This window comes from Channa argus, unplaced genomic scaffold, assembly GCF_033026475.1.
Source record: "Channa argus isolate prfri unplaced genomic scaffold, Channa argus male v1.0 Contig013, whole genome shotgun sequence".
Taxonomy (NCBI): Eukaryota; Metazoa; Chordata; class Actinopteri; order Anabantiformes; family Channidae; genus Channa; species Channa argus.
In genome coordinates this window covers 131,583-243,345 of record NW_027125232.1, presented here as the reverse complement: position 1 = coordinate 243,345, position 111,763 = coordinate 131,583, and the positions used below count along the sequence as shown (strand labels likewise).

Genomic DNA, 111,763 nt, shown 5'->3' with positions numbered 1-111,763 from the left:
ACCCCCCAAAGTCATATTAATTATCATGTTCCTAGATGCACAGGCCGAGGTGGAGGAGTAGCAGCAATATTTCACTCTAGCTTATCAATAATTCCTAGACCTAAACATAGTTATACCTCATTTGAGAGTCTTACTCTTAGCCTTTCACACCCAAACTGGAAAACTCAAAAACCACTATTATTTGTTATCGTGTACCGTCCTCCAGTCCCTTATTCAGAGTTTTTGATTGAATTTTCTGATTTTCTATCTGATTTAGTGCTTAGTACAGATAAAGTCATTATAGTGGGTGACTTTAACATTCATGTAGATGCTGACAGTAACTGTCTGAGCACTGCGTTTAATTCATTATTAGATTCAATTGGTTTTTCCCAAAATGTAAATAAACCCACTCATTGTTTTAGTCACACGTTAGACCTTGTCCTTACATATGGCATTGAAACTGATAATTTAATAGTATTTCCTCATAATTCTCTTCTGTCTGACCATTTTCTAATAACATTTGAATTTACAATATCGGACTATACAGCAGTTAGGAAAAAATTCCACTACAGCAGTTGTTTATCTGAAAATGCTGTGAATACATTTAAAGAAATTATTTCTTCATCTTTTTCACCACCATGTGTCAATACTATGGTGAGTAGCCATCTTACTCCTGTGCAAATTGATTATTTAGTTGACGATTCTGCCGCCTCACTGCGTAGGATACTAGATACAGTTGCCCCTTTGAAATAGAAGGCAGTGAATCAGAGGAGCCGACCTCCATGGTACAATTCACAAATGCACAGCTTAAAGCAGGCAACACGAAAGTTAGAGAGGAAGTGGCGTTCCACTAATTTAGAAGAATCCCGGTTAGCCTGGAAAAACAGTTTAAAAACATACAAAAAAGCTCTCCGTGATGCCAGAACAGCATATTATTCCGCATTAATAGAGGAAAACAAGAACAACCCCCGGTTTCTGTTCAGCACTGTAGCCAGGCTGACTAAGAGCCATAGTTCTGTTGAGCCTTGTATTCCCTTAACTTTGAGCAGCAATGACTTTATGACTTTCTTTACTAGTAAAATTGTAGCCATTAGGGAAAAGATTCACCAGATCCTCCCTACAAATATTACGGCTAGATCTTCATGTACAACAGCTATAGAATCCTCAATAAGGCCCCAATCCATCTTAGACTGCTTTTCACCCATAGATCTCACTGAGCTAAGTTCAACTACCGCCTCCTCAAAACTAACAACATGTCTTTTAGACCCTGTTCCAACCAAATTGCTTAAAGATGTTCTACCTTTAATAGACACTTTCATATTAGATTTGATTAACCTATCTTTAGAAACTGGCTATGTACCAAAGGCCTATAAAGTTGCTGTAATCAAACCATTACTTAAAAAACCTTGTCTTGATCCAGGGGATTTAGCCAACTATAGACCAATATCAAATCTCCCGTTTATTTCTAAAATCCTTGAAAAAGTAGTTGCAAAACAATTATGTGATCACCTTTACAGGAATAATTTGTATGAAGACTTTCAGTCAGGATTTAGAGCTCATCACAGTACAGAAACAGCACTGGTAAAAGTCTCCAATGATCTTCTCCTGGCTTCAGATAATGGACTTGTGTCTGTACTCGTCTTACTAGACCTTAGTGCCGCATTTGACACCATTGACCACAACATTTTATTACAGAGACTAGAACATGGATTTGGGATTAAAGGAACCACATTACATTGGTTTAAATCTTATCTGTCAGACAGATTCCAACTTGTTCATGTTAATGATGACTCTTCTTTATGCACCAAAGTCAGCTATGGAGTTCCACAGGGCTCTGTGTTAGGACCAATACTTTTTAATCTCTACATGTCACCTTTAGGCAAAATCATTAGGAAACATTCCATAAACTTCCACTGATATGCAGATGATACCCAGCTCTATTTATCTGTGAAACCAGAAGATACTAACCAATTAGTCAAATTTGAAGCATGTCTAAAAGACATAAAGAACTGGATGTCCTACAATTTCCTACTTCTAAATTCAGACAAAACTGAAATCATCCTCTTTGGGCCTAAAAACATGAGAAATATGCTGTCTAACAATATAGTTACTCTAGATGACATAACTTTGGCCTCTAGTACTACGGTGAGGAACCTTGGAGTTATCTTTGACCAAGATTTGGCGTTTACGTCACATAAAAGACAAATGTCTAGAACAGCCTTCTTCCACCTACGGAACATTGCTAAAATTAGAAGCATCCTGTTTCAAAGTGATGCCGAAAAACTGGTCCATGCATTTGTTACTTCTAGGTTGGACTACTGTAATTCCCTACTTCTGGGGTGTCCTAATAACTCTCTAAAAAGCCTTCAATTAATCCAAAATGCTGCAGCAAGAGTGCTGACTGGATTAGGAAAGAGAGATCATATTTCACCTTCACTAGCTTCTCTTCATTGGCTTCCCATAAAATCTAGAATAGAGTTCAAAACCCTCCTCCTTACATACAAAGCTCTTAATGGTCAAGCTCCATCATATTTAAAAGATCTCATAGTCCTGTATCGCCCAATTAGACCACTTCGATCCCAAAATACTGCCCTACTTATGGTTCCCAGAGTTTGCAAAAGTAGAATGGGAGGCAGAGCCTTTAGCTATCAAGCTCCTCTCCTGTGGAACCAGCTTCCAATCCAAATTCGTGGAGCAGACACCCTCTCTACTTTTAAGACTAGGCTTAAAACTTTCCTTTTTGATAAAGCTTATAGTTAAAAATCCTCACTCAACGCCAGTGCCTTATCCATTAGGCCACTGGGGCATCTCAAACACCTTTACTCATCAGTTCTTCCACCAAACAGTTGCTTCCTAGACAGAGCATAATGTGAGACATGCCATGTTGGCTTTGGGTAACACAATAATGGCCCCAAATGCAGTAGATATAGTGAGTAGAAGGGAAATTTTTAAAAGTGCAAAGAAAAAGATGTGAAACACGTAGAAACTAGATTGCCATGCTGATATGAAACTGGCATTGTACCCCAGATTGGACTCGAACCCTTTGGGTAGCACAATAATGACAATAAAAGCAGTTAGTATAGTAAGATGGAGGAAAGCATTTGAAAGAGCAGAGAAAAGAATGTGAAATATACAATAATTGCATTCCCAAGCTGATATGCATCTGGAATTGTACAGTAGGTGAATATGTACTTTCTGTATCTGGTTCACTTTACTAAAAGGTTGTAAAGGCCCTAAGTCAGCTTACAAAACACAGTTAGCAGAGGATGGTTTCGATCCATCGACCTCTGGGTTATGGGCCCAGCACGCTTCTGCTGCGCCACTCTGCTGTCAACCACCCCAGATGGGACTCTAACCCTTTGGGTAACACAATAATGACAATAAAAGCAGTTAGTATAGTAAGATGGAGGAAAGCATTTGAAAGAGCAGAGAAAAGAATGTGAAATATAAAAAAATTGCATTCCCAAGCTGATATGCATCTGGAATTGTACAGTAGGCGAATATGTATTTTCTGTATCTGGTTCACTTTACTAAAAGGTTGTAAAGGCCCTAAGTCAGCTTACAAAACACAGTTAGCAGAGGATGGTTTCGATCCATCGACCTCTGGGTTATGGGCCCAGCACGCTTCCGCTGCGCCACTCTGCTTTCAACCACGCCAGATTGGACTCGAACCCTTTGGGTAACACAATAATGACAATAAAAGCAGTTAGTATAGTAAGATGGAGGAAAGCATTTGAAAGAGCAGAGAAAAGAATGTGAAATATACAAAAATTGCATTCCCAAGCTGATATGCATCTGGAATATTACAGTAGGTGAATATGTACTTTCTGTATCTGGATCACTTTACTTAAAGGTTGTAAAGTCAGCTTACAAAACACAGTTAGCAAAGGATGGTTTCAATCTATTGACCCAGCACGCTTCTGCTGCGCCACTCTGCTGTCAACCACCCCAGATGGGACTCGAACCCACAATCCCTGGCTTAGGAGGCCAGTGCATTATCCATTAGGCCACTGGGGCATCACAAACACCTTTACTCCTCAGTTCTTCCAACTAACAGTTGCTTCCTATACAGAGCATAATGTGAGACATGCCATGTTGGCTTTGGGTAACACAGTAATGGCCCCAAATGCAGTAGATATAGTGAGTAGAAGGGAAAAGATGTGAAATACGTAGAAACTAGATTGCCATGCTGAGATGAAACTGGCATTGTACACCAGATTGGACTCGAACCCTTTGGGTAACACAATAATGGCCCCAAATGCAGTAGATATAGTGAGTAGAAGGGAAATTTTTAAAAGTGCAAAGAAAAAGATGTGAAACACATAGAAACTAGTTTCCAATGCTGATATGAAACTGGCATTGTACCCCAGATTGGACTCGAACCCTTTGGGTAACACAATAATGACAATAAAAGCAGTTAGTATAGTAAGATGGAGGAAACCATTTAAAAGAGCAGAGAAAGGAATTTGAAATATACAAAAATTGCATTCCCAAGCTGATATGCATCTGGAATTGTACAGGAGGTGAATATTTACTTTCTGTATCTGGTTCAGTTTACTAAAAGGTTGTAAAGGCCCTAAGTCAGCTTACAAAACACAGTTAGCAGAGGATGGTTTCGATCCATCGACCTCTGGGTTATGGGTCCAGCACGCTTCCGCTGTACCACTCTGCTGTCAACCACCCCAGATAGGACTTGAACCCACAATCCCTGGCTTAGGAGGCCAGTGCCTTATCCAATAGGCCACTGGGGCATCTCAAACACCTTTACTCATCAGTTCTTCCACCAAACAGTTGCTTCCTAGACAGAGCATAATGTGAGCCATGCCATGTTGGCTTTGGGTAACACAATAATGGCCCCAAATGCAGTAGATATAGTGAGTAGAAGGGAAATTTTTAAAAGTGCAAAGAAAAAGATGTGAAACACGTAGAAACTAGAATGCCATGCTGATATGAAACTGGCATTGTACCCCAGATTGGACTCGAACCCTTTGGGTAACACAATAATGACAATAAAAGCAGTTAGTATAGTAAGATGGAGGAAAGCATTTGAAAGAGCAGAGAAAAGAATGTGAAATATACAATAATTGCATTCCCAAGCTGATATGCATCTGGAATTGTACAGTAGGTGAATATGTACTTTCTGTATCTGGTTCACTTTACTAAAAGGTTGTAAAGGCCCTAAGTCAGCTTACAAAACACAGTTAGCAGAGGATGGTTTCGATCCATCGACCTCTGGGTTATGGGCCCAGCACGCTTCCGCTGCGCCACTCTGCTTTGAACCACACCAGATTGGACTCGAACCCTTTGGGTAATACAACTGCTCATACTGAACCAAAACCCAAAACTTTTAAATGTGGATTTTTAAACATCAGATCTCTCTCTTCTAAATCTTTGTTAGTAAATGACTTGATAAATGATCATCAAATTGGTTTATTTTGTCTCACTGAAACGTGGTTGCAGCAGGAAGAATATGTCAGTTTAAATGAGTCAACCCCCCAAAGTCATATTAATTATCATGTTCCTAGATGCACAGGCCGAGGTGGAGGAGTAGCAGCAATATTTCACTCTAGCTTATCAATAATTCCTAGACCTAAACATAGTTATACCTCATTTGAGAGTCTTACTCTTAGCCTTTCACACCCAAACTGGAAAACTCAAAAACCACTATTATTTGTTATCGTGTACCGTCCTCCAGTCCCTTATTCAGAGTTTTTGATTGAATTTTCTGATTTTCTATCTGATTTAGTGCTTAGTACAGATAAAGTCATTATAGTGGGTGACTTTAACATTCATGTAGATGCTGACAGTAACTGTCTGAGCACTGCGTTTAATTCATTATTAGATTCAATTGGTTTTTCCCAAAATGTAAATAAACCCACTCATTGTTTTAGTCACACGTTAGACCTTGTCCTTACATATGGCATTGAAACTGATAATTTAATAGTATTTCCTCATAATTCTCTTCTGTCTGACCATTTTCTAATAACATTTGAATTTACAATAACGGACTATACAGCAGTTAGGAAAAAATTCCACTACAGCAGATGTTTATCTGAAAATGCTGTGAATACATTTAAAGAAATTATTTCTTCATCTTTTTCACCACCATGTGTCAATACTATGGTGAGTAGCCATCTTACTCCTGTGCAAATTGATTATTTAGTTGACGATTCTGCCGCCTCACTGCGTAGGATACTAGATACAGTTGCCCCTTTGAAATAGAAGGCAGTGAATCAGAGGAGCCGACCTCCATGGTACAATTCACAAATGCACAGCTTAAAGCAGGCAACACGAAAGCTAGAGAGGAAGTGGCGTTCCACTAATTTAGAAGAATCCCGGTTAGCCTGGAAAAACAGTTTAAAAACATACAAAAAAGCTCTCCGTGATGCCAGAACAGCATATTATTCCGCATTAATAGAGGAAAACAAGAACAACCCCCGGTTTCTGTTCAGCACTGTAGCCAGGCTGACTAAGAGCCATAGTTCTGTTGAGCCTAGTATTCCCTTAACTTTGAGCAGCAATGACTTTATGACTTTCTTTACTAGTAAAATTGTAGCCATTAGGGAAAAGATTCACCAGATCCTCCCTACAAATATTACGGCTAGATCTTCATGTACAACAGCTATAGAATCCTCAATAAGGCCCCAATCCATCTTAGACTGCTTTTCACCCATAGATCTCACTGAGCTAAGTTCAACTACCGCCTCCTCAAAACTAACAACATGTCTTTTAGACCCTGTTCCAACCAAATTGCTTAAAGATGTTCTACCTTTAATAGACACTTTCATATTAGATTTGATTAACCTATCTTTAGAAACTGGCTATGTACCAAAGGCCTATAAAGTTGCTGTAATCAAACCATTACTTAAAAAACCTTGTCTTGATCCAGGGGATTTAGCCAACTATAGACCAATATCAAATCTCCCGTTTATTTCTAAAATCCTTGAAAAAGTAGTTGCAAAACAATTATGTATGAAACACGTAGAAACTAGATTGCCATGCTGATATGAAACTGGCATTGTACCCCAGATTGGACTCGAACCCTTTGGGTAGCACAATAATGACAATAAAAGCAGTTAGTATAGTAAGATGGAGGAAAGCATTTGAAAGAGCAGAGAAAAGAATGTGAAATATACAATAATTGCATTCCCAAGCTGATATGCATCTGGAATTGTACAGTAGGTGAATATGTACTTTCTGTATCTGGTTCACTTTACTAAAAGGTTGTAAAGGCCCTAAGTCAGCTTACAAAACACAGTTAGCAGAGGATGGTTTCGATCCATCGACCTCTGGGTTATGGGCCCAGCACGCTTCTGCTGCGCCACTCTGCTGTCAACCACCCCAGATGGGACTCTAACCCTTTGGGTAACACAATAATGACAATAAAAGCAGTTAGTATAGTAAGATGGAGGAAAGCATTTGAAAGAGCAGAGAAAAGAATGTGAAATATAAAAAAATTGCATTCCCAAGCTGATATGCATCTGGAATTGTACAGTAGGCGAATATGTATTTTCTGTATCTGGTTCACTTTACTAAAAGGTTGTAAAGGCCCTAAGTCAGCTTACAAAACACAGTTAGCAGAGGATGGTTTCGATCCATCGACCTCTGGGTTATGGGCCCAGCACGCTTCCGCTGCGCCACTCTGCTTTCAACCACGCCAGATTGGACTCGAACCCTTTGGGTAACACAATAATGACAATAAAAGCAGTTAGTATAGTAAGATGGAGGAAAGCATTTGAAAGAGCAGAGAAAAGAATGTGAAATATACAAAAATTGCATTCCCAAGCTGATATGCATCTGGAATATTACAGTAGGTGAATATGTACTTTCTGTATCTGGATCACTTTACTTAAAGGTTGTAAAGTCAGCTTACAAAACACAGTTAGCAAAGGATGGTTTCAATCTATTGACCCAGCACGCTTCTGCTGCGCCACTCTGCTGTCAACCACCCCAGATGGGACTCGAACCCACAATCCCTGGCTTAGGAGGCCAGTGCATTATCCATTAGGCCACTGGGGCATCACAAACACCTTTACTCCTCAGTTCTTCCAACTAACAGTTGCTTCCTATACAGAGCATAATGTGAGACATGCCATGTTGGCTTTGGGTAACACAGTAATGGCCCCAAATGCAGTAGATATAGTGAGTAGAAGGGAAAAGATGTGAAATACGTAGAAACTAGATTGCCATGCTGAGATGAAACTGGCATTGTACACCAGATTGGACTCGAACCCTTTGGGTAACACAATAATGGCCCCAAATGCAGTAGATATAGTGAGTAGAAGGGAAATTTTTAAAAGTGCAAAGAAAAAGATGTGAAACACATAGAAACTAGTTTCCAATGCTGATATGAAACTGGCATTGTACCCCAGATTGGACTCGAACCCTTTGGGTAACACAATAATGACAATAAAAGCAGTTAGTATAGTAAGATGGAGGAAACCATTTAAAAGAGCAGAGAAAGGAATTTGAAATATACAAAAATTGCATTCCCAAGCTGATATGCATCTGGAATTGTACAGGAGGTGAATATTTACTTTCTGTATCTGGTTCAGTTTACTAAAAGGTTGTAAAGGCCCTAAGTCAGCTTACAAAACACAGTTAGCAGAGGATGGTTTCGATCCATCGACCTCTGGGTTATGGGTCCAGCACGCTTCCGCTGTACCACTCTGCTGTCAACCACCCCAGATAGGACTTGAACCCACAATCCCTGGCTTAGGAGGCCAGTGCCTTATCCAATAGGCCACTGGGGCATCTCAAACACCTTTACTCATCAGTTCTTCCACCAAACAGTTGCTTCCTATACAGAGCATAATGTGAGCCATGCCATGTTGGCTTTGGGTAACACAATAATGGCCCCAAATGCAGTAGATATAGTGAGTAGAAGGGAAATTTTTAAAAGTGCAAAGAAAAAGATGTGAAACACGTAGAAACTAGAATGCCATGCTGATATGAAACTGGCATTGTACCCCAGATTGGACTCGAACCCTTTGGGTAACACAATAATGACAATAAAAGCAGTTAGTATAGTAAGATGGAGGAAAGCATTTGAAAGAGCAGAGAAAAGAATGTGAAATATACAATAATTGCATTCCCAAGCTGATATGCATCTGGAATTGTACAGTAGGTGAATATGTACTTTCTGTATCTGGTTCACTTTACTAAAAGGTTGTAAAGGCCCTAAGTCAGCTTACAAAACACAGTTAGCAGAGGATGGTTTCGATCCATCGACCTCTGGGTTATGGGCCCAGCACGCTTCCGCTGCGCCACTCTGCTTTGAACCACACCAGATTGGACTCGAACCCTTTGGGTAATACAACTGCTCATACTGAACCAAAACCCAAAACTTTTAAATGTGGATTTTTAAACATCAGATCTCTCTCTTCTAAATCTTTGTTAGTAAATGACTTGATAAATGATCATCAAATTGGTTTATTTTGTCTCACTGAAACGTGGTTGCAGCAGGAAGAATATGTCAGTTTAAATGAGTCAACCCCCCAAAGTCATATTAATTATCATGTTCCTAGATGCACAGGCCGAGGTGGAGGAGTAGCAGCAATATTTCACTCTAGCTTATCAATAATTCCTAGACCTAAACATAGTTATACCTCATTTGAGAGTCTTACTCTTAGCCTTTCACACCCAAACTGGAAAACTCAAAAACCACTATTATTTGTTATCGTGTACCGTCCTCCAGTCCCTTATTCAGAGTTTTTGATTGAATTTTCTGATTTTCTATCTGATTTAGTGCTTAGTACAGATAAAGTCATTATAGTGGGTGACTTTAACATTCATGTAGATGCTGACAGTAACTGTCTGAGCACTGCGTTTAATTCATTATTAGATTCAATTGGTTTTTCCCAAAATGTAAATAAACCCACTCATTGTTTTAGTCACACGTTAGACCTTGTCCTTACATATGGCATTGAAACTGATAATTTAATAGTATTTCCTCATAATTCTCTTCTGTCTGACCATTTTCTAATAACATTTGAATTTACAATAACGGACTATACAGCAGTTAGGAAAAAATTCCACTACAGCAGATGTTTATCTGAAAATGCTGTGAATACATTTAAAGAAATTATTTCTTCATCTTTTTCACCACCATGTGTCAATACTATGGTGAGTAGCCATCTTACTCCTGTGCAAATTGATTATTTAGTTGACGATTCTGCCGCCTCACTGCGTAGGATACTAGATACAGTTGCCCCTTTGAAATAGAAGGCAGTGAATCAGAGGAGCCGACCTCCATGGTACAATTCACAAATGCACAGCTTAAAGCAGGCAACACGAAAGCTAGAGAGGAAGTGGCGTTCCACTAATTTAGAAGAATCCCGGTTAGCCTGGAAAAACAGTTTAAAAACATACAAAAAAGCTCTCCGTGATGCCAGAACAGCATATTATTCCGCATTAATAGAGGAAAACAAGAACAACCCCCGGTTTCTGTTCAGCACTGTAGCCAGGCTGACTAAGAGCCATAGTTCTGTTGAGCCTAGTATTCCCTTAACTTTGAGCAGCAATGACTTTATGACTTTCTTTACTAGTAAAATTGTAGCCATTAGGGAAAAGATTCACCAGATCCTCCCTACAAATATTACGGCTAGATCTTCATGTACAACAGCTATAGAATCCTCAATAAGGCCCCAATCCATCTTAGACTGCTTTTCACCCATAGATCTCACTGAGCTAAGTTCAACTACCGCCTCCTCAAAACTAACAACATGTCTTTTAGACCCTGTTCCAACCAAATTGCTTAAAGATGTTCTACCTTTAATAGACACTTTCATATTAGATTTGATTAACCTATCTTTAGAAACTGGCTATGTACCAAAGGCCTATAAAGTTGCTGTAATCAAACCATTACTTAAAAAACCTTGTCTTGATCCAGGGGATTTAGCCAACTATAGACCAATATCAAATCTCCCGTTTATTTCTAAAATCCTTGAAAAAGTAGTTGCAAAACAATTATGTATGAAACACGTAGAAACTAGATTGCCATGCTGATATGAAACTGGCATTGTACCCCAGATTGGACTCGAACCCTTTGGGTAGCACAATAATGACAATAAAAGCAGTTAGTATAGTAAGATGGAGGAAAGCATTTGAAAGAGCAGAGAAAAGAATGTGAAATATACAATAATTGCATTCCCAAGCTGATATGCATCTGGAATTGTACAGTAGGTGAATATGTACTTTCTGTATCTGGTTCACTTTACTAAAAGGTTGTAAAGGCCCTAAGTCAGCTTACAAAACACAGTTAGCAGAGGATGGTTTCGATCCATCGACCTCTGGGTTATGGGCCCAGCACGCTTCTGCTGCGCCACTCTGCTGTCAACCACCCCAGATGGGACTCTAACCCTTTGGGTAACACAATAATGACAATAAAAGCAGTTAGTATAGTAAGATGGAGGAAAGCATTTGAAAGAGCAGAGAAAAGAATGTGAAATATAAAAAAATTGCATTCCCAAGCTGATATGCATCTGGAATTGTACAGTAGGCGAATATGTATTTTCTGTATCTGGTTCACTTTACTAAAAGGTTGTAAAGGCCCTAAGTCAGCTTACAAAACACAGTTAGCAGAGGATGGTTTCGATCCATCGACCTCTGGGTTATGGGCCCAGCACGCTTCCGCTGCGCCACTCTGCTTTCAACCACGCCAGATTGGACTCGAACCCTTTGGGTAACACAATAATGACAATAAAAGCAGTTAGTATAGTAAGATGGAGGAAAGCATTTGAAAGAGCAGAGAAAAGAATGTGAAATATACAAAAATTGCATTCCCAAGCTGATATGCATCTGGAATATTACAGTAGGTGAATATGTACTTTCTGTATCTGGATCACTTTACTTAAAGGTTGTAAAGTCAGCTTACAAAACACAGTTAGCAAAGGATGGTTTCAATCTATTGACCCAGCACGCTTCTGCTGCGCCACTCTGCTGTCAACCACCCCAGATGGGACTCGAACCCACAATCCCTGGCTTAGGAGGCCAGTGCATTATCCATTAGGCCACTGGGGCATCACAAACACCTTTACTCCTCAGTTCTTCCAACTAACAGTTGCTTCCTATACAGAGCATAATGTGAGACATGCCATGTTGGCTTTGGGTAACACAGTAATGGCCCCAAATGCAGTAGATATAGTGAGTAGAAGGGAAAAGATGTGAAATACGTAGAAACTAGATTGCCATGCTGAGATGAAACTGGCATTGTACACCAGATTGGACTCGAACCCTTTGGGTAACACAATAATGGCCCCAAATGCAGTAGATATAGTGAGTAGAAGGGAAATTTTTAAAAGTGCAAAGAAAAAGATGTGAAACACATAGAAACTAGTTTCCAATGCTGATATGAAACTGGCATTGTACCCCAGATTGGACTCGAACCCTTTGGGTAACACAATAATGACAATAAAAGCAGTTAGTATAGTAAGATGGAGGAAACCATTTAAAAGAGCAGAGAAAGGAATTTGAAATATACAAAAATTGCATTCCCAAGCTGATATGCATCTGGAATTGTACAGGAGGTGAATATTTACTTTCTGTATCTGGTTCAGTTTACTAAAAGGTTGTAAAGGCCCTAAGTCAGCTTACAAAACACAGTTAGCAGAGGATGGTTTCGATCCATCGACCTCTGGGTTATGGGTCCAGCACGCTTCCGCTGTACCACTCTGCTGTCAACCACCCCAGATAGGACTTGAACCCACAATCCCTGGCTTAGGAGGCCAGTGCCTTATCCAATAGGCCACTGGGGCATCTCAAACACCTTTACTCATCAGTTCTTCCACCAAACAGTTGCTTCCTATACAGAGCATAATGTGAGCCATGCCATGTTGGCTTTGGGTAACACAATAATGGCCCCAAATGCAGTAGATATAGTGAGTAGAAGGGAAATTTTTAAAAGTGCAAAGAAAAAGATGTGAAACACGTAGAAACTAGAATGCCATGCTGATATGAAACTGGCATTGTACCCCAGATTGGACTCGAACCCTTTGGGTAACACAATAATGACAATAAAAGCAGTTAGTATAGTAAGATGGAGGAAAGCATTTGAAAGAGCAGAGAAAAGAATGTGAAATATACAATAATTGCATTCCCAAGCTGATATGCATCTGGAATTGTACAGTAGGTGAATATGTACTTTCTGTATCTGGTTCACTTTACTAAAAGGTTGTAAAGGCCCTAAGTCAGCTTACAAAACACAGTTAGCAGAGGATGGTTTCGATCCATCGACCTCTGGGTTATGGGCCCAGCACGCTTCCGCTGCGCCACTCTGCTTTGAACCACACCAGATTGGACTCGAACCCTTTGGGTAATACAACTGCTCATACTGAACCAAAACCCAAAACTTTTAAATGTGGATTTTTAAACATCAGATCTCTCTCTTCTAAATCTTTGTTAGTAAATGACTTGATAAATGATCATCAAATTGGTTTATTTTGTCTCACTGAAACGTGGTTGCAGCAGGAAGAATATGTCAGTTTAAATGAGTCAACCCCCCAAAGTCATATTAATTATCATGTTCCTAGATGCACAGGCCGAGGTGGAGGAGTAGCAGCAATATTTCACTCTAGCTTATCAATAATTCCTAGACCTAAACATAGTTATACCTCATTTGAGAGTCTTACTCTTAGCCTTTCACACCCAAACTGGAAAACTCAAAAACCACTATTATTTGTTATCGTGTACCGTCCTCCAGTCCCTTATTCAGAGTTTTTGATTGAATTTTCTGATTTTCTATCTGATTTAGTGCTTAGTACAGATAAAGTCATTATAGTGGGTGACTTTAACATTCATGTAGATGCTGACAGTAACTGTCTGAGCACTGCGTTTAATTCATTATTAGATTCAATTGGTTTTTCCCAAAATGTAAATAAACCCACTCATTGTTTTAGTCACACGTTAGACCTTGTCCTTACATATGGCATTGAAACTGATAATTTAATAGTATTTCCTCATAATTCTCTTCTGTCTGACCATTTTCTAATAACATTTGAATTTACAATAACGGACTATACAGCAGTTAGGAAAAAATTCCACTACAGCAGATGTTTATCTGAAAATGCTGTGAATACATTTAAAGAAATTATTTCTTCATCTTTTTCACCACCATGTGTCAATACTATGGTGAGTAGCCATCTTACTCCTGTGCAAATTGATTATTTAGTTGACGATTCTGCCGCCTCACTGCGTAGGATACTAGATACAGTTGCCCCTTTGAAATAGAAGGCAGTGAATCAGAGGAGCCGACCTCCATGGTACAATTCACAAATGCACAGCTTAAAGCAGGCAACACGAAAGCTAGAGAGGAAGTGGCGTTCCACTAATTTAGAAGAATCCCGGTTAGCCTGGAAAAACAGTTTAAAAACATACAAAAAAGCTCTCCGTGATGCCAGAACAGCATATTATTCCGCATTAATAGAGGAAAACAAGAACAACCCCCGGTTTCTGTTCAGCACTGTAGCCAGGCTGACTAAGAGCCATAGTTCTGTTGAGCCTAGTATTCCCTTAACTTTGAGCAGCAATGACTTTATGACTTTCTTTACTAGTAAAATTGTAGCCATTAGGGAAAAGATTCACCAGATCCTCCCTACAAATATTACGGCTAGATCTTCATGTACAACAGCTATAGAATCCTCAATAAGGCCCCAATCCATCTTAGACTGCTTTTCACCCATAGATCTCACTGAGCTAAGTTCAACTACCGCCTCCTCAAAACTAACAACATGTCTTTTAGACCCTGTTCCAACCAAATTGCTTAAAGATGTTCTACCTTTAATAGACACTTTCATATTAGATTTGATTAACCTATCTTTAGAAACTGGCTATGTACCAAAGGCCTATAAAGTTGCTGTAATCAAACCATTACTTAAAAAACCTTGTCTTGATCCAGGGGATTTAGCCAACTATAGACCAATATCAAATCTCCCGTTTATTTCTAAAATCCTTGAAAAAGTAGTTGCAAAACAATTATGTGATCACCTTTACAGGAATAATTTGTATGAAGACTTTCAGTCAGGATTTAGAGCTCATCACAGTACAGAAACAGCACTGGTAAAAGTCTCCAATGATCTTCTCCTGGCTTCAGATAATGGACTTGTGTCTGTACTCGTCTTACTAGACCTTAGTGCCGCATTTGACACCATTGACCACAACATTTTATTACAGAGACTAGAACATGGATTTGGGATTAAAGGAACCACATTACATTGGTTTAAATCTTATCTGTCAGACAGATTCCAACTTGTTCATGTTAATGATGACTCTTCTTTATGCACCAAAGTCAGCTATGGAGTTCCACAGGGCTCTGTGTTAGGACCAATACTTTTTAATCTCTACATGTCACCTTTAGGCAAAATCATTAGGAAACATTCCATAAACTTCCACTGATATGCAGATGATACCCAGCTCTATTTATCTGTGAAACCAGAAGATACTAACCAATTAGTCAAATTTGAAGCATGTCTAAAAGACATAAAGAACTGGATGTCCTACAATTTCCTACTTCTAAATTCAGACAAAACTGAAATCATCCTCTTTGGGCCTAAAAACATGAGAAATATGCTGTCTAACAATATAGTTACTCTAGATGACATAACTTTGGCCTCTAGTACTACGGTGAGGAACCTTGGAGTTATCTTTGACCAAGATTTGGCGTTTACGTCACATAAAAGACAAATGTCTAGAACAGCCTTCTTCCACCTACGGAACATTGCTAAAATTAGAAGCATCCTGTTTCAAAGTGATGCCGAAAAACTGGTCCATGCATTTGTTACTTCTAGGTTGGACTACTGTAATTCCCTACTTCTGGGGTGTCCTAATAACTCTCTAAAAAGCCTTCAATTAATCCAAAATGCTGCAGCAAGAGTGCTGACTGGATTAGGAAAGAGAGATCATATTTCACCTTCACTAGCTTCTCTTCATTGGCTTCCCATAAAATCTAGAATAGAGTTCAAAACCCTCCTCCTTACATACAAAGCTCTTAATGGTCAAGCTCCATCATATTTAAAAGATCTCATAGTCCTGTATCGCCCAATTAGACCACTTCGATCCCAAAATACTGGCCTACTTATGGTTCCCAGAGTTTGCAAAAGTAGAATGGGAGGCAGAGCCTTTAGCTATCAAGCTCCTCTCCTGTGGAACCAGCTTCCAATCCAAATTCGTGGAGCAGACACCCTCTCTACTTTTAAGACTAGGCTTAAAACTTTCCTTTTTGATAAAGCTTATAGTTAAAAATCCTCACTCAACGCCAGTGCCTTATCCATTAGGCCACTGGGGCATCTCAAACACCTTTACTCATCAGTTCTTCCACCAAACAGTTGCTTCCTAGACAGAGCATAATGTGAGACATGCCATGTTGGCTTTGGGTAACACAATAATGGCCCCAAATCCAGTAGATATAGTGAGTAGAAGGGAAATTTTTAAAAGTGCAAAGAAAAAGATGTGAAACACGTAGAAACTAGATTGCCATGCTGATAAGAAACTGGCATTGTACCCCAGATTGGACTCGAACCCTTTGGGTAGCACAATAATGACAATAAAAGCAGTTAGTATAGTAAGATGGAGGAAAGCATTTGAAAGAGCAGAGAAAAGAATGTGAAATATACAATAATTGCATTCCCAAGCTGATATGCATCTGGAATTGTACAGTAGGTGAATATGTACTTTCTGTATCTGGTTCACTTTACTAAAAGGTTGTAAAGGCCCTAAGTCAGCTTACAAAACACAGTTAGCAGAGGATGGTTTCGATCCATCGACCTCTGGGTTATGGGCCCAGCACGCTTCTGCTGCGCCACTCTGCTGTCAACCACCCCAGATGGGACTCTAACCCTTTGGGTAACACAATAATGACAATAAAAGCAGTTAGTATAGTAAGATGGAGGAAAGCATTTGAAAGAGCAGAGAAAAGAATGTGAAATATACAAAAATTGCATTCCCAAGCTGATATGCATCTGGAATTGTACAGTAGGCGAATATGTATTTTCTGTATCTGGTTCACTTTACTAAAAGGTTGTAAAGGCCCTAAGTCAGCTTACAAAACACAGTTAGCAGAGGATGGTTTCGATCCATCGACCTCTGGGTTATGGGCCCAGCACGCTTCCGCTGCGCCACTCTGCTTTCAACCACGCCAGATTGGACTCGAACCCTTTGGGTAACACAATAATGACAATAAAAGCAGTTAGTATAGTAAGATGGAGGAAAGCATTTGAAAGAGCAGAGAAAAGAATGTGAAATATACAAAAATTGCATTCCCAAGCTGATATGCATCTGGAATATTACAGTGGGTGAATATGTACTTTCTGTATCTGGATCACTTTACTTAAAGGTTGTAAAGTCAGCTTACAAAACACAGTTAGCAAAGGATGGTTTCAATCTATTGACCCAGCACGCTTCTGCTGCGCCACTCTGCTGTCAACCACCCCAGATGGGACTTGAACCCACAATCCCTGGCTTAGGAGGCCAGTGCATTATCCATTAGGCCACTGGGGCATCACAAACACCTTTACTCCTCAGTTCTTCCAACTAACAGTTGCTTCCTATACAGAGCATAATGTGAGACATGCCATGTTGGCTTTGGGTAACACAGTAATGGCCCCAAATGCAGTAGATATAGTGAGTAGAAGGGAAAAGATGTGAAATACGTAGAAACTAGATTGCCATGCTGAGATGAAACTGGCATTGTACACCAGATTGGACTCGAACCCTTTGGGTAACACAATAATGGCCCCAAATGCAGTAGATATAGTGAGTAGAAGGGAAATTTTTAAAAGTGCAAAGAAAAAGATGTGAAACACATAGAAACTAGTTTCCAATGCTGATATGAAACTGGCATTGTACCCCAGATTGGACTCGAACCCTTTGGGTAACACAATAATGACAATAAAAGCAGTTAGTATAGTAAGATGGAGGAAACCATTTAAAAGAGCAGAGAAAGGAATTTGAAATATACAAAAATTGCATTCCCAAGCTGATATGCATCTGGAATTGTACAGGAGGTGAATATTTACTTTCTGTATATCTGGTTCAGTTTACTAAAAGGTTGTAAAGGCCCTAAGTCAGCTTACAAAACACAGTTAGCAGAGGATGGTTTCGATCCATCGACCTCTGGGTTATGGGTCCAGCACGCTTCCGCTGTACCACTCTGCTGTCAACCACCCCAGATAGGACTTGAACCCACAATCCCTGGCTTAGGAGGCCAGTGCCTTATCCAATAGGCCACTGGGGCATCTCAAACACCTTTACTCATCAGTTCTTCCACCAAACAGTTGCTTCCTATACAGAGCATAATGTGAGCCATGCCATGTTGGCTTTGGGTAACACAATAATGGCCCCAAATGCAGTAGATATAGTGAGTAGAAGGGAAATTTTTAAAAGTGCAAAGAAAAAGATGTGAAACACATAGAAACTAGAATGCCATGCTGATATGAAACTGGCATTGTACCCCAGATTGGACTCGAACCCTTTGGGTAACACAATAATGACAATAAAAGCAGTTAGTATAGTAAGATGGAGGAAAGCATTTGAAAGAGCAGAGAAAAGAATGTGAAATATACAATAATTGCATTCCCAAGCTGATATGCATCTGTAATTGTATAGTAGGTGAATATGTACTTTCTGTATCTGGTTCACTTTACTAAAAGGTTGTAAAGGCCCTAAGTCAGCTTACAAAACACAGTTAGCAGAGGATAGTTTCGAACCATCGACCTTTGGGTTATGGGCCCAGCACGCTTCCGCTGAGCCACTCTGCTGTCAACCACCCCAGATGGGACTCGAACCCTTTGGGTAACACAATAATGACAATAAAAGCAGTTAGTATAGTAAGATGGAGGAAAGCATTTGAAAGAGCAGAGAAAAGAATGTGAAATATACAAAAATTGCATTCCCAAGCTCATATGCATCTGGAATTGTACAGTAGGTGAATATGTACTTTCTGTATCTGGTTCACTTTACTAAAAGGTTGTAAAGGCCCTAAGTCAGCTTACAAAACACAGTTAGCAGAGGATGGTTTCGATCCATCGACCTCTGGGTTATGGGCCCAGCACGCTTCCGCTGCGCCACTCTGCTTTGAACCACACCAGATTGGACTCGAACCCTTTGGGTAATACAACTGCTCATACTGAACCAAAACCCAAAACTTTTAAATGTGGATTTTTAAACATCAGATCTCTCTCTTCTAAATCTTTGTTAGTAAATGACTTGATAAATGATCATCAAATTGGTTTATTTTGTCTCACTGAAACGTGGTTGCAGCAGGAAGAATATGTCAGTTTAAATGAGTCAACCCCCCAAAGTCATATTAATTATCATGTTCCTAGATGCACAGGCCGAGGTGGAGGAGTAGCAGCAATATTTCACTCTAGCTTATCAATAATTCCTAGACCTAAACATAGTTATACCTCATTTGAGAGTCTTACTCTTAGCCTTTCACACCCAAACTGGAAAACTCAAAAACCACTATTATTTGTTATCGTGTACCGTCCTCCAGTCCCTTATTCAGAGTTTTTGATTGAATTTTCTGATTTTCTATCTGATTTAGTGCTTAGTACAGATAAAGTCATTATAGTGGGTGACTTTAACATTCATGTAGATGCTGACAGTAACTGTCTGAGCACTGCGTTTAATTCATTATTAGATTCAATTGGTTTTTCCCAAAATGTAAATAAACCCACTCATTGTTTTAGTCACACGTTAGACCTTGTCCTTACATATGGCATTGAAACTGATAATTTAATAGTATTTCCTCATAATTCTCTTCTGTCTGACCATTTTCTAATAACATTTGAATTTACAATAACGGACTATACAGCAGTTAGGAAAAAATTCCACTACAGCAGATGTTTATCTGAAAATGCTGTGAATACATTTAAAGAAATTATTTCTTCATCTTTTTCACCACCATGTGTCAATACTATGGTGAGTAGCCATCTTACTCCTGTGCAAATTGATTATTTAGTTGACGATTCTGCCGCCTCACTGCGTAGGATACTAGATACAGTTGCCCCTTTGAAATAGAAGGCAGTGAATCAGAGGAGCCGACCTCCATGGTACAATTCACAAATGCACAGCTTAAAGCAGGCAACACGAAAGTTAGAGAGGAAGTGGCGTTCCACTAATTTAGAAGAATCCCGGTTCGCCTGGAAAAACAGTTTAAAAACATACAAAAAAGCTCTCCGTGATGCCAGAACAGCATATTATTCCGCATTAATAGAGGAAAACAAGAACAACCCCCGGTTTCTGTTCAGCACTGTAGCCAGGCTGACTAAGAGCCATAGTTCTGTTGAGCCTAGTATTCCCTTAACTTTGAGCAGCAATGACTTTATGACTTTCTTTACTAGTAAAATTGTAGCCATTAGGGAAAAGATTCACCAGATCCTCCCTACAAATATTACGGCTAGATCTTCATGTACAACAGCTATAGAATCCTCAATAAGGCCCCAATCCATCTTAGACTGCTTTTCACCCATAGATCTCACTGAGCTAAGTTCAACTACCGCCTCCTCAAAACTAACAACATGTCTTTTAGACCCTGTTCCAACCAAATTGCTTAAAGATGTTCTACCTTTAATAGACACTTTCATATTAGATTTGATTAACCTATCTTTAGAAACTGGCTATGTACCAAAGGCCTATAAAGTTGCTGTAATCAAACCATTACTTAAAAAACCTTGTCTTGATCCAGGGGATTTAGCCAACTATAGACCAATATCAAATCTCCCGTTTATTTCTAAAATCCTTGAAAAAGTAGTTGCAAAACAATTATGTGATCACCTTTACAGGAATAATTTGTATGAAGACTTTCAGTCAGGATTTAGAGCTCATCACAGTACAGAAACAGCACTGGTAAAAGTCTCCAATGATCTTCTCCTGGCTTCAGATAATGGACTTGTGTCTGTACTCGTCTTACTAGACCTTAGTGCCGCATTTGACACCATTGACCACAACATTTTATTACAGAGACTAGAACATGGATTTGGGATTAAAGGAACCACATTACATTGGTTTAAATCTTATCTGTCAGACAGATTCCAACTTGTTCATGTTAATGATGACTCTTCTTTATGCACCAAAGTCAGCTATGGAGTTCCACAGGGCTCTGTGTTAGGACCAATACTTTTTAATCTCTACATGTCACCTTTAGGCAAAATCATTAGGAAACATTCCATAAACTTCCACTGATATGCAGATGATACCCAGCTCTATTTATCTGTGAAACCAGAAGATACTAACCAATTAGTCAAATTTGAAGCATGTCTAAAAGACATAAAGAACTGGATGTCCTACAATTTCCTACTTCTAAATTCAGACAAAACTGAAATCATCCTCTTTGGGCCTAAAAACATGAGAAATATGCTGTCTAACAATATAGTTACTCTAGATGACATAACTTTGGCCTCTAGTACTACGGTGAGGAACCTAGGAGTTATCTTTGACCAAGATTTGGCGTTTACGTCACATAAAAGACAAATGTCTAGAACAGCCTTCTTCCACCTACGGAACATTGCTAAAATTAGAAGCATCCTGTCTCAAAGTGATGCCGAAAAACTGGTCCATGCATTTGTTACTTCTAGGTTGGACTACTGTAATTCCCTACTTCTGGGGTGTCCTAATAACTCTCTAAAAAGCCTTCAATTAATCCAAAATGCTGCAGCAAGAGTGCTGACTGGATTAGGAAAGAGAGATCATATTTCACCTTCACTAGCTTCTCTTCATTGGCTTCCCATAAAATCTAGAATAGAGTTCAAAACCCTCCTCCTTACATACAAAGCTCTTAATGGTCAAGCTCCATCATATTTAAAAGATCTCATAGTCCTGTATCGCCCAATTAGACCACTTCGATCCCAAAATACTGGCCTACTTGTGGTTCCCAGAGTTTGCAAAAGTAGAATGGGAGGCAGAGCCTTTAGCTATCAAGCTCCTCTCCTGTGGAACCAGCTTCCAATCCAAATTCGGGGAGCAGACACCCTCTCTACTTTTAAGACTAGGCTTAAAACTTTCCTTTTTGATAAAGCTTATAGTTAAAAATCCTCACTCAACGCCAGTGCCTTATCCATTAGGCCACTGGGGCATCTCAAACACCTTTACTCATCAGTTCTTCCACCAAACAGTTGCTTCCTAGACAGAGCATAATGTGAGACATGCCATGTTGGCTTTGGGTAACACAATAATGGCCCCAAATGCAGTAGATATAGTGAGTAGAAGGGAAATTTTTAAAAGTGCAAAGAAAAAGATGTGAAACACGTAGAAACTAGATTGCCATGCTGATATGAAACTGGCATTGTACCCCAGATTGGACTCGAACCCTTTGGGTAGCACAATAATGACAATAAAAGCAGTTAGTATAGTAAGATGGAGGAAAGCATTTGAAAGAGCAGAGAAAAGAATGTGAAATATACAATAATTGCATTCCCAAGCGGATATGCATCTGGAATTGTACAGTAGGTGAATATGTACTTTCTGTATCTGGTTCACTTTACTAAGAGGTTGTAAAGGCCCTAAGTCAGCTTACAAAACACAGTTAGCAGAGGATGGTTTCGATCCATCGACCTCTGGGTTTTGGGCCCAGCACGCTTCCGCTGCGCCACTCTGCTTTCAACCACACCAGATTGGAGTCGAACCCTTTGGGTAACACAATAATGACAATAAAAGCAGTTAGTATAGTAAGATGGAGGAAAGCATTTGAAAGAGCAGAGAAAAGAATGTGAAATATACAAAAATTGCATTCCCAAGCTGATATGCATCTGGAATTGTACAGTAGGCGAATATGTATTTTCTGTATCTGGTTCACTTTACTAAAAGGTTGTAAAGGCCCTAAGTCAGCTTACAAAGCACAGTTAGCAGAGGATGGTTTCGATCCATCGACCTCTGGGTTATGGGCCCAGCACGCTTCCGCTGCGCCACTCTGCTTTCAACCACGCCAGATTGGACTCGAACCCTTTGGGTAACACAATAATGACAATAAAAGCAGTTAGTATAGTAAGATGGAGGAAAGCATTTCAAAGAGCAGAGAAAAGAATGTGAAATATACAAAAATTGCATTCCCAAGCTGATATGCATCTGGAATATTACAGTAGGTGAATATGTACTTTCTGTATCTGGATCACTTTACTTAAAGGTTGTAAAGGCCCTAAGTCAGCTTACAAAACACAGTTAGCAAAGGATGGTTTCAATCTATTGACCTCTGGGTTATGGGCCCAGCACGCTTCTGCTGCGCCACTCTGCTGTCAACCACCCCAGATGGGACTCGAACCCACAATCCCTGGCTTAGGAGGCCAGTGCATTATCCATTAGGCCACTGGGGCATCACAAACACCTTTACTCCTCAGTTCTTCCAACTAACAGTTGCTTCCTATATAGAGCATAATGTGAGACATGCCATGTTGGCTTTGGGTAACACAGTAATGGCCCCAAATGCAGTAGATATAGTGAGTAGAAAGGAAAAGATGTGAAATACGTAGAAACTAGATTGCCATGCTGAGATGAAACTGGCATTGTACACCAGATTAGACTCGAACCCTTTGGGTAACACAATAATGACAATAAAAGCAGTTAGTATAGTAAGATGGACGAAAGCATTTGAAAGAGCAGAGAAAGGAATTTGAAATATACAAAAATTGCATTCCCAAGCTGATATGCATCTGGAATTGTACAGTAGATGAATATGTACTGTCTGTATCTGGTTCATTTTACTAAGACATTGTAAAGGCTCTAAATCACTTTACAAAACACAGTTAGCAGAGGATGGATTCGATCCATCGACCTCTGGGTTATGGGCCCAGCACACTTCTGCTGCGCCACTCTGCTTTCAACCAAACCAGATTGGACTCGAACCCTTTGGGTAACACAATAATGACAATAAAAGCAGTTAGTATAGTAAGATTGAGGAAAGCATTTGAAAGAGCAGAGAAAAGAATGTGAAATATACAAAAATTGCATTCCCAAGCTGATATGCATCTGGAATTGTACAGTAGGTGAATATGTACATTCTGTATCTGGTTCACTTTACTAAAAAGTTGCAAAGGCCCTAAGTCAGCTTACAAAACACAGTTAGCAGAGGATGGTTTCGATCCATCGACCTCTGGGTTATGGGCCCAGCACGCTTCCGCTGCGCCACTCTGCTGTCAACCACCCCAGATGGGACTTGAACCCACAATCCCTGGCTTAGGAGGCCAGTGCCTTATCCATTAGGCCACTGGGGCCTCTCAAACACCTTTACTCATCAGTTCTTCCACCAAACAGTTGCTTCCTAGACAGAGCATAATGTGAGACATGCCATGTTGGCTTTGGGTAACACAATAATGGCCCCAAATGCAGTAGATATAGTGAGTAGAAGGGAAATTTTTAAAAGTGCAAAGAAAAAGATGTGAAACACGTAGAAACTAGATTGCCATGCTGATATGAAACTGGCATTGTACCCCAGATTGGACTCGAACCCTTTGGGTAACACAATAATGACAATAAAAGCAGTTAGTATAGTAAGATGGAGGAAAGCATTTGAAAGAGCAGAGAAAAGAATGTGAAATATACAATAATTGCATTCCCAAGCTGATATGCATCTGGAATTGTATAGTAGGTGAATATGTACTTTCTGTATCTGGTTCACTTTACTAAGAGGTTGTAAAGGCCCTAAGTCAGCTTACAAAACGCAGTTAGCAGAGGATGGTTTCGATCCATCGACCTCTGGGTTATGGGCCCAGCACGCTTCCGCTGCGCCACTCTGCTGTCAACCACCCCAGATGGGACTTGAACCGACAATCCCTGGCTTAGGAGGCCAGTGCCTTATCCGTTAGGCCACTGGGGCCTCTCAAACACCTTTACTCATCAGTTCTTCCACCAAACAGTTGCTTCCTAGACAGAGCATAATGTGAGACATGCCATGTTGGCTTTGGGTAACACAATAATGGCCCCAAATGCAGTAGATATAGTGAGTAGAAGGGAAATTTTTAAAAGTGCAAAGAAAAAGATGTGAAACACGTAGAAACTAGATTGCCATGCTGATATGAAACTGGCATTGTACCCCAGATTGGACTCGAACCCTTTGAGTAGCACAATAATGACAATAAAAGCAGTTAGTATAGTAAGATGGAGGAAAGCATTTGAAAGAGCAGAGAAAAGAATGTGAAATATACAATAATTGCATTCCCAAGCTGATATGCATCTGGAATTGTATAGTAGGTGAATATGTACTTTCTGTATCTGGTTCACTTTACTAAGAGGTTGTAAAGGCCCTAAGTCAGCTTACAAAACACAGTTAGCAGAGGATGGTTCCGATCCATCGACCTCTGGGTTATGGGCCCAGCACGCTTCCGCTGCGCCACTCTGCTGTCAACCACCCCAGATGGGACTTGAACCCACAATCCCTGGCTTAGGAGGCCAGTGCCTTATCCATTAGGCCACTGGGGCATCTCAATCACCTTTACTCATCAGTTCTTCCACCAAACAGTTGCTTCCTAGACAGAGCATAATGTGAGACATGCCATGTTGGCTTTGGGTAACACAATAATGGCCCCAAATGCAGTAGATATAGTGAGTAGAAGGGAAATTTTTAAAAGTGCAAAGAAAAAGATGTGAAACACGTAGAAACTAGATTGCCATGCTGATATGAAACTGGCATTGTACCCCAGATTGGACTCGAACCCTTTGGGTAGCACAATAATGACAATAAAAGCAGTTAGTATAGTAAGATGGAGGAAAGCATTTGAAAGAGCAGAGAAAAGAATGTGAAATATACAATAATTGCATTCCCAAGCTGATATGCATCTGGAATTGTATAGTAGGTGAATATGTACTTTCTGTATCTGGTTCACTTTACTAAGAGGTTGTAAAGGCCCTAAGTCAGCTTACAAAACACAGTTAGCAGAGGATGGTTCCGATCCATCGACCTCTGGGTTATGGGCCCAGCACGCTTCCGCTGCGCCACTCTGCTGTCAACCACCCCAGATGGGACTTGAACCCACAATCCCTGGCTTAGGAGGCCAGTGCCTTATCCATTAGGCCACTGGGGCATCTCAATCACCTTTACTCATCAGTTCTTCCACCAAACAGTTGCTTCCTATACAGAGCATAATGTGAGACATGCCATGTTGGCTTTGGGTAACACAATAATGGCCCCATATGCAGTAGATATAGTGAGTTCAATTCAATTCAACTTTATTTATATAGTGCCAATTCACAACAAAGTCATCTCAGGGCACTTTACAGAATAAAGTCAAGATTATAAAGATATATAAAGAGAACCCAACAATTCCCCCTGGAGCAAGCCATAGGCAACAGTGGAGAGGAAAAACTCCCTTTAACGGAAGAAACCTCCAGCAGAACCAGGCTCAGGGTGGACGGCCATTTGCCTCGACCGGTTGGGGTGAGTGGAAAGGGGAGAGGGAAAAGAACAGAGCAACAAAAAGCAACAACAAAACATTGGGCAGATTGGTAGGACCAGTAGCTTCACGCTGGAAGACACACAGCTTCAAAGCCGGGGGACACCTGCAGAAAGGGACAGAGAGAAGGGGACAGAGGATGACAAAGACAACTACGGGAGAGAACACACAGAGTTAATGACATACAGTGGTGACAATTGCGGGATGAGAGGAGAGGAGAGATGGTCAAGAGGAGGAAAGGAGCTCAGTGCATTGGGGGGTGGGTCCCCCAGCAGTCTAAGCCTATGGCAGCATAACTATAAATAACTATATGCTTTATTAAAAAGGAAGGTTTTAAGCCTAGACTTAAAAGTAGAGAGGCTGTCTGCTTCCCGAATCTGAACTGGGAGCTGGTTTCACAAGAGAGGAGTTTGATAGCTAAAGGCTCTACCTCCCATTCTACTTTTGGAAATTCTGGGAACCACAAGTAGGCCTGCATTCTGAGAGCAAAGTGGTCTACTGGGATGATATGGTGCTATGAGGTCTTCTAAATATGATGGAGCCTGACCATTCAGAGCTTTATATGTAAGAAGCAGGGTTTCAAATTCTATTCTACATTTAATTGGAAGCCAATGGAGAGAAGCTAGTGAAGGTGAAATATGATCTCTCTTGCTAGTTCCAGTCAGCACTCTTGCTGCAGCATTTTGGATTAATTGCAGGCTCTTTAGGGAGTTACTGGGGCATCCTGAAAGTAGGGAATTACAGTAGTCAAACCTAGAGGTAACAAATGCATGGACCAGTTTTTCGGCATCACTTTGAGACAGGATGCTCCTAATTTTGGCAATGTTCCGTAGGTGGAAGAAGGCTGTTCTAGAGATTTGTTTTATATGTGAGTTAAAGGACAGATCCTGATCAAACATAACTCCAAGGTTCCTTGCAGTAGTACTGGAGGCCAGGCTTATGCCATCTAGTGTAACAATATGGTTGGACATCATATCTCTGAGATTTTTGGGCCCAAATACTATGAATTCAGTTTTGTCTGAGTTTAAAAGTAAAAAATTGTGGGACATCCAGGCCTTTATGTCTTGTAGGCATGCTTGAAGCTTTATTAACTGATTATTTTCATCTGGTTCCATATATAAATATAGCTGGGTATCATCAGCATAACAGTGGAAGGGATATTTTTAAAAGTGCAAAGAAAAAGATGTGAAACACGTAGAAACTAGATTGCCATGCTGATATGAAACTGGCATTGTACCCCAGATTGGACTCGAACCCTTTGGGTAACACAATAATGACAATAAAAGCAGTTAGTATAGTAAGATGGAGGAAAGCATTTGAAAGAGCAGAGAAAAGAATGTGAAATATACAAAAATTGCATTCCCAAGCTGATATGCATCTGGAATATTACAGTAGGTGAATATGTACTTTCTGTATCTGGATCACTTTACTTAAAGGTTGTAAAGGCCCTAAGTCAGCTTACAAAACACAGTTAGCAAAGGATGGTTTCAATCTATTGACCTCTGGGTTATGGGCCCAGCACGCTTCCGCTGCGCCACTCTGCTTTCAACCAAACCAGATTGGACTCGAACCCTTTGGGTAACACAATAATGACAATAAAAGCAGTTAGTATAGTAAGATTGAGGAAAGCATTTGAAAGAGCAGAGAAAAGAATGTGAAATATACAAAAATTGCATTCCCAAGCTGATATGCATCTGGAATTGTACAGTAGGTGAATATGTACATTCTGTATCTGGTTCACTTTACTAAAAAGTTGCAAAGGCCCTAAGTCAGCTTACAAAACACAGTTAGCAGAGGATGGTTTCGATCCATCGACCTCTGGGTTATGGGCCCAGCACGCTTCCGCTGCGCCACTCTGCTGTCAACCACCCCAGATGGGACTTGAACCCACAATCCCTGGCTTAGGAGGCCAGTGCCTTATCCATTAGGCCACTGGGGCCTCTCAAACACCTTTACTCATCAGTTCTTCCACCAAACAGTTGCTTCCTAGACAGAGCATAATGTGAGACATGCCATGTTGGCTTTGGGTAACACAATAATGGCCCCAAATGCAGTAGATATAGTGAGTAGAAGGGAAATTTTTAAAAGTGCAAAGAAAAAGATGTGAAACACGTAGAAACTAGATTGCCATGCTGATATGAAACTGGCATTGTACCCCAGATTGGACTCGAACCCTTTGGGTAGCACAATAATGACAATAAAAGCAGTTAGTATAGTAAGATGGAGGAAAGCATTTGAAAGAGCAGAGAAAAGAATGTGAAATATACAATAATTGCATTCCCAAGCTGATATGCATCTGGAATTGTATAGTAGGTGAATATGTACTTTCTGTATCTGGTTCACTTTACTAAGAGGTTGTAAAGGCCCTAAGTCAGCTTACAAAACACAGTTAGCAGAGGATGGTTCCGATCCATCGACCTCTGGGTTATGGGCCCAGCACGCTTCCGCTGTGCCACTCTGCTGTCAACCACCCCAGATGGGACTTGAACCCACAATCCCTGGCTTAGGAGGCCAGTGCCTTATCCATTAGGCCACTGGGGCATCTCAATCACCTTTACTCATCAGTTCTTCCACCAAACAGTTGCTTCCTATACAGAGCATAATGTGAGACATGCCATGTTGGCTTTGGGTAACACAATAATGGCCCCATATGCAGTAGATATAGTGAGTTCAATTCAATTCAACTTTATTTATATAGTGCCAATTCACAACAAAGTCATCTCAGGGCACTTTACAGAATAAAGTCAAGATTATAAAGATATATAAAGAGAACCCAACAATTCCCCCTGGAGCAAGCCATAGGCAACAGTGGAGAGGAAAAACTCCCTTTAACGGAAGAAACCTCCAGCAGAACCAGGCTCAGGGTGGACGGCCATTTGCCTCGACCGGTTGGGGTGAGTGGAAAGGGGAGAGGGAAAAGAACAGAGCAACAAAAAGCAACAACAAAACATTGGGCAGATTGGTAGGACCAGTAGCTTCACGCTGGAAGACACACAGCTTCAAAGCCGGGGGACACCTGCAGAAAGGGACAGAGAGAAGGGGACAGAGGATGACAAAGACAACTACGGGAGAGAACACACAGAGTTAATGACATACAGTGGTGACAATTGCGGGATGAGAGGAGAGGAGAGATGGTCAAGAGGAGGAAAGGAGCTCAGTGCATTGGGGGGTGGGTCCCCCAGCAGTCTAAGCCTATGGCAGCATAACTATAAATAACTATATGCTTTATTAAAAAGGAAGGTTTTAAGCCTAGACTTAAAAGTAGAGAGGCTGTCTGCTTCCCGAATCTGAACTGGGAGCTGGTTTCACAAGAGAGGAGCTTGATAGCTAAAGGCTCTACCTCCCATTCTACTTTTGGAAATTCTGGGAACCACAAGTAGGCCTGCATTCTGAGAGCAAAGTGGTCTACTGGGATGATATGGTGCTATGAGGTCTTCTAAATATGATGGAGCCTGACCATTCAGAGCTTTATATGTAAGAAGCAGGGTTTCAAATTCTATTCTACATTTAATTGGAAGCCAATGGAGAGAAGCTAGTGAAGGTGAAATATGATCTCTCTTGCTAGTTCCAGTCAGCACTCTTGCTGCAGCATTTTGGATTAATTGCAGGCTCTTTAGGGAGTTACTGGGGCATCCTGAAAGTAGGGAATTACAGTAGTCAAACCTAGAGGTAACAAATGCATGGACCAGTTTTTCGGCATCACTTTGAGACAGGATGCTCCTAATTTTGGCAATGTTCCGTAGGTGGAAGAAGGCTGTTCTAGAGATTTGTTTTATATGTGAGTTAAAGGACAGATCCTGATCAAACATAACTCCAAGGTTCCTTGCAGTAGTACTGGAGGCCAGGCTTATGCCATCTAGTGTAACAATATGGTTGGACATCATATCTCTGAGATTTTTGGGCCCAAATACTATGAATTCAGTTTTGTCTGAGTTTAAAAGTAAAAAATTGTGGGACATCCAGGCCTTTATGTCTTGTAGGCATGCTTGAAGCTTTATTAACTGATTATTTTCATCTGGTTCCATATATAAATATAGCTGGGTATCATCAGCATAACAGTGGAAGGGATATTTTTAAAAGTGCAAAGAAAAAGATGTGAAACACGTAGAAACTAGATTGCCATGCTGATATGAAACTGGCATTGTACCCCAGATTGGACTCGAACCCTTTGGGTAACACAATAATGACAATAAAAGCAGTTAGTATAGTAAGATGGAGGAAAGCGTTTGAAAGAGCAGAGAAAAGACTGTGAAATATACAAAAATTGCATTCCCAAGCTGATATGCATCTGGAATATTACAGTAGGTGAATATGTACTTTCTGTATCTGGATCACTTTACTTAAAGGTTGTAAAGGCCCTAAGTCAGCTTACAAAACACAGTTAGCAAAGGATGGTTTCAATCTGTTGACCTCTGGGTTTTGGGCCCAGCACGCTTCCGCTGCGCCACTCTGCTTTCAACCACGCCAGATTGGACTCGAACCCTTTGGGTAACACAATAATGACAATAAAAGCAGTTAGTATAGTAAGATGGAGGAAAGCATTTGAAAGAGCAGAGAAAAGAATGTGAAATATACAAAAATTGCATTCCCAAGCTGATATGCATCTGGAATATTACAGTAGGTGAATATGTACTTTCTGTATCTGGATCACTTTACTTAAAGGTTGTAAAGGCCCTAAGTCAGCTTACAAAACACAGTTAGCAAAGGATGGTTTCAATCTATTGACCTCTGGGTTATGGGCCCAGCACGCTTTTGCTGCGCCACTCTGCTGTCAACCACCCCAGATGGGACTCGAACCCACAATCCCTGGCTTAGGAGGCCAGTGCATTATCCATTAGGCCACTGGGGCATCACAAACACCTTTACTCCTCAGTTCTTCCAACTAACAGTTGCTTCCTATACAGAGCATAATGTGAGACATGCCATGTTGGCTTTGGGTAACACAGTAATGGCCCCAAATGCAGTAGATATAGTGAGTAGAAGGGAAAAGATGTGAAATACGTAGAAACTAGATTGCCATGCTGAGATGAAACTGGCATTGTACACCAGATTGGACTCGAACCCTTTGGGTAACACAATAATGGCCCCAAATGCAGTAGATATAGTGAGTAGAAGGGAAATTTTTAAAAGTGCAAAGAAAAAGATGTGAAACACATAGAAACTAGTTTCCAATGCTGATATGAAACTGGCATTGTACCCCAGATTGGACTCGAACCCTTTGGGTAACACAATAATGACAATAAAAGCAGTTAGTATAGTAAGATGGAGGAAACCATTTAAAAGAGCAGAGAAAGGAATTTGAAATATACAAAAATTGCATTCCCAAGCTGATATGCATCTGGAATTGTACAGGAGGTGAATATTTACTTTCTGTATCTGGTTCAGTTTACTAAAAGGTTGTAAAGGCCCTAAGTCAGCTTACAAAACACAGTTAGCAGAGGATGGTTTCGATCCATCGACCTCTGGGTTATGGGTCCAGCACGCTTCCGCTGTACCACTCTGCTGTCAACCACCCCAGATAGGACTTGAACCCACAATCCCTGGCTTAGGAGGCCAGTGCCTTATCCAATAGGCCACTGGGGCATCTCAAACACCTTTACTCATCAGTTCTTCCACCAAACAGTTGCTTCCTATACAGAGCATAATGTGAGCCATGCCATGTTGGCTTTGGGTAACACAATAATGGCCCCAAATGCAGTAGATATAGTGAGTAGAAGGGAAATTTTTAAAAGTGCAAAGAAAAAGATGTGAAACACGTAGAAACTAGAATGCCATGCTGATATGAAACTGGCATTGTACCCCAGATTGGACTCGAACCCTTTGGGTAACACAATAATGACAATAAAAGCAGTTAGTATAGTAAGATGGAGGAAAGCATTTGAAAGAGCAGAGAAAAGAATGTGAAATATACAAAAATTGCATTCCCAAGCTGATATGCATCTGGAATATTACAGTAGGTGAATATGTACTTTCTGTATCTGGTTCACTTTACTAAAAGGTTGTAAAGGCCCTAAGTCAGCTTACAAAACACAGTTAGCAGAGGATAGTTTCGAACCATCGACCTTTGGGTTATGGGCCCAGCACGCTTCCGCTGAGCCACTCTGCTGTCAACCACCCCAGATGGGACTCGAACCCTTTGGGTAACACAATAATGACAATAAAAGCAGTTAGTATAGTAAGATGGAGGAAAGCATTTGAAAGAGCAGAGAAAAGAATGTGAAATATACAAAAATTGCATTCCCAAGCTCATATGCATCTGGAATTGTACAGTAGGTGAATATGTACTTTCTGTATCTGGTTCACTTTACTAAAAGGTTGTAAAGGCCCTAAGTCAGCTTACAAAACACAGTTAGCAGAGGATGGTTTCGATCCATCGACCTCTGGGTTATGGGCCCAGCACGCTTCCGCTGCGCCACTCTGCTTTGAACCACACCAGATGGGACTCGAACCCTTTGGGTAATACAACTGCTCATACTGAACCAAAACCCAAAACTTTTAAATGTGGATTATTAAACATCAGATCTCTCTCTTCTAAATCTTTGTTAGTAAATGACTTGATAAATGATCATCAAATTGGTTTATTTTGTCTCACTGAAACGTGGTTGCAGCAGGAAGAATATGTCAGTTTAAATGAGTCAACCCCCCAAAGTCATATTAATTATCATGTTCCTAGATGCACAGGCCGAGGTGGAGGAGTAGCAGCAATATTTCACTCTAGCTTATCAATAATTCCTAGACCTAAACATAGTTATACCTCATTTGAGAGTCTTACTCTTAGCCTTTCACACCCAAACTGGAAAACTCAAAAACCACTATTATTTGTTATCGTGTACCGTCCTCCAGTCCCTTATTCAGAGTTTTTGATTGAATTTTCTGATTTTCTATCTGATTTAGTGCTTAGTACAGATAAAGTCATTATAGTGGGTGACTTTAACATTCATGTAGATGCTGACAGTAACTGTCTGAGCACTGCGTTTAATTCATTATTAGATTCAATTGGTTTTTCCCAAAATGTAAATAAACCCACTCATTGTTTTAGTCACACGTTAGACCTTGTCCTTACATATGGCATTGAAACTGATAATTTAATAGTATTTCCTCATAATTCTCTTCTGTCTGACCATTTTCTAATAACATTTGAATTTACAATAACGGACTATACAGCAGTTAGGAAAAAATTCCACTACAGCAGATGTTTATCTGAAAATGCTGTGAATACATTTAAAGAAATTATTTCTTCATCTTTTTCACCACCATGTGTCAATACTATGGTGAGTAGCCATCTTACTCCTGTGCAAATTGATTATTTAGTTGACGATTCTGCCGCCTCACTGCGTAGGATACTAGATACAGTTGCCCCTTTGAAATAGAAGGCAGTGAATCAGAGGAGCCGACCTCCATGGTACAATTCACAAATGCACAGCTTAAAGCAGGCAACACGAAAGCTAGAGAGGAAGTGGCGTTCCACTAATTTAGAAAAATCCCGGTTAGCCTGGAAAAACAGTTTAAAAACATACAAAAAAGCTCTCCGTGATGCCAGAACAGCATATTATTCCGCATTAATAGAGGAAAACAAGAACAACCCCCGGTTTCTGTTCAGCACTGTAGCCAGGCTGACTAAGAGCCATAGTTCTGTTGAGCCTAGTATTCCCTTAACTTTGAGCAGCAATGACTTTATGACTTTCTTTACTAGTAAAATTGTAGCCATTAGGGAAAAGATTCACCAGATCCTCCCTACAAATATTACGGCTAGATCTTCATGTACAACAGCTATAGAATCCTCAATAAGGCCCCAATCCATCTTAGACTGCTTTTCACCCATAGATCTCACTGAGCTAAGTTCAACTACCGCCTCCTCAAAACTAACAACATGTCTTTTAGACCCTGTTCCAACCAAATTGCTTAAAGATGTTCTACCTTTAATAGACACTTTCATATTAGATTTGATTAACCTATCTTTAGAAACTGGCTATGTACCAAAGGCCTATAAAGTTGCTGTAATCAAACCATTACTTAAAAAACCTTGTCTTGATCCAGGGGATTTAGCCAACTATAGACCAATATCAAATCTCCCGTTTATTTCTAAAATCCTTGAAAAAGTAGTTGCAAAACAATTATGTGATCACCTTTACAGGAATAATTTGTATGAAGACTTTCAGTCAGGATTTAGAGCTCATCACAGTACAGAAACAGCACTGGTAAAAGTCTCCAATGATCTTCTCCTGGCTTCAGATAATGGACTTGTGTCTGTACTCGTCTTACTAGACCTTAGTGCCGCATTTGACACCATTGACCACAACATTTTATTACAGAGACTAGAACATGGATTTGGGATTAAAGGAACCACATTACATTGGTTTAAATCTTATCTGTCAGACAGATTCCAACTTGTTCATGTTAATGATGACTCTTCTTTATGCACCAAAGTCAGCTATGGAGTTCCACAGGGCTCTGTGTTAGGACCAATACTTTTTAATCTCTACATGTCACCTTTAGGCAAAATCATTAGGAAACATTCCATAAACTTCCACTGATATGCAGATGATACCCAGCTCTATTTATCTGTGAAACCAGAAGATACTAACCAATTAGTCAAATTTGAAGCATGTCTAAAAGACATAAAGAACTGGATGTCCTACAATTTCCTACTTCTAAATTCAGACAAAACTGAAATCATCCTCTTTGGGCCTAAAAACATGAGAAATATGCTGTCTAACAATATAGTTACTCTAGATGACATAACTTTGGCCTCTAGTACTACGGTGAGGAACCTTGGAGTTATCGTTGACCAAGATTTGGCGTTTACGTCACATAAAAGACAAATGTCTAGAACAGCCTTCTTCCACCTACGGAACATTGCTAAAATTAGAAGCATCCTGTCTCAAAGTGATGCCGAAAAACTTGTCCATGCATTTGTTACTTCTAGGTTGGACTACTGTAATTCCCTACTTCTGGGGTGTCCTAATAACTCTCTAAAAAGCCTTCAATTAATCCAAAATGCTGCAGCAAGAGTGCTGACTGGATTAGGAAAGAGAGATCATATTTCACCTTCACTAGCTTCTCTTCATTGGCTTCCCATAAAATCTAGAATAGAGTTCAAAACCCTCCTCCTTACATACAAAGCTCTTAATGGTCAAGCTCCATCATATTTAATAGATCTCATAGTCCTGTATCGCCCAATTAGACCACTTCGATCCCAAAATACTGGCCTACTTGTGGTTCCCAGAGTTTGCAAAAGTAGAATGGGAGGCAGAGCCTTTAGCTATCAAGCTCCTCTCCTGTGGAACCAGCTTCCAATCCAAATTCGGGGAGCAGACACCCTCTCTACTTTTAAGACTAGGCTTAAAACTTTCCTTTTTGATGAAGCTTATAGTTAAAAATCCTCACTCAACGCCAGTGCCTTATCCATTAGGCCACTGGGGCATCTCAAACACCTTTACTCATCAGTTCTTCCACCAAACAGTTGCTTCCTAGACAGAGCATAATGTGAGACATGCCATGTTGGCTTTGGGTAACACAATAATGGCCCCAAATGCAGTAGATATAGTGAGTAGAAGGGAAATTTTTAAAAGTGCAAAGAAAAAGATGTGAAACACGTAGAAACTAGATTGCCATGCTGATATGAAACTGGCATTGTACCCCAGATTGGACTCGAACCCTTTGGGAAGCACAATAATGACAATAAAAGCAGTTAGTATAGTAAGATGGAGGAAAGCATTTGAAAGAGCAGAGAAAAGAATGTGAAATATACAATAATTGCATTCCCAAGCGGATATGCATCTGGAATTGTACAGTAGGTGAATATGTACTTTCTGTATCTGGTTCACTTTACTAAGAGGTTGTAAAGGCCCTAAGTCAGCTTACAAAACACAGTTAGCAGAGGATGGATTCGATCCATCGACCTCTGGGTTATGGGCCCAGCACACTTCTGCTGCGCCACTCTGCTTTCAACCAAACCAGATTGGACTCGAACCCTTTGGGTAACACAATAATGACAATAAAAGCAGTTAGTATAGTAAGATTGAGGAAAGCATTTGAAAGAGCAGAGAAAAGAATGTGAAATATACAAAAATTGCATTCCCAAGCTGATATGCATCTGGAATTGTACAGTAGGTGAATATGTACATTCTGTATCTGGTTCACTTTACTAAAAAGTTGCAAAGGCCCTAAGTCAGCTTACAAAACACAGTTAGCAGAGGATGGTTTCGATCCATCGACCTCTGGGTTATGGGCCCAGCACGCTTCCGCTGCGCCACTCTGCTGTCAACCACCCCAGATGGGACTTGAACCCACAATCCCTGGCTTAGGAGGCCAGTGCCTTATCCATTAGGCCACTGGGGCCTCTCAAACACCTTTACTCATCAGTTCTTCCACCAAACAGTTGCTTCCTAGACAGAGCATAATGTGAGACATGCCATGTTGGCTTTGGGTAACACAATAATGGCCCCAAATGCAGTAGATATAGTGAGTAGAAGGGAAATTTTTAAAAGTGCAAAGAAAAAGATGTGAAACACGTAGAAACTAGATTGCCATGCTGATATGAAACTGGCATTGTACCCCAGATTGGACTCGAACCCTTTGGGTAGCACAATAATGACAATAAAAGCAGTTAGTATAGTAAGATGGAGGAAAGCATTTGAAAGAGCAGAGAAAAGAATGTGAAATATACAATAATTGCATTCCCAAGCTGATATGCATCTGGAATTGTATAGTAGGTGAATATGTACTTTCTGTATCTGGTTCACTTTACTAAGAGGTTGTAAAGGCCCTAAGTCAGCTTACAAAACACAGTTAGCAGAGGATGGTTTCGATCCATCGACCTCTGGGTTATGGGCCCAGCACGCTTCCGCTGCGCCACTCTGCTGTCAACCACCCCAGATGGGACTTGAACCCACAATCCCTGGCTTAGGAGGCCAGTGCCTTATCCATTAGGCCACTGGGGCATCTCAATCACCTTTACTCATCAGTTCTTCCACCAAACAGTTGCTTCCTATACAGAGCATAATGTGAGACATGCCATGTTGGCTTTGGGTAACACAATAATGGCCCCATATGCAGTAGATATAGTGAGTTCAATTCAATTCAACTTTATTTATATAGTGCCAATTCACAACAAAGTCATCTCAGGGCACTTTACAGAATAAAGTCAAGATTATAAAGATATATAAAGAGAACCCAACAATTCCCCCTGGAGCAAGCCATAGGCAACAGTGGAGAGGAAAAACTCCCTTTAACGGAAGAAACCTCCAGCAGAACCAGGCTCAGGGTGGACGGCCATTTGCCTCGACCGGTTGGGGTGAGTGGAAAGGGGAGAGGGAAAAGAACAGAGCAACAAAAAGCAACAACAAAACATTGGGCAGATTGGTAGGACCAGTAGCTTCACGCTGGAAGACACACAGCTTCAAAGCCGGGGGACACCTGCAGAAAGGGACAGAGAGAAGGGGACAGAGGATGACAAAGACAACTACGGGAGAGAACACACAGAGTTAATGACATACAGTGGTGACAATTGCGGGATGAGAGGAGAGGAGAGATGGTCAAGAGGAGGAAAGGAGCTCAGTGCATTGGGGGGTGGGTCCCCCAGCAGTCTAAGCCTATGGCAGCATAACTATAAATAACTATATGCTTTATTAAAAAGGAAGGTTTTAAGCCTAGACTTAAAAGTAGAGAGGCTGTCTGCTTCCCGAATCTGAACTGGGAGCTGGTTTCACAAGAGAGGAGCTTGATAGCTAAAGGCTCTACCTCCCATTCTACTTTTGGAAATTCTGGGAACCACAAGTAGGCCTGCATTCTGAGAGCAAAGTGGTCTACTGGGATGATATGGTGCTATGAGGTCTTCTAAATATGATGGAGCCTGACCATTCAGAGCTTTATATGTAAGAAGCAGGGTTTCAAATTCTATTCTACATTTAATTGGAAGCCAATGGAGAGAAGCTAGTGAAGGTGAAATATGATCTCTCTTGCTAGTTCCAGTCAGCACTCTTGCTGCAGCATTTTGGATTAATTGCAGGCTCTTTAGGGAGTTACTGGGGCATCCTGAAAGTAGGGAATTACAGTAGTCAAACCTAGAGGTAACAAATGCATGGACCAGTTTTTCGGCATCACTTTGAGACAGGATGCTCCTAATTTTGGCAATGTTCCGTAGGTGGAAGAAGGCTGTTCTAGAGATTTGTTTTATATGTGAGTTAAAGGACAGATCCTGATCAAACATAACTCCAAGGTTCCTTGCAGTAGTACTGGAGGCCAGGCTTATGCCATCTAGTGTAACAATATGGTTGGACATCATATCTCTGAGATTTTTGGGCCCAAATACTATGAATTCAGTTTTGTCTGAGTTTAAAAGTAAAAAATTGTGGGACATCCAGGCCTTTATGTCTTGTAGGCATGCTTGAAGCTTTATTAACTGATTATTTTCATCTGGTTCCATATATAAATATAGCTGGGTATCATCAGCATAACAGTGGAAGGGATATTTTTAAAAGTGCAAAGAAAAAGATGTGAAACACGTAGAAACTAGATTGCCATGCTGATATGAAACTGGCATTGTACCCCAGATTGGACTCGAACCCTTTGGGTAACACAATAATGACAATAAAAGCAGTTAGTATAGTAAGATGGAGGAAAGCGTTTGAAAGAGCAGAGAAAAGACTGTGAAATATACAAAAATTGCATTCCCAAGCTCATATGCATCTGGAATTGTATAGTAGATGAATATGTACTGTCTGTATCTGGTTCATTTTACTAAGACATTGTAAAGGCCCTAAATCACCTTACAAAACACAGTTAGCAGAGGATGGTTTCGATTCATCGACCTCTGGGTTATGGGCCCAGCACGCTTCCGCTGCGCCACTCTGCTTTCAACCACTCTGCTTTCAACCACTCTGCTTTCAACCACTCTGCTTTCAACCACTCTGCTTTCAACCACTCTGCTTTCAACCACTCTGCTTTCAACCACGCATGATGGGACTCGAACCCTTTGGGTAACACAATAATGACAATAAAAGCAGTTAGTATAGTAAGATGGAGGAAAGCATTTGAAAGAGCAGAGAAAAGAATGTGAAATATACAAAAATTGCATTCCCAAGCTGATATGCATCTGGATTTGTATAGTAGGTGAATATGTACTTTCTGTATCTGGTTCACTTTACTAAGAGGTTGTAAAGGCCCTAAGTCAGCTTACAAAACACAGTTAGCAGAGGATGGTTCCGATCCATCGACCTCTGGGTTATGGGCCCAGCACGCTTCCGCTGCGCCACTCTGCTGTCAACCACCCCAGATGGGACTTAAACCCACAATCCCTGGCTTAGGAGGCCAGTGCCTTATCCATTAGGCCACTGGGGCATCTCAATCACCTTTACTCATCAGTTCTTCCACCAAACAGTTGCTTCCTATACAGAGCATAATGTGAGACATGCCATGTTGGCTTTGGGTAACACAATAATGGCCCCATATGCAGTAGATATAGTGAGTTCAATTCAATTCAACTTTATTTATATAGTGCCAATTCACAACAAAGTCATCTCAGGGCACTTTACAGAATAAAGTCAAGATTATAAAGATATATAAAGAGAACCCAACAATTCCCCCTGGAGCAAGCCATAGGCAACAGTGGAGAGGAAAAACTCCCTTTAACGGAAGAAACCTCCAGCAGAACCAGGCTCAGGGTGGACGGCCATTTGCCTCGACCGGTTGGGGTGAGTGGAAAGGGGAGAGGGAAAAGAACAGAGCAACAAAAAGCAACAACAAAACATTGGGCAGATTGGTAGGACCAGTAGCTTCACGCTGGAAGACACACAGCTTCAAAGCCGGGGGACACCTGCAGAAAGGGACAGAGAGAAGGGGACAGAGGATGACAAAGACAACTACGGGAGAGAACACACAGAGTTAATGACATACAGTGGTGACAATTGCGGGATGAGAGGAGAGGAGAGATGGTCAAGAGGAGGAAAGGAGCTCAGTGCATTGGGGGGTGGGTCCCCCAGCAGTCTAAGCCTATGGCAGCATAACTATAAATAACTATATGCTTTATTAAAAAGGAAGGTTTTAAGCCTAGACTTAAAAGTAGAGAGGCTGTCTGCTTCCCGAATCTGAACTGGGAGCTGGTTTCACAAGAGAGGAGCTTGATAGCTAAAGGCTCTACCTCCCATTCTACTTTTGGAAATTCTGGGAACCACAAGTAGGCCTGCATTCTGAGAGCAAAGTGGTCTACTGGGATGATATGGTGCTATGAGGTCTTCTAAATATGATGGAGCCTGACCATTCAGAGCTTTATATGTAAGAAGCAGGGTTTCAAATTCTATTCTACATTTAATTGGAAGCCAATGGAGAGAAGCTAGTGAAGGTGAAATATGATCTCTCTTGCTAGTTCCAGTCAGCACTCTTGCTGCAGCATTTTGGATTAATTGCAGGCTCTTTAGGGAGTTACTGGGGCATCCTGAAAGTAGGGAATTACAGTAGTCAAACCTAGAGGTAACAAATGCATGGACCAGTTTTTCGGCATCACTTTGAGACAGGATGCTCCTAATTTTGGCAATGTTCCGTAGGTGGAAGAAGGCTGTTCTAGAGATTTGTTTTATATGTGAGTTAAAGGACAGATCCTGATCAAACATAACTCCAAGGTTCCTTGCAGTAGTACTGGAGGCCAGGCTTATGCCATCTAGTGTAACAATATGGTTGGACATCATATCTCTGAGATTTTTGGGCCCAATTACTATGAATTCAGTTTTGTCTGAGTTTAAAAGTAAAAAATTGTGGGACATCCAGGCCTTTATGTCTTGTAGGCATGCTTGAAGCTTTATTAACTGATTATTTTCATCTGGTTCCATATATAAATATAGCTGGGTATCATCAGCATAACAGTGGAAGGGATATTTTTAAAAGTGCAAAGAAAAAGATGTGAAACACGTAGAAACTAGATTGCCATGCTGATATGAAACTGGCATTGTACCCCAGATTGGACTCGAACCCTTTGGGTAACACAATAATGACAATAAAAGCAGTTAGTATAGTAAGATGGAGGAAAGCGTTTGAAAGAGCAGAGAAAAGACTGTGAAATATACAAAAATTGCATTCCCAAGCTCATATGCATCTGGAATTGTATAGTAGATGAATATGTACTGTCTGTATCTGGTTCATTTTACTAAGACATTGTAAAGGCCCTAAATCACCTTACAAAACACAGTTAGCAGAGGATGGTTTCGATTCATCGACCTCTGGGTTATGGGCCCAGCACGCTTCCGCTGCGCCACTCTGCTTTCAACCACTCTGCTTTCAACCACTCTGCTTTCAACCACTCTGCTTTCAACCACTCTGCTTTCAACCACTCTGCTTTCAACCACGCCAGATGGGACTCGAACCCTTTGGGTAACACAATAATGACAATAAAAGCAGTTAGTATAGTAAGATGGAGGAAAGCATTTGAAAGAGCAGAGAAAAGAATGTGAAATATACAAAAATTGCATTCCCAAGCTGATATGCATCTGGATTTGTATAGTAGGTGAATATGTACTTTCTGTATCTGGTTCACTTTACTAAAAGGTTGTAAAGGCCCTAAGTCAGCTTACAAAACACAGTGAGCAGAGGATGGTTTCGAGCCATTGACCTTTGGGTTATGGGCCCAGCACGCTTCCACTGCACCACTCTGCTGTCAACCACCCCAGATGGGATTTGAACCCACAATCATTGGCTTAGGAGGCCAGTGCCTTATCCATTAGGCCACTGGGGCATCTCAAACACCTTTACTCATCAGTTCTTCCACCAAACAGTTGCTTCCTATACAGAGCATAATGTGAGACATGCCATGTTGGCTTTGGGTAACACAATAATGGCCCCAAATGCAGTAGATATAGTGAGTAGAAGGGAAATTTTTAAAAGTGCAAAGAAAAAGATGTGAAACACATAGAAACTAGTTTCCAATGCTGATATAAAACTGGCATTGTACCCCAGATTGGACTCGAACCCTTTGGGTAACACAATAATGACAATAAAAGCAGTTAGTATAGTAAGATGGAGGAAACCATTTAAAAGAGCAGAGAAAGGAATTTGAAATATACAAAAATTGCATTCCCAAGCTGATATGCATCTGGAATTGTACAGTAGGTGAATATGTACTTTCTGTATCTGGTTCACTTTACTAAAAGGTTGTAAAGGCCCTAAGTCAGCTTACAAAACACAGTTAGCAGAGGATAGTTTCGAACCATCGACCTTTGGGTTATGGGCCCAGCACGCTTCCGCTGAGCCACTCTGCTGTCAACCACCCCAGATGGGACTCGAACCCTTTGGGTAACACAATAATGACAATAAAAGCAGTTAGTATAGTAAGATGGAGGAAAGCATTTGAAAGAGCAGAGAAAAGAATGTGAAATATACAAAAATTGCATTCCCAAGCTCATATGCATCTGGAATTGTACAGTAGGTGAATATGTACTTTCTGTATCTGGTTCACTTTACTAAAAGGTTGTAAAGGCCCTAAGTCAGCTTACAAAACACAGTTAGCAGAGGATGGTTTCGATCCATCGACTTCTGGGTTATGGGCCCAGCACGCTTCCGCTGCGCCACTCTGCTTTGAACCACACCAGATTGGACTCGAACCCTTTGGGTAATACAACTGCTCATACTGAACCAAAACCCAAAACTTTTAAATGTGGATTATTAAACATCAGATCTCTCTCTTCTAAATCTTTGTTAGTAAATGACTTGATAAATGATCATCAAATTGGTTCATTTTGTCTCACTGAAACGTGGTTGCAGCAGGAAGAATATGTCAGTTTAAATGAGTCAACCCCCCAAAGTCATATTAATTATCATGTTCCTAGATGCACAGGCCGAGGTGGAGGAGTAGCAGCAATATTTCACTCTAGCTTATCAATAATTCCTAGACCTAAACATAGTTATACCTCATTTGAGAGTCTTACTCTTAGCCTTTCACACCCAAACTGGAAAACTCAAAAACCACTATTATTTGTTATCGTGTACCGTCCTCCAGTCCCTTATTCAGAGTTTTTGATTGAATTTTCTGATTTTCTATCTGATTTAGTGCTTAGTACAGATAAAGTCATTATAGTGGGTGACTTTAACATTCATGTAGATGCTGACAGTAACTGTCTGAGCACTGCGTTTAATTCATTATTAGATTCAATTGGTTTTTCCCAAAATGTAAATAAACCCACTCATTGTTTTAGTCACACGTTAGACCTTGTCCTTACATATGGCATTGAAACTGATAATTTAATAGTATTTCCTCATAATTCTCTTCTGTCTGACCATTTTCTAATAACATTTGAATTTACAATAACGGACTATACAGCAGTTAGGAAAAAATTCCACTACAGCAGATGTTTATCTGAAAATGCTGTGAATACATTTAAAGAAATTATTTCTTCATCTTTTTCACCACCATGTGTCAATACTATGGTGAGTAGCCATCTTACTCCTGTGCAAATTGATTATTTAGTTGACGATTCTGCCGCCTCACTGCGTAGGATACTAGATACAGTTGCCCCTTTGAAATAGAAGGCAGTGAATCAGAGGAGCCGACCTCCATGGTACAATTCACAAATGCACAGCTTAAAGCAGGCAACACGAAAGTTAGAGAGGAAGTGGCGTTCCACTAATTTAGAAGAATCCCGGTTAGCCTGGAAAAACAGTTTAAAAACATACAAAAAAGCTCTCCGTGATGCCAGAACAGCATATTATTCCGCATTAATAGAGGAAAACAAGAACAACCCCCGGTTTCTGTTCAGCACTGTAGCCAGGCTGACTAAGAGCCATAGTTCTGTTGAGCCTAGTATTCCCTTAACTTTGAGCAGCAATGACTTTATGACTTTCTTTACTAGTAAAATTGTAGCCATTAGGGAAAAGATTCACCAGATCCTCCCTACAAATATTACGGCTAGATCTTCATGTACAACAGCTATAGAATCCTCAATAAGGCCCCAATCCATCTTAGACTGCTTTTCACCCATAGATCTCACTGAGCTAAGTTCAACTACCGCCTCCTCAAAACTAACAACATGTCTTTTAGACCCTGTTCCAACCAAATTGCTTAAAGATGTTCTACCTTTAATAGACACTTTCATATTAGATTTGATTAACCTATCTTTAGAAACTGGCTATGTACCAAAGGCCTATAAAGTTGCTGTAATCAAACCATTACTTAAAAAACCTTGTCTTGATCCAGGGGATTTAGCCAACTATAGACCAATATCAAATCTCCCGTTTATTTCTAAAATCCTTGAAAAAGTAGTTGCAAAACAATTATGTGATCACCTTTACAGGAATAATTTGTATGAAGACTTTCAGTCAGGATTTAGAGCTCATCACAGTACAGAAACAGCACTGGTAAAAGTCTCCAATGATCTTCTCCTGGCTTCAGATAATGGACTTGTGTCTGTACTCGTCTTACTAGACCTTAGTGCCGCATTTGACACCATTGACCACAACATTTTATTACAGAGACTAGAACATGGATTTGGGATTAAAGGAACCACATTACATTGGTTTAAATCTTATCTGTCAGACAGATTCCAACTTGTTCATGTTAATGATGACTCTTCTTTATGCACCAAAGTCAGCTATGGAGTTCCACAGGGCTCTGTGTTAGGACCAATACTTTTTAATCTCTACATGTCACCTTTAGGCAAAATCATTAGGAAACATTCCATAAACTTCCACTGATATGCAGATGATACCCAGCTCTATTTATCTGTGAAACCAGAAGATACTAACCAATTAGTCAAATTTGAAGCATGTCTAAAAGACATAAAGAACTGGATGTCCTACAATTTCCTACTTCTAAATTCAGACAAAACTGAAATCATCCTCTTTGGGCCTAAAAACATGAGAAATATGCTGTCTAACAATATAGTTACTCTAGATGACATAACTTTGGCCTCTAGTACTACGGTGAGGAACCTTGGAGTTATCTTTGACCAAGATTTGGCGTTTACGTCACATAAAAGACAAATGTCTAGAACAGCCTTCTTCCACCTACGGAACATTGCTAAAATTAGAAGCATCCTGTCTCAAAGTGATGCCGAAAAACTGGTCCATGCATTTGTTACTTCTAGGTTGGACTACTGTAATTCCCTACTTCTGGGGTGTCCTAATAACTCTCTAAAAAGCCTTCAATTAATCCAAAATGCTGCAGCAAGAGTGCTGACTGGATTAGGAAAGAGAGATCATATTTCACCTTCACTAGCTTCTCTTCATTGGCTTCCCATAAAATCTAGAATAGAGTTCAAAACCCTCCTCCTTACATACAAAGCTCTTAATGGTCAAGCTCCATCATATTTAAAAGATCTCATAGTCCTGTATCGCCCAATTAGACCACTTCGATCCCAAAATACTGGCCTACTTGTGGTTCCCAGAGTTTGCAAAAGTAGAATGGGAGGCAGAGCCTTTAGCTATCAAGCTCCTCTCCTGTGGAACCAGCTTCCAATCCAAATTCGGGGAGCAGACACCCTCTCTACTTTTAAGACTAGGCTTAAAACTTTCCTTTTTGATAAAGCTTATAGTTAAAAATCCTCACTCAACGCCAGTGCCTTATCCATTAGGCCACTGGGGCATCTCAAACACCTTTACTCATCAGTTCTTCCACCAAACAGTTGCTTCCTAGACAGAGCATAATGTGAGACATGCCATGTTGGCTTTGGGTAACACAATAATGGCCCCAAATGCAGTAGATATAGTGAGTAGAAGGGAAATTTTTAAAAGTGCAAAGAAAAAGATGTGAAACACGTAGAAACTACATTGCCATGCTGATATGAAACTGGCATTGTACCCCAGATTGGACTCGAACCCTTTGGGTAGCACAATAATGACAATAAAAGCAGTTAGTATAGTAAGATGGAGGAAAGCATTTGAAAGAGCAGAGAAAAGAATGTGAAATATACAATAATTGCATTCCCAAGCGGATATGCATCTGGAATTGTACAGTAGGTGAATATGTACTTTCTGTATCTGGTTCACTTTACTAAGAGGTTGTAAAGGCCCTAAGTCAGCTTACAAAACACAGTTAGCAGAGGATGGTTTCGATCCATCGACCTCTGGGTTTTGGGCCCAGCACGCTTCCGCTGCGCCACTCTGCTTTCAACCACACCAGATTGGAGTCGAACCCTTTGGGTAACACAATAATGACAATAAAAGCAGTTAGTATAGTAAGATGGAGGAAAGCATTTGAAAGAGCAGAGAAAAGAATGTGAAATATACAAAAATTGCATTCCCAAGCTGATATGCATCTGGAATTGTACAGTAGGCGAATATGTATTTTCTGTATCTGGTTCACTTTACTAAAAGGTTGTAAAGGCCCTAAGTCAGCTTACAAAACACAGTTAGCAGAGGATGGTTTCGATCCATCGACCTCTGGGTTATGGGCCCAGCACGCTTCCGCTGCGCCACTCTGCTTTCAACCACGCCAGATTGGACTCGAACCCTTTGGGTAACACAATAATGACAATAAAAGCAGTTAGTATAGTAAGATGGAGGAAAGCATTTGAAAGAGCAGAGAAAAGAATGTGAAATATACAAAAATTGCATTCCCAAGCTGATATGCATCTGGAATATTACAGTAGGTGAATATGTACTTTCTGTATCTGGATCACTTTACTTAAAGGTTGTAAGGGCCCTAAGTCAGCTTACAAAACACAGTTAGCAAAGGATGGTTTCAATCTATTGACCTCTGGGTTATGGGCCCAGCACGCTTCTGCTGCGCCACTCTGCTGTCAACCACCCCAGATGGGACTCGAACCCACAATCCCTGGCTTAGGAGGCCAGTGCATTATCCATTAGGCCACTGGGGAATCACAAACACCTTTACTCCTCAGTTCTTCCACCAAACAGTTGCTTCCTATACAGAGCATAATGTGAGCCATGCCATGTTGGCTTTGGGTAACACAATAATGGCCCCAAATGCAGTAGATATAGTGAGTAGAAGGGAAATTTTTAAAAGTGCAAAGAAAAAGATGTGAAACACGTAGAAACTACATTGCCATGCTGATATGAAACTGGCATTGTACCCCAGATTGGACTCGAACCCTTTGGGTAGCACAATAATGACAATAAAAGCAGTTAGTATAGTAAGATGGAGGAAAGCATTTGAAAGAGCAGAGAAAAGAATGTGAAATATACAATAATTGCATTCCCAAGCGGATATGCATCTGGAATTGTACAGTAGGTGAATATGTACTTTCTGTATCTGGTTCACTTTACTAAGAGGTTGTAAAGGCCCTAAGTCAGCTTACAAAACACAGTTAGCAGAGGATGGTTTCGATCCATCGACCTCTGGGTTTTGGGCCCAGCACGCTTCCGCTGCGCCACTCTGCTTTCAACCACACCAGATTGGAGTCGAACCCTTTGGGTAACACAATAATGACAATAAAAGCAGTTAGTATAGTAAGATGGAGGAAAGCATTTGAAAGAGCAGAGAAAAGAATGTGAAATATACAAAAATTGCATTCCCAAGCTGATATGCATCTGGAATTGTACAGTAGGCGAATATGTATTTTCTGTATCTGGTTCACTTTACTAAAAGGTTGTAAAGGCCCTAAGTCAGCTTACAAAACACAGTTAGCAGAGGATGGTTTCGATCCATCGACCTCTGGGTTATGGGCCCAGCACGCTTCCGCTGCGCCACTCTGCTTTCAACCACGCCAGATTGGACTCGAACCCTTTGGGTAACACAATAATGACAATAAAAGCAGTTAGTATAGTAAGATGGAGGAAAGCATTTGAAAGAGCAGAGAAAAGAATGTGAAATATACAAAAATTGCATTCCCAAGCTGATATGCATCTGGAATATTACAGTAGGTGAATATGTACTTTCTGTATCTGGATCACTTTACTTAAAGGTTGTAAGGGCCCTAAGTCAGCTTACAAAACACAGTTAGCAAAGGATGGTTTCAATCTATTGACCTCTGGGTTATGGGCCCAGCACGCTTCTGCTGCGCCACTCTGCTGTCAACCACCCCAGATGGGACTCGAACCCACAATCCCTGGCTTAGGAGGCCAGTGCATTATCCATTAGGCCACTGGGGAATCACAAACACCTTTACTCCTCAGTTCTTCCAACTAACAGTTGCTTCCTATATAGAGCATAATGTGAGACATGCCATGTTGGCTTTGGGTAACACAGTAATGGCCCCAAATGCAGTAGATATAGTGAGTAGAAGGGGAAAGATGTGAAATACGTAGAAAATAGATTGCCATGCTGAGATGAAACTGGCATTGTACACCAGATTGGACTCGAACCCTTTGGGTAACACAATAATGACAATAAAAGCAGTTAGTATAGTAAGATGGACGAAAGCATTTGAAAGAGCAGAGAAAGGAATTTGAAATATACAAAAATTGCATTCCCAAGCTGATATGCATCTGGAATTGTACAGTAGATGAATATGTACTGTCCTTATCTGGTTCATTTTACTAAGACATTGTAAAGGCTCTAAATCACTTTACAAAACACAGTTAGCAGAGGATGGATTCAATCCATCGACCTCTGGGTTATGGGCCCAGCACACTTCTGCTGCGCCAATCTGCTTTCAACCAAACCAGATTGGACTCGAACCCTTTGGGTAACACAATAATGACAATAAAAGCAGTTAGTATAGTAAGATTGAGGAAAGCATTTGAAAGAGCAGAGAAAAGAATGTGAAATATACAAAAATTGCATTCCCAAGCTGATATGCATCTGGAATTGTACAGTAGGTGAATATGTACATTCTGTATCTGGTTCACTTTACTAAAAAGTTGCAAAGGCCCTAAGTCAGCTTACAAAACACAGTTAGCAGAGGATGGTTTCGATCCATCGACCTCTGGGTTATGGGCCCAGCACGCTTCCGCTGCGCCACTCTGCTGTCAACCACCCCAGATGGGACTTGAACCCACAATCCCTGGCTTAGGAGGCCAGTGCCTTATCCATTAGGCCACTGGGGCCTCTCAAACACCTTTACTCATCAGTTCTTCCACCAAACAGATGCTTCCTAGACAGAGCATAATGTGAGACATGCCATGTTGGCTTTGGGTAACACAATAATGGCCCCAAATGCAGTAGATATAGTGAGTAGAAGGGAAATTTTTAAAAGTGCAAAGAAAAAGATGTGAAACACGTAGAAACTAGATTGCCATGCTGATATGAAACTGGCATTGTACCCCAGATTGGACTCGAACCCTTTGGGTAACACAATAATGACAATAAAAGCAGTTAGTATAGTAAGATGGAGGAAAGCATTTGAAAGAGCAGAGAAAAGAATGTGAAATATACAATAATTGCATTCCCAAGCTGATATGCATCTGGAATTGTATAGTAGGTGAATATGTACTTTCTGTATCTGGTTCACTTTACTAAGAGGTTGTAAAGGCCCTAAGTCAGCTTACAAAACACAGTTAGCAGAGGATGGTTTCGATCCATCGACCTCTGGGTTATGGGCCCAGCACGCTTCCGCTGCGCCACTCTGCTGTCAACCACCCCAGATGGGACTTGAACCGACAATCCCTGGCTTAGGAGGCCAGTGCCTTATCCGTTAGGTCACTGGGGCCTCTCAAACACCTTTACTCATCAGTTCTTCCACCAAACAGTTGCTTCCTAGACAGAGCATAATGTGAGACATGCCATGTTGGCTTTGGGTAACACAATAATGGCCCCAAATGCAGTAGATATAGTGAGTAGAAGGGAAATTTTTAAAAGTGCAAAGAAAAAGATGTGAAACACGTAGAAACTAGATTGCCATGCTGATATGAAACTGGCATTGTACCCCAGATTGGACTCGAACCCTTTGGGTAGCACAATAATGACAATAAAAGCAGTTAGTATAGTAAGATGGAGGAAAGCATTTGAAAGAGCAGAGAAAAGAATGTGAAATATACAATAATTGCATTCCCAAGCTGATATGCATCTGGAATTGTATAGTAGGTGAATATGTACTTTCTGTATCTGGTTCACTTTACTAAGAGGTTGTAAAGGCCCTAAGTCAGCTTACAAAACACAGTTAGCAGAGGATGGTTCCGATCCATCGACCTCTGGGTTATGGGCCCAGCACGCTTCCGCTGCGCCACTCTGCTGTCAACCACCCCAGATGGGACTTGAACCCACAATCCCTGGCTTAGGAGGCCAGTGCCTTATCCATTAGGCCACTGGGGCATCTCAATCACCTTTACTCATCAGTTCTTCCACCAAACAGTTGCTTCCTATACAGAGCATAATGTGAGACATGCCATGTTGGCTTTGGGTAACACAATAATGGCCCCATATGCAGTAGATATAGTGAGTTCAATTCAATTCAACTTTATTTATATAGTGCCAATTCACAACAAAGTCATCTCAGGGCACTTTACAGAATAAAGTAAAGATTATAAAGATATATAAAGAGAACCCAACAATTCCCCCTGGAGCAAGCCATAGGCAACAGTGGAGAGGAAAAACTCCCTTTAACGGAAGAAACCTCCAGCAGAACCAGGCTCAGGGTGGACGGCCATTTGCCTCGACCGGTTGGGGTGAGTGGAAAGGGGAGAGGGAAAAGAACAGAGCAACAAAAAGCAACAACAAAACATTGGGCAGATTGGTAGGACCAGTAGCTTCACGCTGGAAGACACACAGCTTCAAAGCCGGGGGACACCTGCAGAAAGGGACAGAGAGAAGGGGACAGAGGATGACAAAGACAACTACGGGAGAGAACACACAGAGTTAATGACATGCAGTGGTGACAATTGCGGGATGAGAGGAGAGGAGAGATGGTCAAGAGGAGGAAAGGAGCTCAGTGCATTGGGGGGTGGGTCCCCCAGCAGTCTAAGCCTATGGCAGCATAACTATAAATAACTATATGCTTTATTAAAAAGGAAGGTTTTAAGCCTAGACTTAAAAGTAGAGAGGCTGTCTGCTTCCCGAATCTGAACTGGGAGCTGGTTTCACAAGAGAGGAGCTTGATAGCTAAAGGCTCTACCTCCCATTCTACTTTTGGAAATTCTGGGAACCACAAGTAGGCCTGCATTCTGAGAGCAAAGTGGTCTACTGGGATGATATGGTGCTATGAGGTCTTCTAAATATGATGGAGCCTGACCATTCAGAGCTTTATATGTAAGAAGCAGGGTTTCAAATTCTATTCTACATTTAATTGGAAGCCAATGGAGAGAAGCTAGTGAAGGTGAAATATGATCTCTCTTGCTAGTTCCAGTCAGCACTCTTGCTGCAGCATTTTGGATTAATTGCAGGCTCTTTAGGGAGTTACTGGGGCATCCTGAAAGTAGGGAATTACAGTAGTCAAACCTAGAGGTAACAAATGCATGGACCAGTTTTTCGGCATCACTTTGAGACAGGATGCTCCTAATTTTGGCAATGTTCCGTAGGTGGAAGAAGGCTGTTCTAGAGATTTGTTTTATATGTGAGTTAAAGGACAGATCCTGATCAAACATAACTCCAAGGTTCCTTGCAGTAGTACTGGAGGCCAGGCTTATGCCATCTAGTGTAACAATATGGTTGGACATCATATCTCTGAGATTTTTGGGCCCAAATACTATGAATTCAGTTTTGTCTGAGTTTAAAAGTAAAAAATTGTGGGACATCCAGGCCTTTATGTCTTGTAGGCATGCTTGAAGCTTTATTAACTGATTATTTTCATCTGGTTCCATATATAAATATAGCTGGGTATCATCAGCATAACAGTGGAAGGGATATTTTTAAAAGTGCAAAGAAAAAGATGTGAAACACGTAGAAACTAGATTGCCATGCTGATATGAAACTGGCATTGTACCCCAGATTGGACTCGAACCCTTTGGGTAACACAATAATGACAATAAAAGCAGTTAGTATAGTAAGATGGAGGAAAGCATTTGAAAGAGCAGAGAAAAGAATGTGAAATATACAAAAATTGCATTCCCAAGCTGATATGCATCTGGAATATTACAGTAGGTGAATATGTACTTTCTGTATCTGGATCACTTTACTTAAAGGTTGTAAAGGCCCTAAGTCAGCTTACAAAACACAGTTAGCAAAGGATGGTTTCAATCTATTGACCTCTGGGTTATGGGCCCAGCACGCTTCCGCTGCGCCACTCTGCTTTCAACCACGCCAGATTGGACTCGAACCCTTTGGGTAACACAATAATGACAATAAAAGCAGTTAGTATAGTAAGATGGAGGAAAGCATTTGAAAGAGCAGAGAAAAGAATGTGAAATATACAAAAATTGCATTCCCAAGCTGATATGCATCTGGAATATTACAGTAGGTGAATATGTACTTTCTGTATCTGGATCACTTTACTTAAAGGTTGTAAAGGCCCTAAGTCAGCTTACAAAACACAGTTAGCAAAGGATGGTTTCAATCTATTGACCTCTGGGTTATGGGCCCAGCACGCTTTTGCTGCGCCACTCTGCTGTCAACCACCCCAGATGGGACTCGAACCCACAATCCCTGGCTTAGGAGGCCAGTGCATTATCCATTAGGCCACTGGGGCATATTTCACATGGGGCAAAAAATTGTGGGACATCCAGGCCTTTATGTCTTGTAGGCATGCTTGAAGCTTTATTAACTGATTATTTTCATCTGGTTCCATATATAAATATAGCTGGGTATCATCAGCATAACAGTGGAAGGGATATTTTTAAAAGTGCAAAGAAAAAGATGTGAAACACGTAGAAACTAGATTGCCATGCTGATATGAAACTGGCATTGTACCCCAGATTGGACTCGAACCCTTTGGGTAACACAATAATGACAATAAAAGCAGTTAGTATAGTAAGATGGAGGAAAGCATTTGAAATACGTAGAAACTAGATTGCCATGCTGAGATGAAACTGGCATTGTACACCAGATTGGACTCGAACCCTTTGGGTAACACAATAATGGCCCCAAATGCAGTAGATATAGTGAGTAGAAGGGAAATTTTTAAAAGTGCAAAGAAAAAGATGTGAAACACATAGAAACTAGTTTCCAATGCTGATATGAAACTGGCATTGTACCCCAGATTGGACTCGAACCCTTTGGGTAACACAATAATGACAATAAAAGCAGTTAGTATAGTAAGATGGAGGGAACCATTTAAAAGAGCAGAGAAAGGAATTTGAAATATACAAAAATTGCATTCCCAAGCTGATATGCATCTGGAATTGTACAGGAGGTGAATATTTACTTTCTGTATCTGGTTCAGTTTACTAAAAGGTTGTAAAGGCCCTAAGTCAGCTTACAAAACACAGTTAGCAGAGGATGGTTTCGATCCATCGACCTCTGGGTTATGGGTCCAGCACGCTTCCGCTGTACCACTCTGCTGTCAACCACCCCAGATAGGACTTGAACCCACAATCCCTGGCTTAGGAGGCCAGTGCCTTATCCAATAGGCCACTGGGGCATCTCAAACACCTTTACTCATCAGTTCTTCCACCAAACAGTTGCTTCCTATACAGAGCATAATGTGAGCCATGCCATGTTGGCTTTGGGTAACACAATAATGGCCCCAAATGCAGTAGATATAGTGAGTAGAAGGGAAATTTTTAAAAGTGCAAAGAAAAAGATGTGAAACACGTAGAAACTAGAATGCCATGCTGATATGAAACTGGCATTGTACCCCAGATTGGACTCGAACCCTTTGGGTAACACAATAATGACAATAAAAGCAGTTAGTATAGTAAGATGGAGGAAAGCATTTGAAAGAGCAGAGAAAAGAATGTGAAATATACAAAAATTGCATTCCCAAGCTGATATGCATCTGGAATATTACAGTAGGTGAATATGTACTTTCTGTATCTGGTTCACTTTACTAAAAGGTTGTAAAGGCCCTAAGTCAGCTTACAAAACACAGTTAGCAGAGGATAGTTTCGAACCATCGACCTTTGGGTTATGGGCCCAGCACGCTTCCGCTGAGCCACTCTGCTGTCAACCACCCCAGATGGGACTCGAACCCTTTGGGTAACACAATAATGACAATAAAAGCAGTTAGTATAGTAAGATGGAGGAAAGCATTTGAAAGAGCAGAGAAAAGAATGTGAAATATACAAAAATTGCATTCCCAAGCTCATATGCATCTGGAATTGTACAGTAGGTGAATATGTACTTTCTGTATCTGGTTCACTTTACTAAAAGGTTGTAAAGGCCCTAAGTCAGCTTACAAAACACAGTTAGCAGAGGATGGTTTCGATCCATCGACCTCTGGGTTATGGGCCCAGCACGCTTCCGCTGCGCCACTCTGCTTTGAACCACACCAGATTGGACTCGAACCCTTTGGGTAATACAACTGCTCATACTGAACCAAAACCCAAAACTTTTAAATGTGGATTATTAAACATCAGATCTCTCTCTTCTAAATCTTTGTTAGTAAATGACTTGATAAATGATCATCAAATTGGTTTATTTTGTCTCACTGAAACGTGGTTGCAGCAGGAAGAATATGTCAGTTTAAATGAGTCAACCCCCCAAAGTCATATTAATTATCATGTTCCTAGATGCACAGGCCGAGGTGGAGGAGTAGCAGCAATATTTCACTCTAGCTTATCAATAATTCCTAGACCTAAACATAGTTATACCTCATTTGAGAGTCTTACTCTTAGCCTTTCACACCCAAACTGGAAAACTCAAAAACCACTATTATTTGTTATCGTGTACCGTCCTCCAGTCCCTTATTCAGAGTTTTTGATTGAATTTTCTGATTTTCTATCTGATTTAGTGCTTAGTACAGATAAAGTCATTATAGTGGGTGACTTTAACATTCATGTAGATGCTGACAGTAACTGTCTGAGCACTGCGTTTAATTCATTATTAGATTCAATTGGTTTTTCCCAAAATGTAAATAAACCCACTCATTGTTTTAGTCACACGTTAGACCTTGTCCTTACATATGGCATTGAAACTGATAATTTAATAGTATTTCCTCATAATTCTCTTCTGTCTGACCATTTTCTAATAACATTTGAATTTACAATAACGGACTATACAGCAGTTAGGAAAAAATTCCACTACAGCAGATGTTTATCTGAAAATGCTGTGAATACATTTAAAGAAATTATTTCTTCATCTTTTTCACCACCATGTGTCAATACTATGGTGAGTAGCCATCTTACTCCTGTGCAAATTGATTATTTAGTTGACGATTCTGCCGCCTCACTGCGTAGGATACTAGATACAGTTGCCCCTTTGAAATAGAAGGCAGTGAATCAGAGGAGCCGACCTCCATGGTACAATTCACAAATGCACAGCTTAAAGCAGGCAACACGAAAGCTAGAGAGGAAGTGGCGTTCCACTAATTTAGAAGAATCCCGGTTAGCCTGGAAAAACAGTTTAAAAACATACAAAAAAGCTCTCCGTGATGCCAGAACAGCATATTATTCCGCATTAATAGAGGAAAACAAGAACAACCCCCGGTTTCTGTTCAGCACTGTAGCCAGGCTGACTAAGAGCCATAGTTCTGTTGAGCCTAGTATTCCCTTAACTTTGAGCAGCAATGACTTTATGACTTTCTTTACTAGTAAAATTGTAGCCATTAGGGAAAAGATTCACCAGATCCTCCCTACAAATATTACGGCTAGATCTTCATGTACAACAGCTATAGAATCCTCAATAAGGCCCCAATCCATCTTAGACTGCTTTTCACCCATAGATCTCACTGAGCTAAGTTCAACTACCGCCTCCTCAAAACTAACAACATGTCTTTTAGACCCTGTTCCAACCAAATTGCTTAAAGATGTTCTACCTTTAATAGACACTTTCATATTAGATTTGATTAACCTATCTTTAGAAACTGGCTATGTACCAAAGGCCTATAAAGTTGCTGTAATCAAACCATTACTTAAAAAACCTTGTCTTGATCCAGGGGATTTAGCCAACTATAGACCAATATCAAATCTCCCGTTTATTTCTAAAATCCTTGAAAAAGTAGTTGCAAAACAATTATGTGATCACCTTTACAGGAATAATTTGTATGAAGACTTTCAGTCAGGATTTAGAGCTCATCACAGTACAGAAACAGCACTGGTAAAAGTCTCCAATGATCTTCTCCTGGCTTCAGATAATGGACTTGTGTCTGTACTCGTCTTACTAGACCTTAGTGCCGCATTTGACACCATTGACCACAACATTTTATTACAGAGACTAGAACATGGATTTGGGATTAAAGGAACCACATTACATTGGTTTAAATCTTATCTGTCAGACAGATTCCAACTTGTTCATGTTAATGATGACTCTTCTTTATGCACCAAAGTCAGCTATGGAGTTCCACAGGGCTCTGTGTTAGGACCAATACTTTTTAATCTCTACATGTCACCTTTAGGCAAAATCATTAGGAAACATTCCATAAACTTCCACTGATATGCAGATGATACCCAGCTCTATTTATCTGTGAAACCAGAAGATACTAACCAATTAGTCAAATTTGAAGCATGTCTAAAAGACATAAAGAACTGGATGTCCTACAATTTCCTACTTCTAAATTCAGACAAAACTGAAATCATCCTCTTTGGGCCTAAAAACATGAGAAATATGCTGTCTAACAATATAGTTACTCTAGATGACATAACTTTGGCCTCTAGTACTACGGTGAGGAACCTAGGAGTTATCTTTGACCAAGATTTGGCGTTTACGTCACATAAAAGACAAATGTCTAGAACAGACTTCTTCCACCTACGGAACATTGCTAAAATTAGAAGCATCCTGTCTCAAAGTGATGCCGAAAAACTTGTCCATGCATTTGTTACTTCTAGGTTGGACTACTGTAATTCCCTACTTCTGGGGTGTCCTAATAACTCTCTAAAAAGCCTTCAATTAATCCAAAATGCTGCAGCAAGAGTGCTGACTGGATTAGGAAAGAGAGATCATATTTCACCTTCACTAGCTTCTCTTCATTGGCTTCCCATAAAATCTAGAATAGAGTTCAAAACCCTCCTCCTTACATACAAAGCTCTTAATGGTCAAGCTCCATCATATTTAATAGATCTCATAGTCCTGTATCGCCCAATTAGACCACTTCGATCCCAAAATACTGGCCTACTTGTGGTTCCCAGAGTTTGCAAAAGTAGAATGGGAGGCAGAGCCTTTAGCTATCAAGCTCCTCTCCTGTGGAACCAGCTTCCAATCCAAATTCGGGGAGCAGACACCCTCTCTACTTTTAAGACTAGGCTTAAAACTTTCCTTTTTGATGAAGCTTATAGTTAAAAATCCTCACTCAACGCCAGTGCCTTATCCATTAGGCCACTGGGGCATCTCAAACACCTTTACTCATCAGTTCTTCCACCAAAAAGTTGCTTCCTAGACAGAGCATAATGTGAGACATGCCATGTTGGCTTTGGGTAACACAATAATGGCCCCAAATGCAGTAGATATAGTGAGTAGAAGGGAAATTTTTAAAAGTGCAAAGAAAAAGATGTGAAACACGTAGAAACTAGATTGCCATGCTGATATGAAACTGGCATTGTACCCCAGATTGGACTCGAACCCTTTGGGAAGCACAATAATGACAATAAAAGCAGTTAGTATAGTAAGATGGAGGAAAGCATTTGAAAGAGCAGAGAAAAGAATGTGAAATATACAATAATTGCATTCCCAAGCGGATATGCATCTGGAATTGTACAGTAGGTGAATATGTACTTTCTGTATCTGGTTCACTTTACTAAGAGGTTGTAAAGGCCCTAAGTCAGCTTACAAAACACAGTTAGCAGAGGATGGATTCGATCCATCGACCTCTGGGTTATGGGCCCAGCACACTTCTGCTGCGCCACTCTGCTTTCAACCAAACCAGATTGGACTCGAACCCTTTGGGTAACACAATAATGACAATAAAAGCAGTTAGTATAGTAAGATGGAGGAAAGCATTTGAAAGAGCAGAGAAAAGAATGTGAAATATACAAAAATTGCATTCCCAAGCTGATATGCATCTGGAATTGTACAGTAGGTGAATATGTACATTCTGTATCTGGTTCACTTTACTAAAAAGTTGCAAAGGCCCTAAGTCAGCTTACAAAACACAGTTAGCAGAGGATGGTTTCGATCCATCGACCTCTGGGTTATGGGCCCAGCACGCTTCCGCTGCGCCACTCTGCTGTCAACCACCCCAGATGGGACTTGAACCCACAATCCCTGGCTTAGGAGGCCAGTGCCTTATCCATTAGGCCACTGGGGCCTCTCAAACACCTTTACTCATCAGTTCTTCCACCAAACAGTTGCTTCCTATACAGAGCATAATGTGAGACATGCCATGTTGGCTTTGGGTAACACAATAATGGCCCCATATGCAGTAGATATAGTGAGTTCAATTCAATTCAACTTTATTTATATAGTGCCAATTCACAACAAAGTCATCTCAGGGCACTTTACAGAATAAAGTCAAGATTATAAAGATATATAAAGAGAACCCAACAATTCCCCCTGGAGCAAGCCATAGGCAACAGTGGAGAGGAAAAACTCCCTTTAACGGAAGAAACCTCCAGCAGAACCAGGCTCAGGGTGGACGGCCATCAGCCTCGACCGGTTGGGGTGAGTGGAAAGGGGAGAGGGAAAAGAACAGAGCAACAAAAAGCAACAACAAAACATTGGGCAGATTGGTAGGACCAGTAGCTTCACGCTGGAAGACACACAGCTTCAAAGCCGGGGGACACCTGCAGAAAGGGACAGAGAGAAGGGGACAGAGGATGACAAAGACAACTACGGGAGAGAACACACAGAGTTAATGACATGCAGTGGTGACAATTGCGGGATGAGAGGAGAGGAGAGATGGTCAAGAGGAGGAAAGGAGCTCAGTGCATTGGGGGGTGGGTCCCCCAGCAGTCTAAGCCTATGGCAGCATAACTATAAATAACTATATGCTTTATTAAAAAGGAAGGTTTTAAGCCTAGACTTAAAAGTAGAGAGGCTGTCTGCTTCCCGAATCTGAACTGGGAGCTGGTTTCACAAGAGAGGAGCTTGATAGCTAAAGGCTCTACCTCCCATTCTACTTTTGGAAATTCTGGGAACCACAAGTAGGCCTGCATTCTGAGAGCAAAGTGGTCTACTGGGATGATATGGTGCTATGAGGTCTTCTAAATATGATGGAGCCTGACCATTCAGAGCTTTATATGTAAGAAGCAGGGTTTCAAATTCTATTCTACATTTAATTGGAAGCCAATGGAGAGAAGCTAGTGAAGGTGAAATATGATCTCTCTTGCTAGTTCCAGTCAGCACTCTTGCTGCAGCATTTTGGATTAATTGCAGGCTCTTTAGGGAGTTACTGGGGCATCCTGAAAGTAGGGAATTACAGTAGTCAAACCTAGAGGTAACAAATGCATGGACCAGTTTTTCGGCATCACTTTGAGACAGGATGCTCCTAATTTTGGCAATGTTCCGTAGGTGGAAGAAGGCTGTTCTAGAGATTTGTTTTATATGTGAGTTAAAGGACAGATCCTGATCAAACATAACTCCAAGGTTCCTTGCAGTAGTACTGGAGGCCAGGCTTATGCCATCTAGTGTAACAATATGGTTGGACATCATATCTCTGAGATTTTTGGGCCCAAATACTATGAATTCAGTTTTGTCTGAGTTTAAAAGTAAAAAATTGTGGGACATCCAGGCCTTTATGTCTTGTAGGCATGCTTGAAGCTTTATTAACTGATTATTTTCATCTGGTTCCATATATAAATATAGCTGGGTATCATCAGCATAACAGTGGAAGGGATATTTTTAAAAGTGCAAAGAAAAAGATGTGAAACACGTAGAAACTAGATTGCCATGCTGATATGAAACTGGCATTGTACCCCAGATTGGACTCGAACCCTTTGGGTAACACAATAATGACAATAAAAGCAGTTAGTATAGTAAGATGGAGGAAAGCGTTTGAAAGAGCAGAGAAAAGACTGTGAAATATACAAAAATTGCATTCCCAAGCTGATATGCATCTGGAATATTACAGTAGGTGAATATGTACTTTCTGTATCTGGATCACTTTACTTAAAGGTTGTAAAGGCCCTAAGTCAGCTTACAAAACACAGTTAGCAAAGGATGGTTTCAATCTATTGACCTCTGGGTTATGGGCCCAGCACGCTTCCGCTGCGCCACTCTGCTTTCAACCACGCCAGATTGGACTCGAACCCTTTGGGTAACACAATAATGACAATAAAAGCAGTTAGTATAGTAAGATGGAGGAAAGCATTTGAAAGAGCAGAGAAAAGAATGTGAAATATACAAAAATTGCATTCCCAAGCTGATATGCATCTGGAATATTACAGTAGGTGAATATGTACTTTCTGTATCTGGATCACTTTACTTAAAGGTTGTAAAGGCCCTAAGTCAGCTTACAAAACACAGTTAGCAAAGGATGGTTTCAATCTATTGACCTCTGGGTTATGGGCCCAGCACGCTTTTGCTGCGCCACTCTGCTGTCAACCACCCCAGATGGGACTCGAACCCACAATCCCTGGCTTAGGAGGCCAGTGCATTATCCATTAGGCCACTGGGGCATATTTCACATGGGGCAAAAAATTGTGGGACATCCAGGCCTTTATGTCTTGTAGGCATGCTTGAAGCTTTATTAACTGATTATTTTCATCTGGTTCCATATATAAATATAGCTGGGTATCATCAGCATAACAGTGGAAGGGATATTTTTAAAAGTGCAAAGAAAAAGATGTGAAACACGTAGAAACTAGATTGCCATGCTGATATGAAACTGGCATTGTACCCCAGATTGGACTCGAACCCTTTGGGTAACACAATAATGACAATAAAAGCAGTTAGTATAGTAAGATGGAGGAAAGCATTTGAAATACGTAGAAACTAGATTGCCATGCTGAGATGAAACTGGCATTGTACACCAGATTGGACTCGAACCCTTTGGGTAACACAATAATGGCCCCAAATGCAGTAGATATAGTGAGTAGAAGGGAAATTTTTAAAAGTGCAAAGAAAAAGATGTGAAACACATAGAAACTAGTTTCCAATGCTGATATGAAACTGGCATTGTACCCCAGATTGGACTCGAACCCTTTGGGTAACACAATAATGACAATAAAAGCAGTTAGTATAGTAAGATGGAGGGAACCATTTAAAAGAGCAGAGAAAGGAATTTGAAATATACAAAAATTGCATTCCCAAGCTGATATGCATCTGGAATTGTACAGGAGGTGAATATTTACTTTCTGTATCTGGTTCAGTTTACTAAAAGGTTGTAAAGGCCCTAAGTCAGCTTACAAAACACAGTTAGCAGAGGATGGTTTCGATCCATCGACCTCTGGGTTATGGGTCCAGCACGCTTCCGCTGTACCACTCTGCTGTCAACCACCCCAGATAGGACTTGAACCCACAATCCCTGGCTTAGGAGGCCAGTGCCTTATCCAATAGGCCACTGGGGCATCTCAAACACCTTTACTCATCAGTTCTTCCACCAAACAGTTGCTTCCTATACAGAGCATAATGTGAGCCATGCCATGTTGGCTTTGGGTAACACAATAATGGCCCCAAATGCAGTAGATATAGTGAGTAGAAGGGAAATTTTTAAAAGTGCAAAGAAAAAGATGTGAAACACGTAGAAACTAGAATGCCATGCTGATATGAAACTGGCATTGTACCCCAGATTGGACTCGAACCCTTTGGGTAACACAATAATGACAATAAAAGCAGTTAGTATAGTAAGATGGAGGAAAGCATTTGAAAGAGCAGAGAAAAGAATGTGAAATATACAAAAATTGCATTCCCAAGCTGATATGCATCTGGAATATTACAGTAGGTGAATATGTACTTTCTGTATCTGGTTCACTTTACTAAAAGGTTGTAAAGGCCCTAAGTCAGCTTACAAAACACAGTTAGCAGAGGATAGTTTCGAACCATCGACCTTTGGGTTATGGGCCCAGCACGCTTCCGCTGAGCCACTCTGCTGTCAACCACCCCAGATGGGACTCGAACCCTTTGGGTAACACAATAATGACAATAAAAGCAGTTAGTATAGTAAGATGGAGGAAAGCATTTGAAAGAGCAGAGAAAAGAATGTGAAATATACAAAAATTGCATTCCCAAGCTCATATGCATCTGGAATTGTACAGTAGGTGAATATGTACTTTCTGTATCTGGTTCACTTTACTAAAAGGTTGTAAAGGCCCTAAGTCAGCTTACAAAACACAGTTAGCAGAGGATGGTTTCGATCCATCGACCTCTGGGTTATGGGCCCAGCACGCTTCCGCTGCGCCACTCTGCTTTGAACCACACCAGATTGGACTCGAACCCTTTGGGTAATACAACTGCTCATACTGAACCAAAACCCAAAACTTTTAAATGTGGATTATTAAACATCAGATCTCTCTCTTCTAAATCTTTGTTAGTAAATGACTTGATAAATGATCATCAAATTGGTTTATTTTGTCTCACTGAAACGTGGTTGCAGCAGGAAGAATATGTCAGTTTAAATGAGTCAACCCCCCAAAGTCATATTAATTATCATGTTCCTAGATGCACAGGCCGAGGTGGAGGAGTAGCAGCAATATTTCACTCTAGCTTATCAATAATTCCTAGACCTAAACATAGTTATACCTCATTTGAGAGTCTTACTCTTAGCCTTTCACACCCAAACTGGAAAACTCAAAAACCACTATTATTTGTTATCGTGTACCGTCCTCCAGTCCCTTATTCAGAGTTTTTGATTGAATTTTCTGATTTTCTATCTGATTTAGTGCTTAGTACAGATAAAGTCATTATAGTGGGTGACTTTAACATTCATGTAGATGCTGACAGTAACTGTCTGAGCACTGCGTTTAATTCATTATTAGATTCAATTGGTTTTTCCCAAAATGTAAATAAACCCACTCATTGTTTTAGTCACACGTTAGACCTTGTCCTTACATATGGCATTGAAACTGATAATTTAATAGTATTTCCTCATAATTCTCTTCTGTCTGACCATTTTCTAATAACATTTGAATTTACAATAACGGACTATACAGCAGTTAGGAAAAAATTCCACTACAGCAGATGTTTATCTGAAAATGCTGTGAATACATTTAAAGAAATTATTTCTTCATCTTTTTCACCACCATGTGTCAATACTATGGTGAGTAGCCATCTTACTCCTGTGCAAATTGATTATTTAGTTGACGATTCTGCCGCCTCACTGCGTAGGATACTAGATACAGTTGCCCCTTTGAAATAGAAGGCAGTGAATCAGAGGAGCCGACCTCCATGGTACAATTCACAAATGCACAGCTTAAAGCAGGCAACACGAAAGCTAGAGAGGAAGTGGCGTTCCACTAATTTAGAAGAATCCCGGTTAGCCTGGAAAAACAGTTTAAAAACATACAAAAAAGCTCTCCGTGATGCCAGAACAGCATATTATTCCGCATTAATAGAGGAAAACAAGAACAACCCCCGGTTTCTGTTCAGCACTGTAGCCAGGCTGACTAAGAGCCATAGTTCTGTTGAGCCTAGTATTCCCTTAACTTTGAGCAGCAATGACTTTATGACTTTCTTTACTAGTAAAATTGTAGCCATTAGGGAAAAGATTCACCAGATCCTCCCTACAAATATTACGGCTAGATCTTCATGTACAACAGCTATAGAATCCTCAATAAGGCCCCAATCCATCTTAGACTGCTTTTCACCCATAGATCTCACTGAGCTAAGTTCAACTACCGCCTCCTCAAAACTAACAACATGTCTTTTAGACCCTGTTCCAACCAAATTGCTTAAAGATGTTCTACCTTTAATAGACACTTTCATATTAGATTTGATTAACCTATCTTTAGAAACTGGCTATGTACCAAAGGCCTATAAAGTTGCTGTAATCAAACCATTACTTAAAAAACCTTGTCTTGATCCAGGGGATTTAGCCAACTATAGACCAATATCAAATCTCCCGTTTATTTCTAAAATCCTTGAAAAAGTAGTTGCAAAACAATTATGTGATCACCTTTACAGGAATAATTTGTATGAAGACTTTCAGTCAGGATTTAGAGCTCATCACAGTACAGAAACAGCACTGGTAAAAGTCTCCAATGATCTTCTCCTGGCTTCAGATAATGGACTTGTGTCTGTACTCGTCTTACTAGACCTTAGTGCCGCATTTGACACCATTGACCACAACATTTTATTACAGAGACTAGAACATGGATTTGGGATTAAAGGAACCACATTACATTGGTTTAAATCTTATCTGTCAGACAGATTCCAACTTGTTCATGTTAATGATGACTCTTCTTTATGCACCAAAGTCAGCTATGGAGTTCCACAGGGCTCTGTGTTAGGACCAATACTTTTTAATCTCTACATGTCACCTTTAGGCAAAATCATTAGGAAACATTCCATAAACTTCCACTGATATGCAGATGATACCCAGCTCTATTTATCTGTGAAACCAGAAGATACTAACCAATTAGTCAAATTTGAAGCATGTCTAAAAGACATAAAGAACTGGATGTCCTACAATTTCCTACTTCTAAATTCAGACAAAACTGAAATCATCCTCTTTGGGCCTAAAAACATGAGAAATATGCTGTCTAACAATATAGTTACTCTAGATGACATAACTTTGGCCTCTAGTACTACGGTGAGGAACCTAGGAGTTATCTTTGACCAAGATTTGGCGTTTACGTCACATAAAAGACAAATGTCTAGAACAGACTTCTTCCACCTACGGAACATTGCTAAAATTAGAAGCATCCTGTCTCAAAGTGATGCCGAAAAACTTGTCCATGCATTTGTTACTTCTAGGTTGGACTACTGTAATTCCCTACTTCTGGGGTGTCCTAATAACTCTCTAAAAAGCCTTCAATTAATCCAAAATGCTGCAGCAAGAGTGCTGACTGGATTAGGAAAGAGAGATCATATTTCACCTTCACTAGCTTCTCTTCATTGGCTTCCCATAAAATCTAGAATAGAGTTCAAAACCCTCCTCCTTACATACAAAGCTCTTAATGGTCAAGCTCCATCATATTTAATAGATCTCATAGTCCTGTATCGCCCAATTAGACCACTTCGATCCCAAAATACTGGCCTACTTGTGGTTCCCAGAGTTTGCAAAAGTAGAATGGGAGGCAGAGCCTTTAGCTATCAAGCTCCTCTCCTGTGGAACCAGCTTCCAATCCAAATTCGGGGAGCAGACACCCTCTCTACTTTTAAGACTAGGCTTAAAACTTTCCTTTTTGATGAAGCTTATAGTTAAAAATCCTCACTCAACGCCAGTGCCTTATCCATTAGGCCACTGGGGCATCTCAAACACCTTTACTCATCAGTTCTTCCACCAAAAAGTTGCTTCCTAGACAGAGCATAATGTGAGACATGCCATGTTGGCTTTGGGTAACACAATAATGGCCCCAAATGCAGTAGATATAGTGAGTAGAAGGGAAATTTTTAAAAGTGCAAAGAAAAAGATGTGAAACACGTAGAAACTAGATTGCCATGCTGATATGAAACTGGCATTGTACCCCAGATTGGACTCGAACCCTTTGGGAAGCACAATAATGACAATAAAAGCAGTTAGTATAGTAAGATGGAGGAAAGCATTTGAAAGAGCAGAGAAAAGAATGTGAAATATACAATAATTGCATTCCCAAGCGGATATGCATCTGGAATTGTACAGTAGGTGAATATGTACTTTCTGTATCTGGTTCACTTTACTAAGAGGTTGTAAAGGCCCTAAGTCAGCTTACAAAACACAGTTAGCAGAGGATGGATTCGATCCATCGACCTCTGGGTTATGGGCCCAGCACACTTCTGCTGCGCCACTCTGCTTTCAACCAAACCAGATTGGACTCGAACCCTTTGGGTAACACAATAATGACAATAAAAGCAGTTAGTATAGTAAGATGGAGGAAAGCATTTGAAAGAGCAGAGAAAAGAATGTGAAATATACAATAATTGCATTCCCAAGCTGATATGCATCTGGAATTGTACAGTAGGTGAATATGTACATTCTGTATCTGGTTCACTTTACTAAAAAGTTGCAAAGGCCCTAAGTCAGCTTACAAAACACAGTTAGCAGAGGATGGTTTCGATCCATCGACCTCTGGGTTATGGGCCCAGCACGCTTCCGCTGCGCCACTCTGCTGTCAACCACCCCAGATGGGACTTGAACCCACAATCCCTGGCTTAGGAGGCCAGTGCCTTATCCATTAGGCCACTGGGGCCTCTCAAACACCTTTACTCATCAGTTCTTCCACCAAACAGTTGCTTCCTATACAGAGCATAATGTGAGACATGCCATGTTGGCTTTGGGTAACACAATAATGGCCCCATATGCAGTAGATATAGTGAGTTCAATTCAATTCAACTTTATTTATATAGTGCCAATTCACAACAAAGTCATCTCAGGGCACTTTACAGAATAAAGTCAAGATTATAAAGATATATAAAGAGAACCCAACAATTCCCCCTGGAGCAAGCCATAGGCAACAGTGGAGAGGAAAAACTCCCTTTAACGGAAGAAACCTCCAGCAGAACCAGGCTCAGGGTGGACGGCCATCAGCCTCGACCGGTTGGGGTGAGTGGAAAGGGGAGAGGGAAAAGAACAGAGCAACAAAAAGCAACAACAAAACATTGGGCAGATTGGTAGGACCAGTAGCTTCACGCTGGAAGACACACAGCTTCAAAGCCGGGGGACACCTGCAGAAAGGGACAGAGAGAAGGGGACAGAGGATGACAAAGACAACTACGGGAGAGAACACACAGAGTTAATGACATACAGTGGTGACAATTGCGGGATGAGAGGAGAGGAGAGATGGTCAAGAGGAGGAAAGGAGCTCAGTGCATTGGGGGGTGGGTCCCCCAGCAGTCTAAGCCTATGGCAGCATAACTATAAATAACTATATGCTTTATTAAAAAGGAAGGTTTTAAGCCTAGACTTAAAAGTAGAGAGGCTGTCTGCTTCCCGAATCTGAACTGGGAGCTGGTTTCACAAGAGAGGAGCTTGATAGCTAAAGGCTCTACCTCCCATTCTACTTTTGGAAATTCTGGGAACCACAAGTAGGCCTGCATTCTGAGAGCAAAGTGGTCTACTGGGATGATATGGTGCTATGAGGTCTTCTAAATATGATGGAGCCTGACCATTCAGAGCTTTATATGTAAGAAGCAGGGTTTCAAATTCTATTCTACATTTAATTGGAAGCCAATGGAGAGAAGCTAGTGAAGGTGAAATATGATCTCTCTTGCTAGTTCCAGTCAGCACTCTTGCTGCAGCATTTTGGATTAATTGCAGGCTCTTTAGGGAGTTACTGGGGCATCCTGAAAGTAGGGAATTACAGTAGTCAAACCTAGAGGTAACAAATGCATGGACCAGTTTTTCGGCATCACTTTGAGACAGGATGCTCCTAATTTTGGCAATGTTCCGTAGGTGGAAGAAGGCTGTTCTAGAGATTTGTTTTATATGTGAGTTAAAGGACAGATCCTGATCAAACATAACTCCAAGGTTCCTTGCAGTAGTACTGGAGGCCAGGCTTATGCCATCTAGTGTAACAATATGGTTGGACATCATATCTCTGAGATTTTTGGGCCCAAATACTATGAATTCAGTTTTGTCTGAGTTTAAAAGTAAAAAATTGTGGGACATCCAGGCCTTTATGTCTTGTAGGCATGCTTGAAGCTTTATTAACTGATTATTTTCATCTGGTTCCATATATAAATATAGCTGGGTATCATCAGCATAACAGTGGAAGGGATATTTTTAAAAGTGCAAAGAAAAAGATGTGAAACACGTAGAAACTAGATTGCCATGCTGATATGAAACTGGCATTGTACCCCAGATTGGACTCGAACCCTTTGGGTAACACAATAATGACAATAAAAGCAGTTAGTATAGTAAGATGGAGGAAAGCGTTTGAAAGAGCAGAGAAAAGACTGTGAAATATACAAAAATTGCATTCCCAAGCTGATATGCATCTGGAATATTACAGTAGGTGAATATGTACTTTCTGTATCTGGATCACTTTACTTAAAGGTTGTAAAGGCCCTAAGTCAGCTTACAAAACACAGTTAGCAAAGGATGGTTTCAATCTATTGACCTCTGGGTTATGGGCCCAGCACGCTTCCGCTGCGCCACTCTGCTTTCAACCACGCCAGATTGGACTCGAACCCTTTGGGTAACACAATAATGACAATAAAAGCAGTTAGTATAGTAAGATGGAGGAAAGCATTTGAAAGAGCAGAGAAAAGAATGTGAAATATACAAAAATTGCATTCCCAAGCTGATATGCATCTGGAATATTACAGTAGGTGAATATGTACTTTCTGTATCTGGATCACTTTACTTAAAGGTTGTAAAGGCCCTAAGTCAGCTTACAAAACACAGTTAGCAAAGGATGGTTTCAATCTATTGACCTCTGGGTTATGGGCCCAGCACGCTTTTGCTGCGCCACTCTGCTGTCAACCACCCCAGATGGGACTCGAACCCACAATCCCTGGCTTAGGAGGCCAGTGCATTATCCATTAGGCCACTGGGGCATCACAAACACCTTTACTCCTCAGTTCTTCCAACTAACAGTTGCTTCCTATACAGAGCATAATGTGAGACATGCCATGTTGGCTTTGGGTAACACAGTAATGGCCCCAAATGCAGTAGATATAGTGAGTAGAAGGGAAAAGATGTGAAATACGTAGAAACTAGATTGCCATGCTGAGATGAAACTGGCATTGTACACCAGATTGGACTCGAACCCTTTGGGTAACACAATAATGGCCCCAAATGCAGTAGATATAGTGAGTAGAAGGGAAATTTTTAAAAGTGCAAAGAAAAAGATGTGAAACACATAGAAACTAGTTTCCAATGCTGATATGAAACTGGCATTGTACCCCAGATTGGACTCGAACCCTTTGGGTAACACAATAATGACAATAAAAGCAGTTAGTATAGTAAGATGGAGGAAACCATTTAAAAGAGCAGAGAAAGGAATTTGAAATATACAAAAATTGCATTCCCAAGCTGATATGCATCTGGAATTGTACAGGAGGTGAATATTTACTTTCTGTATCTGGTTCAGTTTACTAAAAGGTTGCAAAGGCCCTAAGTCAGCTTACAAAACACAGTTAGCAGAGGATGGTTTCGATCCATCGATCTCTGGGTTATGGGTCCAGCACGCTTCCGCTGTACCACTCTGCTGTCAACCACCCCAGATAGGACTTGAACCCACAATCCCTGGCTTAGGAGGCCAGTGCCTTATCCAATAGGCCACTGGGGCATCTCAAACACCTTTACTCATCAGTTCTTCCACCAAACAGTTGCTTCCTATACAGAGCATAATGTGAGCCATGCCATGTTGGCTTTGGGTAACACAATAATGGCCCCAAATGCAGTAGATATAGTGAGTAGAAGGGAAATTTTTAAAAGTGCAAAGAAAAAGATGTGAAACACGTAGAAACTAGAATGCCATGCTGATATGAAACTGGCATTGTACCCCAGATTGGACTCGAACCCTTTGGGTAACACAATAATGACAATAAAAGCAGTTAGTATAGTAAGATGGAGGAAAGCATTTGAAAGAGCAGAGAAAAGAATGTGAAATATACAAAAATTGCATTCCCAAGCTGATATGCATCTGGAATATTACAGTAGGTGAATATGTACTTTCTGTATCTGGTTCACGTTACTAAAAGGTTGTAAAGGTCCTAAGTCAGCTTACAAAACACAGTTAGCAGAGGATAGTTTCGAACCATCGACCTTTGGGTTATGGGCCCAGCACGCTTCCGCTGAGCCACTCTGCTGTCAACCACCCCAGATGGGACTCGAACCCTTTGGGTAACACAATAATGACAATAAAAGCAGTTAGTATAGTAAGATGGAGGAAAGCATTTGAAAGAGCAGAGAAAAGAATGTGAAATATACAAAAATTGCATTCCCAAGCTCATATGCATCTGGAATTGTACAGTAGGTGAATATGTACTTTCTGTATCTGGTTCACTTTACTAAAAGGTTGTAAAGGCCCTAAGTCAGCTTACAAAACACAGTTAGCAGAGGATGGTTTCGATCCATCGACCTCTGGGTTATGGGCCCAGCACGCTTCCGCTGCGCCACTCTGCTTTGAACCACACCAGATTGGACTCGAACCCTTTGGGTAATACAACTGCTCATACTGAACCAAAACCCAAAACTTTTAAATGTGGATTATTAAACATCAGATCTCTCTCTTCTAAATCTTTGTTAGTAAATGACTTGATAAATGATCATCAAATTGGTTTATTTTGTCTCACTGAAACGTGGTTGCAGCAGGAAGAATATGTCAGTTTAAATGAGTCAACCCCCCAAAGTCATATTAATTATCATGTTCCTAGATGCACAGGCCGAGGTGGAGGAGTAGCAGCAATATTTCACTCTAGCTTATCAATAATTCCTAGACCTAAACATAGTTATACCTCATTTGAGAGTCTTACTCTTAGCCTTTCACACCCAAACTGGAAAACTCAAAAACCACTATTATTTGTTATCGTGTACCGTCCTCCAGTCCCTTATTCAGAGTTTTTGATTGAATTTTCTGATTTTCTATCTGATTTAGTGCTTAGTACAGATAAAGTCATTATAGTGGGTGACTTTAACATTCATGTAGATGCTGACAGTAACTGTCTGAGCACTGCGTTTAATTCATTATTAGATTCAATTGGTTTTTCCCAAAATGTAAATAAACCCACTCATTGTTTTAGTCACACGTTAGACCTTGTCCTTACATATGGCATTGAAACTGATAATTTAATAGTATTTCCTCATAATTCTCTTCTGTCTGACCATTTTCTAATAACATTTGAATTTACAATAACGGACTATACAGCAGTTAGGAAAAAATTCCACTACAGCAGATGTTTATCTGAAAATGCTGTGAATACATTTAAAGAAATTATTTCTTCATCTTTTTCACCACCATGTGTCAATACTATGGTGAGTAGCCATCTTACTCCTGTGCAAATTGATTATTTAGTTGACGATTCTGCCGCCTCACTGCGTAGGATACTAGATACAGTTGCCCCTTTGAAATAGAAGGCAGTGAATCAGAGGAGCCGACCTCCATGGTACAATTCACAAATGCACAGCTTAAAGCAGGCAACACGAAAGTTAGAGAGGAAGTGGCGTTCCACTAATTTAGAAGAATCCCGGTTAGCCTGGAAAAACAGTTTAAAAACATACAAAAAAGCTCTCCGTGATGCCAGAACAGCATATTATTCCGCATTAATAGAGGAAAACAAGAACAACCCCCGGTTTCTGTTCAGCACTGTAGCCAGGCTGACTAAGAGCCATAGTTCTGTTGAGCCTAGTATTCCCTTAACTTTGAGCAGCAATGACTTTGTGACTTTCTTTACTAGTAAAATTGTAGCCATTAGGGAAAAGATTCACCAGATCCTCCCTACAAATATTACGGCTAGATCTTCATGTACAACAGCTATAGAATGCTCAATAAGGCCCCAATCCATCTTAGACTGCTTTTCACCCATAGATCTCACTGAGCTAAGTTCAACTACCGCCTCCTCAAAACTAACAACATGTCTTTTAGACCCTGTTCCAACCAAATTGCTTAAAGATGTTCTACCTTTAATAGACACTTTCATATTAGATTTGATTAACCTATCTTTAGAAACTGGCTATGTACCAAAGGCCTATAAAGTTGCTGTAATCAAACCATTACTTAAAAAACCTTGTCTTGATCCAGGGGATTTAGCCAACTATAGACCAATATCAAATCTCCCGTTTATTTCTAAAATCCTTGAAAAAGTAGTTGCAAAACAATTATGTGATCACCTTTACAGGAATAATTTGTATGAAGACTTTCAGTCAGGATTTAGAGCTCATCACAGTACAGAAACAGCACTGGTAAAAGTCTCCAATGATCTTCTCCTGGCTTCAGATAATGGACTTGTGTCTGTACTCGTCTTACTAGACCTTAGTGCCGCATTTGACACCATTGACCACAACATTTTATTACAGAGACTAGAACATGGATTTGGGATTAAAGGAACCACATTACATTGGTTTAAATCTTATCTGTCAGACAGATTCCAACTTGTTCATGTTAATGATGACTCTTCTTTATGCACCAAAGTCAGCTATGGAGTTCCACAGGGCTCTGTGTTAGGACCAATACTTTTTAATCTCTACATGTCACCTTTAGGCAAAATCATTAGGAAACATTCCATAAACTTCCACTGATATGCAGATGATACCCAGCTCTATTTATCTGTGAAACCAGAAGATACTAACCAATTAGTCAAATTTGAAGCATGTCTAAAAGACATAAAGAACTGGATGTCCTACAATTTCCTACTTCTAAATTCAGACAAAACTGAAATCATCCTCTTTGGGCCTAAAAACATGAGAAATATGCTGTCTAACAATATAGTTACTCTAGATGACATAACTTTGGCCTCTAGTACTACGGTGAGGAACCTAGGAGTTATCTTTGACCAAGATTTGGCGTTTACGTCACATAAAAGACAAATGTCTAGAACAGACTTCTTCCACCTACGGAACATTGCTAAAATTAGAAGCATCCTGTCTCAAAGTGATGCCGAAAAACTTGTCCATGCATTTGTTACTTCTAGGTTGGACTACTGTAATTCCCTACTTCTGGGGTGTCCTAATAACTCTCTAAAAAGCCTTCAATTAATCCAAAATGCTGCAGCAAGAGTGCTGACTGGATTAGGAAAGAGAGATCATATTTCACCTTCACTAGCTTCTCTTCATTGGCTTCCCATAAAATCTAGAATAGAGTTCAAAACCCTCCTCCTTACATACAAAGCTCTTAATGGTCAAGCTCCATCATATTTAATAGATCTCATAGTCCTGTATCGCCCAATTAGACCACTTCGATCCCAAAATACTGGCCTACTTGTGGTTCCCAGAGTTTGCAAAAGTAGAATGGGAGGCAGAGCCTTTAGCTATCAAGCTCCTCTCCTGTGGAACCAGCTTCCAATCCAAATTCGGGGAGCAGACACCCTCTCTACTTTTAAGACTAGGCTTAAAACTTTCCTTTTTGATGAAGCTTATAGTTAAAAATCCTCACTCAACGCCAGTGCCTTATCCATTAGGCCACTGGGGCATCTCAAACACCTTTACTCATCAGTTCTTCCACCAAACAGTTGCTTCCTAGACAGAGCATAATGTGAGACATGCCATGTTGGCTTTGGGTAACACAATAATGGCCCCAAATGCAGTAGATATAGTGAGTAGAAGGGAAATTTTTAAAAGTGCAAAGAAAAAGATGTGAAACACGTAGAAACTAGAATGCCATGCTGATATGAAACTGGCATTGTACCCCAGATTGGACTCGAACCCTTTGGGTAACACAATAATGACAATAAAAGCAGTTAGTATAGTAAGATGGAGGAAAGCATTTGAAAGAGCAGAGAAAAGAATGTGAAATATACAAAAATTGCATTCCCAAGCTGATATGCATCTGGAATATTACAGTAGGTGAATATGTACTTTCTGTATCTGGTTCACTTTACTAAAAGGTTGTAAAGGCCCTAAGTCAGCTTACAAAACACAGTTAGCAGAGGATAGTTTCGAACCATCGACCTTTGGGTTATGGGCCCAGCACGCTTCCGCTGAGCCACTCTGCTGTCAACCACCCCAGATGGGACTCGAACCCTTTGGGTAACACAATAATGACAATAAAAGCAGTTAGTATAGTAAGATGGAGGAAAGCATTTGAAAGAGCAGAGAAAAGAATGTGAAATATACAAAAATTGCATTCCCAAGCTGATATGCATCTGGAATTGTACAGTAGGCGAATATGTATTTTCTGTATCTGGTTCACTTTACTAAAAGGTTGTAAAGGCCCTAAGTCAGCTTACAAAACGCAGTTAGCAGAGGATGGTTTCGATCCATCGACCTCTGGGTTATGGGCCCAGCACGCTTCCGCTGCGCCACTCTGCTGTCAACCACCCCAGATGGGACTTGAACCGACAATCCCTGGCTTAGGAGGCCAGTGCCTTATCCGTTAGGCCACTGGGGCCTCTCAAACACCTTTACTCATCAGTTCTTCCACCAAACAGTTGCTTCCTAGACAGAGCATAATGTGAGACATGCCATGTTGGCTTTGGGTAACACAATAATGGCCCCAAATGCAGTAGATATAGTGAGTAGAAGGGAAATTTTTAAAAGTGCAAAGAAAAAGATGTGAAACACGTAGAAACTAGATTGCCATGCTGATATGAAACTGGCATTGTACCCCAGATTGGACTCGAACCCTTTGAGTAGCACAATAATGACAATAAAAGCAGTTAGTATAGTAAGATGGAGGAAAGCATTTGAAAGAGCAGAGAAAAGAATGTGAAATATACAATAATTGCATTCCCAAGCTGATATGCATCTGGAATTGTATAGTAGGTGAATATGTACTTTCTGTATCTGGTTCACTTTACTAAGAGGTTGTAAAGGCCCTAAGTCAGCTTACAAAACACAGTTAGCAGAGGATGGTTCCGATCCATCGACCTCTGGGTTATGGGCCCAGCACGCTTCCGCTGCGCCACTCTGCTGTCAACCACCCCAGATGGGACTTGAACCCACAATCCCTGGCTTAGGAGGCCAGTGCCTTATCCATTAGGCCACTGGGGCATCTCAATCACCTTTACTCATCAGTTCTTCCACCAAACAGTTGCTTCCTAGACAGAGCATAATGTGAGACATGCCATGTTGGCTTTGGGTAACACAATAATGGCCCCAAATGCAGTAGATATAGTGAGTAGAAGGGAAATTTTTAAAAGTGCAAAGAAAAAGATGTGAAACACGTAGAAACTAGATTGCCATGCTGATATGAAACTGGCATTGTACCCCAGATTGGACTCGAACCCTTTGGGTAGCACAATAATGACAATAAAAGCAGTTAGTATAGTAAGATGGAGGAAAGCATTTGAAAGAGCAGAGAAAAGAATGTGAAATATACAATAATTGCATTCCCAAGCTGATATGCATCTGGAATTGTATAGTAGGTGAATATGTACTTTCTGTATCTGGTTCACTTTACTAAGAGGTTGTAAAGGCCCTAAGTCAGCTTACAAAACACAGTTAGCAGAGGATGGTTCCGATCCATCGACCTCTGGGTTATGGGCCCAGCACGCTTCCGCTGCGCCACTCTGCTGTCAACCACCCCAGATGGGACTTGAACCCACAATCCCTGGCTTAGGAGGCCAGTGCCTTATCCATTAGGCCACTGGGGCATCTCAATCACCTTTACTCATCAGTTCTTCCACCAAACAGTTGCTTCCTATACAGAGCATAATGTGAGACATGCCATGTTGGCTTTGGGTAACACAATAATGGCCCCATATGCAGTAGATATAGTGAGTTCAATTCAATTCAACTTTATTTATATAGTGCCAATTCACAACAAAGTCATCTCAGGGCACTTTACAGAATAAAGTCAAGATTATAAAGATATATAAAGAGAACCCAACAATTCCCCCTGGAGCAAGCCATAGGCAACAGTGGAGAGGAAAAACTCCCTTTAACGGAAGAAACCTCCAGCAGAACCAGGCTCAGGGTGGACGGCCATTTGCCTCGACCGGTTGGGGTGAGTGGAAAGGGGAGAGGGAAAAGAACAGAGCAACAAAAAGCAACAACAAAACATTGGGCAGATTGGTAGGACCAGTAGCTTCACGCTGGAAGACACACAGCTTCAAAGCCGGGGGACACCTGCAGAAAGGGACAGAGAGAAGGGGACAGAGGATGACAAAGACAACTACGGGAGAGAACACACAGAGTTAATGACATACAGTGGTGACAATTGCGGGATGAGAGGAGAGGAGAGATGGTCAAGAGGAGGAAAGGAGCTCAGTGCATTGGGGGGTGGGTCCCCCAGCAGTCTAAGCCTATGGCAGCATAACTATAAATAACTATATGCTTTATTAAAAAGGAAGGTTTTAAGCCTAGACTTAAAAGTAGAGAGGCTGTCTGCTTCCCGAATCTGAACTGGGAGCTGGTTTCACAAGAGAGGAGTTTGATAGCTAAAGGCTCTACCTCCCATTCTACTTTTGGAAATTCTGGGAACCACAAGTAGGCCTGCATTCTGAGAGCAAAGTGGTCTACTGGGATGATATGGTGCTATGAGGTCTTCTAAATATGATGGAGCCTGACCATTCAGAGCTTTATATGTAAGAAGCAGGGTTTCAAATTCTATTCTACATTTAATTGGAAGCCAATGGAGAGAAGCTAGTGAAGGTGAAATATGATCTCTCTTGCTAGTTCCAGTCAGCACTCTTGCTGCAGCATTTTGGATTAATTGCAGGCTCTTTAGGGAGTTACTGGGGCATCCTGAAAGTAGGGAATTACAGTAGTCAAACCTAGAGGTAACAAATGCATGGACCAGTTTTTCGGCATCACTTTGAGACAGGATGCTCCTAATTTTGGCAATGTTCCGTAGGTGGAAGAAGGCTGTTCTAGAGATTTGTTTTATATGTGAGTTAAAGGACAGATCCTGATCAAACATAACTCCAAGGTTCCTTGCAGTAGTACTGGAGGCCAGGCTTATGCCATCTAGTGTAACAATATGGTTGGACATCATATCTCTGAGATTTTTGGGCCCAAATACTATGAATTCAGTTTTGTCTGAGTTTAAAAGTAAAAAATTGTGGGACATCCAGGCCTTTATGTCTTGTAGGCATGCTTGAAGCTTTATTAACTGATTATTTTCATCTGGTTCCATATATAAATATAGCTGGGTATCATCAGCATAACAGTGGAAGGGATATTTTTAAAAGTGCAAAGAAAAAGATGTGAAACACGTAGAAACTAGATTGCCATGCTGATATGAAACTGGCATTGTACCCCAGATTGGACTCGAACCCTTTGGGTAACACAATAATGACAATAAAAGCAGTTAGTATAGTAAGATGGAGGAAAGCATTTGAAAGAGCAGAGAAAAGAATGTGAAATATACAAAAATTGCATTCCCAAGCTGATATGCATCTGGAATATTACAGTAGGTGAATATGTACTTTCTGTATCTGGATCACTTTACTTAAAGGTTGTAAAGGCCCTAAGTCAGCTTACAAAACACAGTTAGCAAAGGATGGTTTCAATCTATTGACCTCTGGGTTATGGGCCCAGCACGCTTCCGCTGCGCCACTCTGCTTTCAACCAAACCAGATTGGACTCGAACCCTTTGGGTAACACAATAATGACAATAAAAGCAGTTAGTATAGTAAGATTGAGGAAAGCATTTGAAAGAGCAGAGAAAAGAATGTGAAATATACAAAAATTGCATTCCCAAGCTGATATGCATCTGGAATTGTACAGTAGGTGAATATGTACATTCTGTATCTGGTTCACTTTACTAAAAAGTTGCAAAGGCCCTAAGTCAGCTTACAAAACACAGTTAGCAGAGGATGGTTTCGATCCATCGACCTCTGGGTTATGGGCCCAGCACGCTTCCGCTGCGCCACTCTGCTGTCAACCACCCCAGATGGGACTTGAACCCACAATCCCTGGCTTAGGAGGCCAGTGCCTTATCCATTAGGCCACTGGGGCCTCTCAAACACCTTTACTCATCAGTTCTTCCACCAAACAGTTGCTTCCTAGACAGAGCATAATGTGAGACATGCCATGTTGGCTTTGGGTAACACAATAATGGCCCCAAATGCAGTAGATATAGTGAGTAGAAGGGAAATTTTTAAAAGTGCAAAGAAAAAGATGTGAAACACGTAGAAACTAGATTGCCATGCTGATATGAAACTGGCATTGTACCCCAGATTGGACTCGAACCCTTTGGGTAGCACAATAATGACAATAAAAGCAGTTAGTATAGTAAGATGGAGGAAAGCATTTGAAAGAGCAGAGAAAAGAATGTGAAATATACAATAATTGCATTCCCAAGCTGATATGCATCTGGAATTGTATAGTAGGTGAATATGTACTTTCTGTATCTGGTTCACTTTACTAAGAGGTTGTAAAGGCCCTAAGTCAGCTTACAAAACACAGTTAGCAGAGGATGGTTCCGATCCATCGACCTCTGGGTTATGGGCCCAGCACGCTTCCGCTGTGCCACTCTGCTGTCAACCACCCCAGATGGGACTTGAACCCACAATCCCTGGCTTAGGAGGCCAGTGCCTTATCCATTAGGCCACTGGGGCATCTCAATCACCTTTACTCATCAGTTCTTCCACCAAACAGTTGCTTCCTATACAGAGCATAATGTGAGACATGCCATGTTGGCTTTGGGTAACACAATAATGGCCCCATATGCAGTAGATATAGTGAGTTCAATTCAATTCAACTTTATTTATATAGTGCCAATTCACAACAAAGTCATCTCAGGGCACTTTACAGAATAAAGTCAAGATTATAAAGATATATAAAGAGAACCCAACAATTCCCCCTGGAGCAAGCCATAGGCAACAGTGGAGAGGAAAAACTCCCTTTAACGGAAGAAACCTCCAGCAGAACCAGGCTCAGGGTGGACGGCCATTTGCCTCGACCGGTTGGGGTGAGTGGAAAGGGGAGAGGGAAAAGAACAGAGCAACAAAAAGCAACAACAAAACATTGGGCAGATTGGTAGGACCAGTAGCTTCACGCTGGAAGACACACAGCTTCAAAGCCGGGGGACACCTGCAGAAAGGGACAGAGAGAAGGGGACAGAGGATGACAAAGACAACTACGGGAGAGAACACACAGAGTTAATGACATACAGTGGTGACAATTGCGGGATGAGAGGAGAGGAGAGATGGTCAAGAGGAGGAAAGGAGCTCAGTGCATTGGGGGGTGGGTCCCCCAGCAGTCTAAGCCTATGGCAGCATAACTATAAATAACTATATGCTTTATTAAAAAGGAAGGTTTTAAGCCTAGACTTAAAAGTAGAGAGGCTGTCTGCTTCCCGAATCTGAACTGGGAGCTGGTTTCACAAGAGAGGAGCTTGATAGCTAAAGGCTCTACCTCCCATTCTACTTTTGGAAATTCTGGGAACCACAAGTAGGCCTGCATTCTGAGAGCAAAGTGGTCTACTGGGATGATATGGTGCTATGAGGTCTTCTAAATATGATGGAGCCTGACCATTCAGAGCTTTATATGTAAGAAGCAGGGTTTCAAATTCTATTCTACATTTAATTGGAAGCCAATGGAGAGAAGCTAGTGAAGGTGAAATATGATCTCTCTTGCTAGTTCCAGTCAGCACTCTTGCTGCAGCATTTTGGATTAATTGCAGGCTCTTTAGGGAGTTACTGGGGCATCCTGAAAGTAGGGAATTACAGTAGTCAAACCTAGAGGTAACAAATGCATGGACCAGTTTTTCGGCATCACTTTGAGACAGGATGCTCCTAATTTTGGCAATGTTCCGTAGGTGGAAGAAGGCTGTTCTAGAGATTTGTTTTATATGTGAGTTAAAGGACAGATCCTGATCAAACATAACTCCAAGGTTCCTTGCAGTAGTACTGGAGGCCAGGCTTATGCCATCTAGTGTAACAATATGGTTGGACATCATATCTCTGAGATTTTTGGGCCCAAATACTATGAATTCAGTTTTGTCTGAGTTTAAAAGTAAAAAATTGTGGGACATCCAGGCCTTTATGTCTTGTAGGCATGCTTGAAGCTTTATTAACTGATTATTTTCATCTGGTTCCATATATAAATATAGCTGGGTATCATCAGCATAACAGTGGAAGGGATATTTTTAAAAGTGCAAAGAAAAAGATGTGAAACACGTAGAAACTAGATTGCCATGCTGATATGAAACTGGCATTGTACCCCAGATTGGACTCGAACCCTTTGGGTAACACAATAATGACAATAAAAGCAGTTAGTATAGTAAGATGGAGGAAACCATTTAAAAGAGCAGAGAAAGGAATTTGAAATATACAAAAATTGCATTCCCAAGCTGATATGCATCTGGAATTGTACAGGAGGTGAATATTTACTTTCTGTATCTGGTTCAGTTTACTAAAAGGTTGTAAAGGCCCTAAGTCAGCTTACAAAACACAGTTAGCAGAGGATGGTTTCGATCCATCGACCTCTGGGTTATGGGTCCAGCACGCTTCCGCTGTACCACTCTGCTGTCAACCACCCCAGATAGGACTTGAACCCACAATCCCTGGCTTAGGAGGCCAGTGCCTTATCCAATAGGCCACTGGGGCATCTCAAACACCTTTACTCATCAGTTCTTCCACCAAACAGTTGCTTCCTATACAGAGCATAATGTGAGCCATGCCATGTTGGCTTTGGGTAACACAATAATGGCCCCAAATGCAGTAGATATAGTGAGTAGAAGGGAAATTTTTAAAAGTGCAAAGAAAAAGATGTGAAACACGTAGAAACTAGAATGCCATGCTGATATGAAACTGGCATTGTACCCCAGATTGGACTCGAACCCTTTGGGTAACACAATAATGACAATAAAAGCAGTTAGTATAGTAAGATGGAGGAAAGCATTTGAAAGAGCAGAGAAAAGAATGTGAAATATACAAAAATTGCATTCCCAAGCTGATATGCATCTGGAATATTACAGTAGGTGAATATGTACTTTCTGTATCTGGTTCACTTTACTAAAAGGTTGTAAAGGCCCTAAGTCAGCTTACAAAACACAGTTAGCAGAGGATAGTTTCGAACCATCGACCTTTGGGTTATGGGCCCAGCACGCTTCCGCTGAGCCACTCTGCTGTCAACCACCCCAGATGGGACTCGAACCCTTTGGGTAACACAATAATGACAATAAAAGCAGTTAGTATAGTAAGATGGAGGAAAGCATTTGAAAGAGCAGAGAAAAGAATGTGAAATATACAAAAATTGCATTCCCAAGCTCATATGCATCTGGAATTGTACAGTAGGTGAATATGTACTTTCTGTATCTGGTTCACTTTACTAAAAGGTTGTAAAGGCCCTAAGTCAGCTTACAAAACACAGTTAGCAGAGGATGGTTTCGATCCATCGACCTCTGGGTTATGGGCCCAGCACGCTTCCGCTGCGCCACTCTGCTTTGAACCACACCAGATGGGACTCGAACCCTTTGGGTAATACAACTGCTCATACTGAACCAAAACCCAAAACTTTTAAATGTGGATTATTAAACATCAGATCTCTCTCTTCTAAATCTTTGTTAGTAAATGACTTGATAAATGATCATCAAATTGGTTTATTTTGTCTCACTGAAACGTGGTTGCAGCAGGAAGAATATGTCAGTTTAAATGAGTCAACCCCCCAAAGTCATATTAATTATCATGTTCCTAGATGCACAGGCCGAGGTGGAGGAGTAGCAGCAATATTTCACTCTAGCTTATCAATAATTCCTAGACCTAAACATAGTTATACCTCATTTGAGAGTCTTACTCTTAGCCTTTCACACCCAAACTGGAAAACTCAAAAACCACTATTATTTGTTATCGTGTACCGTCCTCCAGTCCCTTATTCAGAGTTTTTGATTGAATTTTCTGATTTTCTATCTGATTTAGTGCTTAGTACAGATAAAGTCATTATAGTGGGTGACTTTAACATTCATGTAGATGCTGACAGTAACTGTCTGAGCACTGCGTTTAATTCATTATTAGATTCAATTGGTTTTTCCCAAAATGTAAATAAACCCACTCATTGTTTTAGTCACACGTTAGACCTTGTCCTTACATATGGCATTGAAACTGATAATTTAATAGTATTTCCTCATAATTCTCTTCTGTCTGACCATTTTCTAATAACATTTGAATTTACAATAACGGACTATACAGCAGTTAGGAAAAAATTCCACTACAGCAGATGTTTATCTGAAAATGCTGTGAATACATTTAAAGAAATTATTTCTTCATCTTTTTCACCACCATGTGTCAATACTATGGTGAGTAGCCATCTTACTCCTGTGCAAATTGATTATTTAGTTGACGATTCTGCCGCCTCACTGCGTAGGATACTAGATACAGTTGCCCCTTTGAAATAGAAGGCAGTGAATCAGAGGAGCCGACCTCCATGGTACAATTCACAAATGCACAGCTTAAAGCAGGCAACACGAAAGCTAGAGAGGAAGTGGCGTTCCACTAATTTAGAAAAATCCCGGTTAGCCTGGAAAAACAGTTTAAAAACATACAAAAAAGCTCTCCGTGATGCCAGAACAGCATATTATTCCGCATTAATAGAGGAAAACAAGAACAACCCCCGGTTTCTGTTCAGCACTGTAGCCAGGCTGACTAAGAGCCATAGTTCTGTTGAGCCTAGTATTCCCTTAACTTTGAGCAGCAATGACTTTATGACTTTCTTTACTAGTAAAATTGTAGCCATTAGGGAAAAGATTCACCAGATCCTCCCTACAAATATTACGGCTAGATCTTCATGTACAACAGCTATAGAATCCTCAATAAGGCCCCAATCCATCTTAGACTGCTTTTCACCCATAGATCTCACTGAGCTAAGTTCAACTACCGCCTCCTCAAAACTAACAACATGTCTTTTAGACCCTGTTCCAACCAAATTGCTTAAAGATGTTCTACCTTTAATAGACACTTTCATATTAGATTTGATTAACCTATCTTTAGAAACTGGCTATGTACCAAAGGCCTATAAAGTTGCTGTAATCAAACCATTACTTAAAAAACCTTGTCTTGATCCAGGGGATTTAGCCAACTATAGACCAATATCAAATCTCCCGTTTATTTCTAAAATCCTTGAAAAAGTAGTTGCAAAACAATTATGTGATCACCTTTACAGGAATAATTTGTATGAAGACTTTCAGTCAGGATTTAGAGCTCATCACAGTACAGAAACAGCACTGGTAAAAGTCTCCAATGATCTTCTCCTGGCTTCAGATAATGGACTTGTGTCTGTACTCGTCTTACTAGACCTTAGTGCCGCATTTGACACCATTGACCACAACATTTTATTACAGAGACTAGAACATGGATTTGGGATTAAAGGAACCACATTACATTGGTTTAAATCTTATCTGTCAGACAGATTCCAACTTGTTCATGTTAATGATGACTCTTCTTTATGCACCAAAGTCAGCTATGGAGTTCCACAGGGCTCTGTGTTAGGACCAATACTTTTTAATCTCTACATGTCACCTTTAGGCAAAATCATTAGGAAACATTCCATAAACTTCCACTGATATGCAGATGATACCCAGCTCTATTTATCTGTGAAACCAGAAGATACTAACCAATTAGTCAAATTTGAAGCATGTCTAAAAGACATAAAGAACTGGATGTCCTACAATTTCCTACTTCTAAATTCAGACAAAACTGAAATCATCCTCTTTGGGCCTAAAAACATGAGAAATATGCTGTCTAACAATATAGTTACTCTAGATGACATAACTTTGGCCTCTAGTACTACGGTGAGGAACCTTGGAGTTATCGTTGACCAAGATTTGGCGTTTACGTCACATAAAAGACAAATGTCTAGAACAGCCTTCTTCCACCTACGGAACATTGCTAAAATTAGAAGCATCCTGTCTCAAAGTGATGCCGAAAAACTTGTCCATGCATTTGTTACTTCTAGGTTGGACTACTGTAATTCCCTACTTCTGGGGTGTCCTAATAACTCTCTAAAAAGCCTTCAATTAATCCAAAATGCTGCAGCAAGAGTGCTGACTGGATTAGGAAAGAGAGATCATATTTCACCTTCACTAGCTTCTCTTCATTGGCTTCCCATAAAATCTAGAATAGAGTTCAAAACCCTCCTCCTTACATACAAAGCTCTTAATGGTCAAGCTCCATCATATTTAATAGATCTCATAGTCCTGTATCGCCCAATTAGACCACTTCGATCCCAAAATACTGGCCTACTTGTGGTTCCCAGAGTTTGCAAAAGTAGAATGGGAGGCAGAGCCTTTAGCTATCAAGCTCCTCTCCTGTGGAACCAGCTTCCAATCCAAATTCGGGGAGCAGACACCCTCTCTACTTTTAAGACTAGGCTTAAAACTTTCCTTTTTGATGAAGCTTATAGTTAAAAATCCTCACTCAACGCCAGTGCCTTATCCATTAGGCCACTGGGGCATCTCAAACACCTTTACTCATCAGTTCTTCCACCAAACAGTTGCTTCCTAGACAGAGCATAATGTGAGACATGCCATGTTGGCTTTGGGTAACACAATAATGGCCCCAAATGCAGTAGATATAGTGAGTAGAAGGGAAATTTTTAAAAGTGCAAAGAAAAAGATGTGAAACACGTAGAAACTAGATTGCCATGCTGATATGAAACTGGCATTGTACCCCAGATTGGACTCGAACCCTTTGGGAAGCACAATAATGACAATAAAAGCAGTTAGTATAGTAAGATGGAGGAAAGCATTTGAAAGAGCAGAGAAAAGAATGTGAAATATACAATAATTGCATTCCCAAGCGGATATGCATCTGGAATTGTACAGTAGGTGAATATGTACTTTCTGTATCTGGTTCACTTTACTAAGAGGTTGTAAAGGCCCTAAGTCAGCTTACAAAACACAGTTAGCAGAGGATGGATTCGATCCATCGACCTCTGGGTTATGGGCCCAGCACACTTCTGCTGCGCCACTCTGCTTTCAACCAAACCAGATTGGACTCGAACCCTTTGGGTAACACAATAATGACAATAAAAGCAGTTAGTATAGTAAGATTGAGGAAAGCATTTGAAAGAGCAGAGAAAAGAATGTGAAATATACAAAAATTGCATTCCCAAGCTGATATGCATCTGGAATTGTACAGTAGGTGAATATGTACATTCTGTATCTGGTTCACTTTACTAAAAAGTTGCAAAGGCCCTAAGTCAGCTTACAAAACACAGTTAGCAGAGGATGGTTTCGATCCATCGACCTCTGGGTTATGGGCCCAGCACGCTTCCGCTGCGCCACTCTGCTGTCAACCACCCCAGATGGGACTTGAACCCACAATCCCTGGCTTAGGAGGCCAGTGCCTTATCCATTAGGCCACTGGGGCCTCTCAAACACCTTTACTCATCAGTTCTTCCACCAAACAGTTGCTTCCTAGACAGAGCATAATGTGAGACATGCCATGTTGGCTTTGGGTAACACAATAATGGCCCCAAATGCAGTAGATATAGTGAGTAGAAGGGAAATTTTTAAAAGTGCAAAGAAAAAGATGTGAAACACGTAGAAACTAGATTGCCATGCTGATATGAAACTGGCATTGTACCCCAGATTGGACTCGAACCCTTTGGGTAGCACAATAATGACAATAAAAGCAGTTAGTATAGTAAGATGGAGGAAAGCATTTGAAAGAGCAGAGAAAAGAATGTGAAATATACAATAATTGCATTCCCAAGCTGATATGCATCTGGAATTGTATAGTAGGTGAATATGTACTTTCTGTATCTGGTTCACTTTACTAAGAGGTTGTAAAGGCCCTAAGTCAGCTTACAAAACACAGTTAGCAGAGGATGGTTTCGATCCATCGACCTCTGGGTTATGGGCCCAGCACGCTTCCGCTGCGCCACTCTGCTGTCAACCACCCCAGATGGGACTTGAACCCACAATCCCTGGCTTAGGAGGCCAGTGCCTTATCCATTAGGCCACTGGGGCATCTCAATCACCTTTACTCATCAGTTCTTCCACCAAACAGTTGCTTCCTATACAGAGCATAATGTGAGACATGCCATGTTGGCTTTGGGTAACACAATAATGGCCCCATATGCAGTAGATATAGTGAGTTCAATTCAATTCAACTTTATTTATATAGTGCCAATTCACAACAAAGTCATCTCAGGGCACTTTACAGAATAAAGTCAAGATTATAAAGATATATAAAGAGAACCCAACAATTCCCCCTGGAGCAAGCCATAGGCAACAGTGGAGAGGAAAAACTCCCTTTAACGGAAGAAACCTCCAGCAGAACCAGGCTCAGGGTGGACGGCCATTTGCCTCGACCGGTTGGGGTGAGTGGAAAGGGGAGAGGGAAAAGAACAGAGCAACAAAAAGCAACAACAAAACATTGGGCAGATTGGTAGGACCAGTAGCTTCACGCTGGAAGACACACAGCTTCAAAGCCGGGGGACACCTGCAGAAAGGGACAGAGAGAAGGGGACAGAGGATGACAAAGACAACTACGGGAGAGAACACACAGAGTTAATGACATACAGTGGTGACAATTGCGGGATGAGAGGAGAGGAGAGATGGTCAAGAGGAGGAAAGGAGCTCAGTGCATTGGGGGGTGGGTCCCCCAGCAGTCTAAGCCTATGGCAGCATAACTATAAATAACTATATGCTTTATTAAAAAGGAAGGTTTTAAGCCTAGACTTAAAAGTAGAGAGGCTGTCTGCTTCCCGAATCTGAACTGGGAGCTGGTTTCACAAGAGAGGAGCTTGATAGCTAAAGGCTCTACCTCCCATTCTACTTTTGGAAATTCTGGGAACCACAAGTAGGCCTGCATTCTGAGAGCAAAGTGGTCTACTGGGATGATATGGTGCTATGAGGTCTTCTAAATATGATGGAGCCTGACCATTCAGAGCTTTATATGTAAGAAGCAGGGTTTCAAATTCTATTCTACATTTAATTGGAAGCCAATGGAGAGAAGCTAGTGAAGGTGAAATATGATCTCTCTTGCTAGTTCCAGTCAGCACTCTTGCTGCAGCATTTTGGATTAATTGCAGGCTCTTTAGGGAGTTACTGGGGCATCCTGAAAGTAGGGAATTACAGTAGTCAAACCTAGAGGTAACAAATGCATGGACCAGTTTTTCGGCATCACTTTGAGACAGGATGCTCCTAATTTTGGCAATGTTCCGTAGGTGGAAGAAGGCTGTTCTAGAGATTTGTTTTATATGTGAGTTAAAGGACAGATCCTGATCAAACATAACTCCAAGGTTCCTTGCAGTAGTACTGGAGGCCAGGCTTATGCCATCTAGTGTAACAATATGGTTGGACATCATATCTCTGAGATTTTTGGGCCCAAATACTATGAATTCAGTTTTGTCTGAGTTTAAAAGTAAAAAATTGTGGGACATCCAGGCCTTTATGTCTTGTAGGCATGCTTGAAGCTTTATTAACTGATTATTTTCATCTGGTTCCATATATAAATATAGCTGGGTATCATCAGCATAACAGTGGAAGGGATATTTTTAAAAGTGCAAAGAAAAAGATGTGAAACACGTAGAAACTAGATTGCCATGCTGATATGAAACTGGCATTGTACCCCAGATTGGACTCGAACCCTTTGGGTAACACAATAATGACAATAAAAGCAGTTAGTATAGTAAGATGGAGGAAAGCGTTTGAAAGAGCAGAGAAAAGACTGTGAAATATACAAAAATTGCATTCCCAAGCTCATATGCATCTGGAATTGTATAGTAGATGAATATGTACTGTCTGTATCTGGTTCATTTTACTAAGACATTGTAAAGGCCCTAAATCACCTTACAAAACACAGTTAGCAGAGGATGGTTTCGATTCATCGACCTCTGGGTTATGGGCCCAGCACGCTTCCGCTGCGCCACTCTGCTTTCAACCACTCTGCTTTCAACCACTCTGCTTTCAACCACTCTGCTTTCAACCACTCTGCTTTCAACCACTCTGCTTTCAACCACTCTGCTTTCAACCACGCATGATGGGACTCGAACCCTTTGGGTAACACAATAATGACAATAAAAGCAGTTAGTATAGTAAGATGGAGGAAAGCATTTGAAAGAGCAGAGAAAAGAATGTGAAATATACAAAAATTGCATTCCCAAGCTGATATGCATCTGGATTTGTATAGTAGGTGAATATGTACTTTCTGTATCTGGTTCACTTTACTAAGAGGTTGTAAAGGCCCTAAGTCAGCTTACAAAACACAGTTAGCAGAGGATGGTTCCGATCCATCGACCTCTGGGTTATGGGCCCAGCACGCTTCCGCTGCGCCACTCTGCTGTCAACCACCCCAGATGGGACTTGAACCCACAATCCCTGGCTTAGGAGGCCAGTGCCTTATCCATTAGGCCACTGGGGCATCTCAATCACCTTTACTCATCAGTTCTTCCACCAAACAGTTGCTTCCTATACAGAGCATAATGTGAGACATGCCATGTTGGCTTTGGGTAACACAATAATGGCCCCATATGCAGTAGATATAGTGAGTTCAATTCAATTCAACTTTATTTATATAGTGCCAATTCACAACAAAGTCATCTCAGGGCACTTTACAGAATAAAGTCAAGATTATAAAGATATATAAAGAGAACCCAACAATTCCCCCTGGAGCAAGCCATAGGCAACAGTGGAGAGGAAAAACTCCCTTTAACGGAAGAAACCTCCAGCAGAACCAGGCTCAGGGTGGACGGCCATTTGCCTCGACCGGTTGGGGTGAGTGGAAAGGGGAGAGGGAAAAGAACAGAGCAACAAAAAGCAACAACAAAACATTGGGCAGATTGGTAGGACCAGTAGCTTCACGCTGGAAGACACACAGCTTCAAAGCCGGGGGACACCTGCAGAAAGGGACAGAGAGAAGGGGACAGAGGATGACAAAGACAACTACGGGAGAGAACACACAGAGTTAATGACATACAGTGGTGACAATTGCGGGATGAGAGGAGAGGAGAGATGGTCAAGAGGAGGAAAGGAGCTCAGTGCATTGGGGGGTGGGTCCCCCAGCAGTCTAAGCCTATGGCAGCATAACTATAAATAACTATATGCTTTATTAAAAAGGAAGGTTTTAAGCCTAGACTTAAAAGTAGAGAGGCTGTCTGCTTCCCGAATCTGAACTGGGAGCTGGTTTCACAAGAGAGGAGCTTGATAGCTAAAGGCTCTACCTCCCATTCTACTTTTGGAAATTCTGGGAACCACAAGTAGGCCTGCATTCTGAGAGCAAAGTGGTCTACTGGGATGATATGGTGCTATGAGGTCTTCTAAATATGATGGAGCCTGACCATTCAGAGCTTTATATGTAAGAAGCAGGGTTTCAAATTCTATTCTACATTTAATTGGAAGCCAATGGAGAGAAGCTAGTGAAGGTGAAATATGATCTCTCTTGCTAGTTCCAGTCAGCACTCTTGCTGCAGCATTTTGGATTAATTGCAGGCTCTTTAGGGAGTTACTGGGGCATCCTGAAAGTAGGGAATTACAGTAGTCAAACCTAGAGGTAACAAATGCATGGACCAGTTTTTCGGCATCACTTTGAGACAGGATGCTCCTAATTTTGGCAATGTTCCGTAGGTGGAAGAAGGCTGTTCTAGAGATTTGTTTTATATGTGAGTTAAAGGACAGATCCTGATCAAACATAACTCCAAGGTTCCTTGCAGTAGTACTGGAGGCCAGGCTTATGCCATCTAGTGTAACAATATGGTTGGACATCATATCTCTGAGATTTTTGGGCCCAAATACTATGAATTCAGTTTTGTCTGAGTTTAAAAGTAAAAAATTGTGGGACATCCAGGCCTTTATGTCTTGTAGGCATGCTTGAAGCTTTATTAACTGATTATTTTCATCTGGTTCCATATATAAATATAGCTGGGTATCATCAGCATAACAGTGGAAGGGATATTTTTAAAAGTGCAAAGAAAAAGATGTGAAACACGTAGAAACTAGATTGCCATGCTGATATGAAACTGGCATTGTACCCCAGATTGGACTCGAACCCTTTGGGTAACACAATAATGACAATAAAAGCAGTTAGTATAGTAAGATGGAGGAAAGCGTTTGAAAGAGCAGAGAAAAGACTGTGAAATATACAAAAATTGCATTCCCAAGCTCATATGCATCTGGAATTGTATAGTAGATGAATATGTACTGTCTGTATCTGGTTCATTTTACTAAGACATTGTAAAGGCCCTAAATCACCTTACAAAACACAGTTAGCAGAGGATGGTTTCGATTCATCGACCTCTGGGTTATGGGCCCAGCACGCTTCCGCTGCGCCACTCTGCTTTCAACCACTCTGCTTTCAACCACTCTGCTTTCAACCACTCTGCTTTCAACCACTCTGCTTTCAACCACTCTGCTTTCAACCACGCCAGATGGGACTCGAACCCTTTGGGTAACACAATAATGACAATAAAAGCAGTTAGTATAGTAAGATGGAGGAAAGCATTTGAAAGAGCAGAGAAAAGAATGTGAAATATACAAAAATTGCATTCCCAAGCTGATATGCATCTGGATTTGTATAGTAGGTGAATATGTACTTTCTGTATCTGGTTCACTTTACTAAAAGGTTGTAAAGGCCCTAAGTCAGCTTACAAAACACAGTGAGCAGAGGATGGTTTCGAGCCATTGACCTTTGGGTTATGGGCCCAGCACGCTTCCACTGCACCACTCTGCTGTCAACCACCCCAGATGGGATTTGAACCCACAATCATTGGCTTAGGAGGCCAGTGCCTTATCCATTAGGCCACTGGGGCATCTCAAACACCTTTACTCATCAGTTCTTCCACCAAACAGTTGCTTCCTATACAGAGCATAATGTGAGACATGCCATGTTGGCTTTGGGTAACACAATAATGGCCCCAAATGCAGTAGATATAGTGAGTAGAAGGGAAATTTTTAAAAGTGCAAAGAAAAAGATGTGAAACACATAGAAACTAGTTTCCAATGCTGATATAAAACTGGCATTGTACCCCAGATTGGACTCGAACCCTTTGGGTAACACAATAATGACAATAAAAGCAGTTAGTATAGTAAGATGGAGGAAACCATTTAAAAGAGCAGAGAAAGGAATTTGAAATATACAAAAATTGCATTCCCAAGCTGATATGCATCTGGAATTGTACAGTAGGTGAATATGTACTTTCTGTATCTGGTTCACTTTACTAAAAGGTTGTAAAGGCCCTAAGTCAGCTTACAAAACACAGTTAGCAGAGGATAGTTTCGAACCATCGACCTTTGGGTTATGGGCCCAGCACGCTTCCGCTGAGCCACTCTGCTGTCAACCACCCCAGATGGGACTCGAACCCTTTGGGTAACACAATAATGACAATAAAAGCAGTTAGTATAGTAAGATGGAGGAAAGCATTTGAAAGAGCAGAGAAAAGAATGTGAAATATACAAAAATTGCATTCCCAAGCTCATATGCATCTGGAATTGTACAGTAGGTGAATATGTACTTTCTGTATCTGGTTCACTTTACTAAAAGGTTGTAAAGGCCCTAAGTCAGCTTACAAAACACAGTTAGCAGAGGATGGTTTCGATCCATCGACTTCTGGGTTATGGGCCCAGCACGCTTCCGCTGCGCCACTCTGCTTTGAACCACACCAGATTGGACTCGAACCCTTTGGGTAATACAACTGCTCATACTGAACCAAAACCCAAAACTTTTAAATGTGGATTATTAAACATCAGATCTCTCTCTTCTAAATCTTTGTTAGTAAATGACTTGATAAATGATCATCAAATTGGTTCATTTTGTCTCACTGAAACGTGGTTGCAGCAGGAAGAATATGTCAGTTTAAATGAGTCAACCCCCCAAAGTCATATTAATTATCATGTTCCTAGATGCACAGGCCGAGGTGGAGGAGTAGCAGCAATATTTCACTCTAGCTTATCAATAATTCCTAGACCTAAACATAGTTATACCTCATTTGAGAGTCTTACTCTTAGCCTTTCACACCCAAACTGGAAAACTCAAAAACCACTATTATTTGTTATCGTGTACCGTCCTCCAGTCCCTTATTCAGAGTTTTTGATTGAATTTTCTGATTTTCTATCTGATTTAGTGCTTAGTACAGATAAAGTCATTATAGTGGGTGACTTTAACATTCATGTAGATGCTGACAGTAACTGTCTGAGCACTGCGTTTAATTCATTATTAGATTCAATTGGTTTTTCCCAAAATGTAAATAAACCCACTCATTGTTTTAGTCACACGTTAGACCTTGTCCTTACATATGGCATTGAAACTGATAATTTAATAGTATTTCCTCATAATTCTCTTCTGTCTGACCATTTTCTAATAACATTTGAATTTACAATAACGGACTATACAGCAGTTAGGAAAAAATTCCACTACAGCAGATGTTTATCTGAAAATGCTGTGAATACATTTAAAGAAATTATTTCTTCATCTTTTTCACCACCATGTGTCAATACTATGGTGAGTAGCCATCTTACTCCTGTGCAAATTGATTATTTAGTTGACGATTCTGCCGCCTCACTGCGTAGGATACTAGATACAGTTGCCCCTTTGAAATAGAAGGCAGTGAATCAGAGGAGCCGACCTCCATGGTACAATTCACAAATGCACAGCTTAAAGCAGGCAACACGAAAGTTAGAGAGGAAGTGGCGTTCCACTAATTTAGAAGAATCCCGGTTAGCCTGGAAAAACAGTTTAAAAACATACAAAAAAGCTCTCCGTGATGCCAGAACAGCATATTATTCCGCATTAATAGAGGAAAACAAGAACAACCCCCGGTTTCTGTTCAGCACTGTAGCCAGGCTGACTAAGAGCCATAGTTCTGTTGAGCCTAGTATTCCCTTAACTTTGAGCAGCAATGACTTTATGACTTTCTTTACTAGTAAAATTGTAGCCATTAGGGAAAAGATTCACCAGATCCTCCCTACAAATATTACGGCTAGATCTTCATGTACAACAGCTATAGAATCCTCAATAAGGCCCCAATCCATCTTAGACTGCTTTTCACCCATAGATCTCACTGAGCTAAGTTCAACTACCGCCTCCTCAAAACTAACAACATGTCTTTTAGACCCTGTTCCAACCAAATTGCTTAAAGATGTTCTACCTTTAATAGACACTTTCATATTAGATTTGATTAACCTATCTTTAGAAACTGGCTATGTACCAAAGGCCTATAAAGTTGCTGTAATCAAACCATTACTTAAAAAACCTTGTCTTGATCCAGGGGATTTAGCCAACTATAGACCAATATCAAATCTCCCGTTTATTTCTAAAATCCTTGAAAAAGTAGTTGCAAAACAATTATGTGATCACCTTTACAGGAATAATTTGTATGAAGACTTTCAGTCAGGATTTAGAGCTCATCACAGTACAGAAACAGCACTGGTAAAAGTCTCCAATGATCTTCTCCTGGCTTCAGATAATGGACTTGTGTCTGTACTCGTCTTACTAGACCTTAGTGCCGCATTTGACACCATTGACCACAACATTTTATTACAGAGACTAGAACATGGATTTGGGATTAAAGGAACCACATTACATTGGTTTAAATCTTATCTGTCAGACAGATTCCAACTTGTTCATGTTAATGATGACTCTTCTTTATGCACCAAAGTCAGCTATGGAGTTCCACAGGGCTCTGTGTTAGGACCAATACTTTTTAATCTCTACATGTCACCTTTAGGCAAAATCATTAGGAAACATTCCATAAACTTCCACTGATATGCAGATGATACCCAGCTCTATTTATCTGTGAAACCAGAAGATACTAACCAATTAGTCAAATTTGAAGCATGTCTAAAAGACATAAAGAACTGGATGTCCTACAATTTCCTACTTCTAAATTCAGACAAAACTGAAATCATCCTCTTTGGGCCTAAAAACATGAGAAATATGCTGTCTAACAATATAGTTACTCTAGATGACATAACTTTGGCCTCTAGTACTACGGTGAGGAACCTTGGAGTTATCTTTGACCAAGATTTGGCGTTTACGTCACATAAAAGACAAATGTCTAGAACAGCCTTCTTCCACCTACGGAACATTGCTAAAATTAGAAGCATCCTGTCTCAAAGTGATGCCGAAAAACTGGTCCATGCATTTGTTACTTCTAGGTTGGACTACTGTAATTCCCTACTTCTGGGGTGTCCTAATAACTCTCTAAAAAGCCTTCAATTAATCCAAAATGCTGCAGCAAGAGTGCTGACTGGATTAGGAAAGAGAGATCATATTTCACCTTCACTAGCTTCTCTTCATTGGCTTCCCATAAAATCTAGAATAGAGTTCAAAACCCTCCTCCTTACATACAAAGCTCTTAATGGTCAAGCTCCATCATATTTAAAAGATCTCATAGTCCTGTATCGCCCAATTAGACCACTTCGATCCCAAAATACTGGCCTACTTGTGGTTCCCAGAGTTTGCAAAAGTAGAATGGGAGGCAGAGCCTTTAGCTATCAAGCTCCTCTCCTGTGGAACCAGCTTCCAATCCAAATTCGGGGAGCAGACACCCTCTCTACTTTTAAGACTAGGCTTAAAACTTTCCTTTTTGATAAAGCTTATAGTTAAAAATCCTCACTCAACGCCAGTGCCTTATCCATTAGGCCACTGGGGCATCTCAAACACCTTTACTCATCAGTTCTTCCACCAAACAGTTGCTTCCTAGACAGAGCATAATGTGAGACATGCCATGTTGGCTTTGGGTAACACAATAATGGCCCCAAATGCAGTAGATATAGTGAGTAGAAGGGAAATTTTTAAAAGTGCAAAGAAAAAGATGTGAAACACGTAGAAACTACATTGCCATGCTGATATGAAACTGGCATTGTACCCCAGATTGGACTCGAACCCTTTGGGTAGCACAATAATGACAATAAAAGCAGTTAGTATAGTAAGATGGAGGAAAGCATTTGAAAGAGCAGAGAAAAGAATGTGAAATATACAATAATTGCATTCCCAAGCGGATATGCATCTGGAATTGTACAGTAGGTGAATATGTACTTTCTGTATCTGGTTCACTTTACTAAGAGGTTGTAAAGGCCCTAAGTCAGCTTACAAAACACAGTTAGCAGAGGATGGTTTCGATCCATCGACCTCTGGGTTTTGGGCCCAGCACGCTTCCGCTGCGCCACTCTGCTTTCAACCACACCAGATTGGAGTCGAACCCTTTGGGTAACACAATAATGACAATAAAAGCAGTTAGTATAGTAAGATGGAGGAAAGCATTTGAAAGAGCAGAGAAAAGAATGTGAAATATACAAAAATTGCATTCCCAAGCTGATATGCATCTGGAATTGTACAGTAGGCGAATATGTATTTTCTGTATCTGGTTCACTTTACTAAAAGGTTGTAAAGGCCCTAAGTCAGCTTACAAAACACAGTTAGCAGAGGATGGTTTCGATCCATCGACCTCTGGGTTATGGGCCCAGCACGCTTCCGCTGCGCCACTCTGCTTTCAACCACGCCAGATTGGACTCGAACCCTTTGGGTAACACAATAATGACAATAAAAGCAGTTAGTATAGTAAGATGGAGGAAAGCATTTGAAAGAGCAGAGAAAAGAATGTGAAATATACAAAAATTGCATTCCCAAGCTGATATGCATCTGGAATATTACAGTAGGTGAATATGTACTTTCTGTATCTGGATCACTTTACTTAAAGGTTGTAAGGGCCCTAAGTCAGCTTACAAAACACAGTTAGCAAAGGATGGTTTCAATCTATTGACCTCTGGGTTATGGGCCCAGCACGCTTCTGCTGCGCCACTCTGCTGTCAACCACCCCAGATGGGACTCGAACCCACAATCCCTGGCTTAGGAGGCCAGTGCATTATCCATTAGGCCACTGGGGAATCACAAACACCTTTACTCCTCAGTTCTTCCAACTAACAGTTGCTTCCTATATAGAGCATAATGTGAGACATGCCATGTTGGCTTTGGGTAACACAGTAATGGCCCCAAATGCAGTAGATATAGTGAGTAGAAGGGGAAAGATGTGAAATACGTAGAAAATAGATTGCCATGCTGAGATGAAACTGGCATTGTACACCAGATTGGACTCGAACCCTTTGGGTAACACAATAATGACAATAAAAGCAGTTAGTATAGTAAGATGGACGAAAGCATTTGAAAGAGCAGAGAAAGGAATTTGAAATATACAAAAATTGCATTCCCAAGCTGATATGCATCTGGAATTGTACAGTAGATGAATATGTACTGTCCTTATCTGGTTCATTTTACTAAGACATTGTAAAGGCTCTAAATCACTTTACAAAACACAGTTAGCAGAGGATGGATTCAATCCATCGACCTCTGGGTTATGGGCCCAGCACACTTCTGCTGCGCCAATCTGCTTTCAACCAAACCAGATTGGACTCGAACCCTTTGGGTAACACAATAATGACAATAAAAGCAGTTAGTATAGTAAGATTGAGGAAAGCATTTGAAAGAGCAGAGAAAAGAATGTGAAATATACAAAAATTGCATTCCCAAGCTGATATGCATCTGGAATTGTACAGTAGGTGAATATGTACATTCTGTATCTGGTTCACTTTACTAAAAAGTTGCAAAGGCCCTAAGTCAGCTTACAAAACACAGTTAGCAGAGGATGGTTTCGATCCATCGACCTCTGGGTTATGGGCCCAGCACGCTTCCGCTGCGCCACTCTGCTGTCAACCACCCCAGATGGGACTTGAACCCACAATCCCTGGCTTAGGAGGCCAGTGCCTTATCCATTAGGCCACTGGGGCCTCTCAAACACCTTTACTCATCAGTTCTTCCACCAAACAGATGCTTCCTAGACAGAGCATAATGTGAGACATGCCATGTTGGCTTTGGGTAACACAATAATGGCCCCAAATGCAGTAGATATAGTGAGTAGAAGGGAAATTTTTAAAAGTGCAAAGAAAAAGATGTGAAACACGTAGAAACTAGATTGCCATGCTGATATGAAACTGGCATTGTACCCCAGATTGGACTCGAACCCTTTGGGTAACACAATAATGACAATAAAAGCAGTTAGTATAGTAAGATGGAGGAAAGCATTTGAAAGAGCAGAGAAAAGAATGTGAAATATACAATAATTGCATTCCCAAGCTGATATGCATCTGGAATTGTATAGTAGGTGAATATGTACTTTCTGTATCTGGTTCACTTTACTAAGAGGTTGTAAAGGCCCTAAGTCAGCTTACAAAACACAGTTAGCAGAGGATGGTTTCGATCCATCGACCTCTGGGTTATGGGCCCAGCACGCTTCCGCTGCGCCACTCTGCTGTCAACCACCCCAGATGGGACTTGAACCGACAATCCCTGGCTTAGGAGGCCAGTGCCTTATCCGTTAGGTCACTGGGGCCTCTCAAACACCTTTACTCATCAGTTCTTCCACCAAACAGTTGCTTCCTAGACAGAGCATAATGTGAGACATGCCATGTTGGCTTTGGGTAACACAATAATGGCCCCAAATGCAGTAGATATAGTGAGTAGAAGGGAAATTTTTAAAAGTGCAAAGAAAAAGATGTGAAACACGTAGAAACTAGATTGCCATGCTGATATGAAACTGGCATTGTACCCCAGATTGGACTCGAACCCTTTGGGTAGCACAATAATGACAATAAAAGCAGTTAGTATAGTAAGATGGAGGAAAGCATTTGAAAGAGCAGAGAAAAGAATGTGAAATATACAATAATTGCATTCCCAAGCTGATATGCATCTGGAATTGTATAGTAGGTGAATATGTACTTTCTGTATCTGGTTCACTTTACTAAGAGGTTGTAAAGGCCCTAAGTCAGCTTACAAAACACAGTTAGCAGAGGATGGTTCCGATCCATCGACCTCTGGGTTATGGGCCCAGCACGCTTCCGCTGCGCCACTCTGCTGTCAACCACCCCAGATGGGACTTGAACCCACAATCCCTGGCTTAGGAGGCCAGTGCCTTATCCATTAGGCCACTGGGGCATCTCAATCACCTTTACTCATCAGTTCTTCCACCAAACAGTTGCTTCCTATACAGAGCATAATGTGAGACATGCCATGTTGGCTTTGGGTAACACAATAATGGCCCCATATGCAGTAGATATAGTGAGTTCAATTCAATTCAACTTTATTTATATAGTGCCAATTCACAACAAAGTCATCTCAGGGCACTTTACAGAATAAAGTAAAGATTATAAAGATATATAAAGAGAACCCAACAATTCCCCCTGGAGCAAGCCATAGGCAACAGTGGAGAGGAAAAACTCCCTTTAACGGAAGAAACCTCCAGCAGAACCAGGCTCAGGGTGGACGGCCATTTGCCTCGACCGGTTGGGGTGAGTGGAAAGGGGAGAGGGAAAAGAACAGAGCAACAAAAAGCAACAACAAAACATTGGGCAGATTGGTAGGACCAGTAGCTTCACGCTGGAAGACACACAGCTTCAAAGCCGGGGGACACCTGCAGAAAGGGACAGAGAGAAGGGGACAGAGGATGACAAAGACAACTACGGGAGAGAACACACAGAGTTAATGACATGCAGTGGTGACAATTGCGGGATGAGAGGAGAGGAGAGATGGTCAAGAGGAGGAAAGGAGCTCAGTGCATTGGGGGGTGGGTCCCCCAGCAGTCTAAGCCTATGGCAGCATAACTATAAATAACTATATGCTTTATTAAAAAGGAAGGTTTTAAGCCTAGACTTAAAAGTAGAGAGGCTGTCTGCTTCCCGAATCTGAACTGGGAGCTGGTTTCACAAGAGAGGAGCTTGATAGCTAAAGGCTCTACCTCCCATTCTACTTTTGGAAATTCTGGGAACCACAAGTAGGCCTGCATTCTGAGAGCAAAGTGGTCTACTGGGATGATATGGTGCTATGAGGTCTTCTAAATATGATGGAGCCTGACCATTCAGAGCTTTATATGTAAGAAGCAGGGTTTCAAATTCTATTCTACATTTAATTGGAAGCCAATGGAGAGAAGCTAGTGAAGGTGAAATATGATCTCTCTTGCTAGTTCCAGTCAGCACTCTTGCTGCAGCATTTTGGATTAATTGCAGGCTCTTTAGGGAGTTACTGGGGCATCCTGAAAGTAGGGAATTACAGTAGTCAAACCTAGAGGTAACAAATGCATGGACCAGTTTTTCGGCATCACTTTGAGACAGGATGCTCCTAATTTTGGCAATGTTCCGTAGGTGGAAGAAGGCTGTTCTAGAGATTTGTTTTATATGTGAGTTAAAGGACAGATCCTGATCAAACATAACTCCAAGGTTCCTTGCAGTAGTACTGGAGGCCAGGCTTATGCCATCTAGTGTAACAATATGGTTGGACATCATATCTCTGAGATTTTTGGGCCCAAATACTATGAATTCAGTTTTGTCTGAGTTTAAAAGTAAAAAATTGTGGGACATCCAGGCCTTTATGTCTTGTAGGCATGCTTGAAGCTTTATTAACTGATTATTTTCATCTGGTTCCATATATAAATATAGCTGGGTATCATCAGCATAACAGTGGAAGGGATATTTTTAAAAGTGCAAAGAAAAAGATGTGAAACACGTAGAAACTAGATTGCCATGCTGATATGAAACTGGCATTGTACCCCAGATTGGACTCGAACCCTTTGGGTAACACAATAATGACAATAAAAGCAGTTAGTATAGTAAGATGGAGGAAAGCATTTGAAAGAGCAGAGAAAAGAATGTGAAATATACAAAAATTGCATTCCCAAGCTGATATGCATCTGGAATATTACAGTAGGTGAATATGTACTTTCTGTATCTGGATCACTTTACTTAAAGGTTGTAAAGGCCCTAAGTCAGCTTACAAAACACAGTTAGCAAAGGATGGTTTCAATCTATTGACCTCTGGGTTATGGGCCCAGCACGCTTCCGCTGCGCCACTCTGCTTTCAACCACGCCAGATTGGACTCGAACCCTTTGGGTAACACAATAATGACAATAAAAGCAGTTAGTATAGTAAGATGGAGGAAAGCATTTGAAAGAGCAGAGAAAAGAATGTGAAATATACAAAAATTGCATTCCCAAGCTGATATGCATCTGGAATATTACAGTAGGTGAATATGTACTTTCTGTATCTGGATCACTTTACTTAAAGGTTGTAAAGGCCCTAAGTCAGCTTACAAAACACAGTTAGCAAAGGATGGTTTCAATCTATTGACCTCTGGGTTATGGGCCCAGCACGCTTTTGCTGCGCCACTCTGCTGTCAACCACCCCAGATGGGACTCGAACCCACAATCCCTGGCTTAGGAGGCCAGTGCATTATCCATTAGGCCACTGGGGCATATTTCACATGGGGCAAAAAATTGTGGGACATCCAGGCCTTTATGTCTTGTAGGCATGCTTGAAGCTTTATTAACTGATTATTTTCATCTGGTTCCATATATAAATATAGCTGGGTATCATCAGCATAACAGTGGAAGGGATATTTTTAAAAGTGCAAAGAAAAAGATGTGAAACACGTAGAAACTAGATTGCCATGCTGATATGAAACTGGCATTGTACCCCAGATTGGACTCGAACCCTTTGGGTAACACAATAATGACAATAAAAGCAGTTAGTATAGTAAGATGGAGGAAAGCATTTGAAATACGTAGAAACTAGATTGCCATGCTGAGATGAAACTGGCATTGTACACCAGATTGGACTCGAACCCTTTGGGTAACACAATAATGGCCCCAAATGCAGTAGATATAGTGAGTAGAAGGGAAATTTTTAAAAGTGCAAAGAAAAAGATGTGAAACACATAGAAACTAGTTTCCAATGCTGATATGAAACTGGCATTGTACCCCAGATTGGACTCGAACCCTTTGGGTAACACAATAATGACAATAAAAGCAGTTAGTATAGTAAGATGGAGGGAACCATTTAAAAGAGCAGAGAAAGGAATTTGAAATATACAAAAATTGCATTCCCAAGCTGATATGCATCTGGAATTGTACAGGAGGTGAATATTTACTTTCTGTATCTGGTTCAGTTTACTAAAAGGTTGTAAAGGCCCTAAGTCAGCTTACAAAACACAGTTAGCAGAGGATGGTTTCGATCCATCGACCTCTGGGTTATGGGTCCAGCACGCTTCCGCTGTACCACTCTGCTGTCAACCACCCCAGATAGGACTTGAACCCACAATCCCTGGCTTAGGAGGCCAGTGCCTTATCCAATAGGCCACTGGGGCATCTCAAACACCTTTACTCATCAGTTCTTCCACCAAACAGTTGCTTCCTATACAGAGCATAATGTGAGCCATGCCATGTTGGCTTTGGGTAACACAATAATGGCCCCAAATGCAGTAGATATAGTGAGTAGAAGGGAAATTTTTAAAAGTGCAAAGAAAAAGATGTGAAACACGTAGAAACTAGAATGCCATGCTGATATGAAACTGGCATTGTACCCCAGATTGGACTCGAACCCTTTGGGTAACACAATAATGACAATAAAAGCAGTTAGTATAGTAAGATGGAGGAAAGCATTTGAAAGAGCAGAGAAAAGAATGTGAAATATACAAAAATTGCATTCCCAAGCTGATATGCATCTGGAATATTACAGTAGGTGAATATGTACTTTCTGTATCTGGTTCACTTTACTAAAAGGTTGTAAAGGCCCTAAGTCAGCTTACAAAACACAGTTAGCAGAGGATAGTTTCGAACCATCGACCTTTGGGTTATGGGCCCAGCACGCTTCCGCTGAGCCACTCTGCTGTCAACCACCCCAGATGGGACTCGAACCCTTTGGGTAACACAATAATGACAATAAAAGCAGTTAGTATAGTAAGATGGAGGAAAGCATTTGAAAGAGCAGAGAAAAGAATGTGAAATATACAAAAATTGCATTCCCAAGCTCATATGCATCTGGAATTGTACAGTAGGTGAATATGTACTTTCTGTATCTGGTTCACTTTACTAAAAGGTTGTAAAGGCCCTAAGTCAGCTTACAAAACACAGTTAGCAGAGGATGGTTTCGATCCATCGACCTCTGGGTTATGGGCCCAGCACGCTTCCGCTGCGCCACTCTGCTTTGAACCACACCAGATTGGACTCGAACCCTTTGGGTAATACAACTGCTCATACTGAACCAAAACCCAAAACTTTTAAATGTGGATTATTAAACATCAGATCTCTCTCTTCTAAATCTTTGTTAGTAAATGACTTGATAAATGATCATCAAATTGGTTTATTTTGTCTCACTGAAACGTGGTTGCAGCAGGAAGAATATGTCAGTTTAAATGAGTCAACCCCCCAAAGTCATATTAATTATCATGTTCCTAGATGCACAGGCCGAGGTGGAGGAGTAGCAGCAATATTTCACTCTAGCTTATCAATAATTCCTAGACCTAAACATAGTTATACCTCATTTGAGAGTCTTACTCTTAGCCTTTCACACCCAAACTGGAAAACTCAAAAACCACTATTATTTGTTATCGTGTACCGTCCTCCAGTCCCTTATTCAGAGTTTTTGATTGAATTTTCTGATTTTCTATCTGATTTAGTGCTTAGTACAGATAAAGTCATTATAGTGGGTGACTTTAACATTCATGTAGATGCTGACAGTAACTGTCTGAGCACTGCGTTTAATTCATTATTAGATTCAATTGGTTTTTCCCAAAATGTAAATAAACCCACTCATTGTTTTAGTCACACGTTAGACCTTGTCCTTACATATGGCATTGAAACTGATAATTTAATAGTATTTCCTCATAATTCTCTTCTGTCTGACCATTTTCTAATAACATTTGAATTTACAATAACGGACTATACAGCAGTTAGGAAAAAATTCCACTACAGCAGATGTTTATCTGAAAATGCTGTGAATACATTTAAAGAAATTATTTCTTCATCTTTTTCACCACCATGTGTCAATACTATGGTGAGTAGCCATCTTACTCCTGTGCAAATTGATTATTTAGTTGACGATTCTGCCGCCTCACTGCGTAGGATACTAGATACAGTTGCCCCTTTGAAATAGAAGGCAGTGAATCAGAGGAGCCGACCTCCATGGTACAATTCACAAATGCACAGCTTAAAGCAGGCAACACGAAAGCTAGAGAGGAAGTGGCGTTCCACTAATTTAGAAGAATCCCGGTTAGCCTGGAAAAACAGTTTAAAAACATACAAAAAAGCTCTCCGTGATGCCAGAACAGCATATTATTCCGCATTAATAGAGGAAAACAAGAACAACCCCCGGTTTCTGTTCAGCACTGTAGCCAGGCTGACTAAGAGCCATAGTTCTGTTGAGCCTAGTATTCCCTTAACTTTGAGCAGCAATGACTTTATGACTTTCTTTACTAGTAAAATTGTAGCCATTAGGGAAAAGATTCACCAGATCCTCCCTACAAATATTACGGCTAGATCTTCATGTACAACAGCTATAGAATCCTCAATAAGGCCCCAATCCATCTTAGACTGCTTTTCACCCATAGATCTCACTGAGCTAAGTTCAACTACCGCCTCCTCAAAACTAACAACATGTCTTTTAGACCCTGTTCCAACCAAATTGCTTAAAGATGTTCTACCTTTAATAGACACTTTCATATTAGATTTGATTAACCTATCTTTAGAAACTGGCTATGTACCAAAGGCCTATAAAGTTGCTGTAATCAAACCATTACTTAAAAAACCTTGTCTTGATCCAGGGGATTTAGCCAACTATAGACCAATATCAAATCTCCCGTTTATTTCTAAAATCCTTGAAAAAGTAGTTGCAAAACAATTATGTGATCACCTTTACAGGAATAATTTGTATGAAGACTTTCAGTCAGGATTTAGAGCTCATCACAGTACAGAAACAGCACTGGTAAAAGTCTCCAATGATCTTCTCCTGGCTTCAGATAATGGACTTGTGTCTGTACTCGTCTTACTAGACCTTAGTGCCGCATTTGACACCATTGACCACAACATTTTATTACAGAGACTAGAACATGGATTTGGGATTAAAGGAACCACATTACATTGGTTTAAATCTTATCTGTCAGACAGATTCCAACTTGTTCATGTTAATGATGACTCTTCTTTATGCACCAAAGTCAGCTATGGAGTTCCACAGGGCTCTGTGTTAGGACCAATACTTTTTAATCTCTACATGTCACCTTTAGGCAAAATCATTAGGAAACATTCCATAAACTTCCACTGATATGCAGATGATACCCAGCTCTATTTATCTGTGAAACCAGAAGATACTAACCAATTAGTCAAATTTGAAGCATGTCTAAAAGACATAAAGAACTGGATGTCCTACAATTTCCTACTTCTAAATTCAGACAAAACTGAAATCATCCTCTTTGGGCCTAAAAACATGAGAAATATGCTGTCTAACAATATAGTTACTCTAGATGACATAACTTTGGCCTCTAGTACTACGGTGAGGAACCTAGGAGTTATCTTTGACCAAGATTTGGCGTTTACGTCACATAAAAGACAAATGTCTAGAACAGACTTCTTCCACCTACGGAACATTGCTAAAATTAGAAGCATCCTGTCTCAAAGTGATGCCGAAAAACTTGTCCATGCATTTGTTACTTCTAGGTTGGACTACTGTAATTCCCTACTTCTGGGGTGTCCTAATAACTCTCTAAAAAGCCTTCAATTAATCCAAAATGCTGCAGCAAGAGTGCTGACTGGATTAGGAAAGAGAGATCATATTTCACCTTCACTAGCTTCTCTTCATTGGCTTCCCATAAAATCTAGAATAGAGTTCAAAACCCTCCTCCTTACATACAAAGCTCTTAATGGTCAAGCTCCATCATATTTAATAGATCTCATAGTCCTGTATCGCCCAATTAGACCACTTCGATCCCAAAATACTGGCCTACTTGTGGTTCCCAGAGTTTGCAAAAGTAGAATGGGAGGCAGAGCCTTTAGCTATCAAGCTCCTCTCCTGTGGAACCAGCTTCCAATCCAAATTCGGGGAGCAGACACCCTCTCTACTTTTAAGACTAGGCTTAAAACTTTCCTTTTTGATGAAGCTTATAGTTAAAAATCCTCACTCAACGCCAGTGCCTTATCCATTAGGCCACTGGGGCATCTCAAACACCTTTACTCATCAGTTCTTCCACCAAAAAGTTGCTTCCTAGACAGAGCATAATGTGAGACATGCCATGTTGGCTTTGGGTAACACAATAATGGCCCCAAATGCAGTAGATATAGTGAGTAGAAGGGAAATTTTTAAAAGTGCAAAGAAAAAGATGTGAAACACGTAGAAACTAGATTGCCATGCTGATATGAAACTGGCATTGTACCCCAGATTGGACTCGAACCCTTTGGGAAGCACAATAATGACAATAAAAGCAGTTAGTATAGTAAGATGGAGGAAAGCATTTGAAAGAGCAGAGAAAAGAATGTGAAATATACAATAATTGCATTCCCAAGCGGATATGCATCTGGAATTGTACAGTAGGTGAATATGTACTTTCTGTATCTGGTTCACTTTACTAAGAGGTTGTAAAGGCCCTAAGTCAGCTTACAAAACACAGTTAGCAGAGGATGGATTCGATCCATCGACCTCTGGGTTATGGGCCCAGCACACTTCTGCTGCGCCACTCTGCTTTCAACCAAACCAGATTGGACTCGAACCCTTTGGGTAACACAATAATGACAATAAAAGCAGTTAGTATAGTAAGATGGAGGAAAGCATTTGAAAGAGCAGAGAAAAGAATGTGAAATATACAAAAATTGCATTCCCAAGCTGATATGCATCTGGAATTGTACAGTAGGTGAATATGTACATTCTGTATCTGGTTCACTTTACTAAAAAGTTGCAAAGGCCCTAAGTCAGCTTACAAAACACAGTTAGCAGAGGATGGTTTCGATCCATCGACCTCTGGGTTATGGGCCCAGCACGCTTCCGCTGCGCCACTCTGCTGTCAACCACCCCAGATGGGACTTGAACCCACAATCCCTGGCTTAGGAGGCCAGTGCCTTATCCATTAGGCCACTGGGGCCTCTCAAACACCTTTACTCATCAGTTCTTCCACCAAACAGTTGCTTCCTATACAGAGCATAATGTGAGACATGCCATGTTGGCTTTGGGTAACACAATAATGGCCCCATATGCAGTAGATATAGTGAGTTCAATTCAATTCAACTTTATTTATATAGTGCCAATTCACAACAAAGTCATCTCAGGGCACTTTACAGAATAAAGTCAAGATTATAAAGATATATAAAGAGAACCCAACAATTCCCCCTGGAGCAAGCCATAGGCAACAGTGGAGAGGAAAAACTCCCTTTAACGGAAGAAACCTCCTGCAGAACCAGGCTCAGGGTGGACGGCCATCAGCCTCGACCGGTTGGGGTGAGTGGAAAGGGGAGAGGGAAAAGAACAGAGCAACAAAAAGCAACAACAAAACATTGGGCAGATTGGTAGGACCAGTAGCTTCACGCTGGAAGACACACAGCTTCAAAGCCGGGGGACACCTGCAGAAAGGGACAGAGAGAAGGGGACAGAGGATGACAAAGACAACTACGGGAGAGAACACACAGAGTTAATGACATGCAGTGGTGACAATTGCGGGATGAGAGGAGAGGAGAGATGGTCAAGAGGAGGAAAGGAGCTCAGTGCATTGGGGGGTGGGTCCCCCAGCAGTCTAAGCCTATGGCAGCATAACTATAAATAACTATATGCTTTATTAAAAAGGAAGGTTTTAAGCCTAGACTTAAAAGTAGAGAGGCTGTCTGCTTCCCGAATCTGAACTGGGAGCTGGTTTCACAAGAGAGGAGCTTGATAGCTAAAGGCTCTACCTCCCATTCTACTTTTGGAAATTCTGGGAACCACAAGTAGGCCTGCATTCTGAGAGCAAAGTGGTCTACTGGGATGATATGGTGCTATGAGGTCTTCTAAATATGATGGAGCCTGACCATTCAGAGCTTTATATGTAAGAAGCAGGGTTTCAAATTCTATTCTACATTTAATTGGAAGCCAATGGAGAGAAGCTAGTGAAGGTGAAATATGATCTCTCTTGCTAGTTCCAGTCAGCACTCTTGCTGCAGCATTTTGGATTAATTGCAGGCTCTTTAGGGAGTTACTGGGGCATCCTGAAAGTAGGGAATTACAGTAGTCAAACCTAGAGGTAACAAATGCATGGACCAGTTTTTCGGCATCACTTTGAGACAGGATGCTCCTAATTTTGGCAATGTTCCGTAGGTGGAAGAAGGCTGTTCTAGAGATTTGTTTTATATGTGAGTTAAAGGACAGATCCTGATCAAACATAACTCCAAGGTTCCTTGCAGTAGTACTGGAGGCCAGGCTTATGCCATCTAGTGTAACAATATGGTTGGACATCATATCTCTGAGATTTTTGGGCCCAAATACTATGAATTCAGTTTTGTCTGAGTTTAAAAGTAAAAAATTGTGGGACATCCAGGCCTTTATGTCTTGTAGGCATGCTTGAAGCTTTATTAACTGATTATTTTCATCTGGTTCCATATATAAATATAGCTGGGTATCATCAGCATAACAGTGGAAGGGATATTTTTAAAAGTGCAAAGAAAAAGATGTGAAACACGTAGAAACTAGATTGCCATGCTGATATGAAACTGGCATTGTACCCCAGATTGGACTCGAACCCTTTGGGTAACACAATAATGACAATAAAAGCAGTTAGTATAGTAAGATGGAGGAAAGCGTTTGAAAGAGCAGAGAAAAGACTGTGAAATATACAAAAATTGCATTCCCAAGCTGATATGCATCTGGAATATTACAGTAGGTGAATATGTACTTTCTGTATCTGGATCACTTTACTTAAAGGTTGTAAAGGCCCTAAGTCAGCTTACAAAACACAGTTAGCAAAGGATGGTTTCAATCTATTGACCTCTGGGTTATGGGCCCAGCACGCTTCCGCTGCGCCACTCTGCTTTCAACCACGCCAGATTGGACTCGAACCCTTTGGGTAACACAATAATGACAATAAAAGCAGTTAGTATAGTAAGATGGAGGAAAGCATTTGAAAGAGCAGAGAAAAGAATGTGAAATATACAAAAATTGCATTCCCAAGCTGATATGCATCTGGAATATTACAGTAGGTGAATATGTACTTTCTGTATCTGGATCACTTTACTTAAAGGTTGTAAAGGCCCTAAGTCAGCTTACAAAACACAGTTAGCAAAGGATGGTTTCAATCTATTGACCTCTGGGTTATGGGCCCAGCACGCTTTTGCTGCGCCACTCTGCTGTCAACCACCCCAGATGGGACTCGAACCCACAATCCCTGGCTTAGGAGGCCAGTGCATTATCCATTAGGCCACTGGGGCATATTTCACATGGGGCAAAAAATTGTGGGACATCCAGGCCTTTATGTCTTGTAGGCATGCTTGAAGCTTTATTAACTGATTATTTTCATCTGGTTCCATATATAAATATAGCTGGGTATCATCAGCATAACAGTGGAAGGGATATTTTTAAAAGTGCAAAGAAAAAGATGTGAAACACGTAGAAACTAGATTGCCATGCTGATATGAAACTGGCATTGTACCCCAGATTGGACTCGAACCCTTTGGGTAACACAATAATGACAATAAAAGCAGTTAGTATAGTAAGATGGAGGAAAGCATTTGAAATACGTAGAAACTAGATTGCCATGCTGAGATGAAACTGGCATTGTACACCAGATTGGACTCGAACCCTTTGGGTAACACAATAATGGCCCCAAATGCAGTAGATATAGTGAGTAGAAGGGAAATTTTTAAAAGTGCAAAGAAAAAGATGTGAAACACATAGAAACTAGTTTCCAATGCTGATATGAAACTGGCATTGTACCCCAGATTGGACTCGAACCCTTTGGGTAACACAATAATGACAATAAAAGCAGTTAGTATAGTAAGATGGAGGGAACCATTTAAAAGAGCAGAGAAAGGAATTTGAAATATACAAAAATTGCATTCCCAAGCTGATATGCATCTGGAATTGTACAGGAGGTGAATATTTACTTTCTGTATCTGGTTCAGTTTACTAAAAGGTTGTAAAGGCCCTAAGTCAGCTTACAAAACACAGTTAGCAGAGGATGGTTTCGATCCATCGACCTCTGGGTTATGGGTCCAGCACGCTTCCGCTGTACCACTCTGCTGTCAACCACCCCAGATAGGACTTGAACCCACAATCCCTGGCTTAGGAGGCCAGTGCCTTATCCAATAGGCCACTGGGGCATCTCAAACACCTTTACTCATCAGTTCTTCCACCAAACAGTTGCTTCCTATACAGAGCATAATGTGAGCCATGCCATGTTGGCTTTGGGTAACACAATAATGGCCCCAAATGCAGTAGATATAGTGAGTAGAAGGGAAATTTTTAAAAGTGCAAAGAAAAAGATGTGAAACACGTAGAAACTAGAATGCCATGCTGATATGAAACTGGCATTGTACCCCAGATTGGACTCGAACCCTTTGGGTAACACAATAATGACAATAAAAGCAGTTAGTATAGTAAGATGGAGGAAAGCATTTGAAAGAGCAGAGAAAAGAATGTGAAATATACAAAAATTGCATTCCCAAGCTGATATGCATCTGGAATATTACAGTAGGTGAATATGTACTTTCTGTATCTGGTTCACTTTACTAAAAGGTTGTAAAGGCCCTAAGTCAGCTTACAAAACACAGTTAGCAGAGGATAGTTTCGAACCATCGACCTTTGGGTTATGGGCCCAGCACGCTTCCGCTGAGCCACTCTGCTGTCAACCACCCCAGATGGGACTCGAACCCTTTGGGTAACACAATAATGACAATAAAAGCAGTTAGTATAGTAAGATGGAGGAAAGCATTTGAAAGAGCAGAGAAAAGAATGTGAAATATACAAAAATTGCATTCCCAAGCTCATATGCATCTGGAATTGTACAGTAGGTGAATATGTACTTTCTGTATCTGGTTCACTTTACTAAAAGGTTGTAAAGGCCCTAAGTCAGCTTACAAAACACAGTTAGCAGAGGATGGTTTCGATCCATCGACCTCTGGGTTATGGGCCCAGCACGCTTCCGCTGCGCCACTCTGCTTTGAACCACACCAGATTGGACTCGAACCCTTTGGGTAATACAACTGCTCATACTGAACCAAAACCCAAAACTTTTAAATGTGGATTATTAAACATCAGATCTCTCTCTTCTAAATCTTTGTTAGTAAATGACTTGATAAATGATCATCAAATTGGTTTATTTTGTCTCACTGAAACGTGGTTGCAGCAGGAAGAATATGTCAGTTTAAATGAGTCAACCCCCCAAAGTCATATTAATTATCATGTTCCTAGATGCACAGGCCGAGGTGGAGGAGTAGCAGCAATATTTCACTCTAGCTTATCAATAATTCCTAGACCTAAACATAGTTATACCTCATTTGAGAGTCTTACTCTTAGCCTTTCACACCCAAACTGGAAAACTCAAAAACCACTATTATTTGTTATCGTGTACCGTCCTCCAGTCCCTTATTCAGAGTTTTTGATTGAATTTTCTGATTTTCTATCTGATTTAGTGCTTAGTACAGATAAAGTCATTATAGTGGGTGACTTTAACATTCATGTAGATGCTGACAGTAACTGTCTGAGCACTGCGTTTAATTCATTATTAGATTCAATTGGTTTTTCCCAAAATGTAAATAAACCCACTCATTGTTTTAGTCACACGTTAGACCTTGTCCTTACATATGGCATTGAAACTGATAATTTAATAGTATTTCCTCATAATTCTCTTCTGTCTGACCATTTTCTAATAACATTTGAATTTACAATAACGGACTATACAGCAGTTAGGAAAAAATTCCACTACAGCAGATGTTTATCTGAAAATGCTGTGAATACATTTAAAGAAATTATTTCTTCATCTTTTTCACCACCATGTGTCAATACTATGGTGAGTAGCCATCTTACTCCTGTGCAAATTGATTATTTAGTTGACGATTCTGCCGCCTCACTGCGTAGGATACTAGATACAGTTGCCCCTTTGAAATAGAAGGCAGTGAATCAGAGGAGCCGACCTCCATGGTACAATTCACAAATGCACAGCTTAAAGCAGGCAACACGAAAGCTAGAGAGGAAGTGGCGTTCCACTAATTTAGAAGAATCCCGGTTAGCCTGGAAAAACAGTTTAAAAACATACAAAAAAGCTCTCCGTGATGCCAGAACAGCATATTATTCCGCATTAATAGAGGAAAACAAGAACAACCCCCGGTTTCTGTTCAGCACTGTAGCCAGGCTGACTAAGAGCCATAGTTCTGTTGAGCCTAGTATTCCCTTAACTTTGAGCAGCAATGACTTTATGACTTTCTTTACTAGTAAAATTGTAGCCATTAGGGAAAAGATTCACCAGATCCTCCCTACAAATATTACGGCTAGATCTTCATGTACAACAGCTATAGAATCCTCAATAAGGCCCCAATCCATCTTAGACTGCTTTTCACCCATAGATCTCACTGAGCTAAGTTCAACTACCGCCTCCTCAAAACTAACAACATGTCTTTTAGACCCTGTTCCAACCAAATTGCTTAAAGATGTTCTACCTTTAATAGACACTTTCATATTAGATTTGATTAACCTATCTTTAGAAACTGGCTATGTACCAAAGGCCTATAAAGTTGCTGTAATCAAACCATTACTTAAAAAACCTTGTCTTGATCCAGGGGATTTAGCCAACTATAGACCAATATCAAATCTCCCGTTTATTTCTAAAATCCTTGAAAAAGTAGTTGCAAAACAATTATGTGATCACCTTTACAGGAATAATTTGTATGAAGACTTTCAGTCAGGATTTAGAGCTCATCACAGTACAGAAACAGCACTGGTAAAAGTCTCCAATGATCTTCTCCTGGCTTCAGATAATGGACTTGTGTCTGTACTCGTCTTACTAGACCTTAGTGCCGCATTTGACACCATTGACCACAACATTTTATTACAGAGACTAGAACATGGATTTGGGATTAAAGGAACCACATTACATTGGTTTAAATCTTATCTGTCAGACAGATTCCAACTTGTTCATGTTAATGATGACTCTTCTTTATGCACCAAAGTCAGCTATGGAGTTCCACAGGGCTCTGTGTTAGGACCAATACTTTTTAATCTCTACATGTCACCTTTAGGCAAAATCATTAGGAAACATTCCATAAACTTCCACTGATATGCAGATGATACCCAGCTCTATTTATCTGTGAAA

General features: G+C 40.7%; 28 non-coding genes across 28 annotated transcripts; all 28 read right to left on the bottom strand.

The window, feature by feature from the left end:
* Window positions 1-22,496: 22,496 nt before the first annotated feature.
* Window positions 22,497-22,568, bottom strand: trnal-caa (transfer RNA leucine (anticodon CAA)). Its single transcript has one exon. It is a non-coding gene; the product is annotated as a tRNA-Leu (tRNA).
* A 1,535-nt stretch (window positions 22,569-24,103) lies between these two features.
* On the bottom strand, window positions 24,104-24,176 carry trnar-ccu (transfer RNA arginine (anticodon CCU)). The gene has a single exon. It is a non-coding gene; the product is annotated as a tRNA-Arg (tRNA).
* A 1,131-nt stretch (window positions 24,177-25,307) lies between these two features.
* Window positions 25,308-25,380, bottom strand: trnar-ccu (transfer RNA arginine (anticodon CCU)). The gene has a single exon. It is a non-coding gene; the product is annotated as a tRNA-Arg (tRNA).
* A 529-nt stretch (window positions 25,381-25,909) lies between these two features.
* On the bottom strand, window positions 25,910-25,982 carry trnar-ccu (transfer RNA arginine (anticodon CCU)). The gene has a single exon. It is a non-coding gene; the product is annotated as a tRNA-Arg (tRNA).
* A 2,235-nt stretch (window positions 25,983-28,217) lies between these two features.
* Window positions 28,218-28,290, bottom strand: trnar-ccu (transfer RNA arginine (anticodon CCU)). Its single transcript has one exon. It is a non-coding gene; the product is annotated as a tRNA-Arg (tRNA).
* A 529-nt stretch (window positions 28,291-28,819) lies between these two features.
* On the bottom strand, window positions 28,820-28,892 carry trnar-ccu (transfer RNA arginine (anticodon CCU)). The gene has a single exon. It is a non-coding gene; the product is annotated as a tRNA-Arg (tRNA).
* A 7,727-nt stretch (window positions 28,893-36,619) lies between these two features.
* Window positions 36,620-36,692, bottom strand: trnar-ccu (transfer RNA arginine (anticodon CCU)). Its single transcript has one exon. It is a non-coding gene; the product is annotated as a tRNA-Arg (tRNA).
* A 529-nt stretch (window positions 36,693-37,221) lies between these two features.
* trnar-ccu (transfer RNA arginine (anticodon CCU)) lies at window positions 37,222-37,294 on the bottom strand. The gene has a single exon. It is a non-coding gene; the product is annotated as a tRNA-Arg (tRNA).
* Window positions 37,295-39,619: 2,325 nt separating this feature from the next.
* Window positions 39,620-39,692, bottom strand: trnar-ccu (transfer RNA arginine (anticodon CCU)). Its single transcript has one exon. It is a non-coding gene; the product is annotated as a tRNA-Arg (tRNA).
* A 2,310-nt stretch (window positions 39,693-42,002) lies between these two features.
* On the bottom strand, window positions 42,003-42,075 carry trnar-ccu (transfer RNA arginine (anticodon CCU)). The gene has a single exon. It is a non-coding gene; the product is annotated as a tRNA-Arg (tRNA).
* Window positions 42,076-46,366: 4,291 nt separating this feature from the next.
* On the bottom strand, window positions 46,367-46,438 carry trnal-caa (transfer RNA leucine (anticodon CAA)). The gene has a single exon. It is a non-coding gene; the product is annotated as a tRNA-Leu (tRNA).
* A 1,162-nt stretch (window positions 46,439-47,600) lies between these two features.
* On the bottom strand, window positions 47,601-47,672 carry trnal-caa (transfer RNA leucine (anticodon CAA)). The gene has a single exon. It is a non-coding gene; the product is annotated as a tRNA-Leu (tRNA).
* Window positions 47,673-49,207: 1,535 nt separating this feature from the next.
* trnar-ccu (transfer RNA arginine (anticodon CCU)) lies at window positions 49,208-49,280 on the bottom strand. Its single transcript has one exon. It is a non-coding gene; the product is annotated as a tRNA-Arg (tRNA).
* A 1,131-nt stretch (window positions 49,281-50,411) lies between these two features.
* On the bottom strand, window positions 50,412-50,484 carry trnar-ccu (transfer RNA arginine (anticodon CCU)). The gene has a single exon. It is a non-coding gene; the product is annotated as a tRNA-Arg (tRNA).
* Window positions 50,485-58,368: 7,884 nt separating this feature from the next.
* trnar-ccu (transfer RNA arginine (anticodon CCU)) lies at window positions 58,369-58,441 on the bottom strand. The gene has a single exon. It is a non-coding gene; the product is annotated as a tRNA-Arg (tRNA).
* Window positions 58,442-66,325: 7,884 nt separating this feature from the next.
* Window positions 66,326-66,398, bottom strand: trnar-ccu (transfer RNA arginine (anticodon CCU)). Its single transcript has one exon. It is a non-coding gene; the product is annotated as a tRNA-Arg (tRNA).
* An 8,329-nt stretch (window positions 66,399-74,727) lies between these two features.
* On the bottom strand, window positions 74,728-74,800 carry trnar-ccu (transfer RNA arginine (anticodon CCU)). Its single transcript has one exon. It is a non-coding gene; the product is annotated as a tRNA-Arg (tRNA).
* Window positions 74,801-75,329: 529 nt separating this feature from the next.
* Window positions 75,330-75,402, bottom strand: trnar-ccu (transfer RNA arginine (anticodon CCU)). Its single transcript has one exon. It is a non-coding gene; the product is annotated as a tRNA-Arg (tRNA).
* A 2,235-nt stretch (window positions 75,403-77,637) lies between these two features.
* trnar-ccu (transfer RNA arginine (anticodon CCU)) lies at window positions 77,638-77,710 on the bottom strand. The gene has a single exon. It is a non-coding gene; the product is annotated as a tRNA-Arg (tRNA).
* A 529-nt stretch (window positions 77,711-78,239) lies between these two features.
* On the bottom strand, window positions 78,240-78,312 carry trnar-ccu (transfer RNA arginine (anticodon CCU)). Its single transcript has one exon. It is a non-coding gene; the product is annotated as a tRNA-Arg (tRNA).
* Window positions 78,313-84,989: 6,677 nt separating this feature from the next.
* trnar-ccu (transfer RNA arginine (anticodon CCU)) lies at window positions 84,990-85,062 on the bottom strand. Its single transcript has one exon. It is a non-coding gene; the product is annotated as a tRNA-Arg (tRNA).
* A 529-nt stretch (window positions 85,063-85,591) lies between these two features.
* trnar-ccu (transfer RNA arginine (anticodon CCU)) lies at window positions 85,592-85,664 on the bottom strand. Its single transcript has one exon. It is a non-coding gene; the product is annotated as a tRNA-Arg (tRNA).
* A 2,325-nt stretch (window positions 85,665-87,989) lies between these two features.
* trnar-ccu (transfer RNA arginine (anticodon CCU)) lies at window positions 87,990-88,062 on the bottom strand. The gene has a single exon. It is a non-coding gene; the product is annotated as a tRNA-Arg (tRNA).
* A 2,310-nt stretch (window positions 88,063-90,372) lies between these two features.
* On the bottom strand, window positions 90,373-90,445 carry trnar-ccu (transfer RNA arginine (anticodon CCU)). Its single transcript has one exon. It is a non-coding gene; the product is annotated as a tRNA-Arg (tRNA).
* A 4,291-nt stretch (window positions 90,446-94,736) lies between these two features.
* On the bottom strand, window positions 94,737-94,808 carry trnal-caa (transfer RNA leucine (anticodon CAA)). Its single transcript has one exon. It is a non-coding gene; the product is annotated as a tRNA-Leu (tRNA).
* Window positions 94,809-96,343: 1,535 nt separating this feature from the next.
* On the bottom strand, window positions 96,344-96,416 carry trnar-ccu (transfer RNA arginine (anticodon CCU)). The gene has a single exon. It is a non-coding gene; the product is annotated as a tRNA-Arg (tRNA).
* A 1,131-nt stretch (window positions 96,417-97,547) lies between these two features.
* trnar-ccu (transfer RNA arginine (anticodon CCU)) lies at window positions 97,548-97,620 on the bottom strand. Its single transcript has one exon. It is a non-coding gene; the product is annotated as a tRNA-Arg (tRNA).
* A 7,884-nt stretch (window positions 97,621-105,504) lies between these two features.
* On the bottom strand, window positions 105,505-105,577 carry trnar-ccu (transfer RNA arginine (anticodon CCU)). Its single transcript has one exon. It is a non-coding gene; the product is annotated as a tRNA-Arg (tRNA).
* Window positions 105,578-111,763: the final 6,186 nt, after the last annotated feature.